The following is a 111,408-nucleotide window of genomic DNA, read 5'->3' as shown; positions in this document are numbered from 1 at the left end:
GCACTTTCACAGCATCATCTTTTAGGATTTGAGATAGCTCAGCTGGAATTCCATCACCTCCACTAGCTTTACTCATAGTAATGCCTCTTAGGGCCCACTTGACTTCACATTCCAGGATGTCTGGCTCTAGATGAGTGATCACACCATCGTGATCATCTGGGTCATGAAGATCTTTTTTGTGCAGTTCTTCTGTGTATTCTTGCAACCTCTTCTTAATCTCTTCTGGTTCTGTTAGGTCCAGACCATTTCTGTCCTTTATTGCACCTATCTTTGCATGAAATGTTCCCTCGGTATCTCTAATTTTCTTGAAGAGATCTCTAGCCTTTCCCATTCTATTGTTTTACTCTACTTCTTTGCACTGATCGCTGAGGAAGGCTTTCTTATTTCTCCTTGCTATTCTTTGGAACTCTGCATTCAAATGGATATATCTTTCCTTTTCTCCTTTGGGTTTTGCTTCTTTTATATTCACAGATATTTGTAAGGCCTCCTCAGCCAACCATTTTGCCTTTTTGCATTTCTTTTCCATGGAGATAGTCTTGATCCCTGCTTCCCGTACAATGTCATGAACCTCTGTCCATAGTTCTTCAGCTATTCTATCAGATCTAATCCCTTGAATCTATTTCTCACTTCCACCGTAAAATCATAAGGGATTTGATTTAGGTCATACCTGAATGGTCTAGTGGTTTCCCCTACTTTCTTCAATTTAAGTCTGAATTTGGCAATGATCTGAGCCACAGTCAACTCCTGGTCTTGTTTTTGCTGACTGTATAGGGCTTCTCCATTTTTGGCTGCAAAGAATATAAGCAATCTGATTTCAGTATTGACCATCTGGTGATGTCCATGTGTAGAGTCTCCTCTTGTGTTGTTGGAAGAGGGTGTTTGCTATGACCAGCGCATTCTCTTGACAAAACTTCTCTGTTAGCCTTTGCCCTGCTTCATATTATACTCCAAGGCCAAATCTGCCTGTTACTCCAGGCATCTCTTTACTTCCTACTTTTGCATTCCAGTCCCCTGTAATGAAAAGGACATCCTTTTTGGGTGTTAGTTCTAGAGGGTCTTATAGGTCTTCATAGAACCATGCAACTTCAGCTTCTTCAGCGTTACTGGTTGGGGCATAGACTTGGATTACTGTGATACTGAACGGTTTGCCTTAGAAACAGAGATCATTCTGTCATTTTTGAGACTGCATCCAAATACTGCATTTGGACTCTTTTGTTGACTATGATGGCTACTCTATTTCTTCTAAGGGATTCTTTTGCCCACAGTAGTAGATACAATGGTCATCTGAGTTAAATTCACCCATTCTAGTCCATTTTAGTTCACTGATTCCTAAAATGTCGATGTTCACTCTTGCCATCTCCTGTTTGACCACTTCCAATTTGCCTTGATTCATGGACCTAACATTCCAGGTTCCTATGCAATATTGTTCTTTACAGCATCGGGCTTTACTTCCATCACCAGTCACATCCACAACTGGATGTTGTTTTTGCTTTGGCTCCATCCCTTCATTCTTTCTGGAGTTGTTTCTCCACTGATCTCCAGTAACATATTGGGAACCTACTGTCCTGGGGAGTTCATCTTTCAGAGGCCTATCTGTTTGTCTTTTCATACTGTTCATGGGGTTCTCAAGGTAAGAATACTGAAGCGGTTTGCCATTCCCTTCTCTAGAGGACCATATTTTGTCAGAACTCTCCACCATGACCCGTCCATCTTGGGTGGCCCTACACTACATGGCTCATAGTTTCATTGAGTTAGACAAGGCTGTGTTCCTCGTTGCCAGTTTACAATGTCCATGACACCAGTTTACAGATGTGGAAATTGAAGTACAGGCAGGTAAAATGATTTTTCCCAAGTCACAGAGCTAGTAAAGGGTGAAGCTGGAATGTGATAGAAAGAGTCTTGGAAATTGGTGTCAGCGTGAATCCCTCTAAGATCAGGGTTTAGACAAAAGTTCAGTTGTGGTATGTGTTTCACGTGGCCATTCTACCTAATTTTCACCAACCAATGATAAGGGATGCTCTTTGCTGGTTGCCAGGGTGGGTGAAGAGTAATAGTGGTGATGGATATGTGACGAAGTATCAGATAAGATCTTGTGTGAGTGAATTTATACTTGTTGAGAATGTCCTGTAGTTCTGGGTGGCTCAGCCCAAATTCTGTTACAACACTTTGCCCCATATTCTGAAATTGTCTTGTGGGATACTGTAGCTAATAGGTACATATGGCTACTTAAAATTAAAAACTTAATTCCTCTGATAGACTAGCCATATTCTAAGGCTAGTGGCTACCATATTGGCCAGTGCAGATATAGAGCATTTCCATCATTGCAGAAAGGTCTATTGGAAATGTCATTTGACTTAAAATAACCTGCCAAAGTGGTCAACTAAACCATATCTCTTGTCTTCTTGCTTTGTTTCATGTGTGTTAATGCTTCGGAATAGCTCCGACTCCATTAAGAATTTAATCAAAGCCATTACCCTAAAATACACCTACCCAATTATACACAGAAACTTGCATATGACTTCAGGTGGGATCACAGACTCTCTGTGTAATAGCTACCCATCAGTGCATAGCAAATTACCTTGGATCTTAGTGGCTTAAAACAACATGGATTTATTATCTCATACAGTTTTGTGTTTCAGGAATCCAGGAGTGGTTTAGCTTAGTGATTCTGACCCAGGACTCTGGTTAGATTGTACTGGAGTGACCAGATTTACCAAATAAAAATACAAGATGTTCAGTTAATTTGGAATTTTAGAAAAACAATAAATAATTCTTTAGTAGAAGGGTGTCCCATGTAATAATCAAGACATGATTTTACTGAAAAAAAGTACTCATTGCTCACCTGAAATTCAAATCTCATTGGGCATTCTGTATTTTATCTCATAATCCAGTCAATGTGTCAACTGAGGCTTCAATCATCTGAAGGCCTTTCCCGGGGCTCATGGATTCATTTCCAAGATGGCTCTTTAATGAACCTAGCAAGTTAGCTCTGGTTGTTTGTAGAAGGAATCAGTTCTTGGCCACATGGATCTCTTTTTGGGCAGCTTGAGCATCCTGATGTTGGCAGCTGGCTTCCTCCACAGTGGGTGATTCAAGAGAGGGCAGTACCATTTATGACCTTGTCTTGAAAGTCACACACTGTCATTTCTGAACTTTTGTATTGATTACACAGGACATTTCTATTCACTGTGGGAAGAGGGTTACAGGAACATCAGGAGACAAGAATCATTTGGAATCATCCTGGAGGCTGCCTCCATCCTCTGGAAATTATATACAGATGTCATAGAGTATAAATTTCATGAGGGTAGAATTTTTCTACTTTTTTTTCCTCATAGTTGTAGCCCCAGTGGCTATAATAGTGCCTTATACATTTATAGGCACTCAATAAATATTTGTTCAATGGATGAATAAGTGAGACTCTGGTCTAAAATCTCTGACCTAAAAGACTCCTTTGGTTCCTAAAATGTTTGGTGGAAATGAAAGATATTTTCTCAAGAACTTGAGGATGAAGGGCTTAGAATATAGATTAGAGGAATTTATAAGGAGCCACGTCAGTTTAGTAAGTGTTGCCGTTGTTTGTGAAAAGAATCCTAGAACTTGTTGGAAAGCTGGGGATTTTTGAAGAAGGCACTAACATTCTGTTTCTGGACTGCTGTGCTAATCTATAGATTCTAGACTTGAACTGCAACACTTCCAGTCTCCAGCCAACCCTGCTTACTTCAGACTGGGCCCCATAATCTGAATTGGCAAGAGCCAGTTCCTTAATATCCTGTAACTGTTTGTCCTGAGTTCAGTGGTTTTTGTATACTGACAGACTCCTAGCTTTTCTCAAGTCTGGAGTCAAGAGGAGATTCTGCCAGCAACCAAGGACCTCTCTGTCAGTCCCGAACAGGTTTTTCCTCCGACTGCATGGCTTGTCCCTATGTTTGTGCTACTAAATATAAAAGGTATATAGTTATGATACCCCCTAGATTTTCTCTAATTGTTTAATGTACAGTGTTAAATACATTGCAACCTTAAAGCTGTCTATCAGTTTATCTTTATTTCAGAAATCTGAACAAAGGGCCAGATCATACTTGAGCTCAATGTTTGAAATTTAAATGTCCACAAAACAAAAATAATAGCAAAAAATAAGGCTGCTAATGAATGACTGTGATGGTGGTCATGTTAAATGAGTCCTGGACTCTGTGTTAGAAGTTTCTTTGTCTGAACATGACTTCCTGTATTTTCAGGTGTGCATTGTGAAAAAGAGTGAAGAGTTATGATTCAGATGCCATGAAGCAGGTTAACACATATGCACTTGCACACACACAATTCAAAGAGAGGAATGCTCTAGGATAAAAATGGAAAGGAGATAGTGAGATTTAATACAATGTCAGGAAGGGTCTTTTGTAGAAAATTCCCTGGGGCACGATCTCGACACATAAATTACAAAGTAAGAACAGACAGGTTAAAGTTTGCCATAAGACTGTTTTTTAGAAAGAGAAGAGCCTGAGTAGCAAGTCAAAACTGGCAAAGATATGAAAAGGGGCTATGTGTGGAAAGTAGCAGCAGTCCTCTTCTCCGTGGCAGCAGAATTGTTTGATGTTCTTTAATTTTTTTGGTATCTGCTGGGATGTAAGCTTCCATTGAAGGCCATCCTGTGCAAAGGCCATGTGGCTGTCACCACTCACATCACAGGTTATTCCTTATGTGAACTGGTGAGCGTGGTTTTTGCTAACAGAAACCACCAGGGAGTCTGGAGGGTAAGGGGTATACCACTACCTCTCGATCCCCACCCTGGGTGCCACCTCTTTCCTCAAGATATTACAAGTTTGTGAGTTGTGAGGATGAAGACAGGAGTCAGTTATAAAAAAAGCCTAGCAGTTTATTTCCTGATGGTTTACAGACGGACACTTATATCTTTACACCTTCTCAGGAGGGTCTGCATGGCAGCTTCAGCTGCTCTCTGGACACTGATACAAGGGTCCTGTCGAAGTGCTTGGAGCCCTGAAATGGGAAGAAGAGCAACATCCACTGAGGGAAGAAAGCCAAAGCCCAAGCTTTGCAGAGCAGGGAAGCCTCCACTAAGGGTCAGAGCTACATGGGGCTCAGGTCCCTGGGCTCACATTTTGCCCTAACGGTTAGGATTTGGATCCGCAAATTTAGAAACTATTCTTACACTGAAATAAGGGAAGAGAAGATGCTGACCTTGGGACCAGTAGGTTTATAAACAATCGAAAAATTGAAGTCTGTTGGGAACGGTGCCTACAATGGGATGGAGCTGGGGGTCACCTTACACTCTGGGGAAAGTCCAGTATATGGGGAGCATCAGAGACCACTGATGATGGGGTACACTATGATTTTACAGCTGATGTGGAACTTGGAGTGGCTCTAGTTTCTCTTTCTCTAAGAATATAACAGGGCTCTGGACAGAAACTAGGGTTGGTACTCACGTGTGGTCAGTTGTTCCCTGTCTACTAGCTCCACATATTGGTAGGTCAAATTGAGAACAATGGCATCTAAAATCAACAGGAAGAAAAGTTACTATTTGCTATAGAGGGATTGGCCACAAAAAGTCAGGGCAGACTCTGCACCTGGTCAGAAGTTAAGTGGTCTGAATAGTGAATGAACAAGCTAGGCTCCTCTTGCACCTCCAGGATGATGTGAGGGTGATGTGTATGTGGTCTTGAGTGCTGTGACGAAGCGGTTGCTTGCCTGCCGCTTGCATGTTACTGGGAAAACTCACTATGTCCTCCAGGGGGCAGCGCGAGTTGTCAGGGTTTTGAACATGTATGGCCCCTGTCTTCCAAAAATTTACAACGTAGTTAGGGGGCTATGGTTTTTCCAGTAGTCATGTACGGATGTGAGAGTTGGACCATAAAGAAAGCTGAGCACTGAAGAATTGATGCTATTGAAATGTGGAGCTGAAGAGACTCTTGAGAGTCTCTTGGATGGCAAGGAGATCAAACCAGTCAATCCTAAAGGAAAACAACCCTGAATTTTCATTGCAAGGACTGATGCTGAAGCTGAAGCTCCAATACTTTGGCCACCTGATGCGAACAGCTGACTCATTGGAAAAGACCCTGATGCTGGGAAAGACTGAGGGCAGGAGGAGAAGGGGGTGACAGAGGATGAGACGGTTGGACAGCATCACTAACTCAATGCATATGAGTTTGAGCAAGCTCCAGGAGATAGTGAAGGACAGGGAAGTCTGTCATGCTGCAGTTCATGGGCTCACAAAGAGTTGGGCACATTTTAGTGACTGAACAACAACAAAAAGGGGATCCTCTATAGGATCCAATAAGGGATCCTTAGGATCCTGGCTTTCCTGGTGGCTCAGACAGTAAAGAGTCTGCCTGCAGTGTGGGAGATGCATGTTCCCTAGGTCGGGAATATCCCCTGGAGAAGGAAATGGCAACCCACTCCAGTATTCTTGCCTGGAAAAATCCCATGGATGGAGGAGCCCAACAGGCTACAGTTCACAGAGTCGCAAAGAGTCAGACACGACTGAGTGACTTCACTTTTTCTTTCTTTCTTTCTTAAAGGTGGCCAACCCAGTGGGCCTATTCATTGTGGGCTTGATTAGATGGAATGGGTTTCATGATAAGACTTAATCTTCAGCGATTCACTTACTTTCCTCTTTAATTTTGTAGATCAAACAAAGAGGCAACACAGTGAAATTAAGTGAATTGTCCAGAATCACCTAGCAGAGCCAAGGTCCGCTGGCCCTCATGCACCCATACACTTTTCACTAGTTATCATGTTGCTGCTAAAGCTCTCAGCTTGAACTGAATTTAGAAGGTTGACTATGGTTTATGTTAATGGGTGATACAAAGGAAAACAATTTGGCAGGGGCTGCAAGCTTGGATCAAAGACCTGGGGAAAAGAGGGAACAGTGACCTGGAATCAGAAGAAGCAGGAAGGACCCAAATAGGGAGAATGGTCTGATGGAAAGAGAATGAGTGTTGGGAATTCAGAAGCTGCTACTGTAAGTTTGCAAAGAGAATAGGTTCTTTTGAGGGAAGATGTTGTTATACATAAAATGAATTTTCTGGCTTATTATTTTTTTTCTTTTGGTCATACCGATCATATTGGTCTTCCCAGGTGGTACTTGTGGTAAAGAACCTACCTGCCAATACAGGAGACATAAGAGACATGAGTTTGATCCCTGGGTTGGGAAGATCCCCTGGAGGAGGGCGTGGCAACCCACTCCAGTATTCTTGCCTGGAGAAGCCTATGGGCAGAGGATCCTGGCAGGCTACAGACCATGGGGTTGCAAAGAGTCAGATATGACCGAAGCAACAGCACACAATCATACCAGCATTCATGCTGGGGTAGTTTCCAGGCAAAGCAAAATAGGATGGCAAGGAGCAGGCCTGTGAGTGGAGAGAGTGGACATGGCCTCACCTGTGAGTTTGATGGCTGCACTCCTGATGGTCTCCCAGCTGCTGCTGAAGAACATGAATGAGTGTGTGTGGAGGATCCATAGGATTTCTTGGTTTCTCTTTGACTGGAAGAGATATGTGTTACAAAAAGGGCAACTGAAAGTGGGAGGGATGGGTGGGCAAGGGAAGAACTGAGGGTTTGGGATTAGCAGATGCAAATTAGTATATAGAGAATGGATAAACAACAAGGTCCTACTGTATAGCACAGGGAACTATACTCAATATCCTGTGATAAACCAGAATGAAAAAGAACATGAAAAAGAATATATATGTATAACTGAGTTATTTGGCTGTTGAGTGGAAATTAACACAACCCTGTAAATCAACTATACTTCAATAAATTAAAAAAAAAAACACACACAAGGCAACTGAGAAGTGACTCTTTAAGAAATTCAGCATCCTATAGGCCCCAAGAACAGACATCAAAAGGCCAGTGAGCATGCATACAGCCATTAATTGTTCTGCTGGAAGGTGTCTTATGGCTATTTCATTCTAAATTTAATCAGGGTGGTGCTGGAGCTTATAGGACTAATCAACAGATGTTTCAGAAATCAAGAGCAGATTCCAGCTGGAACTTGGGGACAGAGTAGAGGGTGATGTGGCAGGATATCCAGTATCACTGTTCTTCCCAGATGGTTCTGGCTCTAGCTGGGATTCTTTGCTATGTGCTTTGTCTTCTGGGATTTGCCTGGACTCTTGGCCTGAGTTTTTGGAAGCAGCACCTATGGCACACTCACCAGCTTCATGCAGAACTGCCTGTAGAAATCCCTGGCCCTTGGTAGATCCTGACCATCCAGGAGATGGTCTAATACCCCATAGAGTTCCTGGAGGCCCAGAAAAGGAATGCAGATGATCAGGACATCACGGCAAGCCTGAAAAACAGAGTTTTCTGCATCACAGTGCATAATGCTAGTTCTGCTTCCAGAAGGGAAGGCAGGCTTATTGGTGTGTTGGGAAAAGAGCAGTAAAGAGTTATGCAAGGGCTGGACAGTCAGTGCTACCACCTTCCCAGTTTCAAAGATGGAAGTGCAAACTCAGGAAGTGATGGCCAAAAAGGAACCCAGGATGGGATAACTGGTTTTCAGGTTCATTTGAGACTGGTGTCTTCAGATATGGCTGCTGGTCCAGCCAGACCAGGCTTCCTGGCACCTCTTGGCTACGGGCAGAGGAGGAGGTGCAACTGTCTGTGCAAGGGCCACTTACAGTTCCAATCTTGGGATTGGGGTCCCAGAGGTGGAGAAGGAATGAAATCATGCTCTTTTTTATTTCTTCAGCAAAAAAAATCTTCCACCTTCTTCCTGTTAGGGATGCCAGATTCTCAAATAAGAGGATGGCAGTCAGCCTCACATCATCCTGCTCCTGTGATGACAGATGCATGTCGTTGGTGAGTCCCCCACATGGCCATTCCCAGTTGGAACCCCCCAGCCCATTCTGCCCCTTCCCATTCAGTAAAGGAGGCTGGAGCCCAGGCACTGGAGCTCACTTGTCATAGCCCCTGTGTGTTCCAAGAATGCCCTTCCTTTCCCAGTATCTCTCCACCCACATGACACGAGTTTAGAGCTGGAGACTTGGTTTTTGACTTGGAGGAACTAATGAGGAAATGTGACCACAGGAATAATAAAAAGGGAGTGCTGGTGGTAGAAGGCCAGGGAGGGTTCTTGTTTATTCTGTATTTTATACACATTAGTCTGATTGCATCATTAGCCTGGAGTTATGGAGCCTCTGATCTAAACTGCTCAATGTCTAGGACACTTCTCCAAGATCCCATACACTTTCCAAAGGGATTACAGGAAGCTCAGAAATTTGGGCTTTGGGTCTCAGAGAGAGAGAGAGAGAGAGAGAGAGGATAAACAAAAAAGTGCTTAGCCCCACTATTGTATATATGAAGTTATGGAGCTCCCTTGCTTACTGTCCAAGCGGGTTGGCAATGCTTTTTAGAAGGCAAAAGATTTATGCGACCTCAACAGGTGGTGGAGAAAGATGGCCTTCTATTATCTCAGACACTTTGTTGATATGGTTTAGAGTTCTAACAAACTCTGATGAATTTTCTGGAGGTTTTCTTTTTTCTTTCTTTTTCTTGAGGGAGTTGGCTATCTAGAAAACTAGTCTAAAATACCTATAGGAAGGCAGAGGGATGAGGGGAAAGGTCATTCCGGGTAACAGAATATTATTTAGATTAGCAACAACCAAGGACAAATAAAAAAGCATTCCCATGGACATGAGGGGAAGAAGACAGAAGAGTTAACTTTGATAGCAAAATAAAATGTGTGTGAGAAGAGGGCATATAAACAACAACATTGTGAAAAAGGACACTAATAAAGATCTACCATAAAAAAATAAAGATGGCTTGTTGGGAAAAGGCTAGAAAAGTTAAATACATGCCTTGTAGAATGGAAATGGAAGTAGACATGTTCTTTAAATGTACTAGAAGTAAGGTCAAGGTATATATTTAAAAGATCTCCTTTTAGTAAGAGAAGCAACCCAATGACAAACTATCCAAAAGCTAGAGAGTTATTTACTTAAAAAAAAAGAAACCATTTGAATTTTTTTAAAATCAAAGACCTAAAGATAGGTCTGCAAGGAGATCCAACCAGTCCATTCTGCAGGAGATCAGCCCTGGGATTTCTTTGGAAGGAATCATGCTAAAGCTGAAACTCCAGTACTTTGGCCACCTCATGCGAAGAGTTGACTCATTGGAAAAGACTCTGTTGCTGAGGGATTGGGGGCTGGAGGAGAAGGGGACGACAGAGGATGAGATGGCTGGATGGCATCACTGACTTGATGGACGTGAGTCTGAGTGAACTCCGGGAGTTGGTGATGGACAGGGAGGCCTGGAGTGCTGCAATTCATGGGGTTGCAAAGAGTTGGACGCGACTGAGCGACTGAACTGAACTGAACTGGAAGATAGGTCAAATAGGAATTAACCAATTGGGACGATGAGAAAGCAGAAAAGAGAAGGGTAGAAGTGTCTTGGGTGCTGGGAGAAGTATTAAAGTTTAATTTCCTGTTATAGAGAGTGACGTGAGTGCTTGGGTGCTGGCGTAGGAAATAGCAGTGAGCGGGGCCTGGAGCATGGGACAGCAGCTGTATTTTCTGTTCTACCATTTTTTTCAAAGTGTCACCATATTTTTGGAGAAAGTATTTGAATAGCGAAGAAAAGAAAGAGACAGTTTGGAGATTACAGAATTGTATGTTTTACCTATAGAAAAACATAGGGGCAAAGTATCATAATTTATTTGTAGAAAAAGAGTATTGCTTGCATGTAGTTGCTTTAGTTGTGTCCAACTCTTTACCATCTTATGGACAGTAGCACACCAGGCTTTTCTGTCTATGGGATTCTCCAGTCAGCAATACTGAGGTGGGTTGCCATGCCCTCCTCCAGGGGATTTTCCCAGCCCAGGGATCGATCCTGCATCTCTTAAGTCTACTACATTGGCAGGCAGATTCTTTACCACTAGCACCACCTGGGAAGCCCCCAAAAGAGCATTACAGGACTGTAAAGAACATGCCGTTATTAAGACTCAATTTTTGCCAAATTTTATGCAAATTTGATGAGGTTGATACCTACTAGAAATGAAAAAGTTCTAACCTAACAACCAGAAAGACTTTAGATTTTTTTCTTTTGCAGTAAAACTGAGAAACATTCTTTTGACCATAAAACTTGCAGACAGACTTGTGATTAGTGAAGGCTCAGATCCAAGAGTGTTACTATCATTGAATCAATTATGGTCCAGGAAACCTAACAGGTAGGGCTCTCTGGAGCTGCCTTCAGCTCTTGGTTGTTAAAGATTGTTTCAATTATCTGTGTATTGAAGAAAAGAACATCTTTGTTATTTTATAGAAGATACTGAATTGAGTGAAAACCCATAAAGTATTTTTGAGTACAAAATGAGAATGAAAAGTAACACTAATACATTGGAGAAAGTAACACTAATACCAGCAGAAAGCTGCTTTCAAAGGTCAGGTTTAGACTCACACAAAAGAAACTGAAACACACAAAACTGGTGGACTATGGACTGAGGGCATGTATTAGGAACTGAAATCTGGAGGTCGGGGTGGTTAATAAACTTCTGAAGAGTCAGGAAGAAAGGGTAAGATAAAAAAAAAACTGGAGTGAATAAATAGGAAAAAATTGGACTTGAGAGGTGATTTTTCTTCAGATTCTATTCAATACTTCTCAGGCCTCATTTAGAGATACAACACAGTCACTGGCTTGTAAAATATTAAGGAGCTGAAAAATTAGGTTTATGGTGAATAATGAAGGAAATAAAGACTTTTCATTCTGGAGACTATCCCTGAACAGGTAATTTAATAAAGCCTGAATGTTTAAGAAGGATGCACTTGAGCAGGCAGCCAACAGTTTCCATCTCCTCCAATCACACAATGGGAGCAGACAGGTTTAGATGATAAAAAATAGGTTTATGTTAGATGTGAAATAGATTTCTATATTAATGGCAGTGAATAAACCAAGAAGAAATAATAAAATCTAGTTTCCCAGAAGGTATAAAGAAAAATGACCTTCCTTTGCCTAGAATCATTGACTAATCTTTTCTGAAACGAGGGCTGTAAACCAGATCAGGGGTTGACAAAATTTTTCTGTAAAAGACCAAACGCTGAATAATTTAGACTTTGCAGGCCACATGGTTTCTGTAACAACTAATCAGCTCTGCAGATGAAGTGTGAAGGCTGCCATAGATAATATGTAACCAATGAGCATGGCTGTGTTCCAATAACACTATCTTTGCAAAAAGATGTTCTGGGTCGAATTTGGCCCATGAGCTATGCGGCAGTTTAATGACTCCTGGGATGAAATGAACTAAGCAAGTATTTTAAGTTTTTGAAATCTTGCACATGAAAAAGATAGTGTTGGAGGCATCAACGTTTAGCCCTGTAATGAGTACTGTCATCATCTGTGTTCCCCCAACAGCAAACATTGAGGTAAGGATTTAAGTGTAGGGGATTTACATGGGAGGTGAGCCCAGGAAGCAAGATGGACAAGACAGGAAGGCTACGAAAGGGAATATAAGTGGGTATGGCAGATGGACACCAAACTGGTCTGCTGCAAGCACTGCCTGAAACTCTTTCTGTTCACTCACTTCTTCTGGGGAGGGAAGATTCCTGAACAGGTTCACTTACATCTTCAAGGAAGGTTCTTGTTTGCAGGACTATTTCTTTGAAGTAGAAGCTCACATCTCTGTCTGTGAGCAGATCCAGGATCTTTTTTAGAGCCTTCAAGCTTTCACAGACGACCTCAGTGCGGGCCAGGTGATAGAGGCCTCTGATGACAGATTCTAACATTATCTGCTTGTGCTTCTTCACCTATTTTGAAATAAGGTTTCTTAATCTCGAAAACTGTTCTATGTGTATCTGGAATAGGGTAGGAGACCCCAGACAAGGGGACTGACATTCTGTTAGGGTCACGGATCCTTCAACACAAGAGCTGCTACTTCAGCAACTTATTTGGATTTTCACTTAATTTCTGAAATTAACACACATGGTTACCCCATGTGTAACCATGGGGTGTGGGTTACTAAATAATTATTTTAAAACTCTACTTGTGTCCATGCATGCTCAGTTGGGTCCAATTCCTTGCAACTTCATGGACTGTAGCCCACCAGGCTCTTCTCCAAGGGATTTCCCAGGCAAGAATAATGGGGTGGGTTGCCATTTCCTTCTCCAGGGGCTCTTCCCAACCCAGGGATGGAACCTGTCTCCTGTGTCTCTTGCATTGGCAGATGGATTCTATTTTTTCAAATTTTTATTTTAACCACTGAACCACTTGGGAAGCCTCTAACTCTACTTACATGAATTACTTTTTGTCCTTCCCTCAACCCCTTTTACCTTGTGAGGGGCTCCAGAAGCTGTATTACCGAGACCCCGGATGGCCATTTGCCTCAGGATGGGGTTGGAGTCCCAAGCACTCTGATCCATCAGGACAAGCACATCCCGTAGATTCCCATGCTTCCAAAGGATTGGCTCCTTCATGAGCTGAAAATGACACACTTCTCCCCTTTAGTTGAGGAAGGGCCTCCCTTCAGGAAAGTTCTGAAGGCATCACAGCTATGATGAAAGGGCAGGGCCCCAGCTGCTTGTGGAGCAGAGGAAGAAGCCTTGGGTGAATATGCAAATCTGGCAGGAACTAAGCTCTGGTGGTAAGCAACCCACAGGTCAAGGTTATGAGCTGATGAGAACCTAAACACCTAGTTAAGAACGTATGTGCACGTGTTTAGTTGCTCAGTTGTGTCTGACTCTTTGCGACCTCATGGAATAAAACCCGCCAGGCTCCTCTGTCCACGGAGATTCTCCGGGCAAGAATACTAGAGTGGGTTGCCATGCCCTCCATGCCCTCCTCCAAGGGATCTTCCTAATCCACGAATCGAACTGGGGTCTCCTGCATTGCAGGCAGATTCTTCATCAGCTGAGCTACCAGGGAAGCCCAGTTAAGAAGATAATTCTGATCTAAATGGGAAAATGGAGCATAGAAAATAGGAGTAACTGATGATGTTATTTCTCTGGACTGGCTGGGCCAGCTTTTATCCCAGGCTGTGGAAGGACTGTAGTATTGATATATTTGTTGGTTATATTTTGTTTTGTCTTTTGCAGGTTATTTCTCTATCCTTCTCTGCTTTGGAAATTGATGTCTACAGACCAGAGGGCAGGAAGAGGATGAGGCTGGGTTCTTTTTCCTCTCTGTCTCTCTGCTCAGGTACTGTATCTCTGGCAGTCATTGGGCCTCTCCACTCCCAAAGCTCCCAGTGAAGGTCCCTCTTCCGTGGCTCTGGATCCCATTGAACTCCTGAGAGAGATACCCCATGGGACCCAACAAGCCTGCTGGGGTGGCTTGCCTCAGAGAAGAAAGCTGTGCCCGTTATCCGGTAGTTCTCTGAGGAGGAGGTCAGGGAGGGGAGGAGTTGTTCTGTGATGTCCAGTATGATTCCATGTTGCCACACGGCCATGCTCCTAGAAAACCAAGGCTCCCATTGTAGCGGAGACTTTTTTCTTTCTAAACAATGGAAGACACTTTAGTCTATTTCTCTAACAGGAAAACCAATAATTTTAAAAAGGGATGTTAACAAGGAAAGAGCACCAAGCCTTAAACTTTATAGCACCCTATCTAAGTGCCTGATGAGAGTGTTCAGTTCAGTCACTCGGTCGTGTCCGACTCTTTGCGACCCCATGGACTGCAGCCCGCCAAGACTTCTTCTCCATCACCAACTCTCGGAGTTTACTCAAACTCTAAAGTGTAGTTCGCCTAAACCTGTTCATTTGTACCGCTATTTTTTGAGGAATTGTTGAGTTTGGAGCTGATCCTACCATGTCTTCCCAACCCTCTTTGCTCTTTCCTCTGTTTTCTTTTCTCCTTGACTCTAAGTCCTTGGTGACTCAATGGCTTTCAGTGAAGTTGCCTGCACTGCATTTTCACTTTGTCTTCAGCTTTTCCTTTGGTATCTAGTTTTGGAGTATCTGAACATTACCTGGCCAGTGCACAGACTCCTATGTGGTGGGTACTGGGGCTGCTGAGGAGGGTCCACACGTTGTCTCCCTCGTCAGATTCTCTGGTCAGCCCTTCTCTCATAGCCTGGGCCTGCACACACTTTAGAGCTGTAGTTGAGAGCCTGAAAGAGACAGTTGGCATCACAAAAGTAAGTCAACACCATGCAGGGAACTGTGAATTCCTCAAGTCCATAATCCATAATAAATACCATCAAGCTGTCTGTAATCTGTATTTTCACATATTATATCTTGGCTCTCTATATTGACATGTATCAATCTGGTTACTTATAACCACTATGTGCTACAGAATAAATATAGCACATTTTGTTTGTTTTAAAAAATGTTCCCCACAATGCTCCCTTACTTCTGGATGAATGGAGGCTGTGTAAGGAAAACAGGCAGCCTTGATCTCACACTTCCGTGTTGGGGCCAAAGGAGATATTGACATGTCCTGAACTCAGTCAATAATCCCACAAAATCTTCACCGCTCCTGAGAAAATCAAGCCCTGAGGATAGAAAGTGTGAAATACTGTACTTTAGTGGCTCAAACACAGCACTTTGGAAACCAGGATGCATCTCTCAATGGATAGTGCATTGCAATTGTTGGACAAACAGTAGTTGTGATGCAGTCTCTATTGACTGTGTATACAATTCGTGTACACAAACATATTCAGGTACGGCTCTTTGAGGTGTCCCTGGAGGAGGACCTGACCACTCACTCCAGTATCCTTGCCTGGAGGATCCCATGGACAGAGGAGCCTGGCAGGCTACAGTCCATAGGGTTGCAAAGAGAGGGACATGACTGATGTGACTTAGCATGCGCACATGCAAGCTTAGAGCTGTAGGTATTTATATATGTACATGTGCTGAGCTTAACTGCTTCCTTGGTGGTTCAGATGGTAAAGAATCTTCCTGCAATGTAGGAGACCCATGTTTAGTCCCTGAGTCGTGAAGATCCCCTAGAGAAGGGAATGGCAACCTACTGTAGTATTCTTGCCTGGAGAATTCCATGGACAGAGGAACCTGGTGGGCTACACAGTCCGTGGGGTCAAAAAGAGTCAGATGGGACTGTGACTGAGTGCATGGGCCTGCACAGGCAAGCAAATGGTCCCAATCCCTTGTCCGCCCCCCACTCCACCCCACATGCATGCTCACTGAGTCTAATTGCTCTTTAAAATGCCTTTTAATAGGTTGATTTGACTGGAATAAAAAGTTAGGCAAGAGAACAGGGAAGCAAAGCAATGTGTTACAAAATAAAAATCTATACTTAATAATCCTCAAAGAGCTCTATGGAACAATATAAAATATGAATTTAATAGTTTCAGAAAGCACTAATTTATGACTTAATTGGGACTTTTTAAAAACTTTTTCAATGGTTCATGAAATAATATTACTTCTTTCAATTGGTGAAGTCTTAGATTTGAGGAAATATGATATTTATTTTTATTTTTCTTCTTTCCTTGTATGGTGTGTATGTGTATACTCGTGTTGGACTCTTTGTGATCCCATGGACTGGGGTCCCCGAGTGCCCCCAGTCCATAGAATTTTCCAAGCAAGAATACTGGAGTGGGTTCCATTTCCTTCTCCAGGGGATCTTCCCGACCTAGGGGTTGAACCTGCATTTCTTGCACTGGCAGTCTCCTTCGTCGGGAGACAGATTCTTTACCACTAGTGCCACCTGCCTTGAATATTACAGAATTCCAACTTTGCTTGAAAGGTTTCAAGGAAAGAAGACAAAGGAAGTGGATGGGCCACTCTAGAGAAGAGGATGTTGCTGCTTGTAAGACTGTTCTGGATGACAGCGCCTGGGTACCAGTTCCGGGAAGAAGGGCTATGGAATGGAGGGATAGAGGGACCTTGTTTCTAAATGGGTAGTTGAGGCCACGCCAGGCCCTTTTCTGGAGCCTTGGGTCAGGGTGTCTCCAGAAGGCCCTCCTGCCTGGCCGTTTACCTGCAGGGGTCAGCTCTCTGCTGCCGCTCCCCCTGTGGCATCACCCGCCGGCGGCGGCTGAGGGTGGAGGTGGGCATCTTCTGACCGAGGGTGCAGCTGACCAGCTTCAGGAGAAGCGCAAACAGCTCCGGGTACAGGCTCGCGACAGGGGTGCCTGTTGACACCACTTCATACACAGCACAGGCCACCTGCAGGGAGGAAGGGTCTCGTGTCAGGTGGGGCTGACCTTCCAGGCTGTTTTCCCTCCACAGGATTGCTTCCCAGGTGGACCACACTTGTAAAAGCCCACAGAAAGGTGAGAAAATGGAAGGTTTATTTTTCTGGGAACTTCTCAACTCAGGCTGTGTTTTTCTCTCAGGGCTCCCATGTGGGGTGACTCCAAAGTCTAGCTGGCACCACAAGGTTAGGCTTAGGGTCTTTTGACAACAATTAGATGTCTTGAAGGATAATTTGGAAACACAGAGGCACAGATTTTCCTTGGGCTGGTGAGAAATTGGCTTCTAAACATGATCAGCCACAAAGTCATTGCCATATCACTGCCATGATTGTCCAGTATAAACTGGAGTCGATTTAAAACCAGAGTGTAAGAGGGGAAGAAGTGTGATTAATGCCGTACCACCCAGTGCCAGGTGGGAACAAGCTCAGATGTGTGATGGGGTTGTCCAACTCACAGATATTGCCTCTATTCTGGCTAGGTCATCTTCTAACTCGTTCTCCAGTTTGTCGACTAAGGCTCGCAAGAGTTTGCCACTGGAGGCTGGGTTCTCAGCCAGAGATTTCCACAGTGTCTTTGTGTCCCTAGTCAAGGAAGGCAGGAAGCTGATGAGGCTCAACTCTTTGGGAGATTCGCTTTTCCATTGGATCCACTCTAAAACCACATTATGACTAATCACAATTGCAGGGATGAGTGGACATGCCAACGTGCCTGGGGATAATAAGGATGCTTTATTTAACAATCTAGCATTTGGGCCTTGGGTTGCTGAGGTTTGTTAACATCCATCAAGACAGAAACCTCTCATATAGATGCATTCTCAGCAACAAGAAAGGGGGGAAATAATCACTTTCTAAAACTCACTTACTCCTATTTTAAATATATATATACACACACACACACACACACACACACAAACATATATACATATACACATACCTAAAATTCTCATCTTCCAATGAGGACATATATTTGAAAAATACTTGGAAAACCATTACCTGTGATTCAAGCACTGTTTCTGAAATTAGTCAGGTGAGATGTTTTCAACTTTTGTTTGCTATCTTTCTCTCAAACCAGAGATTCTTCCCCAATGCCTTATAGAGGGGTCTTCCCTGGGAAAAGGGACCACCTTAGTTTGAATCTACCTGTCAAAGGGCAGAGGCTTCTGTAAAAGGTTGGCAACAACTGCGTCCATGTGAAAGCTGGCTATCTGAGAAATGGCTTCTAGCATAAATTGAAAACTTTCCTCCTTTTGTCTGAGGACCGGCATGTGATGGTAAATTACGCCCAAGATCTCCAACAGCTAAAAAGAAAAAGCCAATGCAATCACTGAATCACCATTTTTCCTTGACATGGTTGACTTAGGTCATGTACAGTCAGCAAGTTGTGGGTGGTGATTGATGAAATAGAAATAATGTTAAGGAAGTGATTGATTCTACACATGGCCTATCTCTTGCTCAGGACAACTATTGATAAATTAGGCATTTATTCTTAAATCAGTTTAGCAAACATTTAGTAAAAGGCAGCATTATGCCAGGTGCTGAGTTAGGCATTGTGGGGATTTTACCAGGGTTGCATAAGACGTAGCCCTTTCTCAAAAGGAATGAATCATCTCATAAATGACTTCGGCTGTATACCCAGAGGCTTGTACACAAAACTGTGTATGGCAAATGGTGTACAAGAGATTCATGGGACTGATAGGGGAATCCAGAAGTAACTGAGGTCACCATAGAGGGACGTCTGGTCTGGGTCTCAAAGGATATATACCAATTCCAAAAGGCAAGGTGGAGATGGCGAGGAAAGGAATCCTCGTCAGAAGGAATAAGACAGGTAAAAATGCAAATAGAACACAGAGGGTTCAGAGAGCAGTGAAACTAATCTATCCTCCACTATTGGATACATGTCATTATACATCTGTCAACATCAAAACTAAAAGCTCTAATGTGAACTGTGGACTTTGGGTGATTATCAGTTCAGTTCAGTTCAGTTCAGTCGCTCAGTCGTGTCCGACTCTGCGACCCCATGAATCACAGCACATCAGGCCTCCCTGTTCATCACCATCTCCCGGAGTTCACTCAGATTCATGTCCATCGAGTCCATGATGCCATCTAGCCATCTCATCCTCTGTCGTCCCCTTCTTCTCCTGCCCCCAATCCCTCCCAGCAACAGAGTCTTTTCCAATGAGTCAACTCTTCGCATGAGGTGGCCAAAGTACTGGAGTTTCAGCTTCAGCATCATTCCCTCCAAAGAAATCCCAGGGTTGATCTCCTTTAGAATGGACTGGTTGGATCTCCTTGCAGTCCAAGGGACTCTCAAGAGTCTTCTCCAACACCACAATTCAAAAGCATCAATTCTTCGGCGCTCAGCCTTCTTCACAGTCCAACTCTCACATCCATACATGACCACTGGAAAAACCATAGCCTTAACTAGATGGACCTTAGTCAGCAAAGTAATATCCCTGCTTTTGAATATGCTATCTAGGTTGGTCATAACTTTTCTTCCAAGGAGTAAGTGTCTTTTAATATCATGGCTGCATTCACCATCTGCGGTGATTTTGGAGCCCCCAAAAATAAAGTCTGCCACTGTTTCCACTGTTTCCCCATCTATTTCCCATGAAGTGATGGGACCGGATGCCATGATCTTCATTTTCTGAATGTTGAGCTTTAAGCCAACTTTTTCACTCTCCTCTTTCACTTTTATCAAGAGGCTTTTTAGCTCTTCTTCACTTTCTGCCATAAGGGTGGTGTCATCTGCATATCTGAGGTTATTGATATTTCTCCCGGCAATCTTGATTCCAGCTTGTGTTTCTTCCGGTCCAGCGTTTCTCATGATGTATTCTGCATATAAGTTAAATAAGCAGGGTGACAATATACAGCCTTGACGTACACCTTTTTCTATTTGGAACCAGTTTGTTGTTCCATGTCCAGTAGGATGAGTCAATGTAGGTTCATTGATTGTAGCAAACGTAACCTGAGGTGTGGGATGTTGGAAGTGTGGAGATAGGAGGTGTACTGAAACTCTGTAACTTCTGCTCAGTTTTGTTGTGAACCTAATGGCTTTAAAAAGTAAAATCTATATAAAAACTACACAAAAGCCTGGTAGAAGCAGATGTAGAAAACTTTATGGAATAGGAGAATGGTTCAGTTTGGAGCACAGAAAGAATGAAGGTGAGAAAAAAGAGGAGGATAACTTGATAGACAAGACAAAGCTGAATCCGAAAGGACATTGAGGGTCACCTTTCTGAGTTTGGGTATTAGTCTGTGTGCAGTAGGGAATTATATCATGCATTTGGATTTTTGACATGGATTAGGACATGTCTCTATGCTAAAGCAACTTTGCGTCCAGTAGATATTTCTCTTGCTTATTTTGGATAGACATTTTTAGGTTAAATATAACATTTTTCATGGAATTGTAATTCCTTAATCATAAATATCCTGCAATCCTGATTATCACACAGTCCCATACTAGTGATTCTTGGAAAACATTTAGGTCCCTAGCCTTTACCTAGCATATGAACAACTTCCCCTTTTATGTTTAACACACAAACACATGGATATTCTAAATTTATTAACCTTTCATTCTCCCATGACTGGCCTAGGGCCTTCCACAGAGTATATACTCAATAAATGTTTTTGAAAACAAACAAATGGTTGGGCAGTAGTTAGAACAGAGGTCATTTGTAAAAGTCATGCTTTGGAGAATTCTTTAATTTAGGATGATTAACTCCCGGCTCTGGGGACCACGACTTCTTCCTCCTGTTACCCTTGGGAAGGAAGCCTTTCTGAGTTAAAAATTCTTTCCTCATCACTGATCTCTGAATTGTTAATATTTTGATTGTGACTTTAGGAGAGAGAGAAGACAGCATATCCATTTGGAGCTCTTAACCAGACTTCCTGAATTTAAACCCAATTCTCTCTGCTTAATTCTCTAGTTGGGAGGAAGGATTGGGACTTTTCTTTCAGTCAGTTCCTCAAGGATAGCCTTCTTTATCAGAAAATACCTAAAGGGTGTTAAAGAGCAGCTCACAGGGTGGCAGTGGAGTTAGAAAACCCGCCTGGCCCTCAGTGGCCATCTCAAAGGTTCACGAGGCCACTCTTATGCTTGCAGATCTTACAACCCAGTTTTTCACACACCACATGCTTCTGGTTCAGATAGTCTTCCTCTGACCAGAGACTGGCAGCTTGGAAAGTGCTCATCATCACAGACTAGAGAGGCAATTGAGTCAGGTGAGACGGGCCCTCCTCCTGAGCCTGGTTGCTCATACACAACTTGGGTCTCTGTTGAGGCCTCCTGAGGCTGTGTATGCTCTTGCCTGTGACTCATCAGAGGACCAATTGAGGAGTGATGACGGGCTTCTGGTACTGGCATTTCAGAAGTGCTAGAATCATGCTCAGTTGTCAGACTGGCTGTCAGTTCACCTGGTCTTCCAGAGTAGCTCCCTGCTCCTTCAGGGCGGCGATCATCCAGACGCCACAGGCCTTTGTACACGGGGGGTTGAGGCTCTCCAGACCATCCAGGGTTTCCTCCAGGAACATGAGCATTTCTTCACTGGGGATGAGTTTACTGACAATCTGAGAACAGACCCAGAAAAACTCCTGTCACCAACCCCTCACTTCATATCTGGACCCAGAAAGACTCCTGTCACCAACCCCTCACTTCATATCTGGACTCAGAAAGACTCACGTAACCAAGCCCCTCACTTCCTATCTGGACACCCAAAACATGCTGCCCTTTTTTTAGGATATTAGAAACCACTGGGCTTTCCAAAGAGTTAGCGTATGATTGAGGCCATAGAAACTAGAGAAAATATTAAAATAGGACATAGACACGGCCTTTCAGTCTAAGTAAAACTTTCCTTGAAGTTGCTTTCTAAAAATCATTTCATATTTATTAAATTCTAGGTCTGCCAAGGCAATTTCCTCTCCAAACCTGAATTTGCAATATGCCCCATAAAGGAAAAATAATGTGTAAATGGCAATTTAAGTGTTGTCAAGTACTTTCATATACATTTCATCTATCATAGAAATGTCTTGTGTCTGCCAAAGAGTAGCTAGGAGCTAGGCTTGAGGATTCAGGAAATCTATCAACACGTACTAAGTGCCTGGCTAAATAGCCTGTGCCTTACAGTATCCAAACAGAGGGTGAATTAACAATGAACCCTGTCTTTTGCTTTTGTGTGTTTCAATATTGAGTAGTCAATAAAAGGTCAAGAAAATAAGACTTTGTAATTTTGGTCTCTAGATAAATAATTATATAGAATGTTTGATTGTATATGTCTCTGTATATGTGCGAATGAAAAGGCAGGCAGGGGAGGTGAAAAGTTAGCAGTCTGAATAAATTCCAGAAACATTATCTGGGGCTTTAACCAAACAAGAAGGTCATGGTTATGAGTTTGTGGGTATGAAAACATTCCTACTCACAGCTGAATTCCCTCTGTATTAAATGGCCCAGTGATGTGTGGTAGAACGATCTTTGAGAGGACATGAATTCCTTTTCATGAGTAGCTACCTGTCCTAGCTGGATTCTGAGTTACCATGGCTCCAAGATCAAGGCCTAGACTCATGTGTCTGTTCTATGGAGCACCAAATGTCTGCCTGGGTCCAAGCTCAACAGTTATGTGTTTTTTTCTTTCTCATATTGGGATGATATTGGCTTAGGAATAAAGGAAGGAAGGGAACTCCTGTTTTTGACACTTATCGTGCATCAGACACTGTCTTAGGCCTCGGACCTGTTTTCCCTCCTTGTGCCCCCATGAGTTTCTCTTCTGTATACTCCTCACTTTCTTGTCACGGCTGCTGCCTCTTTAGTCCAAGCCTCCTGAGCTCACACGTGGATTCTTACACTTTCCTCCAAACTGACCTCACTAGTTTCATTCTTGGCAGCCTATAGTCTAGTTTCAACATGGCAGCCAGGTGACCCTTCAGAAATGAAGTTGTACCATATTCTTCCTCACAGAACCACCACTAGCCCATAAGGAGATTTTGCAAGCTAGGAAAAATGCTTTGTTCTCAAGAAAGTTCCCTTCTCTCTGTTATTGTCATGATGACCAATTTTGTTGTTTACTGCCCTCAGTGGGTAATTACCATAGCACACATATAAATCCACAATGTCTGCATTAGGAATAATGCTGTTTCACACAAGTTGTACATTTCACACCTGCCACATTATATGCAGTGGTTTTGACTCTTCTGTTCAAATCCCTCTGCTGGTTTTTTATTTTTATTAGAGTGAAACCAAGGTTCTTAAAAAGGCCTGGAAGGCACTTCAATCAGCTCTGGGCTGTCTCTTGGATCTCATGACCCACTTCTTTCTCCACCTCAGGGCCTTTGCATATACTGTTCCCCCCTTTGCCTGGAATGTTCTTTCCAGATATCTTTGTGGTTCTCTCTTTCAGAGCTGTGATCCCTAGGGGATCTGCCCCCACCTTACTCTTCATTCCCTTCCTTGACTTTGTGTTTCTCACTTATCACTACCTGACATCATATTTATTTGGCTGCCCCATCCACTAGGACATAAACTCAATGAGGGCAGGCATTTCTATCCTAAGATCCTGGAAAATAGTCTGGGATATGGTAGCTGCACAGGGCACATGAGGTGAATGAATAAGTGACTGAATAAAAGAATGAATTGATTGACCAATTCTCACAGCAGCTCTGAGAGGGAGGTTATGCATTTTTTTAAGATGAGGAAATGGATCACATAGTGCACGCACTTCAGGGGGTGCACAGAGAATACGTCTGACGGACTCCAATGTCCTGTTTCTCTCATTTTACCCTACTACCTCCTTCACTTGGAGAGGACTGCATGGCTCCCCAGGTTTCCCAGAGCTTGAAATGAGATTGCCTGTACACACGGACCCAGATTTCATGAATGGACAAAAGTCGTTTATTTCGCTAGAATGGCTAGACTGTTTGCCCTCCTTGGTAGAGGAGCGTACACGGCTGACTCGTTTGAAAATTAACCCAGAATCATCCTTATGTCCCTTGATCAGTCCTCCATATCTATTACCTTTGCTATTTTGGAGGAAATCTTGATCTGGACCTGCACATCATCACATTGCAGCCCTTCCTGCAAATCCTGTAGTCTTTCCACTTCCAGGTGAACACCTACAATCAACAAAGGGTGACATGGGAGTTCAAAGAACTGATAGGGGTTGAAGAGGCTGTCTATATTTTGATGTCACACTAATTCAGCTGCTGGATGCCTTTCACAAACGCACGAAAGCCTCTCTGATGAGCATAAGAGCAAACACTGATTGAGGAATTTCTGCATACTAAAAGCACGGTAAATACTCTGATCTCATTTATTACTCCTAGAGATCATCTGAGGTTATTTGCAGTTGAGAAGACTGACACTGAGAGGTGTAAAGTCATTTGGCCAGGTCATGCAGGGAGTGAAAATAGAGTGTTGGAACTTGAACCCTGGTCTGACACCACTGCCCAGGCTCTAACTACTCCTCTTTACTGCTGGCTCTGTTGGAGTTCTATTCTGCAGTGAGCTTCTGTTGAAGGGAATGGTTAAGGTAACCATTGTAATCATTGCAATTGTGTGATTGTTGATATTGACTTGCAAATGCAGACCTCAGTGGTAATGTTTTTCTGTTTGTTGTTTGGAGTTAGTAATTGGTGGAAACTTACACCTGAATCTCTCTCTGGGAGGTACCTTAGCCTCCTGGGCGGAGGACCTGGGCTCAAAGTCCAGCTTCACAGCTTTCAATTGTCCAAGCAACTGGTAAATATCTCAACCTCTGATCTATTATCTGCATTAACAACGGACTGAACAACATCCACAAATATTAAGTAGGCATTTAATTCAGTAAAACACTAGTTACTTGTATCCAGTACATATTTAATTTAATGATCATATTCTTTGTCTCTCTACCATGTTTATTTGATCAACTAGGAAAGAGTTAACATGAATAATGAAGTATGGGATTTCCTGCTAACAAAGAATATTTAAGAACTGGAACTTTGCATGTTTCAGGAAAATAAAGGAACCTAAAGGGAGAAATATAGATCTGATAGAGCGCCTGAAGAACTATGGACAGAGGTTCCTAACATTGTACAGGAGACAGTGATCAAAACCACCTCCAAGAAAAAGGAATGCAAAAAGGCTAAATGGTTGTCTGGTAGACCTTAAAATAGTTGAGAAAAGAAGAGAAGCAAAAGGCAAAGGAGAAAAGGAAAGCTATAACTATCTGAATTCAGAGTTCCAAAGAATAGCAAGGAGAGATAAAGTCTTCTTACGTGAACAATGCAGAGAAATAGAAAACAATAGTATGGGGAAGACTAAAGATCTCTTTAAGGAAATTGGAGATACCAAGGGAACATTTCATGCAAAGATGGGGCTCGATAAAGGACAGAAATGGCATGGACCTAATAGCAGCAGAAGATATTAAGAAGAGGTGGTAAGAATACACAGAACTATACAAGAAAGATCTTCATGACCTGGATAATCACAATGGTGTGATCACTCACTTAGAGCCAGATATCTTGGAGTGTGAAGTCAAGTGGGCCTTAGGAAGCATCACTAGGAACAAAGCTAGTAGAGATGACGGAATCCCAAGTCGACCTATTTCAAATTCCAAAAGATGCTGCTGTGAAAGTGCTGCACTCAATGTGCCAGCAAATTTGGAAAACTCAGCAGTGGCCACAGGACTGGAAAAGGTGAGTTTTCATTCCAATCTCAAAGAAAAGCAATGCCAAAGAATGTTCAAACTGCCACACGATTACACTCATCTCACATGCTAGCAAAGTAATGCTCAAAATTCTCCAAGCTAGGCTTCAACAGTACATGAATCGAGAAGTTCTAGATGTTTAAGCTGGATTTAGGAAAAAACAGAGGAATAAGAGACAAATTGCCAACATCTGTTGGATCATAGAAAAAGCAAGAGAATTCCAGAAAAACATCTAGTGCTTCATTGACTATACCATTTGACTGTATGGGTCACCACAAACTCTGGAAAATTCTTAAACAGATGGGAATACCAGACCACTCAACTTGCCTCCTGAGAAGCCTGTATGCAGGTCAAGAAGCAACAGAAAAGGACATGGAACAATAGACTGGTTCAAAATTGGGAAAGCAATACATCAAGGCTGTATATTGTCACCCTGCTTATTTAACTTATCCAGAGTACATCATGGGAAATCCTGGGCTGGATGAAGCACAGGCTGGATTCAAGATTGCTGGGAGAAATATCAATAACATCAGATATGCAGAGGACATTATCCTTATGGCAGAAAGCAAAGAGGAACTAAAGACCCTCTTGATGAAAGTGAAAGAGGAGAATGAAAAAGCTGGCTTAAAACTCAACATTCAAAAAACAAAGATCATGGCATATGATCCCCTTACTTCATGGCAAATAGATGAGGAAACAATAGAAACAGTCAGAGACTTTATTTTCCTGGGCTCCAAAATCACTGCAGATGGTGACTGCAGCCATAATATGAAAAGACACTTGCTCCTTGGAAGAAAAGCTGTGACAAATCTAGATAGCATCTTAAAAAATAGACATTACTTTGCCAACAATGGTCCATATAGTGAAAACCATGGTTTTTCCAGTAGTCATGTATGGATATGAGAGTTGGACCATAAAGAAGACTGATCGTTGAAGAAGTGATACTTTTGAACTGTGGTGTTGGAGAAGACTCTTGAGAATCCCCTGGGCTGCAAAGAGATCAAGCAAGTCAATCCTAAAGGAAATCAGTCCTGAATATTCACTGGAAGGACTGATGCTGAAGCTGAAGCTCCAATAATTTGGCCACCTGATGCAAAGAACTGACTCAATGGAAAAGATTCTGATGCTGGGAAGGATTGAAGGCAGGAGGAGAAGGGGATGACAGAGGATGAGATGGTTGGATGATATCACCAACTCAGTAGAGTTTGAGCAAGCTCCAAGAGATGATGAAGGACAGTGAAGCCTGGCATGCCGTAGGCCATGGGGTCTCAAAGAGTCGGACATGAACAACAACAACAAAGGAGGACCAGGCAGAGCAATAATAGAATTCCTTTCTTCCTATGGGGTCCTTTTGTGGGACATTTCTTGTCTTATTAGAGTGGTCCTTTAATTCTCACCCCTTTAATTCGTTTTTTTTTCTGGCTTTGATAAAATCATACACCCTTCATGAATTCTCTTCCCCAATCCCAAGGGACTGTCAGATCTATTCAGGTTCTGCTGAATAGTTTTTCCCTATTGACAGACTCTATTGTCTGCCCTCAACCAAATCCCACCTTCCGTCCTTCACACACTTTTAGCATGCAAATTTAGAATTGTTATATTTCTGTGTCCCAGCATCAGAACAGTGTCTGACACACAAAAAGGCACTCAAATATTTCCCTAGGGGCTTCCTTTGTAGCTCATCGGTAAAGAATCTGCCTGCAGTGCAGGATACCCGAGTTCGATTCCTGGGTTGGGAAGATCCCCTGGAGAAGGGATAGGCTACCCTCTCCAGTATTCTTGCCTGGAGACTTCCTTGGACAGAGGAGCCCGGCAGGCTACAGTCCATGGGGTCGAAAGAGTCAGACACAACTTAGTGGCTAAACCACCTCTTTCACCTTCATCAAGAGGCTTAGTTCCTCTTCGCTTTCAGCTATAAGGGTAGTGTCATCTGCATATCTGAGATTATTAATATTTCTCCCAGCAATCTAGACTCTTAATTCTACATCTAAAAGAATGAAGAGTCTAGCGTAGACATGAGTGGCAGTCAAACTGGCTGGGGGATCCTGGCTGCACCTGGTCTGGAGGGAACTGTACACAAGGCAGGTCCCACCTCGGCAAAACACTTGCTGATTTAACCTGTATTTAATCAAGAAGCCCTGAGTGTTGGTTTCAGCCTGATATTGAGGTTTTAAAATTCCTTCTGTTTCCTGACATTGATAGGTATTTACACATTCCGGCAGAGCAGGCAGAGGTCCTGCTATGCAAGCTACAAAAATCTCCACAAAGTTATCTCTCTTAGAGAACTCTGAAATTCACTTAGCACCAGGATAATAGTATGATTTCCTCTGAAAGAAAACTGTGTGGTAGAAAAAGCTTTGCTAATATGTCCAATTGGTGTGTGATTTAAATCAGACACTCTCAAAACATTCCACCTGCTTTAATGGATCTTTATGACGCTTTGGTGCTATTATCTTTATTTTTTAAAAACCAAAAAGCAGAATCACTGAGGAAAAAGGATCTAAGAGAGAGAGATAAACTGTGTAACATAACTCAGAAATGACTGAACTAGGGGAGGAGAAAGGGAGAGAGAGAGAGGAAGGAGAGAGACAGAGATGTACAAAGAGAAAAGCGAAAACAGGTATCTTCTCTGCATCTGTGGGTTTCTCATCCTTCCCTCACCTTTTATAGAGAACAGACCAATAGCCGAACTGGCAGCCGCCTGACGGATGGAGGGCAGGGTGTCACAGGAGTGAGGAGCCAGGAGGCCAAGGAGTGAGCCGATCTTAAAATTCTCTGGTGCCTGCAGGATAAAGGAGGATCCCGAGGTGATGGGGTGGCTTGATGATGTTGCAGGATAGTCCCAACACTGGATATTAAGTCCTTGTTTCCTCCGTGCGGGTCCTTAGAATAAAACGGAATCTCGGACTTTCCAAGCGGACAGGCGAGCAAAGACAAATGAATCGCTTCACTCCCTGGCTCCCAATCTCCGCCGCCCCCCCCCCCCCCCCCCCCCCGCCCCGCCCCGCAATCCCTCAGCCAGCTCCTGCTTGGACTCACAGTGCTGTGGGGATGGGACAGACCTCAGGGTGGTTCTTTGAAAAAACTCCGTCTGGACCGGATATCCATCACAGAGGAGTTTTGGATTCCAGCGGCCTCCGAGGTCCTTGCTGTTAGCAAGCAATGACATCCACCCATTCTAGGGGCTTACTCACCACGACATCATTTGTCAAAACATTTGCAGTGATCTGGAAGGCTCTTTCTCTTTCCCAGTCTTTTTGTGAGACAAGCCACATTCGGAGAAGCTGTTGGTCAAAGAGTAAAAGTGCTTTCCTTCAGTTCAGTTCAGTTCAGTCGCTCAGTCGTGTCCGACTCTTTGTGACCCCATGAACTGCAGCAAGCCAGGCCTCCCTGTCCATCACCAACTCCCGGAGCCTACCCAAACTCATGTCCATTTAGTCAGTGATGCCATCCAACCATTTCATCCTGTGTCATCCACTTTTCCTCCTGCCCTCAATCTTTCCCAGCATCAGGGTCTTTTCAAATGAGTCAGCTCTTCCCATCAGGCGGCCAAAGTATTGGAGTATCAGCTTCAACATCAGTCCTTCCAATGAACACTCAGAACTGATCTCCTTTAGGATGGACTGGTTGGATCTCCTTGCAGGCTAAGGGACTCTCAAGAGTCTTCTCCAACACCACAGTTCAAAAGCATCAATTCTTCCGCGCTTAGCTTTCTTCACAGTTCAACTCTCACGTCTATACATGACCACTGGAAAAAACATAGCTTTGACTAGACGGACCTTTGTTGGCAAAGTAATGTCTCTGCTTTTTAATATGCAGTCTAGGTTGGTCATAACTTTTCTTCCAAAGAGTAAGTGTCTTTTAATTTCATGGCTGCAGTCACCATCTGCAGTGACTTTGGAGCCCCCCAAAATAAAGTCTGCCACTGTTTCCCCATCTGTTTGCCATGAAGTGATGGGACTGGATGCCATGATCTTAGTTTTCTGAATGTTGAGCTTTAAGCTAACTTTTTCACTCTCCTCTTTCACTTTCATCAAGAGGCTTTTTAGTACCTCTTCACTTTCTGCCATGAGGGTGGTGTCATCTGTGTATCTGAGATTATTGATATTTCTCCTGGCAATCTTGATTCCAGCTTGTGCTTCCTCCAGCCCAGTGTTTCCCATGATGTATTCTACATATAAGTTGAATAAGCAGGGTGACAATATACAGCCTTGACGTATTCCTTTTCCTATTTGGAACCAGTCTGTTGTTCCATGTCCAGTTCTAACTGTTGCTTCCTGACCTGCATATAAGTTTCTCAAGAGGCAGGTCAGAGGCTGATCTGGTATTCCCATTTCTTTCAGAATTTTCCACAGTTTCTTGTGATCCACACAGTCAAAGGCTTTGGCATAGTCAATAAAGCAGAAATAGATGTTTTTCTAGAACTCTCTTGCTTTTTCCATGATCCGGCAATGTTGGCAATTTTATCTCTTTCCTAAAACCAGCTTGAACATCTGGAAGTTCATGTATTGCTGAAGCTTGGCTTGGAGAATTTTGAGCATTACTTTGCTAGCGTGTGAGATGAGTGCATTTGTGCAGTAGTTTGAACATTCTTTGGCATTTCCTTTCTTTGGGGTTGGAATGAAAACTGACCTTTTCCAGTCCTGTGGCCACTGCTGAGTTTTCCAAATTTGCTGACACACTGAGTGCAGCTCTTTCACGGCATCATCTTTTAGGATTTGAAGTAGGTCAACTGGGATTCCATCACCTCCACTAGCTTTGTTCATAGTGATTCTTCCTAAGGCCCACTTGACTTCACATTCCAGGATGTCTGTCTCTAGATGAGTGATCACACCACCGTGATTATCTGGGTCATGAAGATCTTTTTTGTACAGTTCTTCTGTGTATTCTTGCCATCTCTTCTTAATATCTTCTGTTTCTGTTAGGTCCATACCATTTCTGTCCTTTATCGAGCCCATCTTTGTATGAAAGTTTCCCTTGGTATCTCTAGTTTTCTTGAAGTGATCTCTAGTCTTTCCCATTTTGTTGTTTTCCTCTGTTCCTTTGCACTGATTGCTGAGGAAGGCTTTCTTATCTCTCCTTACTATTCTTTGGAACTCTGCATTCAAATGGGTATAACTTTCCTTTTCTTTTTTGCTTTTCACTTCTCTTCTTTTCACAGCTATTTGTAAGGCCTTCTCAGACAGTCATTTTGCTTTTTTGCATTTCTTTTTCTTGGGGATGGTCTTAATCCGTATCTCCTGTACCATGTCATGAACCTCTGTCCATAGTTCTTCAGGCACTCTATCTATCAGATCTAGTCCCTTAAATCTATTTCTCACTTCCACTGTATAATCGTAAGGGAGTTGATTTAGGTCATACCTGAATGGTTTAGTGGTTTTCCCCACTTTCTTCAATTTAAGTCTGAATTTGGCAGAGTTCATGATCTGAGCCACAGGCAACTTCTGGTCTTCTTTTGCTGACTGTTACAGAGCTTCTCCATCTTTGGCTACAAAGAATATAATCAATCTGATTTTGGTGTTGACCATCTGGTGATGTCCATGTGTAGAGTCTTCTCTTATGTTGTTGGAAGAGGGTGTTTGCTATAACCAATGCGTTCTCTTGGCAAAACTCTATTAGCCTTTGCCCTGCTTCATTCTGTACTCCAAGGCCAAATTTGCCTGTTATTCCAGGTGTTTCTTGACTTCCTACTTTTGCATTCCAGTCCCTTATAATGAAAACGACATCTTTTTTGTGTGTTAGTTCTTAAAGGTCTTGTAGGTCTTCATAGAACCTTTCAACTTCAGCTTCTTCAGCGTTACTGGTTGGGGCATAGGCTTGGATTACCGTGATATTGAATGGTTTGCCTTGGAAATGAACAGAGATCATTCTGTCATTTTTGAGATTGCATCTAAGTACTGTATTTTGGACTCTTTTGTTGACTATGATGGCTATTCCATTTCTTCTAAGGGATTCCTGTCCACAGTAGTAGATATAATGGTCATCTGAGTTAAATTCACCCATTCCAGTCCATTTTAGTTCACTGATTCCTAGAACGTTGATGTTCACTCTTACCATCTCCTGTTTGACCACTTCCAATTCATCGACCTAACATTCCAGGTTCCCATGCAATATTGCTGTTTACAGCATTAGGCCTTGCTTCTATCACCAGTCCCATCCAGAAGTGGGTGTTGTTTTTGCTTTGGCTCCATCCCTTCATTCTTTCTGAAGTTATTTCTCCACTGATCTCCAGTAGCATATTGGAGATATTGATCTCCTTTCCTTAGTATCTTTCACATTCATCCATTCTCATTCTCTCACTCTCACTCTGCCTCTTCTGGAGTAGGGTGCTGGCCTCCCCACAGAGACTGTGTGAGTGGGCTGGCTCTGTGGTGTTGGCGGAGGGCTACATGGGTCAGGCTGGACGGGTCCCCGGGAGGAGGCGGAGTTGGAGGGTGCCCTGGAGCACAGGTTAGGGTCCATGGGACCTACTCACATTGAACATTTCTTGGCAGTCCTCTGCTTTCATGTTATCCCACATCATGGTCCTCAGCAGCTTTCCGAGAGCATCCATGGATCGTTCGTAGAGAAACTGAAATGAAGTGAGTGACAGTGAGGCTGAGAGCATGCGTTCATTCAAGTTCATTCATTCTACCTGGCTCTTTACCCTCCTCCGGCCTCGCCCCCACATACTTGGATGTGCTCCTTGTCTTTGTCCGTCTCGCCCTCATTTCTGAGTTTTTCCAAGGGTGGAAGGGGCAGCAGCCTCCGAATATTCTCCTCAAGAATATTAAGATGGTCATTCAGTGAGAGTTGAGGCTTCAATTTACTGAAATGAGAACCATGTGGAGGAGTGGATATGATATCGCCAAACAACACATACCTCAGTTGAGTTCCAGAGAACTGAGGAACTGAAGGGGCTTGAAGGGGTCAGAGGCGTTTCTGATGGGAATGCAATGTTGAAGGAGATGGTAACAGGAGTAAAGAGAGATTGGGGACATAAAACCTTGCTGTAGGTCTAATTTATTACAGTGATAAACAAACCATCACTTACTTGGCATCACTTAATCCTTTATTATATGATCTAACATTTATCTACTTGTTTTCTTCAGCACTCAAGTTATGTGTGTGTGTGAGTGATTGAGAGAGAGCAGAGAGATTCCAAGTTTGGAGCAGCGGGTTTTATCCCTTTCATATGTCCTTTCATGTCATATGTAGTCCCTGATGTCTCAGTCTGGAAAGAATCCGCCTGCAATGCCAGAGACAAAGGGTTGATCCCTGGATGGGGAAGGTCTCCTGGAGAAGGAAAGAGCAACCCACTCCACTATTCTTGAATGGGAAATCCCATGGACAGAGGAGTCTGGTGGGTTACTCTTGCAACTCATGTAGTTGCAAGAATGGAATTCAACTTAGTGACTAAACACCACCTATAAATGCATGTCTAAATGACACTGGAACCTTCCTTTTCCTTTCTTACTATCTGACATATAGTATAGACATGAGGATATAAAGAAACCTGGAAATAGTTTAGGAAAATGTAAGTATTCAATAAATATGAAAACCTCCATTTGTTATTAAATAAACATAAGTTAAGGCAATACAACACTACTTATCTGCAACAAAATTAGCAAAAAAATAAAAAATTATGACACTGTCAGAGAAGGGTGAAATTGGTTCTCTTACAGGGCTTCCCTTGTGGCTCAGCTGGTAAAGAATCTGCTTGCAATGCAGGAGATCTGGGTTTGATCCCTGGTTTGGGAAGATCCCCAGGAGAAGGGAAAGGCTACCCACTCCAGTATTTCGGCCTGAAGAATTCCATGGTCTATAGTCCATGGGGTTGCAAAGAGTCTGACATGACTGATAGATTTTCACTTTCACTTTCACAGAGGAGTAAAAGTCAATAAAGCTGCGACAGCTTTATTGAGTGTTAAATGTGTTGATACATAGTGTGCAATCTTCTCATCCTTATTGCCTGGCTGGCTATTTAAAAATATCAACTTATCGAGGCATAATTTATGCACAAGCTGCATCCATTTAAAGTGTGCAATCAAATAAATTTCACACTCATGAAACTACCACTATAATCAATATAGAACATTGCTATCAGCCTCCAATTTTTCCTGATGCATCTTTGCAGTTCATCTATTCCTCCACCTTGGCCCAAGGTAACCACTGATTTGCTTTCTGTCATTAGTCTTCAAGTTCTACAGATGTCTTGTCCATATGAGGGAAGCCGTTAGCTACATGTGGCTATTGAACTCTTGAGTTGTTGCTAGTTTGATTTAAAATACACTGTAATTGTAAAACACACTGGATTTTGAAGATGTAGTATGAAAATCATGTAAATAATCTTATTAATTCTTTATTTTAAATACATGTTGAAGTAGTATACTGAATATGTTAGATTAAAATAATTATTAAAATTAATTTAATGTTTCTTTTTTACATATTTAATAGTGGCTACTAGAAAATTTTAAACAATAAATGTGACCTGTATTATACTTATTTCTACTCGACAATGCTGTTCTGGAAACTGTTTAATTCTTAATTCATCTTCAAGATTTCTTTGCACTTTCTTGAAACCTCCCTTATCTTTATAAATATGGGAACTTGTGCCTTTCCCTTATTTTGCTTCTTACTGAATTTTAGAAAAATTATGTGGATGTGTTTTGAATTCATTTCTCTTTGTTGGCTAAAACTCCTTCAGAGAAAGCTCATATTTTGTTCAACATTGTCCTTTTAGAACCTAGCTCAATGCCTGATACGTGGATGCAACTCAATAATATTTATTGAACCAAATTGTCAGCTTTTATAATTAGATGTTCAAAGAACATTTTTTTGCATGAGGATGTTCATCAAAGTATTACTTACAGGTTTTATAAATAAGAAATAGTTAAATGTAGCAATAGGAGGTTGATTAATAATTGAAGGTAACAATATGAGGCATATCTATGCATCAAGATATCAGGCAGTGATTAAAATATTTGTTACCTCAACATAATAAGGGCCATATATGAAAACCATATAAGCTAACATCATGCTCAATGGTGAAAGACTGAAAACTTACCCTCTAAGATCAGGAACAAGACAAAGATGCTAGTTCTATTTAACATAATACTGCAAGTCCCAGCCAGAGTAATAGATAAGAAAAATAAATAAAAGCCATCCAGATTGGAAAGGTAAAGGAAAATTATCTCTGTTTGCAGATGACATGATCTTATATATAGAGAATCCTAAAACATCTACAAAAATATTACAACTAATAAACAAATTCTTCAAAGTTGCAGAATACAAAACTGGCACACAAAAATCACTTCCATTTTTATGCACTTAAAACAGTGAACCATCAAACAAGAAGTTAGCAATTCCATTTACAATAGCATCAAAAGAATAAAATACTTAGAAATAAACTTAACCAAGAAGGTGAAATGTTGTACACCAAAAAAACCACAAAATGATGCTGAAGGAAGTTAAGAAGACACAACTGAAGGGAAAGGTGTTTCATATTTAGATTGCAATACTTATGATTGTCAAGATGTCCCTCTAAAGCAGTCTGCAGATTTAATGCAATCCCTATCAGAATCCCAATAATACTTTTTACAGAAAGAAAAATCCAGCCTAAAATTCACATGGAATCTCAAGGGACCTCAAATACCCAAAACTATTTTGAAAAGGAACAAAGTTTGGGATCTCACACTTTTTGGTTTCAAAACTTATTACAAAACCACTGTAATCAAAACAGTATAGTACTGGCATAAACAAACAGACACACAAACCAGGGGAATAGAAAGAGAGCCCAGAAATAAACTCTCGTGCATATGGTGAAATGATTATCAACAAGTTCCAAGACCATTCAGAGGGGAATAATATTGTATTTGGCAATGATTACTTGGATATGACACTTAAAATTACAAACAATGAAAGTACAAATAGACAAATGGGCCTACAACAAAATTAAAAAATTTCTGTTCATAAAGGACACTAAAGATAGAGTAAAAAGACAACCTATGCAATGAGAGAAAATATTTGCAAATCATATATGTGATAAGGGGTTAATAACCTTAGGCAATGGCAACCCACTCCAGTACTCTTGCCTGGAAAATCCCATGGAAGGAGGAGCCTGGTAGGCTGTAGTCCATGGGGTTGCTAAGAGTTGGACACAACTGAGAGACTTCACTGTTACTTTTCACTTTCATGCATTGGAGAAGGAAATGGCAACCCACTCCAGTGTTTTTGCCTTGAGAATCCCAGGGACAGGGGAGCCTGGTGGGCTTCTGTCTATGGGGTCGCACAGAGTCGGACACGACTGAGGTGACTTAGCAGTAGCAGCAGAATAGAAAGTATGAAAAGTATAAAAATATAAAGAACTACAACTCAACAAAAAAAAAAAAGAGAGAAAGAACTGAGACAAATGGACAAAGGATCGAATATTTTTCTCAAGAAGATATGCAAACAGTCAATAAGCCTATAAAAGGATGCTCAAAGTCATTAATCATTAGGGAAAGGCAACTCAATGCTACAGTGGGACACCATCTGACACTCATTAGGATGGCTACTATAAAAACAAACAAACAAAAATCAGAAAGTGACGGCAAGGATTTGGAAAACTTAGGACACTTGTGTATTGTTGGTGAATATAAAATATATAGCCCTGCTATAAAAAGCAGTATGGTGGTTCCTCAAAAGATTAAAAACAAGCTTGCCATCTGATCCAACAGACTGACTCATGAGTATATGCCCCAAATAAATAAAAGCACGGTCTGGAAGAAATATCTGTATACTTCTGCTCATAGCAGCATTATTTACAGTAGTCAAAATGTGAAAACCCCCCATCAGATGAGTGTCCAATAGATGAATGGATTAACCAAGTATAGTACACACATCAAGCAGAATATTGCTCTGCCTTCAAAAGGAATGAAATTCTGATACACCCTACAATATGAATGGACCTTGAGGACATTATTCTAAGGAAAACAGGTCAGGCATCAAAAGACGAACTACATGATGCTAGTGACATGAGTTACCCAAAGTATAAAATTCGCAGAGACAGAATATAGGGTAGTAGTTGCCAGGGCTGATGGAAGGAGGAAATGAAGAGTTGATTAATGGGTATAGCACTTCCATTTTGAACGATGAAAAGATTTCTGGAGATTGGTTGCACAATCATGTAAAAGTACTTAACACTACTGAACTGTACACTTAAAGATGGCTAAGATGATAAACATGTATATTTTACACAATAAAAAATTTAATGAAAAATGAATGATGTTTGTGAAGAATTGGTAATGACAAGGGAATATTTAAGATGAGGGAAAAAAACAGGATAAAAATTATATGCAGAGCAGAATCTCAGCTCTGTAATCAACATGGGCAATTAGGAATAAAGAATTGAAGAAAATATACCAAAATTTTGATAATAGGGTAGGGTTAGGTGTGATTTTTACTATTTTTAAAGACTTTCTGCAGTTTCCAAGTTTTAACAGTGAACTTCTATTTCTTTTACTGCAGGGGAAAATATTATTTTTAAAATGTGCTTAAAATTATCATTTTCTTCAGGCATAGTGCTGCTAACCAAACCTGGGTGTGATTAAGGCTTTCATAAGTTTTTATGGAAAGATTAAAATTTGCCTATAGGCCAAGAGAAATTATTTTTGCACAGAAATTCCAGTTCTCATATATCAATAAATCTGACTTTTATAAGCAGCTTGCTAGACCCTGTCAGTCATCAAATGATCAGGCTTTCAGTCAATTCTATCACTTTGGAAAAAGAAAAAGCTCCCATTTGAGATAACCTATTGATGAATTGGGCTTCCTAGGTGGCACTAGTGGTAAAAGAACCCACCTGCCAATGCAGGAGACATAAGAGACATGGGTTTGATCCCTGGGTCAGCAAGATCCCTTAGAGGAGGACATGGCAACCCACTCCAGTATTCTTACCTGGAGAATCCCATGGACAGAGGAACTCGGGGCCAATAGTCCACAGGGGCACACAGAGTCAGACATGACTGAAGCAACTTAGGTAACATGCACACATTGATGAACTGTGTCCTTTCTGTGATGGTGCCCTAGAGTCTGCACTGATCAATGTCAGTTGATCAGAATGAGTATATGGGGAGGAAATTTTTTTTTTCACTGAGAAAAAACAAAAAATTCTCTACCTGAGGTATCTGATGGCGATTAAGGCTTTCCACCGAATAGGGCTGGCCAAGGAATCCAGAGGCTCATCCCTGATGAAGTCCTGCAACACACACAAGGCTGGTGAACCGTCTCAGGGAGGACTAGGGGAGTTTCTAGACGCATTGAGGTGGAAGCCTCATTGGACTGTTGGGTGCCCTCAGGCAGAACCATGGCAAAATTCTGTTCCTAGGGACTGGTGAGTTTTACCCACGTGAAAAAAAAAAAGACAACTTGCTCTCTTGGTAATTAACTTCTCAGGATCTTGCCCATGTCCTTCCTGCACACTCACCAGCATGTAACCCAGCAGCACCTCCTTGTAGGAGAACTTGAACTTCTCATCCTCAACATCCTGGACAGCAATACCAATCTCTGTGATACTTCTGGTAAAACTCATCTGCAGATCCATGTCCTAAAGGAAAATGACTCACAATGCAAGTCAGGGTCTTAGGTACCGCACCTAGTTCTACAAATGTTTGGCCTATGGTTGAAATATGTACCCAGACAGCAGTGACACTGTGCTTCTTTTGCCATTTTCACCTTAGTCTCAGATCCGAGTTGCAGGGAAGTTGAGAAACTATGGTTTCTCAACCCCTGCCTCCATCATGGACTGAGGATTTTCTAGAACAGTGGTTTTCAAACATTTCTAATCAGAATCAAAATAGGAAACAGTTTATAAATTTACCTGATACTTATATGAACTATATAAATATATATATAAAATGCACATATAGTGTGGTATTGGAGAAGACTCTTGAGAGTCCCTTGGACTGCAAGGAGATCCAACCAGTCAATCCTAAAGGAAATCAGTCCTGAATATTCATTGGAAGGACTGATGCTGAAGCCGAAGCACCAATACTTTGGCACCTGATGCGAAAAACTGACTCAATGGAAAAGACCCCGGTGCTGGGAAAGAGTGAAGGCAGGAGAAGGGGACGACAGAGCATGAGATGGTTGGATGGCATCACCGATGCGATGGACATGAGTTTGAGTAAGCTCCAGGAGTTGATGATAGACAGGGAAGCCTGGCGTGCTGCAGTCCATGGGGACATGATGGAGTGGCTGAACTGAACTGAATGCATGTATATAATACATAACTAAATATAAAAAAAAAGTTTTGTGATACTTCTTGTTATATATAATCATTTTTCTTTCTTTTTATTTTTTGAATTATGAAAGTATGATAACACACTTACAGGAGACTTGGAAAATATAGAAGAAAGTTATATACAGTTTCACTATATATTACAATTATTTTTAAAGTAGAAAAATTATGATTTTTAGTTGGAGATTCAATATCAAACTCTCAAAAATTATCTTCTATTCCTCTTTTTTTTATTACAATAAATTTCTGGTTGTGATCTATTAGATATATTAAACTGATTTCCTGATCTACTGGTGGGCCACAACCCACAGTTCTAAGAACACTGTTCTGGTTTACAGTCAACTTCCAAACCACCTAGAACCAAATACAGTTCCTTTTTCTGTCTTAAATTAGGCTTGGGAATCTTGACTTCAGAATTGGATTAATTAGTTAAATTTTGGGATTCTTTCCTGTGGAATCAAATCAAGAGAACATTTATGCTTTTGTACTTTCAGGGAGCATAATTTGTATTCAAATATATTTATACTCAAACACAGGTATTCAGGTATATCAAATATATCACCTACCTTGTTCACCACAGACATGCCCAGAACCTGAAAAAAAAAAGGAAAGGCAGATACTAGAGCAGCAGTCAGAGTTCCTTCGCCCCAACCAAAGAACCACGCATCAACCTGAAGGACAACAGTGAGACAGGGTGTTCAGCCTTTCCAAGTGGTGGGGGCCACCTCCCTCCCTCAGTTTCAAAGGGACACCTGTGTATTGCTGGATTCTTTGCCCTGGATGAATCATGACTAAGCTACAAAAGGCAGCACAAAGATCTCAAGCCTTTGGATTTCAGGCTTCTCATTTTAAAAAGGCTTTATCAGACCTTGGTAAGAAAAAGGGCACAAAAGCTCTTGGAAGAAAGAGCAATAAAAACTTATAAAATGAAAGTTAATGGAGCAGCTGATTTTGGAACTGAGATATAGTCAGTTCTCTGACAATGCCTGTGTTGAAAATGCAAATATGCTACAATGAAATTGATGTATGAGGGAATACTTTTAGCATATTCTGAATTTTGAGTTTGCTTATGTGCAGTTTTGTCTGTGAGTGCAAAAAGGTGAACCAGACGAACTGGGCCTGAGGAAGACTTGCACATACACCACAAACGTTATCAGCTGCCTCTGTTTACTGTGTGTGATGAGCTGCTCTCACCCAAATCTGGCATTACAGCTGTCTGTCAGATTTCAGATATCCCTCCTTCCCACCACCATTTCATAATAGCTCATAAATTGCGCAGTTGACTTCAGGGTTTTTTAAGGAAAATTTCCATCATTTTTTAGTAGTATTTATCTACTTCCTGTTTTTAAAATTTTGAAAATGAAATTGTTTTGTTTCTTTTTAAACTGTATCATGGATGGGGTTGTTGAATATTGTACCACTCATCCCATTTCCCCCATAATCCCTGTGGTTTTTCCTGTATTGTCATGCACAAAATTTGCATTTTAGCAGAGCTGACCTACTTTAAAGTGTAGTGATCCTTATCTAAAACATCTTTATCTCCTTTCTATTTTATTTTTACCATAACTTTCCTCGGTGATGGACTTAGTAGTAATATAATATAAAATACCTTCTTAAACTATGTTTTCAGTTCTCATCATTATTTATAAAATTTTGGGTGTGTAGCATCAGAATCACATTTAGAATCTGTCTAAAATGACAGATTCAGTGATCCATCCTTGAAGACTGATTCATTGTTGTTGTTTAGTCACTAAGTCATGTCCAACTCTTTGCGACCCCATGGACTATAGCATGCCAGGCTTCCTGTCCTACACCATCTCCTGGAGTTTGCTCAAATTCTTGTCCATTGAGTCCATGATGCTATCTAACCATCTCATCCTTTGCTGCCTCCTTCTTTTGCCTTCATTCTTTCCCAACAACAGGGTCCTGGTCAATGAGTTGGCTCTTCACATCAGGTGACCAAAGTATTGGAGCTTCAGTTTCAGAATCAGTCCTTCCAATGAACATTCAAGACTGATTTCCTTTATGATTGACTGGTTTGATATCCTGTGGTCCAAGGGACTCTCAAGAGTCTTCTCCAACAGCATAGTTCAAAAGCATCAATTCTTTAGTGCTCAGCTTTCTTTATGGTCCAACTCTCACATCCATACCTGACTGCTGGAAAAACCATAGCTTTGACTAGACGTACCTTTGTTGGCAAAGTAGTATCTCTGCTTTTTAATATGCTGTCTAGGTTGGTCATACCTTTTCTTCCAAGGAGCAAATGTCTTTTAATTTCATGGCTACAGTCACCATCTGCAGTGATTTTGGAGCCCAAGAAAAGAAAGTCTCTCATTGTTTCCATTGTTTTCCCATCTATCTGCCATGAAGTGATGGGACCAGATGCCATGATCTTGAATGTTGAGTTTTAAGCCAGCTTTTTCATTCTCCTCTTTCACTTTCATCAAGAGGCTCTTTAGTTCTTCTTCACTTTCTGCCATAAGGGTGGTGTCATCTGCATATCTGAGGTTATTAATATTTTCCTGGGAATCTTGATTCCAGCTTGTGCTTCATCCAGCCTGGCATTTCACGTGATGTACTCTGCATATAAGTTAAATAAGCAGGGTGACAATATACAGCCTTGCTTTACTCCTTTTCAATTTTGGAACCAGTATGTTGTTCCATGTCTAGTTCTAATGGTTGCTTCTTGACCTGCAAACAGGTTTCTTAGGAGGCAGGTCAAGTAATCTGGTATTCCCATGTCTTGAAGAACTTTCCAAAATTTGTTGTGATCCATACAGTCAAAGGCTTTGGCATAGTCAATAAAGCAGATGTTTTTCTGGAATTCTCTTGCTTTCTCTATGATCCAACAGATGTTGGCAATTTGATCTCTGGTTCCTCTGCCTTTTTTGAATCCAGCTTGAATATCTGGAAGTTCTCAGTTCACATGCTGTTGAAGTCTGGCTTGGAGAATTTTGAGCATTACTTTGCTAGCATGTGAGATGAGTGCAATTGTGCAATAGTTTGAACATTCTTTGACATTGCCTTTCTTTGAGATTGGAATGAAAACTGACCTTTTTCAGTCCTGTGGCTACTGCTGAGTTTTCCAAATTTGCTGGCATATTGAGTGCAGCACTTTCACGGCATCATCTTTCAGGATTTGAAATAGCTCAACTGGAATTCCATCACCTCCACTAGCTTTGTTTATAGTGATGCTTCCTAAGGCCCACTTGACTTTTCATTCCAGGATGTCTGGCTCTAAGTGAGTGATAACACCATCCTGGTTATATGGGTTATGAGGATCTTTTTTGTATAGCTCTTCTGTGTATTCTTGCCACCTCTTCTTAATATCTTCAGCTTCTGTTAGTTCATACCATTTCTGTCCTTTATTGAGCCCATCTTTGCATGAAATGTTCCCTTGGTATCTCTAATTTTCTTGAAGACATCTCTAGTCTTTCCCTATCTACTGTTTTCCTCTATTTCTTTGCATTGATCACTTAGGAAGGCTTTATTATCTCTCCTTGTTATTCTTGGAACTCTGCCCAAGATTTTACAAAAGAAACAAATCACTCACCTCCATTTCATAATCAAATTTTCTCTTCCCATATGTTCTCACTTTGCAGACAAAGGTCCCTATAGTCAAAGCTATGGTTTTTCCAATAGTCATGTACTGATGTGAGAGCTGGACCATAAAGAAAGCTGAGAGCTGAAGAATTGCTGCTTTCTAACTGTGGTGCTGGAGAAGACTCTTGAGAGTCCCTTGGACTGAAGGATATCACACCAGTCAATCATAAAGGAAATCAGTCCTGAACGTTCACTGGAAGGACTGGTGCTGAAGCTGAAGCCCCAATACTTTGGTCATCTGCTGTGAAGAGCCGACTCATTGGAAAAGACCCTGATGTTGAGAAAGACTGAGGGCAAGAGGAGAAGGGGACAACAGAGGATGAGATGGTTGGATGGCATCATTGACTCAGTGCATATGAGGTTGAGTAAATTCTGGGAGATGGTGAAGGACAGGGAAGCCTTGCCTGCTGCAGTTCATGGGGTGGCAAAGAGTGGGACATGACTGAGTGATTGAGCAACAACAATATGTTCTCGTCTTCCAAATGTACCAGATCCTATCTTCCCTTTGGTCTGTATCCTTTGAGGATGAAGATTTTGAAGAGCTGAGCTCCTGTAATGTTTGGGAACCCCAGTCTTGGAAATTGAAGTAGCCTTATGTTGGCTATTACCCGAGAGCACTGGCCGTAGAGAAACAGGACTTGGGATACAATGTCCTGATCAAGCCTGGTTAGGAGTTGACTCTTGGGTGCATGGAGGGCCACAGCTCCATAGATTACCATGACATCAGTTTTGCTCAGGCTCTTTTTCCCAGAGAAAATACCCTGCAGAGGAGAAAAGAGAGACATGAAAAATGTGGCTGAAAGAGTTTCTTTTTCTCTCATGATTTTTCCTAATCCTATGGGCCACTATGGGAGTTAAGAAATGGGACTGGGATTATTAAAATGAGTCTGAAGCTGATATGCTTGCTGATATAAATTTAAACACCCAGAATGGTGTGGTGGATCTACCAGGCTTTAATAGAGGTACTTGAGAGAGGGCTTGCATTCATTTTTACTCATTTATTCCTCTTCTTTAGGGGAAGCAGTGTGTATGCAATGGAAACTGTCCATGAGGCCTGAGGAGCCAGAAGAGGGATAAGACTAGACACACACAGAGCTCCTCAGGTCCTCCCAGGTCAGCATGAGTGACAGGAAGTGGAGGAGACCTGTTATCTAGCTGGTCATTCTACAGGGCTTGGGCTCAGATGGTTCCAACCTGGAATAAAGACCTGAGCATGGGAGCAAGTATGATATGGAGAAAGGATGTCTACTGATGGAGTCAGTGTCACTTGCCTTTGCAATGACCAAGGGCTTTGGAGGAGAAGGATATTCTTTTTACCTTACATCGATTCATGAAAAACTTTTCCCGATCTTGGAATGTTTTAAGAACTTTTAAGACAACTTCAAAGTGTTTCTCAGCACAGTGTCCTAAGATAGATGTTATTCCCTAAAATCAGAAAAGACAGGGCATTTTGATGCATCCAGAACTCTAGGTACTGGAAATATAGGAGTCAACAGAACACACCAAACTCCTCATCCTCTTGTGTGTAAAACCAGGGGAAATCACAAGGAAGTGACATAAAGTGAACACGCAAATCCAGTAAGCCTATAAATATATAGTATGTCAAATGGTGATAAGTGCTGTAAGAAAAGAAGGAAAAAGGGTAGCTTCTATAAGTTGGGGGAGTTGGCAATACAAATAGAGTAGCCAGACAAGTTGTCAATAAAGGGAGACATGGAGAAGAGCTCCGAAATAAGCAAGAGAGTGAGCCAATGGACTTCCTGGAAATGAGAGTTCCAAACAGAGAGAGTATGTGCAAAGGTCCTGAGGTCCACCAAGGAGGGCAGATGGAACAAAAAAGTGCAAGATGAGGGCAGAGAGAAAGTGGGGGTTGGTCTGAGTAACGTCTTTTAGGCCACACTCCATACTTAGGATTTTTAATCTTAGACCAGTGGGAAGCAAGTGGAGGTTTTCTTGAGCTGGAGTTGACTATCATTTCTACAGGATCACTCTCCTGCTGAAACTTCACCTTGAAAAGTGAAAGTGTTAGTTGCTAGTCCTGTCTAACTCTTTGTGACCCCATGGACTATATAGCCCTCCAGGTTCCTCTGTCCCTGTGATTTCCCAGGCAAGAACACTGGAGTGGGTTTCTATTCCCTTCTCCAGGGGATCTTCCTGACCCAGGGATTGGACCCAGCTCTCCTGCATTGCAGGCAGATGTTTTACTGTCTGAGCCACCAGGGAAGCCCAAGGTTAACTTCACCCTTAGGTGGTTAAAATGTTGAAAGCTCCTGTTTCACACTCTGTGTTCATATTTCCCCCTTGCCCACATTCTTTCCACCTCACTTGCTTCAGGCTCACTTCACCACTGTAACTTCATGCCAGTTTGTTAATGAGTCCTGATTTGTTTCATTTGGTTGCATAACCCTGCTAGAGCCAGAATGAGGATCCAGGGACTAGACTTCTGTCGTCAAGCTCTCAACCAGCACTGTCCTTAGATATCAGGTCTTCTAATCTCTGCTACCAGGAGATGCTTGGAAGAAATCTTTAAAGGCAGGTGGCCTGGTGTCTGTTCTCCTTAGTCATGGTTCCTTAGGTTCCTTTACATTCTAAGATGTAAACCTCTGTGTTTCTCCATCTCCAGGTCCTCTCACCCCACAGTGCTCTGTGTTTCTCCTCTCCTGACCCACCTTCCTAACTTCTTAACTTCCTCCCCAACTTCCCAGTGCTGACCTATGTCCCACTGTCTTTCTAACATCTGAGTCTGGAAAAACCCAGGCCCTGGATAAATCTGACTCTCATACTTGTCTATCACCTATTGCTACACCTCATTTGCTGGATGCTACCGGGAAAAAAAATGCCACCACTGAGAAAATTGCTGGAGTAGAAGATGATTTCAACTCCCCAAGGGGCCCTCCAATCTGCACACGTATCCTATTTGTTTTCTTTAATCTATTTTCTCTCTCCAGTTCCTCACAGTTGTAATTTCAGATCTTCTCTCCTGAAACTCCTTACTAAGCATTTTCTATGAAAAAGAACTTTGAAGAGTCTATTTTCCTTTATCTTATTTGGAGGAACTTGAGGGATGCAGGCAATGTGTTGTTGAGGCAGGATTTGAATCCAGCTGGTCTGACAACAGAATCAGAGCCTAGGTGTCATCTGACTGAGACAGTCACTCTTAGGAGAAGGAAGGCCTGCTGATCAGTGAGACTTAGAGAGTTATATATTAACTCCTCACCAATCCAGAGGCCATTTGCTAAGTGATCTGAGTGTGCAGGATACACTCAAGAACTTGAAGCAAAGTTAAGTAAAAGAGGAATCTGAGAAGCTTAAGTGGATGTCACAAAGTTCATCTTCTAAGGCTTGTGAATCCCTCAGGCTTTGAATGATGGCCATATGGTCTGCTTGGATCTAAAATAAACTTAGTTGTTTCCTAGCCCAGAGCAGAACTAAAAGGGCAACTAGAAAGGAAATAATGGTGCTAGGAACAATGTCAATGAGAAATAACTGAAGGCTGAATATCTGAGATGGGAAAAAGAACTAATGACAATATAAAGTCAGTTTTAAAACTTCAGTAAGTATAGTGTTTTCTAGCTATTTACAATAGGGAAAGGACCCTAAACACCTGAGAATTTCTGAGACGGGTATATAAAAAGACAGACTACGATAATTTATTTTTTACTAGCTGGTCTTTTCTCCTGGGTGGTTTCTTTTCTTAAACAGACATCATCTTTTTCTTCCACATTCACATATGCTCTCCAGCTTAGGCTAGGGTAGGGAATAGGCAAAAGCTCTTTGCAAAAGCTCTCCAGGTTATATTTTCTCTAGGAGGAAAACCAATGATACATACCCTTACTTTCAGCTTACACATTTAATGATTTTGATGCTTACAATCACACCCTTATGTTACAAAGCCAAGGTCAAAATAGTTTTAAAATACTCTTGTTGAGTAGGAGTGACTGAAATTCATTTTTCACTATTTTCACAAATCTGATTAGATAACGAAGCACTGATTTTTAAATAGGGAAGCCTCAACCGAAATGTCCATCAACAGATGAATGGATAAAGAAGACATGGTACACCTATATGATGGGATATTACTCAGCCATAAAAAGCAATGAAATTGGGTCATTTGTAGTGACATGGATAGACCTAGAGTCTGTCTACAGAGTAAAGGAAGTCAGAAAGATAAAAACAAATATCGCATATATTTGGAATCTAGAAAAATGGTACAGAGGAACCTATTTGCAGAACAGAAATAGAAAACGAAGATGTGAAGAATATACTACCATGTGTAAAATACACAGTTAGTAGGAAGCTGCCGTAAAACAAACACAGAGAGCTCAGCCCGGGAAGAATGGTGGGTGAGAGGGAGGCTCACGAGGGAGGGTATATATATGTATACATATAGTTGCTTCATGCTGTTGTACAGCAGAAAATAACGCATTGTAAAGCAATTATACTCTAATAATAATAAAAAATAGGGAAGCCTCATTTTTCTGAAAAACTCTGTTGGACTATTTTGAATGTATGCATGGATAATTCTGGATAAGCAAGATATTAATGTAAGAACTGCCCGAGGTTTTCCAGAGGGAATTCATTATCATTGTCACGAGAGTAAATACAGAGAAAGTGGTCCCACCTGTCGTTGGTCCCCCAGGTGGTGGGGAGCAGCCAGAAATTCCTTAACCTGTGAGCTGACAAAGTCCACATCTTGGCAGGATGCTAAGGTGGTTCCCAAGGCTTTCCAAAGAAATTTCTGGAAAACAAAGGAGAAGCAACGGAATGTTAAAAGTTGGAAAGCAAGACTGATAAAAAGTAGAAAGAGTGAAAATAGTCATTCAAAAAAGAAAGACATTGAGTTGACTTAGGACTGCTTGCTTATCAAGCACTTTCATGTACTGTCTCTTCTTCAAGTGTTCCCGCCCACAGGCTCTGTGCTGCCTGTGTCCTCCCACCTTCCTCTATGCCGTGTGCCCTGCCATCATAATACCTTTTATTACCTACTGGGATTTTTAATTTTCTTATTGTCTCTATGCTCAGAATTTCAGTTCTTGGTAGCAGAGGTTTTCACTGATTATCTATGTACAAATAAGTGTTAATAAGTTCTTATTGAATAAACATGCTCAATGAAAATTGGATTATTTTGAAGACAGTGTCATCTGATATTTTCAAACTTCACAGTATATTGACTTGGCTTATAGTTTAAGAGATTTAGCAGTAGTTTTGAAAGTAATACCTTGGCTTCTCTACCATTATCTCTCTCCGGAAGTGCTGTCAGACTGGTGTTAGGAATGAAGCAGAAAAGTCACATAAGAGCTTTCACATACACATTGTGTCTTCAGTAATGAACGCTGAGTAAATTGGGGAAGGAAAGCACCCAGTGGAGGAACACTGGTGACAGAGCATGTCAGCAATCATTCTGTGGCTTCCACCCCCTCTAGAGGTGGTGAGAGTGTTGGATTCATTATGCCAGCCTTATGCTGGGCACTTCTGTAGTGTTGGGGTGGAGAAAAGGCAAGTAGGACAGACACTGCTTCCGGTCATCTTTCACTGGAGGCCATGTAGGGTTATTGACTAGGGGCAAGGGACAGCCCTGCAGTAGCTTGTGTTTGAAAATTACAGCACATGTCTGGCTGTAAATAGGTGTATGAACATGCAGGTATACAAAGCAATTTATACCAGACTGGCATCTTTTAATTTAGAATGTCCATCTGGTTACAAAAAGGAGAAAAATTGACCAGTTGGAAGTCTGCTCCAAAAACTCTGCAGAGCTCAAAAGATTGTAGCTCTTGAGTGGTCATTAGTGATCAGAAAGGATCTATGGCACAGGAGGAATTGAAAATCTAGGTGTAACAGATAAAGTCAAGTTAGTACATTCAGGAGAAATTGTACAGATTAATCTGATTGGGGACCATGAGGCTATAAAACAGGTGGAACAGGCTAAGAGTAGACTTGATCAGAGTAAGAATCTGATGAGCGAGCATCCACTCATTCTCAGTTGTCTAGGCAAAAGATCCCCTGAGTAGGTCCAAAGCTGCTAGAGTCTATTTAGCTTCATTTTGGGAGAGGGCAGGAAAGAGTTGGGAAAATCTTGTGCTGCAGGAATATTGATTTGAGAAAGAAGGAAAATATATTATATTATAATATAGCTTCAGTGCCTCCCAGCACTGCTGACCTTTTGCCTATCTGCTGAAATTTGTCAGATTCAGTGAATAGTGCATTCACACCTGGGGACTTGGTTAGGAATCCCAGATATCAGAAAGCCCGAATTGGGGGGAAATTTTGTGGTTGATCATAAAATAGCCATAATCTTTCTATCTCCCTTCTGTCCATGCTTCCCTGTTATGGAAGTTTGCGATTCCTATCAAGACAAGTCTATTTCTCCATTCTTTGCATCTGGGCTTGCCTTGCAACTTGCTTTTGTCGCTGGAATGTGGTAGAAGTGATAGTATGCCCCTTTTGAGCTTAGACCTCAAGGATCTTGCACACATCATTGCCATGAGAGCAAGCCCCCGGTAGCCTGCTGCAGGATGAGGGACTGCAAGGAGCAGAAACAAGCTGTCCTAGACAAGATCATCCCAGACCAGCCAATCCCCAGTACACCTCAGTGTGGCTAGTTGAGATCAGAAGAGTTCCCAATTGAGTCCAGCCCAAATTGTCAACCTGCGAAATTCAAAGTTTTTTAGGTGCCCTTTATTTTAAGTCATTAAAGTTGTCATGCTTTTAAAGCTACTTGGTACACTCCTAGTTTTCTGGTGTTAAGCATAATAGTTGAGAGCCATCGAGGCAGCTCGTTGTTTGAATTGTTTTGTCTACTCACACCACCATTATCTTGAACTAATCTTGTGGGTTTGGGAGCCATTGGATGAATGGCATTACATAAGATGCAGAAGGGTGGTTTGTATATAAGAAGATGAGACATTGCTCACCAAATCTTCCTGATGGGTGTGTCTGCAGGCTGGGTAGGCCAATTTGGAGAATCAGTACTCTGTACCAAATTAGAGAGTCAATCAATGAGGGGAATTTTGAAAATTACATAGAAGAGTTGCAGGTTGCTAATAATTTGTGGAAAGACACACTTAATCCTGGGAACACAATGACTTAGGAAATGTTTTTTTCCAGGAAATAATTTAGGATTTGAAAATGATGTAAGAGAGTTGTAGGTTGATAATAAAGGATTTGTGGGAAGAAACACTCAATACTGGGAACATTTAATGACTGAGGAAATGTTTTTCCAGGGGAAAAAAAATTTCGGAATGATATAACCACAGTGATAACCATAATCTACTTTTTATTGAACACAGGCCACATGCCAGACACTTCACTAGGGTCTTTATATACTTTATCTCATCGAACCCTTATAACAATACAATGCTCAAAGAGAGATACAAATTTCCATCTTATTGGTCAGTATACTGAGGCTCTGAAAAGGTTAAAAATTTTACCAAAAGCTGCATTTGTAGTTAAGTAGTAGAAACTGTGAATTTAAACTTCATTTGGAATGGACAGTTACAATGTGGAGGGTTTGGTAGAGGTCATGTGTAGAGAGAGGAACGAAAATTTGTAAATTTGTAAAAATGTAAATTTGAGTGCTCTGTGTTTTTTTTCTTTTCAATTAAAAAAAAAAGATAGATTATTTCCCGTGGCCAGCCTCACAAGAGTGGCCCAGTGGAATGGAAACCAAGACATAAACTGGCATTAAACCAGTGCTATGGTTAAAAGGCTGCTATTTGCTCTCCAGTTTTTCTTTTTTTTTTTTTTCCCCCCTTCTCTAGAACAGAACCTCCAAATTTTTGTCAGGCATGTTTTTATCTTAAAGGCACTATACTCAGCAGTTTTCCTTGCAGATAGGCTGCGGCCCTGTAACTTGGGGTCAAATAAAGGTAAACAGAAGGGAGTGTTTTCCTAACCACTTCTTCTTCCTTTGCATTGCACTGCAGACAAGCTGGAACTTGCACCACAGTTTTTAGTCATAAATTAGAAGGCATGGTCTCTGAGCTGAGAAACCAACCTTCTCAACAGAGGTGTTGCTGTAACTGTCCATTTGCTGGTTGAAATCCCGACTCAGTTGAATGGTCCAGGATACATCACTGATCTTCCATAACGATTCTTTGAGCAACTGTTGTAGGAGGTAAAAATCAGATATGAATGTGACTGTTTAATGTTTTTCCTTGCTACTTTTCTGTTACAACATATTCTAGAAGTATAAATTGTATATTATATGGGATTATTCCTTTTCCCATAAAAACTTGATTACTTTGAAACTTTTCTTCTTATTTTAGAAGACATACTCTGTTTTGTTCTGAATTTCCAGTAAGAATCAGATCCACAGGAAGTGGAAGTTAACTCTAGGTAAGTGCCTTCTATTTTCCTTTTAAATAAAAATTGCTAAAAGACTTACAATAGAAAGTCTTCCAATCTGAAACTTAAATTGAAGTTAACAATTTTCAAGGTTTCAGTAGATTTGGAAAAACTCCATTTGTCAAAGTTAGTTTGTTTTATTATATACTAAGAAAAAGAGACATTTTTGGAATAGTGAATTAAAGGCCTTGAAGAACCAATTAGATGTACAAGCACAAGTTGCCAACTTCAACTGGAGTAATGAAATATTTCTCATTTCACCAATTATTTTGAGCCAGGGCCACAATCAGTCATCTGAACCCATGTCTTTCTTCATTGAACCATAAACGAAGAGGTGTTTTTGTCTTTTTGGATGGCAAAATCCATTGCAATTTCTAAAATCTATGATTTCTCCTGTGTTTTCTCTATCTTAAGCTTAGAAAGAACACAGTGTCAAAACCATTGAAAAAGTTTGTGAATGTGTTTTCTTAATAAGAATTCATTCAATGGATCTTTTACAAAGTAAAAATTGTACAACCTTGGCATTATAAGGGAAGAAAGCAAACGTAGACAGTTTTGGAAAAAGAAGCCAAGAAGTATACTCAAGATTGGAGAATGGGAAAGTAATGTTCTTACGGCTTCAAGAACTTTCCTTCCTAGTAAGAACAGTTATTTTAAAATGGTAAGTGGGGAAACAAGGTAGAAATTTCGACAGAGGGAGGGAGAGATAAAGGAACATAAATATAGGAGGAAGATAGATTCTAGACTTAAGGAACAGGAAGAATAGAGCTGTTGCTTTCAAACCTCGTATTGGATAAGACTCATTTGTGGGTGTCATTAAGACCTGTAAGCTGTCAGGTACCCCCTCTTGGAGATTCTGATTCTAGAAGGGGGGGTGTTAGGGGTAGAGGTGCTGTGGAGAGGTCACTGAAATATGCCATTTTATAGAAATTATAGTTCACATGAAAAGATGCTCAGCATTGCTAATTATTAGAGGAAAACAAATCAACTCTAAATGTCCATCAACAGAGAAATGGATAAAAAAGATATGGTACCTATATACTGTGGAATATTACCCAGCCATAAGAAGGAATGAAACAATGCCATTTGTAGCAACATGATGCATCTAGAGATTATCATACTAAGTAAGTCAGAGAAAGATCAATATCACGTGATATCACTTTTATGTAAGATATAATTTTTTTAAAAAGATACAAATGAAGTTATTTATAAAACAGAAGTAAACATAGATATCAAAAACAAACTTATGGTTACCAAAGGGAAACATAGGAAAGGGGAGGGATAGATCAGGAGCTTGTGATGAACACAAGAACATCTACTGTATAAGATAGCCTACACGGGGGGCTTCATAGTGATGCTAATGGTAAATGGTGCTCACCAATGCAGGAGATGTAAGATATGTGGGTTTGATTCCTGGGCTGGGAAGACCCCTTGGAGGAGGGCGTGGCAACCCACTCCAGTATTCTTGCCTAGAAAATCCCATGGACAGAAGAGCCTGGCTGGCTATAGTCCATAGCATCACAAAGAGTTGGACACTACTGAAGTGACTTAGCACAGCTAACAAGGACCTACAGCATAGCACAGGGAACTCATCCCAATATTCTGTGATAACTTACATGAGAAAATAATCCAAAAGTGAACGAATATTTGTGTATGTATAATTGAATCATTTTGCTGTATGCCTGAAACTCAAACAATATTGTCAATCAGCTATACTCCAATAAAACTAAAATACTAAAAAAATCTAGCAAATTTTATAATCAAAATCCTAAAAAGTTATTTGATGGTACTTTTTAAAATATAAATTTTAAAATCATTAAAAATACCCTTAGCTTACTTTTAAAAATACACCTTTTCTATAATAAATAGTAATAAATACACCCCCTCAAAACTGCCCCCAAACAAAAACAAACTACAGTGAGGTACTACCTCACACTGATTAGAACAGCCATCTTTAAAAAGTCTACAAATAACAAATGCTAGGGAGGGTGTGGAGAAAAGGGAACCTTCTTACATTCTTGGTGAGAATGTAAGTTGGTACAGCCCCTGTGGAAATCAGTATGGAGGGTCCTCAGAAAATTAAAAATAGGATTGCTATATGATACAGCAAGCCTGCTCCTGAACAAAACTATAATGCCAAAAGATACATGCAGCTGTATGTTCATAGCAGCACTATTCACAATAGCCAAGACACAGAAGCAATCTAAGTGTCCATAAATACATGAAAGGATAAAGAAGGTGTGGTACATATGTACAATGAAATACTACTCAGCCATATAGAAGAACAAAATAATGCCATTTACAGCAAGATGGATGTGAGTAGAGATTATCCTACTAAGTGACGTAAATCAGAAAAAGACAAATATCATATGGTATCACTTGTATGTGAAATCTAAACTATGACACAAGTGAGCCTGTCTATGAAATAGAAACAGACTCTTGGATATGGAGACCAGACTGGTGGTTGCCCAGGGGGATGGGGAGACGGAAAGGATGGAGTGGGAGGTTGGGATTAGCAAATGTAAGCTTTTATATATAGAATGGATAAACAACAAGGTCCTACTATATAGTATAGAACTATATTCAGTATCCTATGATTAATCATAATGGAAAAGAATATTAATAAAGAATATATATGTATATATATAGGTATTTATAACAGAATCACTTCGCTGTACAGCAGCAAATCAATAAATTCAATTAAAAAAAGGAATAGTTAATTTCTATATAGGTGGTTTATGCACTGAAACTCTGTTGGATTAAAAGCTTCCTGGCTGTGGGCTCCTTGATCTTCTGTGGACTCCTAAAACCAATGTGCTGTTTGTAATTCTAATGTCCAAGTCCTATCTTACAGTTTTGGGGATTTGACATTATGGCACTGTTGGCTGTCAAAGTCCAAAAAGTTATGGATGAGAGTAAGATTCTTTTCTGGAGAAGGGATGCAATGTGGCCTTTTAGTGTTTAGACATCAGGAAAAAGATAATGAGAGGCAGATATAGGAGGAAATGGAGTTGTATTTAGGAGCAAAGAAGTGGAAATTATGTTGATTTCTGTTTCTCTATATGAATGGTGAAAGAATACAATTGCAAGAAGAGGAGAAAACTTAAAAATTAGATAAGATTTAAGAAAGAGGGAGAAAAATATTAGTAAGTGAAATCTTCAAAACTGTCCTAGATTCTGAACCAAATTGAAGACTAAAGACTGTTGTTCAAATTATGGTAATTTAAAGAGCACAATGTTGACATGATCACATTTAATAGTCTAACAATTTTCTCAAGAAAAGGAAATGCTGTTTCCTGCCCTTGGGAATTGAATTCTTTCTGGTCAAGGTGAGTAATTTCAGATGGTTTCATCACCCCATCATCAACAGTTGGTCTGGGAGCCATCTTTACCTGAAGCAGCATGGTCTCCCACAGCACGATACTAGTGTTCTTTCCTAGAAACAGAAATTGATGCAATAAGGGGAATAAAAAAAATTCAAGATGTACTTCTCCCTTGCCAGGTTCCCTCTGGATGCTAATATTCCATTTTCAGTTTTCTCCCTACACAGGATGGTTATTTCCAATTAAAATTACTATGTTAGCAACCTTAAATTGCTAGTTCATGATAAAAATCCAGGCTTTTTGCCAGTTTCAACAGTACTTACTGAATGATAGTATTTTAATATTCTAGCATAGATGAATAGTAACATTTTAGAATAATACCAAAAGAAAACTTCTCTAAATACAAGAAAAAGACCAGATCACAAGTAAAAGTTCTTGCTAAGTATGTAACCCACCTGGCCTTCTTACAGTATAAGTATCTGGTAGAGAAATGGAACCTGAGGAGTCTAGGACAAAACAGAGCTGTCCACCTTGCATATCAAGTTCACTGTTTTTATTGTCTAAAATGAACACTCATGGCTTAAGACACAGAAGAGGTGCCTTGTTCTTCGTGCTCTTGCCTCCTTGAATAAGACCTGATCCCATGCACTTGTACCTTCCAAAGGCTGTAGGAGTTCAGGTATGCGTGTTTTCCACAGCTCTACTAAATTTGGGTGAATTATCTCAGGCAGTATCTTCAAAAGTCCTATCGCACCAGCCCCACACAATTTCCCCACACTAGCGAGCACAGATATTACCTGGAGGATGGAAGAAAAATTACTGATCAACTCAGGGGTATTTAAAAGGCTCACCGACATTTTCCTTTTAATCGTTGTTCTGGATTCCCTAGAATCCTTCATTAGATAATCTCTTAACAGACCATCATAGACTATCCTTACTTATTCTAGAGCAAAGCTAACACTTAGACATCCATCTGTCCAATTTTTTTCTGCAGATAAAAGTGAAAAAAGTATATGGAAGGCATCAACTGAAAATAAATGAATAACAGATATATCTGTGAATTAAATAAGGGCACGTGGAGATACAACTGGAGTAATTGACACATATGTGGCCAAAAGGAGAGAGAGAAATCTAAACAACAGATATGCAATTTGCTTGAATCGTTCTTATGGATCAGATTCAGTTTATGCTTATTTAAAAATCATAAATGAAGTTTTAACAAACATTTCAGAGTTAGGAGATAATCTTGCCAGGAGTAAATTTTCATGAGTGTCATTAATATAGCAGAACATTTCTTATGCCCTTTTAGTGTTTCTTTGGGTTTGGAGTATCTTTGTCGCTTTTACTATCATTTATTTGGAACTGGAAATATCTTCATTGGTTTAAATTGATCCCACCTTGGTTTTTCATAACTCACTCACCAGAAGTCTGGCCAGTAGCTGTTGTGGTGAAGGAAGTTTCACTAGAAAGAGAAAGCAATTTTCATTACTGTTATGGGGGCTAGAAAAATTCAAACTGGGGTTGGGTGTATGAGCGAAGCCCTGTAGCCCTTCAGGAAACGAGTCTCTCATAAGAGAAATATTTTGCTTTGTACAAACCAGCTCCTGTAGAGATGACAAGTGCTGTTGATTCTTTGGCGTTATTCTTCTTTCTTTCCTCTGCCATAAACAGAATCCTGATGATATTAAACAGGTATTCCAGCGTTCCTGTATATTCCGCAGGTACCACGAAAGTCAGGATTCTGGGCCATAGCACCTGTGGAAAACAAAGGCAAGGTGCAAGTGCTGCTTGTTCTTTTCCATGATTCCTCCCTGGTCCTCACTGTGTGTTTCCCTCTAGTTTAGAAAACTTCCTCTCACTTGCTCTTATTTTGCTCTTGGGGCCAAATCAAAATGAAATCATGAAATCCAGTCTCTGGTGAGCACATTCTTTTTCAAGTGCTACTTGCCATGAGTGTCACTGTTTCTCCATGGGGTTGCTGCTGGAATCTGGGACAGGACAATTCTTCACTGTGGGTCACTGCAGGAAGCGCCAGGCTCCACTCACCAAGTGCCATTAAGCCCCTTGTCAATATGACAACCAAAAATGCCCCATATATTTCTCCAAACTCCAAGACTGGAGTGGAACTCTCCAAAGTGAGAATGATTGGGAATGGATAGCGAATGGACTGTGTTGCTGTCTGTGCTCCAGGTGCTAACTTCTGTAGTCTGTGTGTTTCACATTACTCAGAAAACTTGAATATGGTTCATGTCCTAATGGAAACCTAGGTATCAGCTTGGACTCTGCCTTTTGTTTTGCCATCTGTATTTAATCACCAACATGCTGAGTTGCTTCAGTCATGTCTGACTCTTTTTGACCCCATGGACTGTAGCCTGCCAGGGCCCTCTGTCCATGGGACTCTCCTGGCAAGAATACTGGAGTGGTTGCCATGCCCTCCTCCAAGGGATCTTCCTGACCCAGGGATCGAATCCAAGTCTCTTATATCTCTTGCATTGGCAGGTGAGTTCTTTACCGCCACCTGGGAAACCCCACTGAATCACCAAGCCTGGACCTTGTTTTCATTATAAGATTTCTCATGCCCTTCCATATTTCCCTTCCTACTTTTATGACCCATATCCAGTCCCTATGAAAGTCATCTCAATCTCTGTGCTTAGACTACTCATGTCAATTGACCGACTTCCTATAGTCAGCAAATGTTTAGCCCTTGCTTAAAATTTCCGAAGGCTTATCAAGGACAAGGTAGGAATTTAGCATTTCAGACCCTTTATGATTCTGGCTCTAGACTACTTTTTCATCACTTACTGCTACTGCTAAGTCGCTTCCGTTGTGTCCGACTCTGTGCGACCCCATAGACGGCAGCCCACCAGGCTCCCCCGTCCCTGGGATTCTCCAGGCAAGAATACTGGAGTGGGTTGCCATTTCCTTCTCCAATGCATGAAAGTGAAAAGTGAAAGTGAAGTCACTCAGTCGTGTCCGACTCTCAGCGACCCCATGGACTGCCTCCCACCAGGCTCCTCCTTCCATAGGACTGTCCAGGCAAGAGTACTGGAGTGGGATGCCACTGCAGATCAGAAATTCCCCAAACTTTAATATGCATTGGAAATGTTGGAACTTATTTGCATGCTGACTCATGGGCCCCATGCCCAGATATGCTGACTCATTTAGGTCTGTCATGTGACCTGGAAATCTGCATTTTAAATAAATATTGCAGGTAATCTACAATCACACCTTAAAATACCATCCTAGATAAAGCCTCTGATTCACTTAAATTGGTCTATAGATTGTTTTCTGGCTGTGCCATGTATTTCTGTCCATTAAATCCTTTTCCATGTTGTTTTTCTTAAGCAAAACGCAGATCCCAAAGTTCCTGAGGTTCAGGTTATTTTGGACCTCAAGTGAGGTCTGAGAATGTGTGCTTTTAACACATTCCCGGGTAAATGAGGGTAAGTTTAGTATACACTGCACTACTACTCGACAATATGTCTAAATACATTGGGGGAAGAAGAGAAACAATATATTAAGATGCTTAAAAACTGCCATTTGCCTCCAGATACAAAAGAGTATGTAGCTGATTTAACACCTGTTTTTGAGAAACCATTATGTGCTGGCCTTGAATATTCTCATATAATTTCTCTGGCCAGAGCATCAAAAAGCTGATGACAGATGGAGTACCAACTTCTTTATTCCTAAATGGACAGAGCTTTAGAAAGGTGATCAAAGGAACTATGAGTGGTGGCAGAAGGCTCCTTACCTGAGGCATACCAATGACCAGTGGGTCCAGGGTTTTTAAGACTTCCAGGCTTATTTCTCGGATAGATGTCTCTCCCTTTTCAGTCTCCTGGGAGTTAGGTTTTATTGGTTTCTCCTTTAAGAAAGATGAAGCAGGTGACTTGTTAATAATCCCTGTTGTTGGTCTCCTCTGAGCTTGGGTGTGTTCTTAGTCTCTGGGGTGGAGGATTAAGTCACTCAGCTTAAAGGGCTTGAGGAAGCCAGAGACCTTGGTCTCCAGTAACTAATCCCTGCTTTTAAGTGCTCTTTGGAGGAATGGGGAGACAAAAACGCCTCTGGCTTTTTTCATAGAAAAACAAACATTGTGAACTTCAATTACCCCCTTTCTCACTCAGGCCTTTCCCCATTTCTCTCTGAGACAAAAATTTCCACTACTTCCTATGGAGTGGACTGCAATTTCACTTGCAGGGAGGTTGTAAGATCACTGAGATCTTAGACATGTGTTTCAGGCTCTTCATCCAAAGGAACCAATGTAAAAAGGATGGATGTTTCCTGTTTTCTAGAAACAATTCGCTTTCTCTGCCTCTCTGCAAACCAGCCCCCAGCCTTGGAGGCCAGGTTGCCCCCTCTCTAGGGAAAACTGTGATTTAACCTACCTTGCATTTATGATAAGTTAGAAATGGTATCAGTGGAAGGGAACTGAGAACACTAGATGCTGAACAATTTATTAATAAAAGTGATAAAGCTTAAATATGACTTCAGATAGTAAATTGAACTGCAGATATTTTTAAAAATCCAGTTGAGTCAACTGCACTTTTTGCAGAGCAGCACTCAGGATGGCACCCTCTTCGTACCAGATTCTTGTTGGACACTGAAAACTGGATGAAGATGTAGTCAATCAGTGGCCAGCCTTCCCGGGCTTCAATGTAGCATTTTTCACACATGGTTTGGATGAGGAGGAGGGTGGAGTTCCTCACCTAGAGTAGGGAAAACGCATTCAGAATATTTAACTTCTTTGGGCAGAGTGGAAATTTAGATACTCCTATTCTGTAACATTTATGGGTCGTTCAGAGGGAATCTTTCAAAAAAAAAAACAACCCTATAAATTGAATGATATTACTGTAATAGATGGGGCTTCTCAGGTGGCTCAATGGTAAAGAATCTGCTTGCCAACCAGCAGACCCCAGGTTTGATCCTTGGGTCAGGAAGATCCCCCGGAGAAGGAAATGGCAACTCATTCCAGTATTCTTGCCTTGGAAATGCCATGGATGGAGGAACCTCGTGGGCTACAGTTCCTGGGGTTGCAAAAGTGTCAGACATGACTGACCAACAAACAACAACAACAATTAACCCCTGTTGGAGCAGGAAGTAATCTATAAGGTTATGATTTAAGTGTCACTAGCAAAGCTCTCTCTTTAACCAAACTCTTTCTTTCTAGTTCCCATGACATATCCTGGCTAAAACACTCAGTTCAGTTCAGTTCAGTCACTCAGTTGTGTCTTAACCTTTGCAACTCCATGGACTGCAGCACTTCCCTGTCCATCACCTACTCCCAGAGCTTACTCAAACTCATGTCCATTGAGTCGGGGATGTCATCCAACCATCTCATTCTCTGTCATCCCCTTCTCCTCCTGCCTTTAATCTTTCCCAGCATCAGGGTCTTTTCCAAGGAGTCAGTTCTTCGCATCAAGTTGGCCAAAGTATTGGAGTTTCAGCATCAGTTCTTCCAATGAATATTCAGGACTGATTTCCTCTAGGATTGATGGGTTTGATCTTGCAGTCCAAGGCACTCTCAAGAGTCTTTTCCAGCACCACAGTTGAAAAGTATCAGTTCTTTGACTTTCAGCCTTCTTTATAGTCCAACTCGCACATGCATACGTGACTGCTGGAAAAACCATAGCTTTGACTAGATGGACCTTTGTCGGCAAAATAATGTCTCGTCTTTTTAATATGCTGTCTAGGTTGGTCATAGCTTTTCTTCCAAGGAGCAAACATCTTTTAATTTCATGGCTGCAATCACCATATGCAGTGATTTTGGAGGCCCACCCCCCACCAAAATACAGCCTTTTTCTTTTCTGTTTTACCCTATGAAAAAGCTAAAAACACTGCTTCACTTAAAAAATCCTCAGTGAAAGATGGCACATTGAAATAAAGTTCCACAATTCCTTATCCACAAACTCAAACTCTAAATGACACTGAAAACTGGAATTTTTTTTCATAAATTTGGTTCCAACTTGGTGGAGAAACTCAAGCTGAGCTGTTTTAAAGATATTTGTTGTTATTCAGTCACTCAGTCATGTCCGACTCTTTGCAAGCCTATGGATTCTAGCATGTCAGGCTTCCCTGTCCTTCACCATCTCCTGGAGCTTGCTCAAACTCATGTCCATTGAGTTGGTGATGTCATCCAACATCTTAACCCATTCTATGTAGTGCGAATATGCATACATTTTCTTGAAGAAATATTAATAGGTTTGATTGTGGGCTACTGTCACAGTAACACTTTTTTCAAATCTGAAAAATGGTAAATTCTGAAATGTGTCTTGCTCTATGGATTTGAATAAATGGTTATGAACCTGTGTCACAAATTTTTTTAATAATTTGGCTTCAATTTGTTTATTGGATTATTTCCCTGGAAGATAGAAACCTCAGATCTAATTCCTTAGTGAATGGGTCTTTTAATGGAGGGTAGGAAGAAAATAATTTTTCACAGGGAAGCAGGATCACAAGGTTGCACACACGGACTCTGTAATCTCCCTAACTGAGGAGAAAGAGGTAAACTCTATATTTGCCCAAGGAGTGAGTGCTTTCTTGGAAATTTCTGTCCTCTTTTATTCTACCCGAAATCCTAGCAATGCTTCAGTTGGTTTGCTCAATTACTGGATCAAGTTTTTATATATAATCACTCTATTATTATTTATTGCATCAGTTCAGTTCAGTTCAGTCACTCAGTCGTGCCCGACTCTTTGCGACGCCATGAATCACAGCACGCCAGGCCTCCCTGTCCATCACCAACTCCCAGAATTCACTCAAACTCACGTCCATCGAGTCAGTGATGCCATCCAGCCATCTCATCCCCTGTCATCCCCTTCTCCTCCTGCCTCCAATCCTTCCCAGCATCAGAGTCTTTTCCAACGAGTCAACTCTTCGCATGAGGTGGCCAAAGTACTGGAGCTTCAGCTTCAGCATCATTCCTTCCAAAGAAATCCCAGGGCTGATCTCCTTCAGAATGGACTTCAGAAGACTCTCAAGAGTCTTCTCCAACACCACAGTTCAAAAGCATCAATTCTTCGGTGCTCAGCCTTTTCACACTCCAACTCTTACAGCCACACATGACCACTGGAAAAACCATAGCCTTGACTAGATGGACCTTAGTCGGCAAAGTAATGTCTCTGCTTTTGAATATGCTATCTAGGTTGGTCATAACTTTACTTCCAAGGAGTAAGTGTCTTTTAATTTCATGGCTGCAGTCACCATCTGCAGGGATTTTGGAGCCCCCCAAATTAAAGTCTGACACTGTTTCCACTGTTTCCCCATCTATTTCCCATGAAGTGATGGGACTGGATGCCATAGGTTTGATTATTTTAACCATAGTTATTTGTGACCAAAGCCTCTTGGGGGAATTTTCTCCTCTTCATTGGCTTCTGCGTAGGGCTTTGATCCAAATAAAATATGATTTTCATACAAAATAATACTATAATTGCTAATTTTAAAAATTTCTCCCATAAAAGTTCTATGTCTTTTCCAACATGGAATACTTTAATCAGATAATCAGGAGATATTGAGAAATCTATTGTGCATGTAAGACTTTCTATAGATGCTCCCTGACTGGAAAATAGGATATCTCTGCACAAAATAGGGTTCAAGGGTTATTATTTTTGGAGGAAGAAGTATCATCTTTATAATTAACAATTAAGTTTTAAACTATTTAACTAGCATAGCAGAATCATGCTCTAGGCCAAAATCTTTTTTTTTTTTCTTTTCCTACTAAGAAGCCCTTGAACTGAACATGCTTCAGAACTTTATTTTGATAGAGTTTATCTTATTAGGGAAAGATGGAGTTCTTTTAAAAGTAGAATTGATCACTGAGCTCTTTATAAATCAGTCTCATAAGCACATCCTTAAAGAGTCAAAACCATTTCATTTACTCCTAAAGCTATCATTATCCAAATAAAAGTCCCCATTAATTCTCTTACTTTAATACTGAGGTCACCCATGACGACTTTGACTGCTTTTTCAATTGAAGTGATATGATCCCTCAACTTGGGCTCTGAAAGACAGAGAGAGAAATTGATAGGCCTGCTTCAGTAGGAGTACAGTACATTCTGGATTTGTTGAAAACCGATTAGAGTTATGTCACATAATTGCAAAGTCTCTTGTCCTTAACATTTTATGTTGTTCACTTCCTTCCTACCTTCTCCTTTTTCAACTCTTTATAGATGTTGACTATTTTTTGGTTCTCTGTTACACTTTGTTTAATCTTGTTTAAATTGTTAGATTCTTAAGTGCAGTCAATACATCATACCTAATGGATTAGCCTTAAATTTTGGAGACCACCTCAGGTTTTTTCTGCCAATTCTTCAGTAAATCACAGGGCAAACTGAATTTAAAAAAAAATTATTTCGTTGTACAAAAATGAATGATCATATTTTATTGAATCTAACGTATTAATTTTGTGAGGCATCATTAGTTTATATTGCACCAAGAGTGAAAAACTATAGTGGCTAATGATAATTAAAGATGCTATCAATTATAAGATGCATTCTGAAATTGCAAAAATAAACAGTTTTTGGAAGTAATGAAAAACAAAAATTTATTAAATTCTCTTTTCTAAAAGTACAAATTTATAGAACACTGTGCATTCTTATACCTACCCTCAGTTTATTGGGCTACTTAACCAATACCTCTTTTCAATTCCAGATTCAATTCTCAAATATTCTATTCCTTTACTGACTGCATCCACAAATATCATGAAAGAACAGAGGTAACTGGAAATGCCTATTTAAAAGTAGTAGATTGATTATAGACAACTAAGGAAACCTAGCTTTACTTGAATATGGGCTTCCCTGGTGGCTCAGAGGTTAAAGCGTCTGCCTGGAATGCAGGAGACCTGGGTTCGATCCCTGGGTCAGGAAGATACCCTGAAGAAGGAAATGGCAACCCACTCCAGTACTCTTGCCTGGAGAATCCCATGGAGGGAGGAGCCTGGTAGGCTACAGTCCATGGGGTCGCAAAGAGTCGGACACGACTGAGTGACTTCACTTTCACTTTACTTGAATATGATGTTCTGTAAACTTTCCAAAGACACAGGATCAAATTAGAGGCAATGCACAGGTTTCAATCTGCTTCTTAATACAAAAGACAACTCCGGTGTCATCCCTATTCTTACCCTCAGCATTGATAGCCGATCTTAACAAAGTCAAGATTCCCATTCGAATGGCTTCATTATTATTTCTCATTTGTTCATCAAAAAAATCCATCAGGTCTGCAGGGTTTGAATGGGCTGTGGGATAAGAAATACTGGAGTCAAAAGAACTCATTTTCACCTTAGGTAAAATTCTTGTGAATGGGAAGACAATCATTCTATGAAAATTGTCAAAGTCACCCTTTGGTTGGTAATCAGATTTTATTAGGCCCATACTTCTTTAGTATACAGAATTTAACAGTTTGGTCCCTAAGAGAGCTAGGCCCACTTCTCTTAATACCTGTGAATGTAACCTTATTTGGAAATTATATTCTTTGTAGATGAAATCAAGTTAAGATGAAGTTGTATTAATTCAATATAGCTGGTGTCTTGAGATGAATAGAAGACACGGACAGAGACACAGACGGAAGCCTTGTGAACATGGAGGCAGAGATCAAAGTGATGCTTCATCAGGTGTGCAGCTGGTGGGGGTAGGGAGGAAGCAGAGAAAACTGAAGAAAGGTCTGGATAGAGTGGGGAGGTATGGGCTGGAAATGATAAAGCGAAGTAGTTAATTAGGCTGGCACATAGAGAACTGGAAAGCATAGAAACAGAGGGGCTGATTAGGAGAGAACTAGACCATACTAGCTGGAGAAGGCAATGGCACCCCACTCCAGTGCTCTTGCCTGGAGAATCCCACGGACGGAGGAGCCTGGTGGGCTGCAGTCCATGGGGTCGCAAAGAGTCGGACACGGCTGAGCGACCTCACTTTCACTTTTCACTTTCATGCATTGGAGAAGGCGATGGCAGCCCACTCCAGTACTCCTGCCTGGAAAATCCCACGGACGGAGGAGCCTGGTGGGCTGCAGTCCATGGGGTCGCAAAGAGTCAGACACGACTGAGCGACCTCACTTTCACTTTTCACTTTCATGCATTGGAGAAGGCAATGGCAACCCACTCCAGTGTTCTTGCCTGGAGAATCCCAGGGACGGGGGAGCCTGGTGGGCTGCCGTCTATGGGATTGCACAGAGTCGGACACGACTGAAGCGACTTAGCAGCAGCAGCAGACCATATTAGAAAGGTATGCAGTGAGATAGTGGAGATGACATATTTTGGAGAGGGTGCAGTTATGGGAGGGATAGGATTGTTCTTGTCCGTTGCCCTGAGAAACTACACTAGAACATAGTTCTGTATCCTGACCCTGGGACCCTGGTGTTTGCTCTGCAACTTGTGTCAGGTTGTAGATTCTAACACGGTGATGGGCAGGATTGTGATGTGAAAGCAAAAAGAAAAAAGAAAGTGAAGGCTGGAGAAAATGGTAGGGGATAAATACCAAGAGTTGACAGGGAAGAAAAAAAGTGTAACATTAGTTTGATAGAGTTTCTTATAATCACAAATACCAAGAAAAAATGTATTTCCTAGCCTTAGGGCTACCAACTCACACTGGTTTGCTTGGAAATAAACCCAAGCATATATGGTCAATTAATTTTCAACAAAAGACCCGGGAATATATACAATGCAGAAAGATTAGTCTCTTCAGTGAATGGTGCTGGGAAAACTGAACAGTCATGTAGAAAAGAAAGAAATCTGATTGTTATCTCAAAAAATACAAATGCACACAAATTAAATAAAAATAAATTTAAAACTTGAACTAGAAACTGTAAAGCTTCTAGAAGAAAATATAGAGACTAAGCTTCTTGAAACTGGTTTCAGCAATGATTTTTTTTCATTTGATTCTAGAAGCAGAGGTAACATAAGCAAAAATAAACAAATGGGATTCCATAAAACCAAAAAGCTTCTGCTAAGAAAAGGAAACCATCAACAAAATGAAAAGGCAACCTATGAAATGGGAAAAATATTTGCCAACCACATACCCAGTAAGGAGTTTATATCCAAAATATGTCTGGGACTTTTCTGGGTTTAAAACTGAAAGTTCTAATTTCCCAGAAATCCTTCAGTCCTGGGCAGATCAGGATAATTGGTCACCCCACCTACTGCACTCCTCAGAACAGGTAGGGTATGAAAAAACAGACTAGCGTGAGTCCAAGGAACGTTTGGTGTGTATGTGTGAAAGTGACGAAAGTGGCAGTTTGCTCACACTTCATCCTTGTTGTCATCACCACTCTGAGACATTTTAATTAAAAGCCTACTGGATGCTGAGTCCTACCTAGAATGAGGAAACAGTTTGAAGCTTCAATTTCGTTTTCTTTTTCTGGAGGCTCTGGAACTCTGCACACCTGAATGAGAAGAAAAAAAATTAAGGGGCTAGACATGAAACAGAAAACTGGTGACAATGAAACAGGTTTGACAGCATGGTCTTCTTACCTGGTGGAGTAAACTGATGAAGATGGCCTTCCTCAAGGCCTTCGGAAGGCTGACACCGTAAAGGACTGCTGCAGTCAGGATCTGTCTTAGACTCTGGAATAAAAGCTCTCCAAGGTCAGTTGGAGCCTGCCTGCGGAGCAGCAGCCCAGGATGTGGAAGGCAAATGATCATGTGTTGTGAGGAGAACATACCCCTATCCTTCCAGTGGTTACCTGTTTTCTTTCGTGATTCTGTCTGCTTTACCTTGTTCAGTGCCCCAGCAGCTTGAACAGGAATTCCTTTCTGGAGTTTCTGCCATCTCAGAGGCCTACTGCTTCTCTACCTCATATTTCCTGGGGGGTATGTAAATTCAGCTGCCCCAAAACATGTTTGAGTTCCTTAACCCCTCCTGAGAATGAACATCCTTCAGGATGATCTTTGGACAACCGTGGGAATCAGTTTCTCTGATGTGGCTCTCACCTGAGTGACGTCAAAGTCAATCTCTTTGTCTTTGTACTGGTTAAGGAGCCACGGGACCTGGCCCAGGGCGTATTCACAGAGGTCTTCCCGATGGAGCAGCAAGCTCACTGTGGGGCCGTGAGCCTTAATGATGGCCAAAATCTGCAGAGGCAGCAAACAAATACTTAGAAAAAGTATAATACTTAATTAAACTTTACATAAGTATAATATACTTATGTATATTATAAGTATATTATATTTGTGTATATTATATATGTTATACATATTATGTATAAGTTTAGTATATTTATTTAAAGTATAATATATAACTATATATTTATAATATATATAATAACTATTATACTTTACATAAGTACATAATAAAATATTTCACTTTGCTTTTTGTACATTTCTCAGTATAGTACTCTTGCCTGGAAGATCCCATGTATGGAGGAGCCTGGTGGGCTGCAGTCCATGGGGTCGCTAAGAGTCAGACAATACTGAGCGACTTCACTTTCACTTTTCACTTTCATGCATTGGAGAAGGAAATGCAACCCACTGCAGTGTTCTTGCCTGGAAAATCCCAGGGACAGGGGAGCCTGGTGGGCTGCCGTCCATGGGGTCACACCAAGTCGCACACCACTGAAGCGACTTAGCAGCAACAGCGGCAGCAGTATACCAGGAAGAGCTTTTATCAGTTCAGTTGCTCAGTCGTGTCCGACTGTTTGCGACCCCATGAATCTCAGCATGCCAGGCCTCCCTGTCCATCACCATCTCCCAGAGTTCACTCAGACTCACGTCCATCGAGTCCGTGATGCCATCTACCCATCTCATCCTCTGTCATCCCCTTCTTTTCCTGCACCCAATCCCTCCCAGCATCAGTCTTTCCCAGTGAGTCAGTTCTTCACATGAGGTGGCCAAAGTACTGGAGTTTCAGCTTTAGCATCTTTCCTTCCAAAGAACACCCAGGACTGATCTCCTTTAGAATGGACTGGTTAGATCTCCTTGCAGTCCAGGGGACTCTCGAGAGTCTTCTCCAACACCACAGCTCAAAAGCATCAATTCTTCAGTGCTCAGCTTTCTTTAGAGTCCAACTCTCACATCCATACATGACCACTGGAAAAACCATAGCCTTGACTAGATGGACCTTAGTCAGCAAAGTAATGTCTGTGCTCTTGAATATGCTATCTAGGTTGGTCATAGCTTTTCTTCCAAGGAGTAAGTGTCTTTTAATTTCATGGCTGCAGTCACCATCTCCAGTGATTTTGGAGTCCCCCCAAATAAAGTTTGAAACTGTTTCCACTGTTTTCCTATTTCCCATGAAGTGATGGGACCGGATGCCATGATCTTCGTTGTCTGAATGTTGAGCTTTAAGCCAACTTTTTCACTCTCCTCTTTCACTTTCATCAAGAGGCTTTTGAGTTCCTCTTCACTTTCTGCCATAAGGGTGGTGTCATCTGCATATCTGAGGTTATTGATATTTCCCCCGGCAATCTTGATTCCAGCTTGTGCTTCTTTCAGCCCAGCGTTTCTCATGATGTACTCTGCATATAAGTTAAATAAGCAGGGTGACAATATACAGCCTTGACGTACTCCTTTTCCTATTTGGAACCAGTCCTTTTTTCCATGTCCAGTTCTAACTGTTGCTTCCTGACCTGCATATAGGTTTCTCAAGAGGCAGATCAGGTGGTCTGGTATTCCCATCTCTTTCAGAATTTTCCACAGTTTCTTGTGATCCACACAGTCAAAGGCTTTGGCATAGTCAATAAAGCAGAAATAGATGTTTTTCTGGAACTCTCTTGCTCTCTCGATGATCCAGCGGATGTTGGCAATTTGATCTCTGGTTCCTCTGCCTTTTCTAAAACCAGCTTAAACATCTGGAAGTTCATGGCTCACGTATTGCTGAAGCCTGGCTTGGAGAATTTTGAGCACTACTTTGCTAGCATGTGAGATGAGTGCAATTGTGCGGTAGTTTGAGCATTCTTTGGCATTGCCTTTCTTTGGGGTTGGAGTGAAAACTGACCTTTTCCAGTCCTGTGGCCACTGCTGAGTTTTCCAAATTTGCTGGCATATTGAGTGTAGCACTTTCACAGCATCATCTTTCAGGATTTGAAATAACTCAACTGGAATTCCATCACCTCCACTAGCTTTGTTCATAGTGATGCTTTCTAAGGCCCACTTGACTTCACATTCCATGATGTCTGGAACAGGTTTAGATACTTCCAAAAACCTTTCCTTACTGCTTTCAACCAAACAAGGTTTTTTCAAAAAATATTTAAGCTAAGATCACTGTATTCATTGTATGATGAAGAGTTATATTTATATTTGTATCTACATCCATATCCATATCTATGCTCATTTCAATGTTTGCCCCTCCCTTCTATTTCTTTAATCTCATTCTAATGGTCAGTTTATTTTACTATATTAACAAATTTGTTAAAAACTTGTTCTCTTTCTTTATTTTTTAAATTACAAAAGTATGATAATAGCACAGTTACAGGAGACTTGGAAAATACAGAACAATGTTACATGCAGTTCCACTATAGATTACAATTATTTTTTAAGTAAATAAATTAAGATTTTTAATTGGAGTTTCTCAATATTAAACTCTCAAAAATTAATAGAATATACAGAAAAGTAGAAGGATATAGTAGATCTGAAAAGCACCATGTGCCAATCAACACAATTAAGGTTTAAATAATTTTCACACGATAGTAGGATATAAATTCTATTCAAATTCCCACAGACTAAATTGTTTTTAATTAAATTTTTTTTCATGAAACATATTTAATTTTCTTCAGTATTCCTCTGAATATTATTATTATTCTGAATAATATTATTAAACATCATGGTGCTTAAAATGTCAATAATCTAGAAAATTTACTTATAAGTTTATTTTACAAACAATGTAGATTTTTTCCATTTTGGGGGGGTTTCTTTTTAAATGAACTTTTATTGGGGTATAGTTGCTCTACAATATTGTGTTAGTTTCTGCTGCACAGGAAGATGGATCAAGCATATGTATATCTCCTTTCTTTTGGACTTCCTTCCCATTCAAGCCACCACAGGGAATTAAGTAGAGCTCCCTGTGCTCTACAACTAATGAGAATATATTAACAAATTAAAAATCTCCCTGACATGAAAAATTCTTTGAGTCCATATCACTTCAACCCCACTGTTATCCTCACCCAATTCTCTTTCTCTTTTCTTGCTTGCATATCAAAGTTCATTGAAGGAGTGGTCTGCCTTTGTTATCTCCACTCCCTACCTTCCATTTATTTCTCAGTCCACAATACTCTGGCTTCCACATGACATGAAAAGTGAATCCTCACAAAATATAAATGCAATATATACTGATGATAAAAGTTTAGAAATCACAAAAATTAGGATGAAGCAGAAAACATGGTACCCACAGTACTCATGGATAGGCAGTATTGGGTATGTTTTTAATACATTTTTTTTTTTTTTACTTGACCTTTTCCTTTCTCTCTTTTTCTCTATGTATTTTAATTTCTTAAAAACTGACATCATGCTTTAATCTGTAGTTCTATATTCTGCTTTCTCTACCTAATATTATATAATTTTTATCTATTTGCTAATTTTTTCTATAGAGCAAACCATCTCAAAAGTTAGTGGCAGTCACAGAAAGGAATAAAATTGTGTCATTTGTAGTGATGTGGAGGATCCTAGAGTCTGTTACGCAGGGTGAAGTAAGTCAGAAAGAGGAAAACTCTTTGCATATTGTATATTGTAATATACAATGCAATAATATTGTATATTAAAACATATACTTGGAATCCAGAAAAACGGTGCCAATGGACCTATTTGCAGGACAGGAATAGAGATGCAGGTGTAGAGAACAGACTTGTGGGCACAACGGGGGAAGGAGAGAATTGGATGGATTGAGAGACTAGCATAAGCATATAGACACAGCCTTGCATAAAACAGATAGCTTTTGAGAGGCTGCTGTATAGCACGGGGAGCTCAGCTCAGTGCTCTGGGATGACCTACAGGGGTGGGATGGGGTGGGAGAGAGGTTCAAGAGGGAGGGGATATATGCATACACGTATCTGATTCATGTTATTATACAGCAGAAACTAATACAGTGTTGTAAAGCAATTATACTCCAATTAAAAAATAAAGAAACTTTTAAAAGCTTAGTGGCTAACAACAGTAAGCATTTATTTCACTTAAGACTGTATGTCAGCTGAGAGGTGGTTCTACCACATTTCCATGCAGTGGACATGTTTTAAGACTTTCCTTATTTGAGCACCATAACAATGGCCTCTGTAGATCTGTCTTTGCTTTTTGAAAATCACTCCTTAGTTTCTAAGATCTCATTCTTCTTAAGTCCTCCCAGGTTTTCTTATTTCTTAAAAAACATCCTGTGTAGAATTCAAGGCTCTTTATTCTGTTGGCCAAGATCACCATTTGGGTTTCTTTTGTTTCCGCCTCTTTATATTCACGTTCCTCACCCTACTTCCCCTCCTCCCACTTAACTCACTCAAGTGCCACATTATCCCATCTCCAACCTACCCTGTAGTGAGTTTTCCCCTCTGTAGTGACTGCATCTCCCCAGCAGTAGATGACCTCATAGGCTGCAAGCTCAGGTCTAGTGTCACGGCCTTTCCAGTACTCATCGGGTGTGAAGTGTTTCTCCCCCTGTGCTCTCTTACTCCTTTGTGCACCTTCTTGTTACTTGCCTAACTCTTGTAGTGAGCAAATTTGAACTGCATTTTGCTTTTCAAGTGGCTTCCATAAAAGACCTCTACAGAGTATTTTAAAAATTTCATGTTTGCTAACGATTTCACCATCTCAGCATGTTAAAAAAATTAATAGCTCAAAATATACAGAAGAAACTAGAGAAGGTAGCTAAACATTAAATCTTTTATAATATAGCAATAAAGAGATTAAAATAAAATATAAATTAGCTTACTTAAAAAATTATAGCAATTAAGCAAGATTAGGATGGGATTATATATATGAATGCACTTTGTAATCTATTCTTTAGAAGGCATTACATTATTATGAAATGGTCAGTCTCATTCTTTAGATGTCATTTTAACTCATTGTGATAGTCATAGACACAGCAAATTTCTATGGACTGGTGTAATCAGTGACTCAGTCCAAATATGGGTTATGATATAGCTAACATTCAATATATTTTGCTCATTTTAGTTATTTATTGTTCTCTTCACACATAGGCATGTCAGTTCCATGAGAGTGGGGATTTGGGTCTGTTTAATCTCTACTGTATCTCCAGTATGTGGAACGATATCTGACATGTCATGGGGACTCAACAAATATTAGTTGATATAAATGAGTAAATAGTGATTTGAAACAGGAAAAACAAAAGACTTAATAAACCAGATAAAATATAACCCATCACTTTCTAAAAGAACTAAGTTGAATTATCATGTTAAAAAGAGAAGAGGAAGTTCAATTGGGATGCGAGGAGAGCTAGGTGAAGTCACACTGAGCCCCACTCACTTGCATGGGCGAGGTCGTGGAGGCCCACTTGTCCATGATATACCGGAACAGCATGAAGATCTTGTCAGAGAGGCGGTTGGCATCCAATCTGGGGTAGGGGAAATCTCTCCAGTGGTTGACATACTTGTAGATGGCTCTGCTGAACTTCTCTAGGGCTGCATTTAAAAACAACCACAGATTGAGAAAAATATCAAGAGGGATGGGCCATAATATAATCTGAGAAGAGCATACTGGTGATTAACAAATGTGTGTTAATTTCTATAAAATCTATGACAGTACCAAATGAATTTATGAAAAAGTACTCCAGCCACTTTAGTGAAATGTAAATTAAAACCATAATGAGATACTGCAACATACCATCCGGAATTGCTACCATTTCAGACAGTCAGTGTCAAGTATTGACAAGACTAAAGTACAGCTGGTATTTTGACATTTTGCTAGTGAGAGTATGAATTGCTGCAAACACTTTAGAGAATGGTTTGACATTATCAACCAAAGTTGAATATGCTTTATCTAGGACTCAGAAATTCTGCTCTGAGGTGTACAGCCCTTAGATATGCATACATATAGGCACTAAAAACCTTGTACAAGAATGTTTCTATTCACTTTTTGGTAACAGCTTCAAACAGAAAACGATCCAAATTATTTGTCAACAGGTCGGATGGAAAAACTACCATATAGACATGTAACTGTAAACAGAGATGAAGATGGGCTCCATGGACACAAAACAACGTGCATGAATCTCACAAATAGGTGAAGTTAACCTGTGGTGTTAGAATCCACAATTGTGGTTACTCTTGGAGAAGATAGAGAGGGTGATGATTGGGAAAAAAGATGAAGGGGGCCTCTAAGGAGTTAATAATGTCCAAAGTTTTAACCTGAGTGGAGGTCAAATGGATGGCTGACTTTGTGACAACTCAGCACTTTGTATACTTATGGTAATTATGTTTTTCTCCATGTACATTTTACTTTAATAAAACTTAAAAATGTTGAACCTGCAAAATATCATATATATTTGCATCAGGTCATTAAATAATTGTTTTTTCCTTCAGCTCCTCATGCTATCCCTTGTATTAGATACTAAAAAGTCATAGTTTACTCTCTCAAGGATATGTCACACAATACTATGGAAAAGATGCCGAGTAGCTTAGCTTTAGAACTGATCACTTATTGGTTTATTCCTCCCCCTCCAGACTCTCTCATATAATCTCATGTTCTCAAATCTATTTCTACATTTTCTCGAATCCATTTTGTGCGTGTGGTATACATACCTTGTTTGTTGATATTCTGAAACAACAAATACAACATCTGTTTCTTTGCTGATTGATTGCACAGCTAGATGGATGGCTATTAAATTGTATATATTTTCTTTATAGTATAGACATGTAACCTTAACTGGCAGTCAGGCAAAGTTGCTTTAGGACCAAAGAGCACTTAGATAACTTTATAATACACAGATAAGAATTCCCTTATTCATTGCATTGTGGTTTCTGATTTTATTTTCTTTTACCTTCTTGGTTATTAATACTGGAGGTAGAAATGCACTTAGAGGCACCAAATGTTGTTTTGCTGGAACACAATGTTAACTGTGATGGTAAGTAGGGAAAATAAAAAAATATTGAAAACTGCTATATCATACTTCACATCTTGTCTCTGCCAAGTATTGGTTATGTGATTGCAAGCAAGCTGTTTAACCTTTCTAAGCCTCAATTTCTCATCTGTAAAATGAACTGAAATAGTTCTCCACTCAATGCAGTAACTGTGAGGGTTAAGTGAAATAATAATCTAAAAATACCCACGGCAGTACCCAGGTAGATAGTAAATTCTCAATATTTATCAGGTACAAATCTTACCTTCACTGAGGACAGACAAGAAGAAATGGGCAAAATAGAACAGAGAAGACTTGGATGATAAGTAAAGAAGACATTTCTGACAGCATGGGCCTTAAAATACTATAAAATAATAGTCACAGAGATGTCAGTGGTGGAAGGAATCCCAGCAGTCGCTTCATTTGTTGTTTCAAGAGGTGAAATTGAGGTTGAGAGAAGGACAGAATCACCTGATGGCTCAGTGACTGGTCAGAGGAGAGAGTCCAGGTCTTCAGACACATCTAAGAAGCCTCTTCTTGTGCAGAGAATGCTTTTTCCAGGAACTGAAGGGCAAGTCATCCTCGGCAGACTGTTGATTACTATAGATGTCTTTCAGTTCTGAGGTAGAAGGGACTGGTAGAAGGGACTTGTGACCATACTTTGTTTACCCATTTTCCTTGATTTTTTGATTGCTTGTATTTTTATTAGATTGTCTACTCATCATTTTCACAATATTGCATTACAAAGAGATACCAAAATTTAGCCCACAGCTAAGAGCTAGTAAGATCTCATAATCACTAGAGAAAGTGTGGTCCAGTTGAAAAAGGAGACTAGTAGAAACTGACTACATAGGACAGTGGAAAGAATATGGACAGGGTGGTCATATAGATCTGAATGCCACCTCTCCATCACATTGACTGTCATGACTTTGAGAGAAAATTGCTTAACTCCCTTGACCCTCAGTTTCTCATCTGTAAAATGGGCTAATAGTACTTTGTAGAATTGCAGTGAGGATGGATAAGGGTAACTCCTCCTGGCAGAAGGCCTTCCAAGTAGAAGGCCCTCAGTAAATGGTAGATACTATTACTAGAAAGGATAAGAGCAAAAGGAAAAATAAGGCATTTGCTCCACTTATAGTCTGGTCTTAACAAACAAAGGGGAAACCACAGGGATACCCACCAATGCAGAAAGCGCCTTTCATCCTCTCCTCCTCGGTCAGCCTGAGCATGGTTTGCATGGTGAGCAGGGTCATCATCATGAAGGGAATACTCTGGGACACTGCAGGAAGGGCACAAGAGGAAGTTCTGTCACAGCTCCGCAAACCATCATCAATTAACAAGCATTTCAAAGCAGATGAGGTGTGGTGGGAAGCCATTCTGCCCCATACCTACTCCCCAGTGCCAGGCTATACAGTGAGTCTCCTACATATGAATTTTCAAGTTGCAAACTTTCAGAGATGAGAATGTGGAATTGCATGTCCAGTCTCATACGTTAGTTCACGTGTCTGGTATACAAGGTCATGTGCAAGTAGATATGTTCTTTACCGTGCAATACTGTGGACAATGCAGAAGTATAGTGTTTTTATTCCAAGCCCCGCATGTCTGGAAGCAAGCACAAAAGCTGTGGTGATGTAGCTTGAGATTACTGTACTTTTCAAGGTACTGTACGGTAAGATTGAAGTATTTTCTTCACATTTTGTGTTCATTTTTTATGTATTATTTGTGTGAAAATTATTATCGACCTATTACAGTACAGTACTATACAGCCGAACATGCTAGGCTAACTTTGTTGGACTGAATGAACAAACTGGGCTTACAAACACGCTCTTGGAATGGAACTCAGTCACATCTGGGCGATTTACTGTAGTTAGAGCACCTTAAAATAAGGTGCCTTCTATCAGTTGTCTGTACCTGTTGCTTCATAGCAATTACTTACTTGGATAATTATTTCATTAATGTTCATCCCTCCCACCAGAACTTGCCTGTACCCCCAGGGCCTAGCACAGGTGATAGGTGCTCAATAAATATGTGTTAAATAAAGTAGTTTAGAAAAAAGCATCCTAGGAAACCCTTATTTCATGTAAGAGTTGAGTGGTTTGCAGAATATGGCTTGTGGAAAATGTGCTTTTGCAAAGCCAGATGAAAGGAAAGGTGAGGGCGGGAGAAAGAATCCAGCCAAATTCAGAACAGCGTGGGCCCATGACTGGTGAGCAGGCCCATCCAAGCTCACAAACAGTAGCCCAGACGTCGCTGTCAGTATTTCTTTAGTACAGAAGGAAGTAGAAGAGACCCTCCCCCTCTGCTGTTTGCTTCCATTTGGGTTTAGAAAATTAAAATGACGATTTCCCAGGGAAAATGGGGAGGCTATTCCCTCCGTACCGTAGCTGGTTGCCAGTTCAGCCAGGGCAAGCACAACGAACTCATTTGGTAGCTCCAGAATCCTGAAGTTACTTTGTAATTCGTACATTACAGAGTTGAAGTCATGTGCAGCAAGAGACACCAATACCTCCCCAGCTAGCATTCTGATTTCTCTGAGGATCTGAAGAAGAAAAGGAAAATAACAGTAACAACCAGCAAGAATCAGCAGAGGGGAAATAGTTAACGTAATATTTACAAGTTCTCTACCTTTTCAAACAAGGGAGAACAGGCTGTCACAAACCATGTGTGGAAGACTCTAGGGTAGATGTCAGCAGCTGGGAAGCAGAGGTAATTCAAAAGCACCTCAAAGCCAGGTTTTCATAGAGTTCTTGTAAGCTCGAGGCAATGCATATTTTCTAGCTAATTAATCAGGTACCATGAACTTAAGATTTATGTTTAAGTGATATGAATTACTGAAGGGAATGGAGAAAGAAAAATGGGCTGGGAGTCCAGAGCTTTGAGTTTTAGTATTGTCCTGATCTAATTATCCTTAATGGAGATATTTGGAGGGGCCTTTGCTTTTGGTAATGGTCAATGAAGTCAATTTGATCCATTTTCCTGCTGAGGAGAAGAAAAAGTGCTGGGCAAGATATTAAAAAATATACTCATAGAAACATCAAAGACAATCACAATATAAGGTGGAATGAATTACTGAATTGAAATCTGGACAAGACTAGAAATCCAGAGATATAAACCCTGCCTTTGAGAATGCTTTGCAGCTCTTCGGGACAATAGTCAGAATTCAGGGCCAACCAATAGTGAGACCCTGGTCATCTTATGTTTTACTTTTCAGGCTTAAGACCCCAAAGGGCTGCACTGATATGGAAGGTTAAATTGGCTTTCCATAGACTGTTGAGTCACGGAAGTTGCCCAGAAAAATCCCAAGCCCTGAAATTAGATTGCTTGTGCCTTGGCAGGTAAACAAGCAAAAATCCTTTCTGGAAGGAAATAATGTAAGACTCAAAGTACTTCTACAAATAACTTTTAAGATACAATGCCTAGTATACATGGACAATTAGGCATATGAAGAGACAGGAATTCACATGGGAGCCAAGAAATTTGGGTTCTAGTTTATTCATTCTGTTGATAGATAGCTGTGTTACTATGCAAACAGTTTCTCTAAGCACCAACGTCCTCATCTAAAAGTGAATGAAATATTATTTCTAAAATTTTCAAAGCTCTACCTTGGTTTCCTCATCTGTGATGGGGTAAATAATATCCAAGTTACCATGAAAAACAAATAGAAGTGATCTATGGTCCTGGTAGTGATGTAAAAAAAGTTTCTGGATGTCTACATGGGTGCAGTTGCATCACATAAAGACCTGTTACTGGCCCTGACACTGATGCATCATTGAGGATCAAACTTACATTGTCATCTCTCATGTCCTTAGAAGCATAATAAATCAACCTTTGGACAATTGCATCATCCAAGATGTCGGTATTCTGAATAATGGAAGTGAGATGACCATAAATGTCTTCCTGTGAACATACAAAGTTATACACAGAAATTTGAGTTGCAAAACTAAAAGAGTCAGATAATGTCCAGATGAATAATACCATTAAACTAAGCAATGTATCCCTGCTACTGCTGCTAAGTCACTTCAGTCGTGTTCAACCCTGTGTGACCCCATAGATGGCAGCCCACCAGGCTCCCCTGTCCCTGGGATTCTCCAGGCAAGAACACTGCACTGGGTTGCCATTTCCTTCTCCAATGCATGAAAATGAAAAGTGAAAGGGAAGTCACTCAGTTGTGTCCGACTCTTTGCTACCCCATGGACTGCAGCCTACGAGGCTCCTCTCTCCATGGGATTTTCCAGGCAAGAGTACTGGAGTGGGGTGCCATCGCCTTCTCTGAATGTATCTCTACGAGATTTTATATATCCTAATTGAGGCTTCCTTAACATAATATGGGCTTCCCAGATGGCACAGTGGTAAAGAATCTGCCTGCCAATGCGGGGACCTAAGAGACATGGGTTTGGTCCCTGGGTCCAGAAAATTCCCTAGAGTAGGAAATGGCAACCCATTGCAGTATTCTTGTTTGGAAAATTTCAAGGACAGAGGAGCCTGGCAGGCTACAGTCCATGGTGTAGCAAAGAAGTGAACCTGATTGAGCACACATGCACTTAACATAATATGCATCTTTAGGAATCAAAGGCTTATAGGTAAAGCAAAGTTCATTCTAAAACCTGTTTTAATATGATTATATTTCTAAGGCAATATCTAGCTGAAGGCAGGAATGGGCTACTTGACATACTAAAGTCTCTTGAAATTCTCTGTTGTAGGGCCCTCAGGGCAATGGAAATGCCCATCACCCTAATTGTTGTTTTTACTACCAAAGAGCACCTATAGCATTAAGGAATATGACGTGATTCCCAAAGAGGCTGCGAAGTTATGCAACTCATTCCTAAAGGGGATTTGTAAACCCTTGCTCCATCTATGCCTTTGTGGAGGAGAAGTTGTGAACTCCTTTCCACAGAGCTGCAGCCTCTGGGAACGACATGGCTTGAGCAGATGTTGTGTGTGAGGGCTCTTCTCAATCTCTTAGATGGCCACAAGGCCTTTGGAAGATGAGAGACTGGTCTTCTGAAATCTCCAAGAGCCTCATAGTTACCTTGAGGTACTACGCCTGTGTTTAAGGTGTGAGATAACTCACTTTGCGTACAGGATTCTAACATGGAGTCAGGGTTGAGAACCACTGGATTAAGAGATAAAGGTGCAAGCACTGCCCTTCACAGGGAGGTTACATTGAATAATGATTAGGAGCGTTATTTTGGAGTCAGATGGGCTTGTCTACGGTTCTCCAGCATGTTACTTCTCTGGGCCTCAATTTTCTTAGCTGTCAAATGGGAATAACAATACCTATATCACAAAGTTGTGAGGAGTGAGCATAATACAGTGCGTAATTGTTTGGAAAGAATCAAGTGCCCTAGATAAGTGTTCTATGAAGGATAGCATTGTTATTTTACGAAAGGTTGTTGAAGCCAGAAAAACCTTCAAATCTCAGAGAAATCCATCTCTATCGTGAAATAGCACTGTAGATGAGTCGTTGCTGTCTGTTGTTCTGTTTCTAAGTGCTGTCCTTCTCTCTGTGACCCCACGGACTGCAACACACCTGTCCCTCACTGTCTCCCAGAGTTTGCTCAAACTCATGTCCATCAAGTCCATGATGGACACCACGTAATCCTCTGTCACCCCCTTCTCCTGCCTTCAACCTTTCCCAACATCAGGATCTTTTCCAGTGAGTCAGTCCTTCCCAGCAGGTGGCCAAAGTGTTGGCGCCTCAGCTTCAGCCTCATTCCTTCCAGTGAATTACTCAGGGTTGGTTTCCTTTAGGATTGACTGGTTTGATCTTTGGGAATTTTCTCATAGGAGCCCTCAAATTCCTTGCAGGTCATTTGGTCCTATCCAAAACATTCATAAAACATTTGGTCTGCACCAAAAAATGTCTGCTAACCCTCAGAGTACACAGGAGTAGGCTCTAACCCACATGGTTGTGACTCTGACATCCCCCTCTTTCCACATCTATCTGCATAAGGATATGGAAGGGGACATTCTTTTGCTAGCTTCTACAACTGGATATTCTGAATCCTCAAATGCCAAGTGTCATGATAACATTAAAATGACTGCCATGAAAAGTGCATTTTCTGAAAAACTGAATACCACTTAAGAAGCCCGAAAGAAGCTGAAGCAAAGAAGGATGCAGATGAAATATTGCAATAACTGGACTAGAAAAAGTGAGTGGGGAAGAGATTTTTGTCCGTTTTCCTTACCTTGCTAATATTATCTTCCTTGTTCAGCAAGCCAAGAGTGAGGTTAATATCTCCCAAAATCTCTAAAGTGGATGGGAAAAGAATTAAATATGGCAAAAACTAATACAACATTGTAAACATTAAAAAAAAAAAACCACACACACATGCTGAAATGTCCTCCTGTTAATTACTTTGCAGTGTTCACTTCTCTCTCCCTCTCTTTCTCTCCTTCTCTGTCTCTCTCCTCTCTCTTCTTCTTTCCTTCTCTCTCCTTTCTTTTCTCTCTCCCTCTCTCCCTTCCTCATACTTTTCTCCTCTTCCCTCTTGACTGCCAGCTCTTTGATGGCAGGAACACTGTCATGTATATTTCATATACTTGACAATAGAAGATGCTTTGTATTTTTTCTTCAAAACCTAAATTAAACATGGAGGGGAAGACACAAGATGCTATGTCCCAATTTATGCCTCCAGTCATGTAGGTATCACTCTTTATCCTCTTCAGCAGGGCTCAGCTCTCAGATTCCATGAACTGAGCCCCTTATGCCTGACTTGAGTAGGGGAAGGCAGAAGTGTAATAGAGCTGGTTATTTTCTACCTCCTTCCTCCATGCTCCCCTCCATCCTAATTATTCACATCCTCTTTTTCTCTGACTTCCCTTCTGGGCCTGCCAGCTCTTCTGGTACCATGCTCATGCAACCTTGTTCTTTTCTGAAAATGATTCAAATATTTTTGACTTGCACATTCCAGGAATTATTTGAATAAACCACGTTGGAAAACTGAAAAGACATATTTGAGTCAAGGGAACTGAGAAATTTCACACCACATGGCAAGTTGGTAGGAGGGATCTTTTTGGATGTAATGATTTTCCACAAGCCTCCAAATCAAACAACATCACCCTTTCATACAGTCGTTTTTGGCAAAGCAGAATATTTCCAAAGGACTCTGCCAGCACTGAAGATTAAACAAGAAACTGCCTTTGTGTTGTAGCCACTCTCTCTTCAAATAGACTATACATTTTTAAACAGGTAAAACACAATCATCTCTCAGGCTCCCAGTCCATCATTGGTCCTTTATACTTATAATTTATAATCTGGTGATTTTTATTATTTTGGAATAAAGGGAGAGTAGAGAGAAACAATCTTACTTTAATATAATTTTTCATAAAACCTTTTCAGGTGTACAGATCTCCCTCAGTCATGCTCACTATTCCCCACCATATGTATATGGTCACACAGACACAAAATATCTAACTCCTCAGGGTCCAGTGATGCTTACCTGCAGATTCCTCCATGTCCTCAGCCATGTCTTGGCTGTTTCAGGCTCTCTAAGAGACAGCACCTAAGTATCAGAAACAGTAAGGCTAACAAGTCCAAGAAACAGGTTTGCAATTTTCTCACATAAGGCTCACATAAGGGTATCTAAATGAAAGTCCCTCCAACACTTGATTGGCACAATGCTCTGGAAACTTCCAGCGATGGGCTGCTGCTGAGGAAGATGATGCTGTATTCTACCACTGTGACATTTTCTTGCTTCCGAGCTCCTGCTGACCAACAAAATGGCTTCATCTCACCAAATAGTGTCCTTTTGGTGGAGACCAGAGTATCTGAGAAGGAAGAAATTAGAGACTGAAACTCAAACCATTTTGGTAGACCAAAGGAGTTCTTCTCCTTAAACGTGGGTCCATTGATCACAAATTTGGAAATTGTTTTCAGTGGTCACTTTACTGGCCTGGTGTTGGTCAAAATTTTATGGTGACCTTGTTGATTGTTCTACCTGGTGAAAGTCAGTCACACAAACTAGGCATGGTCAGTGGACTGGAATGCCCACCACGGGCAGTTGAATGGAATGTCCAACTGACAGCAGGAGAGCAGACCTTCTCAGCCTCCCTCCCCACTCCCTCTGTCGCTGACTTGATCTGGATACTGCCCTCACTTCAGGCTCAGGCTTTTTTCCTCTGACTTCATTCTCTCTTCTTATTTTCAAGTCATTCTTTATCCAGATCTCTTGGCTATAATACTTTCAACTTTACTAGTACTTCAGTCTGTTCTCCCCGCACCGGCAAACTTAAACCTATTCACAATTTTCAGTGTATGTCCAGACTGTATGTTAAGGCGGTAGATGTCAGAGGAAGTGCAAGCGGGGTACCAGTGGTCTGTAGGTCTGGGTGTGAAAGGGGCTGAGGAGAGGGGCCCAGGACAAGTCTCAGCTACTGCTGCTTCTCCAGCTATCTTCCCTTCATTAAGGATATTTCAGATTCCAAGGCTGGATGCTTTTGCCTAAACTTTTGTATTCCTTGTCCTTCTTATAGGTATTTTCACTTTGGATCTGTTACAGAGGGCTTCAGTAGGCTGGTGATTAAAAGCATCGTCAGCTTCCCAAGTCACCATCACTGTTTCTCAAAGTGCGGTCCACAAGTGTGTTATATCAGGAATCACCTGTTGTCCTTATTTAAAAATGTCCACCCCCAGGGACACCTCATACCTGGTAAATTACAAAGGGGCTTGGAATTTGTATTTTTAATGAGTACCCTGACTGATTCTTAGGTCCGCTAAAGTCTGAGATGCACTTGCCAAGATCTTTGTGCAATCACCCATTCGTGGATAATTGAAAATTTAGCACTTCCTTGGAGGATCTTCATTGTGTTTTGGTGAGAATAGCAGCTGCTCATCTTCAGAACAATGACTCACTCACCCATTGGAGGAAAGGCTAAGAATTAGCGGGTCGGAGAGGTGATGAGGTGATGAGAGGAAACCCGAATCTCTTAATGTCTTATAGCGAAATGAAAATGTTAGAAATGATGTGCTTTTAGAATCTTAAAGAACACTGTGAAAGAGAATCAATACTAAGGAAGACAGTGATTCAGGTGATTGTTACAGTCAATTTCTTATTCTTTTCATGAATGGTGGCAAATGATCTTTTTGAGTTGTCTGTACATAAAGATTTTCTTGATTTCACAGAGGTTAGGGAAGTTAGGAGATGACTGATTTATACTGACTTTGTAATTTATTAATCAGGGCAATCAAAACAACTTTTGGTTAAATGTTCTTTCAGATAAAGCAACTTACCCATAGATCTCTCTTTTCATAAAGTAGTGTTGCAGATATATATATATATAAAAAGTCATTTTCCTATTATTTCCTATTTTTTGTGCTAGGCTAGCACAATATGGGTTTGATTTCTCTGAAGCCCTAGAAGCATGCTAAACCCTAATTCTCAAAGCTAATAGGATGGCATGTGCTAACTAATGATGTATTGTTTATAGATGTTTGATTGCAGGGGAGCTGATGTTCAACTTGCTAAAGAACTAGGGTGTCTCTCTGGGTATGATGTAACCATCCCCTTTCAGTGTGACTTGTCAAATGACACCACTCAACCCTATGTGTACTATGGGAGCACTATGTTCCCAAATGCAGTGTTATTGGACAAGGATATTAATAAGGCAGTAAAGGAAAAATACAAGGCTATGTGAGAATAGATATGTGAAAATAATATAAAAACATTATAGAAATTAAAATTTTATGAAAATCAAATTTTAAATTTTTGTGGTTTTAGTGGTTTCATTTTAGAGTACAATTCCTTAAACCTTAACACAAATCCTTTTGTTCTTTAAATGAAATATTGAATCTTATAAAAGATATCAAAAATGAAATTTAGGCTCTGAGTTTTTGTTCAGTTCAGTTCAGTTCAGTTCAGTTGCTCAGTCATGTCCGACTCTTTGCGACCCCATGTATCGCAGCACGCCAGGCCTCCCTGTCCATCACCATCTCCCGGAGCTCACTCGGACTCATGTCCATCGAGTCCGTGATGCCATCCAGCCATCTCATCCTCGGTCGTCCCCTTCTCCTCCTGCCCTCAATCCCTCCCAGCATCAGAGTCTTTTCCAATGAGTCAACTCTTCGCATGAGGTGTCCAAAGTACTGGAGCTTCAGCTTTAGCATCATTCCTTCCAAAGAAATCCCAGGGTTCATCTCCTTCAGAATGGACTGGTTGGAGCTCCTTGCAGTCCAAGGGACTCTCAAGAGTCTTCTCCAACACCACAGTTCAAAAGCATCAATTCTTCGGCATTCAGCCTTCTTCACAGTCCAACTCTCACATCCATACATGACCACAGGAAAAACCATAGCCTAGACTAGATGGACCTTAGTCGGCAAAGTAATGTCTCTGCTTTTGAATATGCTATCTAGGTTCATGATATAAGCCTAATCCCTTGTACTCTAGTACCCAGAAGGGCAAGAAATATGAGATGGTAATTTCACAGACAGATTAAGTATGCCTTTGTTGTAAGTAGTTTCCATTTTCCTCTTTTTTTATTTTCCCTTCCTTCTTTCCTTCTCTCTCCCCCTCTCTCCTCTCCCTCTTGCCCTCTTTTTGCTCCTTTCCTCCTCTCTGGTCTCTCTTCTGTCTTGTTTCTCTTTCTCTTTCTTAGCTTTTTCTTCTTGTAGTAAGCAATAACAACTAAAGAATGATGTCCAGTATAGTTCACTGTGGTTCAATTCAACACACATTTACTGTCTACTTGTTGGGCAAGAAGCTCCATGATGGAGGTGCTTGAACGTATCATGATGAGAGGCTATGTTGTAACCTCAAGGAACTTGCAATCAGAGGGGCGAAGCCACCCCATTGACACAACTGACTGACAAATGATCCAGTGTAGTGATAGTTACACTAAAGGCATAAACAAATAGCCCAGATGGATTGTGAACTCTGTCCACAGAGCACTGGGGTAGTGCTTGAGATAGTCTATATGACAGTGGAGATGAGTCCTCTGAATAACATACAGAGAAACACACTTCCTGTTTTTTCTAAGTAGAAGCCCACAGACATTCTAATTTACCTATTTTGTCATCAACACGAATAGTAAACATAAGTAATAGCATTTCTTGATTTTTATTTAACAAGATTTAGACTGCTACTCTTTTCAATGCAAATGATACAGCCATGATACTGTGATAAAATATATATTCAAAACTCTTTCTTTCTTCAGAGCAGAATTCACATAGGAAACAAAAGTGAAATGAAGAAATAGTATGAGACTTGGAGTTTAGGAACTTGGAGTATGTCTAAATCCTGCTACAAATTAGTTGTTTTACTCAGGGAAAAATCAATCTCTCTGGACTGAATTTGAGTTTTTTAGTAGCAAAGATGAAAGGATCTGTGAGTTAACCTGAAAATCTTTCCCTGCAGGAAGCAACTTTGTTTTCACTTTCTCAGTGATACCAAAACCATGCACAGTCTTGTTTTGCATTTCCAAACACTAAATGTATAAAGAGATGACAGAGGATAAGATGGTTGGATGGCATCACCAACTCAATGGACATGAGTCTGAGCAAAATCCAGGAGATGGTGAAGGACAGGGAAGCCTGGAGTGCTGCAGTCCATGGGGTCACAAAAAGTCGGACATGACTGAGCGACTGAACAACAAATGTATAAATGAATTGTTTAGACTACCCTTTTGTGGACAGGGAATTCCTCACCCTCTCCCCCACATAAACCCAGCACGGAGCCTTCCTTCTTCTTTGCCCTGATGGCAACAGTGATGTTGGGCAGTGGTCCCTAACCTTTTGGCCACCAGAGACCGATTTCTTGAAAGAAAATTTTTCCACGGACTGGGTCAAGGGGATGCTTTCAGGATGATTCAAACACATTACATTTATTGTGCACTTTATTTCTATTATTATTATATCAGCTTCACCTCAGGTTGTTAGGCATTAGATCCCGGAGGTTGGGGACCACTGATGTACAGAGAGGAAGTCGGAGGAGCATCTAAGGATTGAAAACAAGGCAACCATCGCTATGGACAGCAAGGGAAGGAAAATGAACAAGTTTTCACAAATTACTGAGCTTCATTTGGTGATTCTTGATTAATAACTCTCAGGAGACATTAGTTATGAATTGCTAATGTGAAACACGTATAAACAGCAGTTACTCTTCTGTATGTTATTAAGCATGCAGCATTTAAAAATTGAGACTATGGTTTTAAAGTTATCTCTCAGAAATTCAGAAGAAGCTTGAGTTTAGTCTTGACAAGGGAACGTGCTGATGGATTTATAAAATGGCTTCACTCTCAAGTGACAGGTGATTTAAACTCCTGCCGATGAGTAAGTAATTTTCTAGCAAATTCTTTCCCCTTGGGCTTCCCAGGTGGCTCAGCTGGTAAAGAATCGGCCTGCAATGCAGGAGGCCTGGGTTTGATCCCTGGGTTGGGAAGATCCCCTGGAGAAGGGAAAGGCTACCCACTCCAGTGTTCTGGCCTGGGAGAATTCGATGGACTGTATAGGCCATGGGGTTGCAAAGAGTCACACATAACAGAGAAAATTCCACTTTCTCATAGTAGGCATTTCTATTTTAGTTTTGTCACTAACAGATGTCAAGAGAAGAATACAGTCTATTTTTGTAATTTGGAATAGTGAGAGACACGACATGAGCCCTTTGTGCCTCTAAACACCCTGCCTCTCTTGTGGTCTGGCATCGTAAGAGTTTGCTTTCTGCTTTCTGGAGCCCGTTTGCCCTTAAGAAATTTTAGAAGGACTGAGTTTTAACTGTCAGCGACTTCTTGGACAGCCTGGTTGCATTTTTTTGTTGTTTTGTTGTTTGTTTATTCTCTAAGTTGTATACAACTCTTTGCAACCCCATGGATGGCAGCACACCAGGCTCCTTGGTCCTCCACTGTCTCTCAGAGTTTACTCAGATTCATGTCCATTGAGTTAGTAAGCTACCTAACCTAACCTCATCCTCGGCTGCCCCCTTCTCCTTTTGCCTTCAATCTTTCCCAGCACTGGGGTCTTTTCTAATGAGTTGGCTCTTCATGTCAGCTGGCCAAAGTATTGGAGCTTCAGCCTCAGTATCAGACTTTCCAATGAATATTCAGGGCTAATTTCCTTTAGGATTGATGGATTTGATCTCTTTGCAGTCCAAGGGACTCTCAAGAGTCTTCTGCAGGTTGTATTAGTGAGAAATACAACATTATCTTTCTGGTTGAGAAATTCACCTTTAACAGTTGCTAGATAATTCAAAGTAAGATTCTTGCATTACCTCAGTGTTTCAGAATGGATTACTTGGGTCCTGTAACTGCCCAAGTATATAAATCTTAGAAGAAACAATCATCAGTATATTTTTAAGGGATAGAAAAATAGTTCTAAAAATATACTGTGATATTCTTTTCAACTGTTCCATTCATTGTGCTCTCATATCGCCAACAAATATTTTTAATTAAGTTCAGTTCAGTCACTCAGTCATGTCTGACTCTCTGAGACCTCATGGACTGTAGCACACCAGGCTTCCCTGCCTGCCACCAACTCCTGGAGCTTGCTGAAACTCATGTCCATTGAGTCGGGGATGTCATCCAACCATCTCATTCTCTGTTGTCCCCTTCTCCTCTTGCCTTTAATCTTGCCCAGCATCAGGGTCTTTTTCAGTGAGTCAGTTCTTTTCATCAGGTGGCCAAAGCATTGGAGTTTCAGCTTCAGCACCAGTCCTTTCAACGAATATGCAGGACTGATTTTCTTTAGGATTTATTGGTTTGATCTCCTTGCTGTCCAAGGGCCTCTCAAGAGTCTTCTCCAACACCAGAGTTGGAAAGCATCAATTTTTTGGCGTTCAGCCTTCTTTATAGTTCAACTTTCACATCCATACATGGCTACTGGAAAAATCATAGCATTGACTAGATGGACCTTTGTCATCAAATTAAGTTCTGCTGTATTAATTTTTGTAATTGACTGTTTTTTACTATAGAGAAAAATAAATTAAAAGTATCATCAAAAAGAGACAATTCCATTGCCCACGGGTGATTATCTTGTATTTACAAAATCCTTTGCTTTGATTATGAAGAAACAAATGGGATTCTGTTATTTTTTGTAATAAGTAATCTTACTTATGGCAGAAAGTCAAGAGGAACTAAAGAGCCTCTTGATGGAGTGAAAGAGGAGAGTGAAAAAGTTGGCTTAAAACTCAACATTCAAAAAACTAATATCATGGCATCTGGTCCCATCACTTCATGGCAAATAGATGGGGAAACAATGGAAACAGGGAGAGATTTCATTTTCTTGGGCTCCAAAATCACTGCAGATGGTGACTGCGGCCATGGAATTAAAAGACACTTTCTCCTTGGAAGAAAAGCTATGACCAACCTAGACAGCATATTCAAAACTAGAGACATTACTTTGCCAACAAAGGTCCATCTAGTCAACTGAACTGAATTGAACCGAACTGAACTGAATCCTACGTTTTGTAAGATTAAAAACATGTTTCTTTTTTTTCCTAAATTTTAATTTTTATTTTACTTTACAATACTGTATTGGTTTTGCCATACATTGACATGAATCCACCACGGGTGTACATGCATTCCCAAACATGAACCCCCCTCCCACCTCCCTCCCCATAACATCTCTCTGGGTCATCCCCGTGCACCAGCCCCAAGCAGACTGTATCCTACATCGGACATAGACTGGTGATTTGATTCTTACATGATAGTATACATGTTTCAAATTTGTAATTTTAATAGTTCCAATGCTTTCTAGATATGCCATAAAAATGTGGATATCATAGCAGAAAAACAACTCAATCAAAAGTGGTCAAAAGACCTAAACAGACATTTCTCCAAAGAAGACATATGGATGGCTAATAAGCACATGAAAAGATACTTAACTCTACTCCTTATTAGAGAAATGCAAATCAAAACCACAGTGAGGTATCATCTCACACTGGCCAGAATGGCCATCATCGACAAGTCTACAAACAACAAATGCTGGAGAGGGTGTGGAGAAAAGGGAACCCTCTTACACTGTTGGTGGGAATGCAAACTGGTACAGCCACTATGGAGAACAGTATGAAAACTTCTTAAAAAACTGGGACTAGAACTGCAATATGACCCGGTAATCCCACTGCTGGGCGTACACCCCGAGGAAACCAGAATTGAAAGAGACACATGTACCCCAATGTTCATTGCAGCACTATTTACAGTAACTAGGACATAGAAGCAACCTGGATGTTCATCAGCAGATGAATGGGTAAGAAAGTTGTACAAATACACAACGGAATATCACTCAGCCTCAAAAAGGAAGGCATTTGAGTCAGTTCTAGTGAGGTGGATGAACCTGGAGCCTATTATACAGAGTGAAGTAAGTCAGAAGAGAGAGACAATTAATTACTGTATATTACTGTATATAATAACTGTATATTAATGCATATATATTGGAGAAGGAAATGGCAACCCACTCCAGTATTCTTGCCTAGAAAATCCCGTGGACAGAGGAGCCTGGTGGGCTGCTGTCCATAGGGTCGCACAGAGTCAGACACGACTGAAGTGACTTAGCATGCATGCATGCATTGGAGAAGGAAATGACAACCCACTCCAGTATTCTTCCCTGGAGAATCACAGGGACAGAGGAGCCTGCCTGGTGGGCTGCCGTCTGGTGGGCTGCCGTCTAAGGGGTCGCACAGAGTCAGACATGACTGAAGCTACTTAGCAGCAGCAGCAGCAATGCATATATATGCAATTTATAAAGAGGGTAATGACGATCCTACATGCAGGGCAGCAAAGAAGACTCGGATGTAAAGAACAGACTTTTGGACTCAATGGGAGAAGGTGATGATGGGATGATTTGAGAGAATAGCATTGAAACATGTACATTACCATATGCAGAATAGATGACCAGTGCAAGTTCAATGAATGGAGGGCACCCCACACCTGTGCTCTGGGACAACCCAGAGGGATAGGGTGGGGATAGGGTGGGCGCTTCAAGATGAGGGGGACACATGTATACCTGTGGCCAATTCATGTTGACACATGGCAAAAACCATCATAATATAGTAAAGTAATTATCCTTCAGTTAAAATCAATAAATTAATTAAACAAATAAACCTCTTAAGGGGGGAAATGTGGATATCTTCAGTTTAGAAACTTTTGCAATTCTACAAATGTTCAATGAATTTTGTAAAAACAAAATAAAATTTCAAATAATGAAATTTCTGGTTACAGAATAGGGATTTTTGCCAGAAAGAAGGTGGATCACAAGACTATTCTAGACCCAGGATTTAGAAACAAAACATAACTTTCATGGCTGGTCCTTGTGCTAACGTATGTCAGTCTTCTGCTTCTATAGGGCACAGAGATGAACACACACATTCAGGAAGAGGAACCTGGAGCTCATGACAGTATTTTGTGCTGGCTAAAGTAGAAAATTGGAGAAGGCAATGGCACCCCACTCCTGTACTCTTGCTTGAAAAATCCCATGGACGGAGGAGCCTGGTGGGCTGCAGTCCATGGGGTCGCTAAGAGTCGGATACAACTGAGCAACTTCCCTTTCACTTTTCACTTTCATGCATTGGAGAAGGAAATGGCAACCCACTCCAGTGTTCTTGCCTGGAGAATCCCAGGGACAGGGGAGCCTGGTGGGCTGCCGTCTATGGGGTCGCACAGAGTCGGACACGACTGAAGTGACTTAGCAGCAGCAAAGTAGAAAATAGACATATTCATTAATAAATAATAGAGATGTTTAGCAATAAAGTTACTTGATCTACCCAAGGCTCACTTACATCTTCTGTAAAATGGTTAGGTGAGAAGATTAAATTTTCTTTAAGTTATCATTTCCTGTTATTTTGTGTTGTTCTGGTTCTTGTCAAATTTGTAATGTAACCAAAGAACAGACTAGTCAGACCACATCAATCCAGCAGCATTATGCTTATTGAGGTTTTAAGAGTATGGTTTCTGATTTCAAAAAAACACATGCTTTTCCAGGACATTTTATGAAATAATCATACTCATGAATGTAATCCTTACCCAATTGTGGTTACTTCTTAAGCATTCCTCATTTATATTATATTTTGTTAAATAATATTCCTTAAATCCTCATTGCTTCCTGATGGTATATTAATTCTATAAAAGCAAAGATACAAATCACTTTCCTTGCTGTTTTCATCCTAAAGAATGTGATTTCTGTTTCTCTTTATTGATTATGGTTATTTCTCTTATTGGTCATATTTTCCTGCTTATTCAAATGTTTTTATTTTTTCCCATTAGATGGCAGACATTATTAATTTTTTCTTGTTGGGTACTAAATATTTTTGAGCTTTGTTCTGTGACACAGTCAAGTCACCTGGAAACAGTTTGATCCTTTTCAAGCTTACTTTTAAGTTTTATAAGGTGTGGAGGCCAGGCAACCTTAATAAAGATCTAATTTGGTCCCACTACTGAAGTGATGCCCACTTAGTCCTATCTGGGTCCCATGAGTTATGAAGTTTTCCGCTTTGGCTGGTTTCTTTTCAAGAGTTCAACCCATCTGTAAAACTACCTACTCAAAGATAGTATCAGATTCCATAGGCAGAGGGCTTAGTTCCAAGACTACTACATGCCGGTCACCAGCCCAGATTACCGTCCATGCTGACCCGCTCCAGGTGGTGCTAGTGGTAAAGAATCTGCCTACCAATGCAGGAGGCACGGGTTTGATCCTTGAGTCAGGAAGAACCTTTGGAGGAGGAAATGGCAACCCACTCTAGTATTCTTGCCTGGAAAATTCCATGGACAGAGGAGCCTGGCTGGCTATAGTCCATGAGGTCACAAAGTGTTAGACAAGGCTGAGCGTGCACATTCTGACCCACCAGCTATAGATTGGAGGTTCCCATGAACCCTTCTACAGGTTCCACTGATTTACTACAGTGGCTCACAGAACTCAGTGAAACGTTTTACTTAGTGGATCACCAATTCATTAGAAAAAGTTACAACTCAGGAACAGCCAGATGGAAGAGATGCATTGGAAGAGGTACAGGGGAAGTGCACAGAACTTCTGCCCTAATCTTCCAGTGTGCACGAAACCAGAAACTCTCTGAACCCTCTCTTGTTGGGTTTTTATGGAGGCTTCATTGCAGGGGCTTAATTGAGTAAATTGTTGACCAATGGTGACTGAATTCCATCTCCAACTCCTCTCTCTTCCGCAGAGGTCAGAGACTGAAAGTTTCAATCCTTTTAAGTTGGCTCCACTGGCAACTTGCTCCATCCTTTGATGCTTTCTGGAAGCCACCTCACTGACATAACAAAAACTTCTTTATTACTCTCAGTACTTAGGAAATTCCAAAGGTTTCGGAAGCCATGAGCCAGAAAAATGGCTAGAAACCAAATATATATGATAAACATGTTTTCCTATCTGAATGATAAAATATGTATTTTTAAATACATAAACAATATTGCTTATTGTTTTAAGGGCAACAAGAAGCAAAATCTACTACTGCCCACTGTTACTTAACAACATGTGGGCTATGACAAAATAATTCTTTTTCCCAATTTACAAAACACTGGTGTAGCTGGAGAAAAAAATGATATTAAGGAAAAGAAGAGAAAATAATCTTAAAAACAGTAACACAGGACAGTTAAAGCTATAAATATTTGCTTTATAAAAATAAAGCATACAACATAAGAAGGAATACTTCTAAAAGCATGTATGTGTGTCTATGTGTTTGTGTCTGTATATGTACGTATATACCTTATTTGCATTAAAAATTGGCAAAGTGTCTCATTCATAAATTATAGTATTCAGACAGATTTGTAGTTCTGAAGTTGGCACTTAAATATTTCCCTTGCTTGTCAAGAAATGTCACTTTAAAAATTTATTAAATGAATACCATATGCACATCTAAATTTAGACAGTTTTTATCTAAGTGACTGAACTAGAAATCCTCACAAGGGCCATTTTGCCTCAATTTGCACTGACTGCTCTGTTGTTAGATATAGCTTTCTCCATTGCAGGATGATCATCAGGTTTCTTTGAGTATTTTTTAGTGCCTGGGACTATCTCTCCTTCGTTTGGTATATGGTAGAGTAGCAAGTATTGATGAGCGGACTTTAAAATTGGAGAGGATGTTAGATGGTCATACAGGCTCACATATGTCTGACTGCAGAACTCCTTCCCTCCTCCTCAGTTCCTAGCAGGTGGCACCTTGACCTCTGCTGGAACCGTTCCAGGGACACAGACGTTACTGCTTCCACACAGCTAGACTTCATTGCTTTGATGCAACTTAGTCAAAGTTATTGGAAAGCCCAGCTGATGAGTTTCTTTGGTTTTGAAAGCTTACATTTGCTTCAGATCTGTCTTTTGCAGTAGGAAAATTCTGTTCTCGCTTCCATATGATAGCACTTCAAATATTTGGAAAAGTTTCCAGAACCTTGCTATCCCTTGCGGATTTCCTGTTTTCCAGGAAAACGTCTCTAAAGGATCTCTTTCATAGTTCTCCCTCCTCCCCACCCCCGATAACATGTTTCCATGTCTCTTACCATCTTTCCCATTTCCTTCTGATTACTTTCTAGTGTTTAAAAGCCCCTCTTCATTGTTTATAATGGATCCCAATATTTCATTCAGATATAGACATTGAACTTCTGTTACTTCAGTGTTTTTTTGCTTTGGTTTGTTGGTAGTTGTTTGGCTTCTATGCTGTGATTAACTCAGACCTTTTTCACTGGAACTGCCAGCATACCAGATCTTCCCAACTTATATTTAAACAAAGGAGTTTTAAAAGCCTATCACCAAATATATTACTTTTCTAAATATAGTTTTATTTATTTTGATATGTCATAAAATTTACTTTGATCATTTTTTCTCCGAACTTACTGAATATACCTCCTAGATGTTAGAAAATTTTAAAATTAAATATATCGACCTTAAGTGAGGGCAGGGAAATTTACTTGTTTATTCATTCATCTGTTTCTAGTTCCTAGAATAGTGCTAGGAAAGTTCTCAGAAAATATTTGTTGAATAAATACATTAAAAATAAACATTTCAAAAATATTTTAGAGCCCATAAATTGGATGATCTCACCCATAGGAATAATTAGAAACTGATAACACTGGCCAGCCACTAGGGAGAGAATATTAAGGCACCAGAGACATGTTTGTTGAGATGAAGGATAAATATTCTTAGAGAAGTAAGAAAATATGCTCACACTAATTCGGGAAGATGAGCAGACTTCTGGATCCTGGGATTTCAGGTGGCAGACAAATAGAGAATAAATCATAGCTACAGATGACATGAGGAGAGAGATCCTTGTTAGTGGGTAGAAGTGCATTTGTGAGGGCCAAGGACTGTCCTAGGGAGGAGCACAGTAGGAGCCTGGAGGCCTCTACAACCCCAACCCAACAGGCAAAACGTAGCTACTAGAGGAACAAAGCAGAATCACAACGAATGGAAAACGTTTAGGATCATATAGGTTTGGCTTCATGGGGAAGAAAGTGGGGCTAGCACTGAAATTTGAGGACTGCTACCCAGGTGCCCAAGATTTACCCCTAGTTCTTGAGATTTGGGTATAATTGGCTTCAAAGAAGACCTTGAGGGATAGGAGAGTCAGTGTTGTGGACTGATTACTTGTGGTCCCTCAAAATTCTTATGTTGAAGATGGACCTAGAGATTATCATAGTAAGTGAAGTAAGTCAGAGAAAGACAAATACCATATGGTATCACTTATATGTGGAATCTAAAACATGATACAGATGAACTAATTTATGAAACAAACAGACTCACAGAGAACACACTTGTGGTTGCCAAGGGAAAGGAGGATGGATTGGGAGTTTGGGATTAAGATGCAAATTGTTAACTATTATAAATAGGATGGATAAACAAAGGACCTTACTGTATAGTACAGGGAACTGTATTCAGTATCCTGTGGTGAACCATAATGGAAAAGAATATATATATATGAATCAATTTGCTGTATAGCAGAAATTAACACAACATTGTAAATCAACTGTACTTTAATAAAATAAATTTAAAAATTTGCATGTTGAAATTCTAACCTTCAATTAAGTAGTGGAGCCTCTGGTAGGTAATTATGTCATAAAGGTGGAGCCCTCGTGAATGGCATTAGTGCCCTTATAAAACAGACCCCAAGAGAGTTCCCTAGCCCTCTTTCTGCCATGTGAGGTCATAACAAGAAGCTGGTGTATATTCTGCTGTCAAGATTGGCTTGGGAAAGGGGAAGGGTTCTGGACAGCTTAAAGGGAGAATTTGGAGAGTCACTCTCTAGAAACAGGGCAGATGGAACAAAGAAAATCAAGCAGGAATTGAAATTTGAGGCTGGAGATTATTCTATGTATATTGACAATGATGAACCAGCTATTTGAGGATTTGTGCTCAATAATTCTTCAAATTTTTCTTCCTGTATGTCTCCATTATAGAGTTTTCTCTCTTGACTATATGGTTGTGAGAATTTTTGCTAATTGTCCAATTGAAATAAAACTATGCTCTTTTAGGCACTCATAATGTTTTTGCTACTGTTTTATAGAGATTGTACATTTATTTATGACTTTCCATATCTATCAAAGTGACTCTCTCTGAGCCTAGTTCTCATATCACTTTTACTTTTTCCCTTTATGCCCATTCTTCCTTCTGCACCCTTAAACATAAAAACATCAAAACATTGTACAAGAAAGTTATTGAGCACATACTAGATTCTAAATATGATGTCTTGGTGCATTTAATTATTTTAATATCTAATCTTCCAACAAAAGTACAAGGTATTGCTATTCTTATTTCACAAGTGAGGAAACCAAAGTTGACAGAGGTTGTAATGAAAGGGACTTTGAAAGAAAGATAATTAAGTTTCAAAGCCAAATCTTGTCCTTCTGATCTAGAATTGAGTCAAGTGGTTAAGCAGAGGAAGTTTCTCTATAGTACTTGCCTTCACATTTCCCTTTTGGGACCGATTCTAATGTCTATCCTCCTCGTGTCTTACTTAAGCACATAAGTAGTTCAAACCTGAATTCAGCCCAAATTTACTCAAGTTGTATCCCATTCTCTAAGCTGTTTCATCCACACAGCAAGATCAGAATGAAATAATTTGATCCCCTTTCTGCATCTGTTCCCTTTCTGCATCTGTTCTCAAGTTTCAACTGTTATCAGTACTGGGTACATCTGGGTATTTTTAGGGGATTTCTGGAGACCCCTGAAAATGGCAACTGTTTGAATTTCAGGTATTATAAATTGGGTTATTCTGAGATTTAAAGGAGGAGTGAAGTCATGAACACAGCACAATTTTGATTGTCTTTAAAGCATCCCACACCCAGTGTGTTCAGGGAATACCTTGATTCTCATGCCTTTGGCTTATATAGTGTATGTTGTCATCTTTAAAATGCTTTCACAAACTTCATCTCATTGAAACTCCACAGGGTAAAGAAGGAAAGCTATTTTAAACTACATTTTACTGTTGAGAATACCAAGGCTTCCACTGACATGGCAACTTGTTCACATCTCCTGACTTCATGAATAATTCTCTTTCTTAATTTCTTTTTCTTTAATTGAAGTATAGTTGCTTTACAATGTTGTGTTAGTTTCTACTGTACTATGAAGTGAATCAGGTATATGTGTACATATATCCCCTCCCTCTTGGACTTCCCTTCCATGCCCACCATGATCTCACACATCTAGGTCATCACAGAGCACCCAGCTGAGTTCCCTGTGCGATAGAGAAGCTTCACACAAGCTATCTATTTTGCACATGGTGGTGTATATATGTCAAGCCTAATCCCTCAATTCATTCCACCCTCCCCACTGTGTCTACCTGTCCCCTCTCTTCATCTGCACTGCTATTCCTGCCCTGCAAATAGGTTCTGTACTAAAGCCAGCAGGTGCTCAGTGTGAGATGGAAAATCAACTTTCTGGGTGTTTAAAAATTTTGTTATTTTGCTGAACACTGAGGAGTAGAACAGGATCAGGGCACTTCTAGGGGCTTACAAGCAGAGCTGAGAGTTGAGTGAGCGTCCTCTTGGGAGCATCTGGGTGTCGAGGAGGCAGCAGTGTAGAAAAAAGGGCAACTAGCCAAGGAGGCAGGGGACTGAGTGGGATTTTGTAGGAATATAGTCATTAGATATAAACAATAAAATAGGACAAAAACGTGTGCAGAATGGAAACCTAAAGTAGAAACCACAGTTCTGTAAAATATCTTGGATAATGTGTAATCCAGAAATGCTACTTTATTTTGGACCCGATGCTCCTGACAGGAAAAACCTACTCCTTTTAATTTACACCCAGCCTCTTGGCACAGCAATGGTAATTTCCCAGCATCCTCCTCCTCAATTTCTGCTGAGTGCTGACTGGTGGGATGCTTTTAATGAGTCTATTATCATTTTGGCAGCTCAACAAGATTTTCATGAGAGAAGCAGAGAATATGGCTTGGGACAAACATATCTCAAAGCTGTTTCCTATTATTCATACTGACTACTCAGTTTTCTTTGTAAAAAACTAGACTGGAGTAAAAATTAATTGTTCTATCAATAGAGCATGCGTAAAAGGCATAACTGTGGTGCCAAGAAGCCAATATACTACATTTCTGGGTGGCATATTCTTCACAAATCCCTTAGATTTTCTCTCAAAACAAAAGATAAACAAGGAGAGCTAGTGTTGGTGTTTGAGTGGTAAGAAAAAGCTCTTTGTGTTCTCTTAGGACTTATCTTGGAGAAGGCAATGGCACCCCACTCCAGTACTCTTGCCTGGAAAATCCCACGGACAGGAGCCTGATAGGCTACAGTCCATGGGGTTGCAAAGGGTCGGACATGACTGAGTGACTTCACTTTCACTTTTCACTTTCAGGCATTGAATCAGGAAATGGCAACTCACTCTAGTATTCTTGCCTGGAGAATCCCAGGGACAGGGGAGCCTGGTGGATTGCTGTCTATGGGGTCGCACAGAGTCGGACACGACTCATGTGACTTAGCAGCAGCAGCCAGCAGGACTTATCTTCCATACAATGTCACAAACCTCCATCCGTAGCTTTTCAGGCACTCTGTCTATCAGATCTAATCCCTTGAATCTATTTGTCACTTCCACTGTATAATTCTAAGGGATTTGATTTAGGTTGTACCTGAATGGTGTAGTGGTTTCCCCTACTTTCTTCAATTTAAGTCATAATTTTGCAATAAGGAGTTCATGATCTGAGCCACAGTCAGCTCCTGGTCTTGTTTTTGCTGACTGTATAGAGCTTCTCCATTGGCTGCAAAGAATATAAGCAATCTGATTTCGGTATTGACCATCCGGTGATATCCTTGTGTAGAGTCTTCTCTTGTGCTGTTGGAAGAAGGTGTTTGCTATGACCAGTGTATTCTCTTGGCAAAACTCTGTTAGCCTTTGCCCTGCTTCATTCTATACTCCAAGACCAAATTTGCCTGTTACCCCATGTGTTTCTTGACTTCCTACTTTTGCATTCCAGTCCCCTGTAATGAAAAAGACATCTTTTGGGGGTGTTAGTTCTAAAAGGTCTTGTAAGTCTTCACAGAACTGTTCAACTTCAGCTTCTTCAGTGTTACTGGTCCAGGCATAGACTTGGATTACTGTGAATTGAATGGTTTGCCTTAGAAACAAACAGAGATCATTCTGTCTTTTTTGAGATTGCATCCAAGTACTGCATTTTGGATTCTTTTGTTGACTATCATGGCTACTCCATTTCTTCTAAGGGATTCTTATCTGAGTTAAATTCACCCATTCCAGTCCATTTTAGTTCACCAATTTCTAAAATGTCAATGTTCACTGTTGTCATCTCCTGTTTGACCACTTCCAATTTGCCTTGATTCATGGACCTAACATTCCAGGTTCCTATGCAATATTGTTCTTTACAGCATTGGACTTTACTTCCATCACCAGTCACATCCACAACTGGATGTTGTTTTTGCTTTGGTTCCATCTCTTCATTCATTCTTTCTGGAGTTTATTTCTCCACTTTTCTCCAGTAGTTTGGCCTCAGGGGAAACTGGGTCTTTTTCGGATGGGCAGGGCCATGCTCCGTAAATCTTTAATCCAATTTTCTATTGATGGGATGGGCTGTGTTCCCTCCCTGTTGTTTGACCTGAGGCCAAACTATGGTGGAGGTAATGAAGATAATGGTGACCTCCTTCAAAAGGTCCCATGCACACAAGTGCTGCACTCAGTACCACCGACCCTGCAGCAGCCATCGCTGACCCATGCTTCTGCCAGAGACTCCTGGACACTCACGAGCAAGTCTGGGTCAGTCTCTTGCTGGGTCACTGCTTCTTTCTCCTGGGTCCTGGTGCACACAAGATTTTGTTTGTGCCCTCCAACATCACTGCCTCCTGTACAATGCCCTTCTAGTCAAAGCTATGGTTTTTCCAGGAGTCATGTGGAGAAGGAAATGGCAACCCACTCCAGTACTCTTGCCTGGAAAATTCCACGGACTAAGGAGCCTGGTAGGCTACAGTCCATGGGGTTGCAAAGGATTGGACATGGCTGAGTGACTTCACATTCACATGTATGGATGTGAGAGTTGGACTGTGAGGAAAACTGAGCACCAAAGAATTAGTGCTTTTGAACTGTAGTGTTGGAAAAGACTCCTGAGAGTCCCATGGACTGAAAAGAGGTCCAACCAGTCAATCCTAAAGGAAATCAGTCCTAAATGTTCATTGGAAGAACTGCTGCTGAAGATGAAACTCCGATACTTTGGCCACCTGATGCGAAGAACTGACTGGAAAAGACCCTGATGCTGGGAAAGATTGAAGGCAGGAGGAGAAGGGGATGACAGAGGATGAGATGGTTGGATGATATCACCGACTCTATGGACATGAGTTTGAGTGAGCTCTGGGAGTTGGTGATGGACAGGGAACCCTGGCATGCTGCAGTCCATTGGGTCACAAAGAGTCAGACACGACTGAGTGACTGAACTGAACTGATCTGAGGGCTTATCTTCATATTCCCTTTGCCTACACACTGCCCTGAGTTCTGTATCAACTTTAGTTGCACTTACATCCATTTGTCATCATATTTCTTTTCTTTTTTTAGATTGTTTTATTTTAAACTAATTTTTATTGGAGTATAGTTGCTTCACAGTATTTTTCAGCTTCTATTATTACTATACAGCAAAATGAATCCTCCATACATATTCATATATCCCCTCTCTTTTGGACTTCCTTCCCATTCAGATCACCACAGTGCATTAAGTTGGGTTCCCTGTGCTATACAATTAATTTATACACGGCATCAATAGTATATATGCATCAATCCCAGTCTCCCAATGTCATCATGCTTGTGTGATGATGTGATTCATGTCTGTCTCATCTCCATGGAGACAAGGATCATGTGTGCTTTGGGATCCATTTGTATCCTCTGTTCTGAGCAAAGTATCTTGCCATGGTTGTCCTTCAACAAATCTTGTTGTTGCTGTTCAGTGGCTGAGTCATGTCCAGCTCTTTGTGACCCCATGGACTGCAGCACACCAGGCCCTCTGTCCTCCACTATCTCCTGGAGTTAGCTCAAATTCATGTCCATTGAGTCAGTGATGCTATCTAGCCATGTCATCCTCTACCTCCCCTTCTCCTTTTATCTTCAGTCTTTCTCAGCATCAGGGTCTTTTCCAATGAGTCAGCTGTTTGCATCAGGTGGCTAAAGTATTTGAGCTTCAGTTTCAGCATCAGTCCTTCCAATGAGTATTCAGGGTTGATTTCCTTTAGGATTGACTGACTTGATCTCCTTGCCATCCAAGGGACTCTCAAGCATCTTTTCCAGCACCACATTTCAAAAGCATCAATTCTGCAGAACTCAGCCTTCTTTATGGTCCAACTCACATCTGTACATGATGACTGGAAAACCATAGCTTCGATTATATGGACCTTTGTCAGCAAAATGTTATCTCTGCTTTTTAGTATGCTGTCTAGTTTTATCATAGCTTTCCTTCTGAGGAGCAAGCCTCTTTTATTTTCATGGCTGCATTAACCTTCTGCAGTGATTTTGGAGCCCAAGAAAAGAAAGCCTGTCACTGTTTCCACTTTTTCCCCTTCCATTTGCCATGGAGTGATGGGATCAGATGCCATGATTTGTTTTTTTCAATGGTGAGTTTCAAACCACCTTTTTCACTTTCCTCTTTCACCCTCATCAAGAGGCTCTTTAGTTTAGTTTCTGCCACTCTAATGGCAGGAAGTGAAGAGGAACCCTTCAATAAATAGCCACTTAATGAATAAATACAACTCATTTGCCTGCATATAATTAGTGAAACTCGCCCACTCTCATTTTAAATTGAAGTTTACAAATATCAGCCCTGTGGTAAACAAGCAAAAGACTAGATTAAATCCTCTGGCCATTTCAGGCAGCCTAAAATTATGGTCTTGCTTTAATTTTATTTCTTTAAATATCTGTCTTCAATGTTTACTCATGGAAATAAGGGGGAAAAGCAGTCTTTGTTAAAGAAGTTAGATTTCTTGTTGTTAAAGAGACAGATTTACTTATAAATTCACATACACTGACCAGAGCAGAATCAATGTTTAAAAACTTGTCAAACTCAGCCTGGTGCTCTGAAATGACCTAGAGGGGTGGGGTGGGGGTGGGGTGTAGAAGGGAAGCTCAAGAGGGAGGGAATATATGTGTACTTATGGCTGATTAATTTTGTTGTAGGGAAGAAACCAACACAACGTTGTAAGGCAATTATCTTCCAATTGAAAAAAAAAAAAGCTTGTCGAAATGTGGGCAAGGCTGGTCTGGACAAATCTGGCCTGTGGTGGGTGGGTTGGATGCACACGCAGCGGGACTGTGATTTTCTTGCACCTGGTATCTGCCCCCTCATGAATGAGGCTTGTCTAGAGCTTAGCACAGGCTTCCTGGAGGGAGGGGCTGGTGCCTGCCCACTGGCTGATGGAATTGGGTGGTGAGCCTCTGGTGGGCAGGGCCATGGGTAGAGGTGTGTCTAGAAACAGCTGTGGGCTCAGGAAGTCTGCGAGCAGTTTCTCTGCTGTTGGGTAGGGACACAGCCAACACAACCAATAAGTTTCTTGCCCTGAAATGTGCCAGCACTGGCCCTACTGGCTGTTAGGTGGGGCCAGGTCTTGTCACTAATGACCCCGACAGAGGTTCGCATGATGGCTCCCTGGCACACTAGTGTCTCCCAAATACATCTGCCACCAGTGTCTGTGTCCCCAGGGAGAGCTGCAGCACCCTCCTCCCTCCCACAACCCCTACCTCTCCAGGGACTCTCCAGACTAGCAAGAAGGCCTGCCCATGTTCCTATCAAGTTGCTGCTTTCACCCTGGGTCCCAGAGCCTGTGAGATTTTGTGTGCGCCCTTTAAGAGTAAAGCCTTTATTTCCCTCAACCCTCAGACACCTGAAATTAAGCCCCACTGGCCTTCAAAGCCAAATGCTCTGAGGGTGCCTCCTCCTGACACTAGACACCCAGGCTGGGGATCTGGGTGTGGGGCTCAGATCTCTCCCTCTTGTGGGAGATCCTCTGCAGTATAATTATTCTCCAGTTTGGGGGTCTCCTACCTGGGGGTGCAGGGACTTAATTATATTGTGAGTCCGCCCCTCCAACCTGTCTTGCTGTGGTTCCTCTTTATGTCTTTAGTTGTAGAGCTTTTCTGGCAGGTTCTGGTCTTTTATTTTAATAGATGTCTGTTCTGCAGATCGCTGTGATTTTGGTGTGCTCATTAGAGGAGGTGAGCTCAGGGTTCTTTCTATTTCCCATCTGGGCCAATTGCCTCAAAAGAGGTAAAGCAGTGGTGGGAGGGATGTTTTCAAATTTCCCTCCCTAGATGCTACTTTAGTAGGGTTTATGTGTGGAACGGTGCATGGAAACATGTTTGTTTATTCTAGTGATGACTCAGCATCCTTTAGAGATTGACCTCTCCATGATCTGACTCGACAAGAAGTTTCTGTTTTTAAAGAGTAGAGAGTTGACTTAAAGTGGGAGATTACTATTAAATAAAAAACTTTTTTAAAAACTCTATATGAACAATATTAGATTTGCAGTGATGGAGGAGAAGGAGTTAAAATGGAAATACACTCACTATAAATGCCCTTCAAAAAACCACCAGTAAGGAAGGTTGAAACCTGTGGGCCTGTGAGCCAGACTTAGCTACCAGATTGTTTTGTGCTTTAATTAAAAAAAAAAAAATTATGGCCAAATGTTTTAGTCCTATTTCAGGTACAATAATGTTGGGTGAAATAACAACCCGGAAATGTCAGGGCATGCAAAAACAAACATCCATATCCATCACTCCTGAGTCCACAGGTTGGCTGGGGTGGTTCTGCCTTAGATTGCAGGTGAGGGATCTCTTCCATTTTAGGATCAGCAGCTACAGTGGCACTGAGTTTACAGCTCTGGTTAGACATGGAGTACGAAGATCACTCATTGGAGCAAGTCACATGGCCAAGCCCTTCCTCAGAGGGGCCAGGAATTTCACACATGTCAAGGCAGTGGGTGTGTAATTCAGAACAACAAGGAAATCTCTATCACAGCAACATCTAAAATTATTTAAACTTGCACATAAAGTTGGACGATCTTAAATAAAAACCTGTATTCTCAAATCTTAGAGATTAGTGGACTTGTCACATCTGAGCCTATATTCTTTTATTGGCAAAAACGTGGTGGGTCTGAGTAGAGCTTTTTCCCTTCAGAAAGGATGTGCTCTTTCAGTTAGTCAGGAACTCCACCACCCACGATTGCCATTCGTCAGTTCGCTTTACTCATCATTACCCTTCTGGTGTTTGGAGGCAATTCAAATTATGGCCCGTCGTATTGCAGATGGGGCAAAATGCAAACACACACAAAATGCCTCAAAATCCAACTGGAAAGTATCATAAAACTACTTTAAAATAAATCACCAGGGGAGAACTCTGGGACAGGGATTATTTTTGGTTGATGGCAAGCCATTAGTCTAGAAAGAGTGAACAGTCTATGAAACTCTTTATTAAAGAGCAAAAATTGGATCAGAGTCCCAAAGCATGGGTAAATTTCACTATATAACAAAAAAGTCTTGTTCTAATAAGTGGTCTGCAGACACTATAGAATGTGTGAAACAGAAGCATGCTCTGGGTGTTAGTAGAAGGGTAATACTAAGCAAAAAGCAGAGATATAACTGATCTGTTTATCTTTACATAGTTATTTTTCTCTAACATAAAGGAGAATTCAGTAAGTTCTTTGGGGCAAGAGAGACCCCATGAAACTGTAGGAATAGACAATAGAAACTAATTAACTTTCCCTATCAGTTATTTTAAAGTGTGAATTTTACAGGTTGCAATTTTTACATACTTCCTGCTTTCAGAGTCATAGCTGGCTGGTGTCTCTTAGAAACATGCCTTTCCCCCCTAGAATGTTAATTACATTCTAGGAAATCAGAAGCTGCTGATCTTGAGCCTTATTGTTCCATAGTTGCCTAACTGTGCAATGTGGCTAGCATTTTAATATTTAAAGAACTCTTAAGGAACATTTCTAGGATTAATTGTTTAACTGAAAGGTTTTCCTTCACTGTGAATACAAGCAATATTCAATCTTTTGTAGGTATTGTAACCTGCAGGATTAAAAAGAAAAATACAATCCAATTTGTGTGTCATGTGGGGACAGGGTTTGAGGGGTAGATTATTCAGCTATAGCCACAAAACTGCTATGTAAAAAATCACCCCAGAATTCAACGCATTAAAGCAATAGAATTTATTTTTACAGGTCTATAGGCTGGCTGTGGGTGGTTGAATTAGGCAGGGGTGTGACTGGATGGTTCTGTTGATCTTGACTACATTCACTCATGTGTCTGCAGTTTGCTGGGTTCAGCTGGTCCAGGCTGGGTATATTTGGCTCATGTTTTTCTCATCTTCCCTCTGAACCAGTCTTTCTCATGGTGTTGGCAGAAGTAAAAGAGGGCAAACCCAACCATGCACATGCTTTAAAGTGCCTGCTTGCATTATGTCTGTTAATATCCCATGGAACAAAGCAAGTCACATGGCTGAGACCTGACTTGAGATATGAAGCTTACTCTCCACCTATGGTTCAGTAGGTAAAGAATCTGACTGCAATGCATGAGACGCAGAAGACTCAGGTTTGATCCTTGGTTTCAGGTAGATCCCCTGGAGGAGGAAATGGCAACTCACTCCAGTATTCTTGCCTGGAGAATCCCCCTAGACAGAGGAGTCTGGAGGGCTACAGTCCAAAGGGTTGCAAAGAGTCAGACATGACTGAGCAACTAAGCATGGACTCCCCTGTAGACAGTCTGTTAGTTACTCTGTCATGTCTGACTCTTTGTGACCCCATGGACTATAGCCTACCACATTCCTCTGTCTGGGATTTCCCAGGCAAGAATACTGCAGTGGGTTTCCATGCCCTTCTCCAGGGGATATTCCTGACCCAGGGATTGAACCCAGGTTTCCTACACTGCAGGCAGATTTTTTTACCATTTGAGCTACCTGGCCCTATAAAGTTACCTGGCAGAGACCTCCCTGATGGTCCAGTGGTAAAAAAAAAAATCTGCCTGACAATTGAGGGGATGAGAGTTAGATCCCTGGTCCTGGAATATCCCATGTGCAATGGAACGACTAAGCCCATGCATTGTCACTTCTGAAGCTTGTGTGCCTAGAGCCTGTGCTCCACAACAAGAGAAGCCATTGCAATGAGAAGCCCACGCACCTCGACTAGAGAGTAGCCCCTGCTTGCCGCAAGCAGAGAAAGCCCAGGCAAAGCAAAGAAGACCCAGAGCAGACAAAAATAAATAAATAAATGCTGGATGCAGGAAGTAGTAAAAAGCTGAAAGCCACATGGCAAAGGGTGGTTGTACAGGAAGTGGTGAAAATTTGGGAGCATTAAGGCAGACTACCACTATAAGCAAGATCACACTCTCATTCAACTTGTGCAGTATAGTACAAAAAGCTGGAGAAAGCAATGCTTTTGCAACAGATATGGATTCACATCTTGGCTTTGCTCTTTATTTGCTCAGTTTTGTTAGCTCTAAAATGGAGCTGCTAACAATACTTACTTGTTATGGTGCAGAAAGTGCTTGGGACCTGGTAAACACCAAGGGCTAGTTCCTCCCTCTTCAAACATGCTTTCTTTCAAATATCTCCTCATCTTGCTTTATGGAGATTTTTTTTTTTTTTAAGACTCATAATCTATATCTTTAGTGAAACCCTCACCTGATATTCTTTGATGAGTGAAGTGAAGTCACTCAGTCGTGTCTGACTCTTTGTGACCCCGTGAACTGTAGCCCACCAGGCTCCTCCGTCCTTGGGATTCTCCAGGCAAGAATACTGAAGTGGGTTGCCATTTCCTTCTCCAGGGGAACTTGCTGACCCAAGGATCGAACCCAGGTCTCCTGCATTGTGGGCAGATGCTTTAACCTCTGAGCCACCAGGGAAGCCTGATATTCTTTGGTGGTAAGAATCAATTACCTAGGAGGATGCTTTTAGCCCTATAAGAGGGATACCAATGAACATATTCCACCATCATCATATCTCCCCAGGAATAATTCCTTTGATTATTTTTCAAAGCATGCTCATTGAAACTCTCCTGGCAAGAGCATTCTTTTGTCAGAACATAAGTCTAAACTGGGTTTAAGACAGATTTGTGATTTCTAATGAAAGCCATATAACTCTAAAAATAAACATGAATTACAGACACACCACAGCATTCTCTGAGTCTGCAGCAGATTGGAGTTTAAAATAACACAGAGATTTTGCATGATGGGAATACATGAGGTAGTATGTTTGAAACCAAATTGACCTTACAGAACCGAATTGAAACACATTTTTTGTCATGGCAGAATTGTTATGAGCTGTATCAAACTCCCTTCAAAGAAACAAACAAACAAAAAATGTATGTGGAAAGAAGGTTTTCAGTGCAAAGAATATAGGCTTTGGCTGTAAAAGGATGCCAGTCTGTACAGTTGAGGCAGAAAGGAAGGATGAGCCCTTGTAAAAGTTCTGCTCAAAGTAAAAAAAAAATCTCTGGGGACATATATCCTCTCCACCAGAATCATTAAATATGTTATCATATTTTCCTTTCCTGGAGCACTGTAATTTTTATTCCAGTGCTGAGTAGGAGTAATACAATCACTTTTATTCTATTAGAGATGAAAATTACCCATGACATTTTGTCTAAACTCATCAGCACTTGGAACTTATTTATCCATATGGAAGAGAAACCATCTGACTTTAAGGATAGCATGGCCATTACCTGGTTAAAACCAGAACTGGTTCTTTTGTGTTTTTTTGTAATATAAAACTTAAGCACAAGGATGAGAGTAAAACTTCAGCAACACTCATTAAAAAGGGTTAGTATTGATCTATATACATATATACAGTATTATATCAAGTTGAATACTGTGGAATAAGGAGAGAGCATATGCATTTACAGGACCTGTTTTGGTCTCAGCTATATAGATGATTATACTTCCCTGGCAGCTCAGCTGGTGTAGAATCCACCTGCAATGCAGGAGACCCTGGTTTTATTCCTGGATCAGGAAGATTTGCTGGAGAAGGGATAGGCTACCCATTCCAGTATTCTTAGGTGTCCCTGGTGGCTCAGTTGGTAACATCTGTCTGCAATGTGGGAGACCTGGGTTTGATCCCTGGGTTGGGAAGATCCCCTGGAGAAGGGAATGGCTATCCACTCCAGTATTCTGGCCTGGAGAGTTCCATGGACTGTACAGTCCATGGGGTCGCAAAGCTTTGGACACGACTGAGCGACTTTCACTTTCATATAGATTATTAACTGATGGGTTTGGGACACATTACCAATGATGATATCTGTCACAGCACTTCTATAGAATTGTTTTCAGTATCAAATAAAACAGTATATAATAAGAAAATTATTTTTAAATGTTAAAGTGCTGTATTTGTGCTGTACCTATGATTTTTTGTTTTCAGATTCCTATGTTTTACAGGTTTCTTTTCAAGTCATATTGTATTTAAATAGCATCACCAAGGTTAGGCAGCTTATACCAAGGGCTTCAACAGTGTTCATTCTTATGTGACCTAGTTGTAATCTCCTAAGATGCTCATCACAGTAATAGTTACAAAATAAAATTTTATTTTGCTTTTTTTGACTTCTTTCAAATTATATTTTAAATCATAACATTTTATTTAGTCATGTTATACTTATATAATCGTAATTATACTTTTAATCACTTATTACCTTGTTAGTTATATGTTTTTACTATTATTTAGTCATTATGGGTTTAGAGATTAGAATCTGTATCCTTAAGTTATTAAAGTATAATATAAATTAATACATTTACCACTTTCTAGACAATGCAAGGACCTTAGAACATTTAAACCTTATTTATCCTTACTCTAATTACTTGGGCTTCCCTGTAGTTCAGCTGATCTAGAATCCATCTGCAATGCAGGAGACCCTGGTTAGATTCCTGGCTTGGGAAGATCCCCTGGAGAAGGAATATGCTACCCACTCCAGTATTCTTGGGCTTCCCTGGTGGCTCAGCTGGTAAAGAATCCTCCTGCAATGCGGGAGACCTAGGTTCGATCCCTGGGTTGGGAAAATCCCCTGGCGGAGGGCATGGAAACCCACTCCAGTATTCTTTCCTGGAGAGTCCCCATGGAGAGAGAAGCCTGGTAGACTACAGCCCTTGGGGTCCCAAAGAGTTGGACACGACTGAGTGACTAAGCACGCACACGTCACTTTCTAGACAATGCAAGGATCTTAGAACATTTAAACCTTATTTATCCTTTTCTCCAATTATGTAATGTTTTTTCATTTATTTTTCTCTTCATTTTTGTTCAATCTTCACACATCCTGATTATGTACACTCTCTATTCACTTACCCACTTATCCCTTTCCCCTCATTTTCCTTCTATCTAAAGAACAGCTTTTGTCATTTGTTTTGGTGTAGGTCTGCCAGTGATAAATTCTTTGTGTTTCTTAGAAAATATATTTACATCATTTTCATTTTAAAAAGGTATTTTATTGTATATTAATAGATATTTTCTTTCCGTCCCTTTACAATTCTATTATCTTTGGCTTCCATTATTTCTGTTTAGAAGTAAGCTGAAAGGTTAATTTCTATTCTTTTGGAGGTTTTTTTTTCATTTTATAATAACATTAAAGATTTTTTTCTGTCTTTAGTTTTCAGCAGTTTAACCTACATGTGGTCTAATACAGCATTATTCTTAGAGTGCAGCTCTTCATTCAGTTCAGTTCAGTTCAGTCGCTCAGTGGTGTCTGACTCTTTGCGACCCCATGAATCGAAGCACGCCAAGCCTCCCTGTCCATCACCAACTCCCGGAGCTCACTTAGACTCACTTCCATTGCGTCAGTGATGCCATCCAGCCATCTCATCCTCGGTCGTCCCCTTCTCCTCCTGCCCCCAATCCCTCCCAGCATCAGAGTCTTTTCCAATGAGTCAACTCTTCACATGAGGTGTCCAAAGTACTGGAGTTTCAGCTTTAGCATCATTCCTTCTAAAGAAATCCCAGGGCTGATCTCCTTCAGAATGGACTGGTTGGATCTCCTTGCAGTCCAAGGGACTCTCAAGAGTCTTCTCCAACACCACAGTTCAAACGCATCAATTCTTCAGTGCTCAGCCTTCTTCACAGTCCAACTCGCCCACCCATACATGACCACTGAAAAACCATGGCCTTGACTAGACAGACCTTAGTCGGCAAAGTAATGTCTCTGCTTTTGAATATGCTATTTAAGTTGGTCATAACTTTTCTTCCAAGGAGTAAGTGTCTTTTAATATCATGGCTGCAATCACCATCTGCAGTGATTTTGGAGCCCCAAAAAATAAAGTCTGACACTGTTTCCATTGTTTCCCCATCTATTTCCCATGAAGTGATGGGACTGGATGCCATGATCTTCATTTTCTGAATGTTGAGCTTTAAGCCAACTTTTTCACTCTCCACTTTCACTTTCATCAAGAGGCTTTTTAGTTCCTCTTCACTTTCTGCCATGAGGGTGGTGTCATCTGCATATCTGAGGTTATTGATATTTCTCCCGGCAATCTTGATTCCAGCTTGTGTTTCTTCCAGTCCAGCATTTCTCATGATGTACTCTGCATATAAGTTAAATATGCAGGGTGACAATATGCAGCTCTTCATAGGCTCAATCAAAAGCCTGGCATATGTGGTAGTGCCCATCTTTTTGTGTGACCCTTGAACTCAGCTGCAGTAACACCACAGATTGCTCTATAATACTGCTCAGTTTCTCAGCCCTCAGCTGCCATTGTCACAGTTGGCAATTATCTCAATGAAAGAGCCAGTTTCTGTGCCTGTCCCCTCTGCCTCGATCTTGCTACCACAGATCCTCATCTTCATGGTAGCTTTCTGATGCTTTCACATAAATTGTTAACAAGTTATCTAGATTTCCCAGCTGTCCTCATTGCCATTGTTAGAAGCAGAACCCCTATGTGAGATACTCAGTGAAGTGCTATGGAAATGTCACTCTTAATGTAATCAAACTCATCGATGTAGGCTTGATATGATTTGTTCTGTTGTGCACCAAGCATTTTCTTTCTAATAATTTCTGACTTCATTTAATTTGGGAAAATCATTAGTCTTTTAATTTAAAAATCTCTGGTCTTAAATTGTGGAACAATGGTCAGGTATATGTTAGAACTTCTTATCTATTCTCTCCTATCTTCTACATTTTTATTTTTGGTTATGTGCTACATTTTCTTCCAGGTAAATTCTTTTTTAATTTTAAATTTATTTATTTTTAAATTGAAGGATAATTGCTTTACAAAAGTGTGTTTCTTTCTGCCAAACATCAACCATCAACATAAATCAGCCATAGATATGCATATGTCCCCTCCTCCTTGAACCTCCTTCCTGGCTCCCTGCCCATCCCACCACTCTAGTCTTACAGAGCCCCAGTTTGAGTTCCCTGAGTCATACAGCAAATTCCCATTGACTATCTATTTTATGTATGATAATGTAAGTTTCCATCTCAGTCTCTCCATATATCCCACCCTCTCCTTCCCCCTCCCCACCCCCTCACCCCAAGTTCATAAGTCTGTTCTTTATTATGTCTGTGTCTCCATTGCTGCCCTGGTTCTAGGTAAATTCCTAACCACTATCCTCCAATTTGGACTTCTCAGGTGGTGAAGTGGTGAAAAATCCACCTGCCAAAGCAGGAGGTGCAAGAGATGTGGGTTTGATCCCTGGATCAGAAAGATCCCTTGGAGGAGGAAATGGCAACCCACTCCAGTTGCCTGGAAAACTCCATAGACAGAGGAACCTGGAGGGCTGTAGTCCATGGGGTCTCAAGGAGCCAGACATGACTGAACACAAATGAATAATCCTCCAATTCACCAGTTATCTCATCAGTTAGATCCTTATTTGTCTTTTCCCATTACAGTGATTGTATTTTTCATTTTTGTGATTTGTTTTCCTCTTGCTCTAGTTACTCTTGATTCCTATCTCCCTGGTTTTGTTTCATAATGATTGATTTTGCATTATAGAGATGAGAGCAAGATTCAGGGGAGAAAGTAGAAGCTCACAGATAAATGTTCAGCATTTGGCACCATTTGTTTTCTCTTGAGGTGTTTGTTGATTCCAAAGTTAAGATGTTGAGAAGTTAAGCATTGATTTTGTTGAATGGGAGTCAGGTAAAAATTTGAAATTTTCTCCTTTATTTTACTCATTGATTTGTTGTAGTAAATGAATCAGTCCACTTGAGAATAGTGGCAGAAGTACTCAATTCATTTTAACTGCTATTATTTTGTTGTTGACTTTAGTGTTAATATTATTCTCCTCATCACTCCACTCCTCTTAATGGAGATTTTAAAGTCCTTGGAAGACTGTTTTAATATATGCCATTATTTTAGAATAATTTTTCTGTTTTTTGAGCTTGATTATGTTTATTATTCTTCAGTTCAGTTCAGTCGCTCAGCCGTGTCTGACTCTTTGCTACCCCATGAATTGCAGCATGCCAGGCCTCCCTGTCCATCACCAACTCCCGGAGTTCACTCAGATTCACGTCCATCAAGTCAGTGATGCCATCCAGCCATCTCATCCTCTGTCGTCCCCTTCTCCTCCTGCCCCCAATCCCTCCCAGCATCAAAGTCTTTTCCGATGAGTCAACTCTTTGCATGAGGTGGCCAAAGTACTGGAGTTTCAGCTTTAGCATCATTCCTTCTAAAGAAATCCCAGGGCTGATCTCCTTCAGAATGGACTGGTTGGATCTCCTTGCAGTCCAAGGGACTCTCAAGAGTCTTCTCCAACACCACAGTTCAAACGCATCAATTCTTCAGTGCTCAGCTTTCTTCACAGTCCAACTCTCACATGCTTATATGACCA

The 111,408-nt window shown here is 40.8% G+C and overlaps 1 protein-coding gene and 1 non-coding gene across 2 annotated transcripts; one reads left to right on the top strand and one right to left on the bottom strand.

Moving 5' to 3' along the window:
- Positions 1–4,882: 4,882 nt before the first annotated feature.
- Positions 4,883–80,728, bottom strand: MROH2B (maestro heat like repeat family member 2B). Its single transcript, XM_052659097.1, has 42 exons — positions 80,701–80,728; positions 79,447–79,508; positions 77,045–77,155; positions 75,638–75,797; positions 74,439–74,537; positions 71,671–71,825; positions 66,202–66,342; positions 65,743–65,835; positions 65,585–65,654; positions 63,403–63,516; positions 62,210–62,283; positions 58,871–58,993; positions 58,039–58,152; positions 55,886–56,042; positions 55,709–55,749; positions 54,943–55,084; positions 54,357–54,400; positions 50,615–50,722; positions 47,243–47,359; positions 43,939–44,046; positions 43,230–43,382; positions 39,585–39,611; positions 38,206–38,325; positions 37,898–37,977; positions 32,433–32,568; positions 32,236–32,331; positions 28,955–29,044; positions 28,422–28,542; positions 24,092–24,189; positions 21,502–21,654; positions 18,229–18,386; positions 17,544–17,670; positions 16,873–17,060; positions 14,903–15,043; positions 14,273–14,387; positions 13,269–13,415; positions 12,564–12,746; positions 8,631–8,786; positions 8,165–8,299; positions 7,390–7,492; positions 5,436–5,501; positions 4,883–4,989 (listed from the first exon to the last, which is right to left on the bottom strand). The coding sequence occupies exons 1-42, from the start codon at positions 80,726–80,728 to the stop codon at positions 4,883–4,885; spliced, it is 4,761 nt and encodes a 1,586-aa protein (XP_052515057.1).
- On the top strand, positions 63,077–63,149 carry TRNAS-GGA (transfer RNA serine (anticodon GGA)). The gene has a single exon. It is a non-coding gene; the product is annotated as a tRNA-Ser (tRNA).
- Positions 80,729–111,408: the final 30,680 nt, after the last annotated feature.

Source organism: Budorcas taxicolor, chromosome 20, assembly GCF_023091745.1.
Source record: "Budorcas taxicolor isolate Tak-1 chromosome 20, Takin1.1, whole genome shotgun sequence".
In the NCBI taxonomy this organism is placed as follows: domain Eukaryota; kingdom Metazoa; phylum Chordata; class Mammalia; order Artiodactyla; family Bovidae; genus Budorcas; species Budorcas taxicolor.
This window is presented reverse-complemented; position numbering and strand designations above follow the sequence as displayed.

What these genes read in the sequence shown, in the direction of transcription:
- MROH2B (XM_052659097.1), bottom strand. Translation starts at nt 80,728, where the DNA reads ATGGCTGAGGACATGGAGGAATCTGCAG. An exon ending in TGTCATCTCTACAGGAGCTG is followed by an intron (nt 55,750 to 55,885) that starts GTTTGTACAAAG and finishes TTCTCTTTCTAG; the next exon opens with TGAAACTTCCTTCACCACAA. An exon ending in AAGCCTCTGCCCTTTGACAG is followed by an intron (nt 17,671 to 18,228) that starts GTAGATTCAAAC and finishes TTCCTTGACTAG; the next exon opens with GGACACAAAGACACTGTGGA.